The following is a 115,567-nucleotide window of genomic DNA, read 5'->3' on the forward strand; positions in this document are numbered from 1 at the left end:
GTTTGGCCTGGCGGCCAGCTCTAGGAAGAGTCTTGGTGGTTCCAAATTTCTTCCATTTAAGAATGATGGAGGCCACGGTGTTCTTGGGGACCTTCAATGCTGCAGAAATGTTTTGGTACCCTTCCCCAGATCTGTGCCTCGACACAATCCTGTCTCGGCACTCTACGGACAATTCCCTCGACCTCATGGCTTGGTTTTTGCTCTGACATGCACTGTCAACAATGGGACCTTATATAGACAGGTGTAAATTCCATTCATTACTAGATTTGTGTGTATTGGGTATATGTTGTGAAACTGTTTGAAAAAAAATTTGGGTTAAATTTTTTGGGCAGATCACCTTAATATTGCAGATAGATTGTAACTTCCATCAATGTAAGTTTCTGCATCACTTCCAATCCCACATGTATATATATACATATATACATACATATACATATATACATACACATATATACACACATACATACATACATACATACACATACATGTACATATCCTTTAAAAATATATATATATTCCCCTTTATTACTTTCCAACCCCACCACCCTTTCCCTAATTGGAGTAAACTAGTGAACAACAATGCTTAGGCCTCTACTTCCAGCTTATACTTACTATTTACATTTTATGGACACAGTCAATTTTACTATAATTATATTTTGTTTGTTTTTTCTCCTGAACTTCTTCTACTCTCAACCTCTCCGATGATTTTCATGATCTCCATCCGGTTTGCTTCTATATGCCATTTCTTTCTAACTGTGATCTTTCACAAAAGCTCCCAACCTACAACCTATATACTTATTATGGACGCAGTATGCTTACATTATTAGTTATCTTGTTTGTTGTTAGCTGTTATTAGTCCCATCCTTCAACTCCATTCAACACCACCCATCTATCTCTTAACACCATCCATATAGGATTTAGATTTGCCATATATTTTTTAACTGTACTGTGATGTTTTACAAAAGTTCTGAACATTTCTATTCTCATTGTTTCTACAGATTGTAAATTGAAAATAAACATTTTTGCTAAAAGTATTATTATATTATTGATCGATTGACTATGACTTTTCAGATCACCTTGTAATGCTATCTGCAAGGTTAGCTCCAGGTAAATATTGCAATCCTTTAACCATTCCTGGACCTGTGTCCAAAAACAAGATACAAATGGACAGTACCAAAACAAATGATCTAATGATTATGTCTCTTCGCAGCAAAATCTGCAGAGCTGGGAAGATTGTATCCCCCATATAAATAACATTCTATTGGTAGCAAGAATTTCATATATTAATTTAAATTGAAAGATTCAAATTTTTGAATCCGGTGTCGTTTTGCGTATCAGTTCATAAACACTATGCCATGAGAACGGTACGTCAAAAATCTCTTCCCAACTATTTTGCGATCTATATGGGATGGCTGTCAGTCCTTTGGTCCTGAAATGAAACTGGTATACTTTTTTATTTATCACAGTTTTCTTTAACCGATTATATTCTTTAATGCAAGGCCGACAAGTTCCTTACTTTCTCCCCCTTCCACTTTCCTTTTCCATTTTTGCGGTAAGGCTGCAATTATTTGGTTGTAATTTTGGGTAGAGAAGACATTTCCATATGTTTTTGTTAGCTGCATGTGTGACATAACTCCACCAGTCCTACCGATGATATCATTTACGAAGATTATACCTTTTTTAAATGTTTTGTCAAAAAAATATGTTTTTTTGTCAATTAGTATATTTTTGTTTAACCACAATATTTGTTGCATTATATATTCTGTCGTTTCTGGAGGATTCAATTGAAATTGCAACCAACTTTCTATGGCTTGTTTTAGAAATAGTGATATTTGGGAGATTATTTCCTTTTCAAATAACTGAGAGTGAGAGGTTGTAATCTGAATAAAGGGAAAAAGGCCATTCTTGAACATTGGGTGGGACAATCTTACTAATTTGCTTGAGAACCAGTTCGGATTTAAGTATACAACTTTTGTATGACTGAAGCTTTTAGTGATAGGTCTAATGCTTTAATATTTAATAATTTCTGTCCTCCAAATTCATATTCATTATATAAATAGGCCTGTTTAATTTTGTCTGGCTTGCCGTTCCAAATAAAATTGAATATTTTTTCCTCATATAATTAAAAAAACTGTTGCTAGGTGTAGGCAAGACCATAAGCAAATAGGTAAACTGGGATAATACTAAAGAGTTAATCAAGGTGATTTTTCCACAAATTGACAGGCACCCACCTTTCCATGGTAGCAAGATCTTATCTATTATTGCTAACTTTCTATTAAAATGTATTGGAGTGAGATCATTTATTTCCTTTGGGATATGTATTCCGAGTATATCCACACCACCATCAAACCATTTAATTGGTAACCTACATGTTAATGTACATTTTTTATTTTTTTGTGATCCAATACGTAATATAGTACATTTGTCATAATTTGGTTTTAATCCAGAGAGGTTAGAAAATGTATCTAGATCCTCTATGAGGCTGTGGAGGGATTCTAGTTGTGGATTTAAAAGAAAACATGAATCATCAGCGTACAATGACACCTTTGTTTTTAAGCCCTGGATTTCGAATCCCTTGATATTATTGTTGGATCTGATTTTAATAGCTAACATTTCGATGGCCATAATAAATAGATATGCCGATAGTGGACAACCTTGTTTCACTCCTCTTGACAGTTTAAAACTTTCTGAGAAATAGCCATTATTTACTATTTTACACCTAGGGTTACTATACATGATTTTGACCCATTTTATAAGAGATTCTCCAAAATTGAAATGCTCCAGGCATTTATATATAAACCCCAGTCGAACTTTATCAAATGCCTTTTCGAAGTCTGCTATGAATAGCAGGCCTGGTTTCCCATATTTCCCATAGTGTTCTATTGTTTCTAGTACTTGCCTTATATTATCTCCAACGTATCTTTCATGTAAAAAACCTGTCTGATTAGAATGAATAATGTCCGACAATACCTTTTTAATTCTATGCGCAATACATTTTGCTAGAATTTTTGCATCACAACACTGAAGTGTAAGGGGCCTCCAATTTTTTTAATGGACTGGATCTTTATATTTTCCACTTGTATCCTGTTTCAGTAATAATTAAATCAGACACTCTTCTTGAGTGTCTGATAATCTACCATTTACATAGGAGTGGTTAAAACATGCTAATAACGGTCCTCTTAGTATATCAAAAAAGGTTTGGTATACTTCGACTGGTATGCCATCCAATCCTGGAGTTTTCCCGGACTTAAAGTCTTTAATTGCATCCAGAAGTTCCTCCTCTGTAATTTCACCTACACATGAGTCTTTCTGTATGGCTGTTAATTTGACATTATCAATAGAAAATACATCTCTACAATTAGCTTCAGTTAGAGGAGATGGAGGCGACTGAAACGAAAACGTATACTTAAATTACTTTGTTTCCTCCTTCAAAATATTATTTGGTGAATCATGGGTGACTCCGTCATTTGTAACCAGTTTCATAAAATTATTTTTGGTAGCATTCCTATGTTGAAGATTAAAAAAGAATTTTGTGCATTTTTCCCCATATTCCATCCAGTTTGCTTTATTTTTATAATATATTACACTTGATCTTTCTTGAATAAGTTTCTCCATTTATTTTTGTTTTTCCTCTAATTTATTCTGAGCCTCTAAGTTACAGTTTTTATTGCCATCTATCTGTTCTGTTAGACCTTCTATTTCCTTTGTTAGTATAAACTCTTTTGACCTAAATTGCTTTTGTTTTCGAGATGAGTACTGAATTGCATGGCCTCTAAAGGCACATTTAATGGCGTCTCATAGCATAAGGGGATTTGCTGTACCATGTTATTTCGGAAAAAATCAGTTATAAATTCCTTTGTCCTAGTTAAAAAATAAATTATCATCCAATAGGCTTTGATTAAATTTCCAATATCCTCGCCCACGTGGAAATTCAGTAAGAGTAATGTATATGCCAATTATATGATGGTCCGACCGCATTCTGTCCCCTATCAACACTTTTTAAACAGAATAATACATCTTTAAATACAAATAATTAGAACATGGCTTTTTTGGCGGGAGGTTGTTGCTTTGGCGGATGGTCGTTGTGGTTTGTCCTGTGTTCTCTCTGGCGTCCTTTCCCCCTTGCGGCAGATGTGGATGCGGGTGCGTTTGCACGCTCGGCCCATTTCTTCCACAGTCAACCATTTTGTGTGCATTTTTGTGTTTGAAAAGGTGCAGCGTTAAGTGAGTAAGAGGGGAAATGGTTGCATATCCCAGAGCCGACCGGGGGTCTATGAGCAGGGGTAGTGACAGAGAGCTTTCAATTTTGTGTAGATGAGGGATATACATTTTTAAATATAGTATACATCTAATCTAATTTTTCATTGTCCTATCATGATGGAAAGATCCCTAACCCTATAACCTGGGCACCCACCTGAGCGACCCATACACCAAAGAGAAGTTCCCATCTCTTTTATGGACCTGCTGTGAGTATGCAGCCTAAACAGATAAATAAATGCGGTCAGAGACCTACTTGAGCAGCACCGCCCCCTCAAGATTCTGAGCCTGCCTGGCAGGGTTGGTCCTACAAAGCCAGAGCCCCCTGATGGGAGAGCATAATATACAAGGAAATTCTCAAAGCTGCTAATGAGAACCTTGACGACCTTTTACCTAGCCGGTGGGGATTCCGGTGGGGTACGCCCACCCAGGTAGTGGCAGTGCTGGCAACACTGGCTGCAGTAACCCATGGGGAGGGGGTCACACTCGGACAATCAGAGAGGGGGTTTATCATTGTGGCCCAGGTGGCACAAAATAATCAAAGGTCTGACCGCACGGAGATGCTTGGGGGATCCGAGTGTTTGTGTCTCAGGTGAAGAGGGTGGATCTGATCTCCATCACCTAGGACTTGACATAGATTAAGTAGATTAATCAAATCTCACATTGTTATCAATTTCTGCTCAATCTGCATGCTTTCTCAATCAGCTTTAACTGTATGTGCACTCGTAAATCAGGTTATTGTCAAGGGCTGATGTAATGTGGTGTGGGAGTCAGGCGCAGGACACCGAAGCTTAGTCCAACAGACTTTACTAGTGAAACACTAGGCAAAATACAATAAACGGCCTCAACACAAAACAGAGGCGAGCGATTACCGCAAACTGTGCGTAAACAACGAAAACAACAAACATAGAGAAACACGCAGCACTAACGGACAGGCGTAACAATAACACACAAACTAACCAACACAAAGCAGGCAACTTATAGGACACATAATCAGACACAAACGGACACAGGTGCAATAGACAGACAAAACCTATCTAACATCGAAACATCTAACGGTGGTAGCTAGTACTCTGGGGACGGCGAACGCCGAAGCCTGCCCGAGCAAGGAGGAGGAGCAGCCTCGGCAGAATCCGTGACAGTACCCCCCCCTTGACGCGCGGCCCCAGCCGTGCGCCGACCCCGGCCTCGGGGACGACCAGGAGGACGCGGAGCCAGGCGCGTGGGATGACCACGGTGGAACTCAGTCAGGAGAGATGGATCTAGGATATCCCTCCTAGGCACCCAGCACCGTTCCTCCGGACCGTACCCCTCCCACTCCACGAGATACTGGAGACCCCCCATCCGACGTCTCGAGTCCAAGATGGTCCTGACCGTGTACGCCGGAGCTCCCTCGATGTCCAGTGGGGGCGGAGGGGTCTCTCCTATCTCACCTTCTTGGAGTGGACCAGCTACCACCGGCCTGAAAAGAGACACATGGAACGAGGGGTTAATATTCTTATAATCAATAGGCAGTTGTAACCTGTAACACACCTTGTTCAATCTCCTCAGGACTTTAAAAGGCCCCACAAACCGCCGACCCAGCTTCCGGCAGGGCAGGCGGAGGGGCAGGTTTCGAGCCGAGAGCCAGACTCGATCTCCCGGTGCGTACACCGGACCCTCACTGCGGTGGCGATCGGCGCTCGCCTTCTGTCGACGGATGGCCCGCTGCAGATGGACATGAGCAGTGTTCCACGTCTCCTTCGAGCGCCGAATCCACTCGTCCACCGCAGGAGCCTCGATCTGGCTCTCGTGCCATGGTGCCAGAACCGGCTGATACCCTAACACACACTGGAAAGGGGTTAGATTGGTGGAGGAGTGGCGGAGAGAGTTCTGTGCCATCTCTGCCCAGGGGATATACCTTGACCACTCCTCCGGCCGGCCCTGGCAATAGGACCTCAGAAACCTACCCACATCCTGGTTGACTCATTCTACCTGCCCATTGCTCTCTGGGTGGTAACCCGAGGTAAGGCTCACCGAGACCCCCATGAACGCCCCCCAGACTCTGGAGGTGAACTGGGGACCTCGGTCAGACACTATATCCTCGGGAACCCCATAGTGCCGGAAAACGTGGGTAAATAGGGCCTCAGCGGTCTGTAGGGCAGTAGGGAGACCCGGCATTGGGAGGAGACGACAGGCCTTGGAAAACCGATCCACAACGACCAAAATGGTGGTATTCCCCTGGGAGGGGGGAAGGTTGGTCACAAAATCCACCGAAAGGTGGGACCATGGTCGTTGTGGAACGGGCAGGGGATGTAACTTTCCCCTGGGCAGGTGTCTAGGCGCCTTACACTGGGCGCACACCGAGCAGGAGGAGACATAAACCCTCACATCCCTAGCTAACGTTGGCCACCAGTATTTCACGCTAAGGCAGTGCACTGTCCGGCCAATACCGGGATGTCCAGAGGAGGGTGATGTATGAGCCCAATAAATAAGGCGATCACGAACCTCGAGCGGAACGTACGTCCGCCCCACAGGACACTCTGGGGGAGTAGGGTCGGTACGCAATGCCCGCTCGATCTCCGCATCGACCTCCCACACCACCGGAGCCACAAGACAAGACTCCGGCAGTATGGGAGTAGGCTCAATGGACCTCTCCTCTGTGTCATACCGCCGGGACAGGGCGTCTGCCTTACCATTCTGGGACCCTGGGATGTATGTGATCTTAAAAACAAACCGGGTCAGGAACATGTTCCACCTAGCCTGACGAGGGTTCAATCTCCTAGCTGCCCGGATGTACTCCAGGTTACGGTGGTCAGTCAGAATGAGGAAAGGGTGTTGAGCCCCCTCAAGCCAATGCCTCCACACCTTTAGGGCCTGAACCACAGCTAACAGCTCCCTGTCCTCTACGTCATAATTACGCTCCGCCGGGCTGAGCTTCTTAGAATAGAACGCACAGGGGCGGAGTTTGGGTGGCGTGCCGGACCGTTGCGACAGGACTGCCCCAATACCGGCCTCGGACGCGTCTACCTCAACTTGGAATGGTAAAGCGGGGTCCGGATGCGCCAGCACCGGAGCCGAAGTGAACAGGTTCTTCAGTTTAACAAATGCCCTGTCCGCTTCAGCTGACCACTGCAAACGCACCGGACCCCCCTTTAGCAGGGACGTAAGGGGAGCTGCCACCTGTCCAAAGCCCCGGATAAACCTCCGGTAGTAATTAGCAAAACCCAAAAACTGCTGCACCTCTTTTACAGTGGTTGGAGTTTGCCAATTACGCACGGCCGACACACGGTCAACCTCTATCTTCACACCAGACGCGGACAACCGATAACCCAAAAAGGAGATGGACTCCTGGAAAAACAAGCATTTCTCTGCCTTGACATACAAGTCATGCTCCAACAGCCTCCTCAACACTCGGCGCACCAGGGCTACATGCTCGGCTCGTGTAGAAGAGTACACTAGGATGTCGTCGATGTATACTACCACACCCTGCCCATGCATGTCCCGGAAAATCTCGGATTGGAAGACTGAAGGAGCATTCATTAACCCGTATGGCATGACGAGATACTCGTAATGACCCGAGGTGGTGCTAAATGCTGTTTTCCATTCATCCCCCTCCCTAATGCGCACCAGATTGTACGCGCTCCTGAGATCCAACTTTGTGAAGAACCGCGCTCCGCGTAATGACTCCGTCATAGTCGCAATCAGAGGAAGAGGGTAACTGTACTTAACCGTGATCTGATTGATACTACGGTAATCAATACACGGGCGCAAACCCCCGTCCTTCTTCTTCACAAAGAAGAAACTCGAAGAAACCGGGGAAGTGGAGGACCGTATGTATCCCTGTTCCAAGGACTCGGCTATGTAAGTCTCCATAGCCGCTGTCTCCTCTTGAGACAGGGGATACACACGGCTCCGCGGAAGTGCCGCTCCTGTTTGGAGATCTATCGCACAATCCCCCTGTCTATGAGGTGGCAGCCGTGTTGCCCTAGTTTTGCTGAACACAAGTGCTAAATCCTCATATTCAGGGGGAATGCGCATTGCGGGCACTTGGTTCGGACTCTCCACCGAAGTCGCCCCTAAGGAAACACCTAGACATCTCCCTACACACTGGGCAGACCACTCCATAAGAGCCCTCTGTTGCCACGCAATGGTAGGATCATGGGCGCTTAACCAGGGAAGCCCCAGCACCACGGGATACGCAGGAGAGTCGATCAGATAAAACTGAATGATCTCCTCATGACCCCCCTGCGTAGTCATCTTAAGTGGTGCTGTGAATTCTCTGATCAACCCCGACCCCAGCGGCCGGCTGTCTAGGGCATGAACAGGAAAGGGGGCTTCCACCGGCCGAAGGGGAATTCCTAACCTAGAACAAAATTCACGATCAACAAAATTCCCAGCTGCGCCTGAATCTACTAGCGCCTTATGCTGGGAATGAGGTGCCACCTGTGGAAATCTCACAGGTATACACAGGTGACCAACAGAGAGCTCTGGGTAAGTGGGGCGCCTACTCACCTGAAATGACTCCCCAGTGCGTGACCTGTTGTCCCCTCTCCCAGGAGACCCTCCCCAGCACCTAGCCGCAGTGTGCCCTCCACGGCCACAGTTGGTGCAGGGGACGGCCCCCCTCGGGTTCTCTCTCCTCCTCTCCCTAGCGCCAGCACCCCCGAGCTCCATGGGAATCGGCTCGGAGGTGCTGGAGGGCGGAATGGACGACCCCCATTCGGGACATCCACGGGTAGCCAGCAGGGTGTCGAGACGGATGGAAATGTCCACCAACTGGTCGAAGGATAGGTTGGTGTCCCTGCAGGCCAGCTCACGACGAACGTCCTCTCGTAGGCTACACCGATAATGGTCGATGAGGGCCCTCTCATTCCACCCCGCATCAACCGCTAAAGTCCGGAACTCCAGGGCGAACTCCTGTGCACTCCTCTTCCCCTGTCGGAGGTGGAACAGACGCTCCCCCGCTGCCTTCCCCTCAGGTGGATGATCGAACACAGCCCTGAAGCGGCGGGAGAACTCCGCGTAGGTGATGGTGGCGGCGTCTATTCCCCTCCATTCGGCGTTGGCCCACTCCAACGCCTTGCCGGATAGACAGGAGATGAGGGCGGAGACGCTCTAGTATCCCGAGGGCGCCGGGTGTATGGTGGCCAAGTAGAGTTCCACCTGCAGGAGGAACCCCTGACACCCGGCTGCAGTACCATCATATGCCCTCGGGAGCGAGAGCCGAATGCCACTGGGTTCCGGTGCTGGGAGAGGAGGACTGGCCGATGGTGATGGTAAGGTGTGCGACGGCGTGGGCACCTCTCCAGTAACCAAACGGCGCAGAGTGTTGGACACCTCGTTCATGGCGGCCCCAAGTTGCCGGATCATGGTGTCTTGATCGCTGATCCGATCTTCCAGCGACTTGGGTGCCGCCGCTGCTCCTGCTGACTCCATATGGTGTGTTATTCTGTCAAGGGCTGATGTAATGTGGTGTGGGAGTCAGGCGCAGGACACCGAAGCTTAGTCCAACAGACTTAACTAGTGAAACACTAGGCAAAATACAATAAACGGCCTCAACACAAAACAGAGGCGAGCGATTACGCAAACTGTGCGTAAACAACGAAAACAACAAACATAGAGAAACACGCAGCACTAACGGACAGGCGTAACAATAACACACAAACTAACCAACACAAAGCAGGCAACTTATAGGACACATAATCAGACACAAACGGACACAGGTGCAATAGACAGACAAAACCAATCTAACATCGAAACATCTAACGGTGGTAGCTAGTACTCCGGGGACGGCGAACGCCGAAGCCTGCCCGAGCAAGGAGGAGGAGCAGCCTCGGCAGAATCCGTGACAGTTATTTCTCGAGTTGGGCTCTGGGATACAACAGCCGTTGAGTATCTGATTTTATGGTGGATTGTGGAGGAGGGGGGTTGAGTGTGTTGGAGTATGTGAGTATGTGCGTGTGTGCTTGTCTGGCATCTGTTGTGGGGGGGTGGGGATGTTGGGGGGAGGGAGGGTATGGGATGGACCACGGGAATTATTTGCTAGGATAATAATTGCTTGTCAATGAATTAAATGTAATACAATGACAATCCGGGTTATATGTTAGAATCCTACGCGTGAACTGCCGACATTATTACGCATATTAATTGATAATGATGGAAAATAGGATATGCATAATTTAAAAATATATAGTTATATAGATATATATATATATATAGATGTGAAAGCATTGGAAATGCTTTTGGCGGTTAATCTGCTTCTGTTTTGTGGGTGGCACTGTGTGCTGTTTTCGATGGATGGGTCCTGGCCTCTCGGGGCCTTAGGGATCCGGAGGGACGTGGGTGGGATGCTGATCACTGGGATGACGGCTCAACTTGGGAATGGGAGGGGCTTTAGCGGGGGAATTAGTGGAGAACAATTGAAGGGTTACTCCGTAGCAATGCAAATATCACGGTACAGCTATATGGACAATCAATCATTACGGTATTTTTTATTGGTAAATTTACAAACATATATAATGATAAATAGACTTGAAACTTGTATCTCATTATGGTGTATGGTGAAATAAGTATAGCCAGTTATAATTGTAATGGCTTATCTGATAATAACAAAAGAAGAACAATATTTACATGGCTCAAAGAGAAGGAATACAATATATATTGTATACAGGAAACTCATTCAACAATTCGAGATGAAGTAGCGTGGAAAAAAGATTGGGGGGGGGGGGAATATACTTCTCCCATGGGCAAAGAAATTCAAAAGGGGTGATGATATTAATTAATAGTAATTTCGATCCGAATGTGCAAATTGTCCAAATAGATACGCAAGGTAGATGGATAATTTTAAATATGTTATTGGACCATAAACCTTTACGGACCAAATAATGATGATCCACACTTCTTTGACAATATATATAATAAAATATCAACCCTGCAAGCAATTCAAGACAATATTATTATGGTGGGGGATTATAATACTGTTTTATATAGCTCAATGGACCGTAAAGGAAATCACACCACAAACAATCACCCACATGCTCTTAAGGAAATTGTGAATGTCATGGATACATTAGAACTAGTAGATATATGGAGGCTTAAATATACTGATCTAGTGAGATATACATGGCGGAGACTGAATCAAGCTAGTCGTCTTGACTTCTTTCTTATCTCATTCTCGTTGGCACCAAAAGTAAAAAAAAAAGTGTTGATAGGGGACAGAATGCGGTCGGACCATCATATAATAGGCATATACATTACTCTTACTGAATTTCCACGTGGGCGAGGATATTGGAAATTTTATCAAAGCCTGTTGGATGATAATTTCTTTATAATTAGAACAAAGGAAGTTATTACTGACTTTTTCCAACATAACATAGGTACAGCGAATTCCCTTATTGTATGGGACACCTTTAAATGTGCCTTTAGAGGCCATGCAATTCAGTACTCATCTCGAAAACAAAAGCAATTTAGGTCAAAAGAGTTTATACTAACAAAGGAAATAGAAAGTCTAACAGAACAGATAGATGGCAATAAAAACTGTAACATAGAGGCTCAGAATAAATTAGAGGAAAAACAAAAATAAATGGAGAAACTTATTCAAGAAAGATCAAGTGTAATATTTTATAAAAATAAAGCAAACTGGAAGGAATATGGGGAAAAATGCACAAAATTCTTTTTTAATCTTCAACATAGGAATGCTACCAAAAAGAACTTAATAAAACTGGTTACAATTGACGGAGTCACCCATAATTCACCAAATGATATTTTGAAGGAAGAAACAAAGTACTTTAAGCATATGTTTTCTTTTCAGTCGCCTCCATCTCCTCTAACTGAAGCTAATTGTAGAGATTTTTTTCTATTGATAATGTCAAATTAACAGCCACACAGAAAGACTCATGTGAAGGTGAAATTACAGAGGAGGAACTTCTGGATGCAATTAAAGACTTTAAGTCTGGGAAAACTCCAGGGTTGGATGGCATACCAGTCGAGGTATACCAAACCTTTTTTGATATACTAAGAGGACCGTTATTAGCATGTTTTAACCACTCCTATGTAAATGGTAGATTATCTGACACTCAAGAAGAAGGTCTGATCTCATTATTACTGAAACAGGATACAAGTGGAAAATATAAAGATCCAGTCCATTTACAAATTTGGAGGCCCCTTACACTTCAGTGTTGTGATGCAAAAATTCTAGCAAAACGTATAGCGCATAGAATTAAAAAGGTATTGTCGGATATTATTCATTCTAATCAGACAGGTTTTTTACATGGAAGATACATTGGAGATAATATAAGGCAAGTATTGGAAACAATAGAACACTATGGAAAATATGGGAAACCAGGCCTGCTATTCATAGCAGACTTCGAAAAGGCATTTGATAAAGTTCGACTGGGGTTTATATATAAATGCCTGGAGCATTTCAATTTTGGAGAATCTCTTATAAAATGGGTCAAAACCATGTATAGTAACCCTAGGTGTAAAATAGTAAATAATGGCTATTTCTCAGAAAGTTTTAAACTGTCAAGAGGAGTGAAACAAGGTTGTCCACTATCGGCATATCTATTTATTGTGGCCATCAAGATGTTAGCTATTAAAATCAGATCCAATAATAATATCAGAGGATTAGAAATCCAGGGCTTAAAAACAAAGGTGTCATTGTACGCTGATGATTCATGTTTTCTTTTAAATCCACAACTAGAATCCCTCCACAGCCTCATAGAGTTTCTAGATACATTTTCTAACCTCTCTGGATTACAACCAAATTATGACAAATGTACTATATTACGTATTGGATCACAAAAAAATACAATTTTTACATTACCATGTAGTTTACCGATAAAATGGTCTGATGGTGATGTGGATATACTCGGAATACATATCCCAAAGGAAATAAATGATCTCACTTCAATACATTTTAATAGAAAGTCAGCAAAAATAGATAAGATTTTACTACCATGGAAAGGAAAATACCTGTCAATTTGTGGAAAAATCACCCTGATTAACTCTTTAGTATTATCCCAGTTTACCTATTTGCTTATGGTCTTGCCTACACCTAGCGAACAGTTTTTTTAATTATATGAGAAGAAAATATTCAATTTTATTTGGAACGGCAAGCCAGACAAAATTAAAAGGGCATATTTATATAATGAATATGAATTCGGAGGACAGAAATGATTAAATATTAAAGCATTAGACCTATCACTAAAAGCTTCAGTCATACAAAAGTTATACTTAAATCCGAACTGGTTCTCAAGCAAATTAGTAAGATTGTCTCACCCAATGTTCAAGAAAGGCCTTTTTCCCTTTATTCAGATTACAACAACTCATTTGCAGATATTTGAAAAGAAAATAATCTCCCAAATATCACTATTTCTAAAACAAGCCATAGAAAGTTGGTTGCAATTTCAATTTAATCCTCCAGAAACGACAGAACAAATAATGCAACAAATATTGTGGATAAATTCAAATATACTAATTGACAAAAAAACTGTCTTTTTTGACAGAATGTTTAAAAAAGGTATAATCTTCGTAAATGATATCATCGGTAGGACTGGTGGAGTTATGTCACACATGCAGCTAACAAAAACATATGGAAATGTCTGCTCTACCCAAAAATACAACCAAATAATTGCAGCCTTACCGCAAAAGTGGAAGAGGAAAGTGGAAGGGGGAGAAAGTAAGGAACTTGTCTGTCGGCCTTGCATTAAAGAACATAATTGGTTAAGGAAAACTGTGATAAATAAAAAAGTATATCAGTTTCACTTAAGGACCAAAGGATTGACAGCCGTCCCATATAGATTGCAAAATAGTTGGGAAGAGATTTTTTACGTACCGATCCCATGGCATAGTGTTTATGAACTGACACGCAAAACGACTCCGGATTCAAAAATTTGAATCTTTCAATTTAAATTATTATATACAATTCTTGCTACCAATATAATGTTATTTATATGGGGGATACAATCTTCCCAGCTCTGCAGATTTTGCTGTGAAGAGACAGAATCATTAGATCAATTGTTTTGGTTCTGTCCATTTGTAGCTTGTTTTTGGACACAGGTCCAGGAATGGCTAAAGGATTGCAATATTTACCTGGAGCTAACCTTGCAGATAGCATTACTGGGTGATCTGAAAAGTCATAGTCAATCGATCAATAATATAATAATACTTTTAGCAAAAATGTTTATTTTTAATTCACAATCTGTAGAAGCAATGAGAATAGAAAGGTTCAGAACTTTTGTAAAACATCACAGTACGGTTGAAATATATATGGCAAATAGAAATCATATATGGATGGTGTTAAGAGATACATTGGGGGAAAAAAGTATTTAGTCAGCCACCAATTGTGCAAGTTCTCCCACTTAAAAAGATGAGAGAGGCCTGTAATTTTCATCATAGGTACACGTCAACTATGACAGACAAATTGAGAAAAAAAAATCCTGAAAATCACATTGTAGGATTTGTAATGAATTTATTTGCAAATTATGGTGGAAAATAAGTATTTGGTCACCTACAAACAAGCAAGATTTCTGGCTCTCACAGACCTGTAACGTCTTATTTAAGAGGCTCCTCTGTCCTCCACTCGTTACCTGTATTAATGGCACCTGTTTGAACTTGTTATCAGTATAAAATACACCTGTCCACAACCTCAAACAGTCACACTCCAAACTCCACTATGGCCAAGACCAAAGAGCTGTCAAAGGACACCAGAAACAAAATTGTAGACCTGCACCAGGCTGGGAAGACTGAATCTGCAATAGGTAAGAAGCTTGGTTTGAAGAAATCAACTGTGGGAGCAATTATTAGGAAATGGAAGACATACAAGACCACTGATAATCTCCCTCGATCTGGGGCTCCACGCAAGATCTCACCCCGTGGGGTCAAAATGATCACAAGAACGGTGAGCAAAAATCCCAGAACCACACGGGGGGACCTAGTGAATGACCTGCAGAGAGCTGGGACTAAAGTAACAAAGCCTACCATCAGTAACACACTACGCCGCCAGGGACTCAAATCCCGCAGTGCCAGACGTGTCCCCCTGCTTAAGCCAGTACATGTCCAGGCCCGTCTGAAGTTTGCTAGAGTGCATTTGGATGATCCAGAAGAGGATTGGGAGAATGTCATATGGTCAGATGAAACCAAAATAGAACTTTTTGGTAAAAACTCAACTCGTCGTGTTTGGAGGACAAAGAATGCTGAGTTGCATCCAAAGAACACCATACCTACTGTGAAGCATGGGGGTGGAAACATCATGCTTTGGGGCTGTTTTTCTGCAAAGGGACCAGGACGACTGATCCGTGTAAAGGAAAGAATGAATGGGGCCATGTATCGTGAGATTTTGAGTGAAAACCTCCTTCCATCAGCAAGGGCATTGAAGATGAAACGTGGCTGGGTCTTTCAGCATGACAATGATCCCAAACACACCGCCCGGGCAACGAAGGAATGGCTTCGTAAGAAGCATTTCAAGGTCCTGGAGTGGCCTAGCCAGTCTCCAGATCTCAACCCCATAGAAAACCTTTGGAGGGAGTTGAAAGTCTGTGTTGCCCAGCGACAGCCCCAAAACATCACTGCTCTAGAGGATATCTGCATGGAGGAATGGGCCAAAATACCAGCAACAGTGTGTGAAAACCTTGTGTAGACTTACAGAAAACGTTTGACCTGTGTCATTGCCAACAAAGGGTATATAACAAAGTATTGAGAAACTTTTGTAGGTGACCAAATACTTATTTTCCACCATAATTTGCAAATAAATTCATTTAAAATCCTACAATGTGATTTTCTGGATTTTTTTTCTTCTCATTTTGTCTGTCATAGTTGACGTGTACCTATGATGAAAATTACAGGCCTCTCTCATCTTTTTAAGTGGGAGAACTTGCACAATTGGTGGCTGACTAAATACTTTTTCCCCCACTGTAGATGGGAGGTATTGAATAGAGTTGAAGGATGGGACTAATAACAAATAACAACAAATAATAACAAAGATAGCTAATAATGTAAGCATACTGTGTCCATAATAAGTATATAGGTTGTATGTTGGGAGCTTTTGGGAAAGAGCACAGTTAGAGAGATATGGCATATAGAAGCAAACCGGATGGACATCATGAAAATGATTGGAGAGGTTGAGAGTAGAAGAAGTTCAGGAGAAAAAACAAACAAAATATAATTATATATATATATATACACCTTAAGGACACAGTTAATTTTACAATAATTATATTATATATATATATATATATATATATATATATATATATATATATATATATATATATATATATATATATATATATATATATAATATAATTATTGTAAAATTAACTGTGTTTTACAATAATTATATTATATATATATATATATATATATATATATATATATATATATAATATAATTATTGTAAAATTAACTGTGTCCTTAAGGTGTAGACAGTAAGTATAGACCGGAAGTAGAGGCCTGGGCATTGTTGTTCACTAATTAACTCCAAGTAGGGAAAGGATGGCGGGGTAGAAAAGTAATAAAGGGGAGTATATATATAAAAAACATGGGGGATTGGAAGTGATGCAGACAATTACATTGATAGAAGATACAATCTATCTGCAATATTAAGCTGATCCATCCCCCAAGAAAAAAAATAAAAACACTTTTTAACTTTGGTGCCAATGAGAATGACATAAGATAGAAGTCAAGACGACTAGCTTGATTCAGTCTCCGCCATGTATATTTCACTAGATCAGGATATTTAAGCCTCCATATATCTACTATTTACATTTACATTTACATTTACATTTTAGTCATTTAGCAGACGCTCTTATCCAGAGCGACTTACAGTTAGTGAATACATTTTTTTTTTTATACTATGCCCCCCGTGGGAATCAAACCCACAACCCTGGCGTTGCAAACGCCATGCTCTATCAACTGAGCTACATCCCTGCCGGCCATTCCCTCCCCTACCCTGGACGACGCTGGGCCAATTGTGCGCCGCCCATGAGTCTCCCGGTCGCGACCGGCTGCGACAGAGCCTGGATTCGAACCAGGATCTCTAGTGGCACAGTTAGCACTGCGATGCAGTGCCTTAGACCACTGCGCCACTCAGGAGTCACTCGTATTTCTAATGTATCCATGACATTCACAATTTCCTTAAGAGCATGAGGGTGATTGTTTGTGGTGTGATTTCCGCTACGGTCCATTGAGCTATTTAAAACAGTATTATAATCCCCCGCCATAATAATATTGTCTTGAATTGCTTGCAGGGGTTGATATTTTATTATATATATTGTCAAAGAAGTGTGGATCATCATTATTTGGTCCGTAAAGGTTAATGAGCCATATCTGTTTATGGTCCAATAACATATTTAAATAATCCATCTACCTTGCGTATCTATTTGGACAATTTGCACATTCGATCAAAATTACTATTAATTAATATCATCACCCCTTTTGACTTTCTTTGCCCATGGGAGAAGTTGTTAGATATTACTTGTTAGATATTCTGCACTGTCGAAGCTAGAAGCACAAGCATTTCTCTACACCCGCAATAACATCTGCTAAACACGTGTATGTGACAAATAAAATTTGATTTGATTTGATTCTTGCAATGCAATACTTAAACCACTAGAAACTGTGCATATGCATGGTCTAAAGTTTGTGGGAGGATAATCACATTCTCACGTCAAATTCAGTTTTTTTATAAATTCACATTTTTGCGTGAAAACTGGCGTACGCATGTTTTGGGGCATATTTTGCGCATACACAACGTTTATAAATGAGGCCCCTGGTGTTGGAGAGGGGCCTGAGAGATTATAGGCCTGAGAGATGATGTCTAAACTATTCTCACCAGTAGGTGGCAGTATAGCGGGAGGCCTGAGAGATGATGTCTGCAGTTTGATCCTCTCCGTTTCTGGGGAGGAATATATGAAAAACAGTGGGGGATTCGTTCCATTGGTAGTAAACTGAAATATCCACCTACCCGGGGCACCGGGCCATGCGAAACGAACTCGCTCAGTGCTTGACTTCACTGAGAGGGTTGTACCTTATACCATAAACATACTCACCAGCTCGACGCGTATTTGGTTATCAGCGCGCGCATGACTTCAGGTAAGTCACAACTTTTACCTTCAGCTTACTGTTTAGGCCTACTATAATAATTGCATTATTGTGCCGGCCTATAGTTGATAGATATCAGAAGAAGAAAAAATTGGTAGCCTGGTTGCCGTCTCAGTTCAGCTATTACTAGTCTTTTTAGCTAACGTTCCACTCCTTACAACTCCTGTGTCAACAGGAGTGGCAATTGTGGAACGTTAGCTAAAAAGACTGGTACCCAGACTATTGTTTTGGAGGTCGTATGTCCACTTCAACAAATTAGATGTCATAAATTATAGACGTGAATGGTTACATTGCAAAGACAACTTTACGCGTTGACGAACCAGACTTGAACAATTGCTGTCATTTTGGAGTCATATTAGGATCTCACAGTTCTTTGGATGGCAACTTTATAACATTTCACATAATTGTAGCCTCTAGAAGTACATTTCAAGTGGGAATCTGGGATTGGTAGCCTACATCCATTTTTCTGATTCTTGAAGAATATAATTGATAAATGCCTCACAAGCTTATGTCTAACTAACCCCATCATAACCCAACATATAAGCTTGTTTTACTCAATTGTTTGTAAACAATGTAATTGTAAACTAACACTGTATAGCTTCAAAACTTTCTGATGGTCAGAGAGCACATCACTCAGCAGTTTTCCCGAAAAAGTGGGAGGGTGCCCCTTTTTGATCACATGATAAGAGTTCTGCTTTTGAATGGACATGTAAACTAGGCCTACCATATAACAACCATTTCTGTTTTGTAACAATCTGACAAATTGAGTCCCTAATTAAATTGCACTATGCTTTCATCCCACTGGGCACAGGCATCAGTTCAATGTCTATTTTTGATTTACATTTGGTTGAGTTGTCAACTAATGTGAATTCAATGTGAAATCAACAAAAAATGTCACCATGTCATTGGATTTAGTTTCAAAGTTGAGTGAAGAAATATGAAATGCCCTTACATTGATGGCTTTTTGCAAATCCAATCAGTTTTCCAAGTTGATTCAACGTCATCACAGATTTCTTAGGTGGAAATTACATGGAAACAACGTTGATTCAACACGTTTTTGCACAGTGGGATTGGTGTACACACTTGGGGATAGAAGTGATTCATTCATATAATACAAACAGCCCTATGTGAGCCTTGTGACTCCAGACTAGAGTAAGGCTGTGTACACAGCACACACATATGGGATTTTCATTATCAGGTTGGGACACAACCAATGGACAATGGACCTTTCAGTGCAAACAGACAGTTACATGTGAATTCTCTATAGCAACTGATATATACATCCAATTAATATATGTACTGCAGCCCTGTGATGGAATAACAATCATTTTAATTATATTGAAATAATTATCATTCTTTTCTACTTTTTGCCAGGGGGATGATGAGGAACCTTATACTGCTGGCTATCTTTGAAGTATACCTGCAGGTAGTGAAATGCACCCCAAAATGCCCTATAGATGGTTCTATAGCAGCTTGCACCAGCCAGTCTCTATATCAGGTCCCTGCGCTGCCTCCATACATTACCATTGTGTATATGACGGATAACTACATCAGTGAGATCAATGAGACCTCCTTCTCTGGGCTTGAAGGATTAAAGGAACTGGACCTCAGTTGGCAACAAGTGAATGGGCTTATTATAAGAACTAACACCTTTCAAAGGCTGGCAAACTTGGCAGTGCTCTATTTAGGGTATAACAGAGGTTTACAAATTGAGCCAGATGCGTTTGTGGGACTGTCCAACCTGAGAGCTCTCTCTCTGTATATGTGTGACCTGACTGAATCTATTTTACAGGGTGACTATCTCAGGCCCCTGGTCTCGTTGGAAACACTAGATCTGTATGGTAACCAGGTGAAAATAATCCAACCTGCTCTGTTCTTTGTGAACATTACAGATTTCCAAGAGCTAAACGTTACCCTAAACCAGATGGAAAGCATATGTGAGGAAGATTTGCTTGGCTTTCAAGGCAAACACTTTCGGTTCCTCAACTTGAACAGCCTCTATCTATATAGCATGACTCCGTATGGCTTTGACTGGAAACGATGTGGAAATCCCTTTCGGAACATGTCCATGGAGACACTTGACTTATCTTCCAATGGATTCAATGTGGACAAGGCAAAGCTGTTTTTCAATGCAATCCAAGGGACCAAAATTCACCATCTTATTCTGGAGCACAGTACCATGGGGAAATCATTTGGTTTCGCCAACGTGAAAGACCCAGACAGGCAAACATTTGAGGGCCTCAAGAATAGTGGTGTCAAGATTCTAGATTTGTCCAAATGCTTTATATTTACTTTGCAATATGCAGTATTCAGTCCGCTGAGAGAGGTACAGGACATAACAATAGCCCAAAACAAAATTAACCAGATTGACAGGGGGGCGTTTTTTGGTCTTGAAAATTTACAAAAGCTCAACCTGTCACACAATATTATAGGGGAAATATATTCTTACACGTTTGACAATCTACCCAATATTTTAGAACTAGATTTATCTTACAATCATATTGGTGCATTGGGATATCATGCATTTACAGGACTTCCAAACCTACAAGTTCTGGATCTTACAGGAAACTCTATTCGGGAACTAGGTACATATGGTTACCTTGCACCACTACCAAACATCCAACTTCTTCGTTTGGCTGATAATAAGATTACATCCTTAGAGGGCCTCTCTGACTTTGCTAATAGTACGATCATACTTAATGTTCAAAACAACAGGTTAAGTAATTTGGAGGATATATACACAGTTTTAGCTAAATTAATGCGCATTGAGCATCTCTGGTATGGTAACAACTTAATACGTTGGTGCACCCTTAACAATAATATTTCAGTGCCAGCTGTGAACTCTCTGAAGCTGCTTGAACTAAGGAACATCGCTTTGCAGATGATATGGGCACAGGGAAAGTGTATGAATGTATTTGAAAATCTTGGCAAGCTTTTAAGTCTGGATTTAAGCTTTAACTCCCTGCTGGCTCTCCCAGATGGTATATTTAAAGGCCTCATCTCTCTGGAAGAAATGGATCTCCAATTCAACTCACTCACATACCTCCAACCAGACATTTTTCCAGAGAGTCTCAAAACAGTTGACCTCTCTTACAATTTCCTGGTCTCTCCTGACCCAGCAGCTTTCCATTCTCTCAGCTGGATCAACCTGTATAGGAATCGATTCCACTGTGACTGCTTCCTGGTGGACTTTCTGACGTGGCTGAACGGGACTAACGTGACTTTTCCTGACCCTGGCGTGAATGAATTCAGCTGTGAGTTTCCCTCAGATCTCCATGGCATCAGCCTGTTGAATTACAGCTCAGTCATATTGTGTAAGAAGGATGACGAGAGGCTGGTTCAGGAACTAAGGCTCTCGCTCTTCATCGGTTGCACAGCGCTCATCATCCTAATCACGGTCGGTACAATTGTTTTCGCTCGTCTCCGTGGATTCCTCTTCAAAGTTTACAAAAAGGTGACCTCCAGGATCCTTGAGGGCCCTAGGAAGGATCCTCCTGCTGGTGGGCCTCGGTACGACGCTTACATATGCTTCAGCAACAATGACTACAAGTGGGTAGAAACCGCCCTGTTGAACAGACTAGACTCTCAGTTGGCGGAGCAAAACGTCCTCCGCTGCTGCTTCGAGGTCAGAGACTTCATCCCAGGTGAAGATCACCTGTCCAATATCAGGGATGCCATATGGGGGAGCAGGAAGACAGTTTGTATTGTGTCTAAAGAGTTCCTCAAGGATGGCTGGTGCCTGGAGGCCTTTACCCTGGCTCAGAGCAGGATGCTGGAGGAGCTCAGAGATGTTCTCATCATGGTGGTCGTGGGGAAAGTCCCCCATTACAGACTGATGAAACACAAAGCCATTAGGACCTTTGCCCAGAAGAGGGAGTACCTGCAGTGGCCGGAGGACCCCCAGGACATAAAATGGTTCTATGAGAAGCTCATGTCCAAGATTCTTAAGGACAGGAAGGTAAAAAAGAACACCGCCAAAGATAACAACGGGGATATCACACTTGTAAATATGACAGAAGTTGGAACTTAATGTTGTTGACCAATTTTTCCACGGCCTGTATGCTTAAGTGAAAATCATATTTTACTGTACTGTGAATTCATAGATCATACATTTTTATTTTGTCTGAATAACATTAAGAATTTTTACCATATTGATTACAGGCAAAATGGAGAGGGTCCTCTGTCTTTTGGCATAGCTTGTTTTTTACCACTAGGTGGCGGGCTCAACCTTTATTCACTAATATTGGTACTGTGAAACGTTACTTTCTGTATAAATCAAATCCAATTTTATTGGTCACATACACATATTTAGCAGATGTTATTGCAGGTGTAGCGAAATGCTTGTATTTTTTGTTTGTTTTTTATGTAAGAAATAACACACAAAAACAAAATGCTGCAAAGTTCCTTAGGAGCTGCCATGTAGGTCGGTGCAATCTATGATTATAGTGTGTTTTGCAGTGTGTACAATGCAACGTTCTCGTGGTTTACATTTACACATTGTAATATAATTAATGTAAGGATTTTGGTAATTTTAATAAAACATTCCAACTTCTCTACTAAACTTGAATAATAATTATGCTAACTTTTATACCGCATGCATGCTTTCACTTGTTCTGAGGATTTGAAAAATGACTGTGAATTTATCTCCTCCCTACTTCCCTACTTCCTATGTGTGAAAACAGGATGCCACTGGGTAGAGTAAAACTTCCTGCTGTAAGGAGGATCTGAGAATAACCTCATCCTCTCTCAGCAGACACAGCCCACTGGGTACAGATGTAAGTTCAATGTCTATTCCACGTTGGTTCAGCGTAATTTCATTGAAATGATGTGGAAACAACGTTGATTCAACCACTGTGTGCCCAGTGGGAGTGTTTAGGGCTTCTTGATGGAAACCTCTCCTGACCTGTGTTAATTAACAGAGCACACGTTTAGACATCTAATGTTATTGGAAAGGTTTTTGAATGGACATGTAATCTAGGCCTACCATATTACAACCATTTCTGTTTTGTAACAATCTCACATTTTCATTTAAAACACAAAGTACTATACCATGTTTCAGTAACAGGAATGGATCTCTGTTAGAGATAATGTAAAAGTGTAGCCTTAATGATCATGTGATTTTTCTCTTATAACTATGAGAAGATAGAAAGCACAGTGTGGTTCTACAAAAACTGTAACATAAACCACAAATCATGAGAGGAAAGTGCTTCTGTACAGGTGTAGGATCTTAATTTGACCTATATTGTCACGGCAAAATAATCCAGCATCAACAAGATTGGAATGTTTAGTCCATACTGTTGATTGATCGGTGGTTAGGCCATTAGCTGGTCAAAAATATTCTACATTAAAAGTGCAATACTGTTAATATAATTGTGTGTTAGTGTGGGTTTTTAGTGAATCTATGTAAATTGCGAAGCTCATCTGCATTCCCTGCGGTGCAGGAAAATTCCCATCAACAAGAGTGATCAAATTAAGATCCTACAATTATATTATGCTTCGTCAAATACTCAATTTGCAAGAACCCTAGAGCTCAAATTGAAAAGATTAACAAATATTTACCAAGTAAATAAACTACAGGTCTCCGCTTTAGAGTTATTTCAGGGATCCGTAGTGTTATTGGAACAGAGGCGCATGCTGGTCAGATTCCCCTCACAAGAAAATGTAATAAACGCTGCCCCATAACCATAGCAAATATTTGACCTCAGTTCAAACAAATATAATGATATGCTTTCCGTGTAAGCTGAGGTGAAATCCATTGACCGGAGTGGTCAATCTACAGTGAGCTGGCCTGGTGTATAAAGACACCCATGGAGGAGACCTAAGACCAGGGAACACAGTCCATCCAGTCATATAAAGCCCATCACTTCAGTATAACAGGATCTCTCATGCAAATCCCTCTAACCAAACACACTTTTCCCCTTGGGTAAATTTACGCAATGTGTTTTTTTAAAGGTTTGTTTGTATCTTTGTATGTGTGGGGGGTATGGGATTAGAGGGGGGTTACAAAGCAAAACAGGTTAGTAGTGACGCACAGCGGTACTTTTGACTTCCATCTCTATTTTAGAAGGGGATAAGGGAAAATAATATAGAAAATGTTCTATTGAAGACCACAGAGGCCTGTCCCCCCCCCCCCCCCCCCCCCCCCCCCAAATTGTCTGTACTTGTTGACTGCAGAAACAGTCAGGTACTGGTAGCCTACCCAACCCAGGCTAGAGGCCATGTGGTAGTAAAGGAGTTGATGGAGCACCTGCAGTCAACTTGATTGGCGTCTGTCCTCAGAGAGAAAGACAGGCCTGAGTGGCAATCAAGAGCATGTTTTAATGGAGCATAACTGCTTTTCCCATCTACCCCTGGGGCTCCGGCTGTGAGTGTTTGGTACGGGATCAGCCTTCAGATTCCACACAGGAAAGGAAAGGCAGGGAAGAGAGGACCTATTTCCCAACGGACCCTTTGGAAACAGGTGTTTTCTGCACTTGGAATGCTGGAGTGGCCTTGCCAGCGTGGGGAGAGAGCAGAGGGATAAGGATATTATGTCTGTCTCCGTCACCTGTTTTTCCAGCCATATCTTCCCTACAGTTTGAAGTTCCACATTATTCAAGTTATCTCCTCTGGTAATTGCTTCTTATGAGATTGCAAGAGCAGCCAACATTATGAAAATACTGAGTGACTCTGTGATACCAGGATGTTTATATAAGCTATGTAAGGTGAACTTCAGGATACAGCTGTGCCTCAGACTCCTATTAATGTGCTGTGCACGATGAAATACCAAGTTAAATTAACCCAACTCATGGCAATATGGGCAACCACTCATCATTCTCTGCCTAATATACAGTACACTGACTAGCGGCTAGCCCTTTATGATAGAGTAGACTGAAGCCCTTCTTCCTTAGATATGAGGAGCGGTCTCCCCAAGAACAATTTTCTCAGGTAAAGATCAGATTGTCAGAATGCTTCATCTGAGACAAGTCTGCCAATTTGTCCAATGTATCTTTCTTGTAGTTCTCCCTGTAGTGAGTGTTCACACAAAAGGAAGATGTGGCTAGCTATCCTTCCCCAGTCAAAGGTACGTACTGTTGTCTCTGTGGCATTCCTCAGGTCAGGACTGCAGAAACATTGGGGCTAGGTAAACAAGGGCAAGTTTACACAGGCGGCATGTCATTTTGGAAAGTTTCCAGCCAGCGGTTCGAACAGTTGCCCCTATGAGTGACAGAGGTCCCATCTGTACCCCTCAGTGATTGGCAAGGCTGAACAGGGATAGGGATTTATACTGGCTGGAACTAGATGTGATTGACAGGAAAGAAATGTCTGTGCTTAGTTCCTGTCTGACCCTCGCCCATGAAAGTGTGAGATAGAAAGGGAGTGGAGAAATGAGAAAGAGGACTTGGCAGATGCTAGAGGAATTTCTACTCGCTCACACCATATCATATAGTTTTATTGTACCCCTAATCAACGTTAAAACTGATCTTTGGTTTTTAGTGGGTATGGTGTCGGAGACTAAGGGTGCTGGGCTACAGTGGCACCTTGGTCTCTCTCACAGATAATTACAGCCGTCTGGTAGCCTACCATACAAGTTCAGAGCTGCATATCTGACATTAATTCACGACTGAAAGTGTAATTATAATTCTGTCTGCTGTGGTGAGTCATACTTCCTGCAGAGCCGTGTCTTAACGTATATGTTTGCTCTGCAGCAGAAGGTTTGGCCAAGATCTTGGACCACCAGGGAAACCTGTTAGAAGGGGGGATGGATGGCAGGAGCCAGAACAGCAAATAAAACACAGGACTTTGGATTTGTGGATGTAAATTAATAGGATACTTTCCATTGGATGGAGTTAACAAAGGGCTTCCAAAGATTCTGAGAAAGGGAATAAATAGAATGTAATTGACATGTTACAAAATCAAAATGATAGGACCCATATGAGTTATACTATTACAGTTGCATGTGTAGATGAAGGGTGTGGATGGTTTAGTGGTTAAGAGGTAGCCTAGTGGTTAAGAGCGTTAGGTAGGTCAGTATCCAAAAGGTCGCTAATTTCGAATCCCAGAGCCAACTAGGTAATAAATAAATACAAATCTGTTGATGTGCACTTGAGCAAGGCACTTAACCCTTATTGCCCCTGTAAGTCGCTCTGGATAAGAGAGTCTGCTAAAATGTCTATGAGACCTGCTGATGTCCTACTGTCTATGATTCTGACCAGCTTGGAATGTGATGCAGGCTCTTGGGGAGTGAAGATTAGAAATCAAACGTCTGTGTGGTGTAGGAGCTCAGAGAGCCCAGCACAGCACCGTGGCCTCAGGCCAGACCGAGCAAATCTTCTAAAGGCGCCAACAGCAGTGAGACAATGAAACAGGTGTACCAGTTGTTATTTCAAACCGTACCCTTTGAACAAACCCTTGAGATACTTTTCATTTCATACTGTAGGAGCAGAGTGGAAAGAGCCAGACAATCATGTTAAAATGACTTTATAATCATACAGTACATCTTTCATATTGGACCGAAAGGCATGTGGCAACGCGAAACAGACTAAGGCCTGTGGTTCTTATAGAATAAAGTCAATGGTTCACCTTTCCTTAAACAGGTTAGAGCTTCATAAAATTACAGTATACTCAAAATAATACAGTACATCTGACCGATCAAACCAATATCTGCACAGTAGAAACAGTAATCACAGAATATATATAGGGACATACTTTTACATGAACGACATAAGGCACTTGGTCAGTGAAATATCCCAAACACTTTAATTGCATAGGGACACTGCTCCTGATAGCTTGATATGACAAAAGTTTACTCTTTAGATATAGTCTCTTAAGTCTCTTTGCTGTCAACATAAACTTTCAGATGAGGGTTTTGAATTTATTGCAAGAGCAGGCACATTGGCTTCAGCTTTTGGCACGTTAAACTCAACAGAATTGCACTTTACTTTTAAAGTCCTGTTAAAACAGTAGAGTTTCTTGGGAGAGGCTGAGGATGCCCTCTCTTTTTTAGGGTTCTGTTTGCACGTTTTGACACTTTCTTCCCATGTGACGGGAGTAGTACTGGTTTCAAGCTTCTCCTGGTTGCCAGGTATCTTATGACAAGAGTCCTTTTGCATCGTGGTGGACACATAATTATCCATGCTCTGATTCCTCAGAGAGTTGACAATTTTCTCTTCCGCCCTCTGTGTTTCATGATTGGCTATGCAGCACCCTGTGTGTGTGTGGGCTAATGTGCAGCCCAGAGCGGAGGCAGGAGGACCTTGAGTCTGGGCTGGGGTGGTGGGGCTGCCACTAGGGCCAGAGGACCCTCCAGTCCGGTGTGCTTCCTCCAGCCCAGCTGGGTCTGGGGCAGAGTGCTGGTCCCTGGGGAGGCCACCTGTGAGGGGGACAGTGTGAACACAGTAGTTTCTGAGGTGGCAGCTGTGAGGGCCCTGTCTGGGCAACCTGCCCGGGGTGCAGTGGTGGAAGTGGGCTGGGGGACAGTGGACATAGTGCATACGGCAACCTATTGGTTTGTAGACTGCGTCCAGAGTGGAAAGGAGGGTCTGGCCTTTGTTCGCATGGCTGCCTGTGAGGGGGAACAGAGGAGTGGGGCATGGGGAGTCCTGGGTGGTTTGAGTACATGGGTGGGGGGTCCACTGCATACCCATAGACTGCTGAGGGTGAGGGGGATCTCCACATGTGCAGGTTGTGTTATGGGAGTACTGGCATCTGGGTGTGGGGTCGGTGGCCAGTATGCCCAGTCCATTTTCAGAGCAGGGCCCTCTGCCAGGCTCTGCCTTGCTCTTAAAGGGGATGTGTGTGCAGGGGGCAGAGTGGGGGGCTATTCCATTATAGAGCTGGGTGCACGTCTCCTGTTCCTCTGCAGGTTTCTCATCGTTCCTTTGGTTCGAGGCTAACGGTTCCAGCTCGTAATGCTCATGCTCCACCTCTCCTCCTCGGCTGTCCAGTTGGTACTTTGTGCCATGCTTGCCCTGGGGTGAGGGGACGTTGGTGGTGCCCTCTTTGAAAGCCTGGCACTGAAACCTCTTGGGCAGGGGGATCTGTCCACAGGTGCCCTGGGGGCCCAGGCAACGGCACATGCACTGGAAGAAGAAGGTGGCGAAAGCCCAACTGATGCACATGATGAGCATCATGAAGGTGCCCAGCTGGGTGTAGGCTAGCACCGTGGACGGCATCATCATCGCCCCGGCAACGAAGGTGGTGAGTGCCGCCATGGCGATAGCAGAACCCATCCGGCCGAGGGAGAAGACTACCTTCCCCTCGCGGTCGGGCTCGGGGGCAAGGCGGTAGGCGACTCCGTAGTGCACGGCGAAGTCCACCGACAGACCCACTGCCACCGAGATGGTGACAGACTCCAGCACGTTAAGCTCCCAGCCCAGCAGAACCAGCGAGCCCACTGTGACGAAGATGGTCCCTGCGATGGAGAGGATGGCGTAGAGGCTGATGATGATGTTCCAGGTGGTGAGGAGCATGACCACGAAGGCCACCACCACGGACAACGCCATGGCGATGAGCGTTCCATCCGATAGGCTGTCCTGCAGGTCATAGAACTCCAGGTTGCTGACGAACCAGCCGTAGCTCAGCCCGTCTGGGGCATTCTTCAGCTCCTCCTGGATCCAGGTGTCCACCTCGTGGTAGAACTGGTGCATCTTCTCATAGGCCAGTGTGAACAGGTAGGTGCTCTTGAACTCCAGGACGATGGCCCGGATGGTGTCGTTGATGTCGAAGCGAGGCCCGGGGGTCTTACTGTCCAGGTGGAAGCTGGTGCTGCGGTCCAGCTCCATGATGGCTCTCTTGATGCACAGCTCAAAGACATCCTGCTTGTAGGGGAAGGTAGACTGACTGCAGCAGGGGTAGACCGAGGCCTCTTCACAGTCCCGGTTCTCCATCCACTGCTTGAAGGTCTCGATGAAGCAGCTGGTGAAATCCTGCTCCTCCGACTGGAACACGAAGCTCTGGTTCCTCAGCTTCTGGCAGAAGTTGAGGATCCACAGCTGGGAGGCCGGGCTGGCGATGTTGAAAGTCTTGTCCAGCATCAGCTTGCCTTTGTTCTTGGGGTTGAGGGGGTCCCCATTGTCCACGGGGGTGACCCCCCAGATGATGGTGATAGGCATGTGCAGGTCCTCCCCGTGGTGGACCCTCTCGAACATGAACAGTTTCTTGTACTCGGCGTCGTAGCGCTCAAATGGGTGGGAGGAGCGGAACACCTTAAACTCGGACAGCTCCAGAGAGGGCAGCTTCATCTTGGGGTTTACACAAACCACGTATGCCCCTCCCACGGTGAAGGCCAGGAAACAGAAAAGCCAGAGGTAACGCAGTTTGATCACGATACACGGCAGCACCTTCTCAAAGAAGATCCTGGAGGCCTCAGAGACAGTGAAGAGGCACTTGTTGGCCTTCTGGCACAGATTGGCCCAGAGGGTGCGGGTGCAAAACCCTGTCTGCTGGTGGGGAGGTTTTGAGCAGGTGAAAATGTTGGGCAGGTAGCGTTCATGGAGCACCACCACAGCCGGCAGCCAGGTCACCATCAGTATGTAGTTAACCAAGATGGCCGTTCCGGCGTAGACACCGAAACAGCGGATGGCGGTGATGTTGCTGACATAGTTGGCGTAGAACGCGGCGGCTGTGGTAAAGCTGGTGACAAACATTGAGAGGGCGGCGTGCTGCAGAGTGATGCTCACCGTCTCCGACAGCTCAGCGTTGGGCTTGTCAAACTTGGTGTAGTTCCACACGTCACAGAGGACGAAGGCGTCGTCTGCCCCGATACCCACCAGGATGATGAGGGCCGTGAGGTTCATGAAGGGGAAGAACTCAAAGTCGAACACCATGCGGTACAGAAAGTAGGACACGATCAGAGAGCTGATGATGGCGATCATGGTCATCAGGGTGATGAACACAGAGCGGGTGTAGACACACATGACAACCAGCACAATCACTATGGCTATGGCTGGATACACGGTATCCGTCAGTAGGTAGTCCTGGAACAGGTTGTGTTTGATACCGAACTCGATCCCCGTGATGGTGGTGACGCCGTCCGAGGAGTTCCAGTTCTCAAAGTTGTCCAGGTAAATGTTCATCATGGTCTCCCCTTTCTCCGTTGGGGAGAACAACATGCTGTGTTTAAGGGAGGGGATAAGATAGTCTGTGTTCTTTGGGCTCAGAAAGTCTTTGTCCACCAGAAAATGGAGGATCTGGTAGATGGCGTTGTACTTGGTGCACTTGCGTGGGACGTTGGTGCACTTGGACTGGTCCTTCCGGCGCGTGGTCATGTCCCAGCAGTCGGGGCCCAGGGTTCCGTTGTGGTAGTACTTGGCGCAGGAGCGCAGGATCTTGAGGGTATGCGACACATCACGCTCTGTGATCTTCTGGCAGGAGGACTTGTTGGTGAGGATCGCCACATAGTTGCCCAGGGTCCAGCTGGGGCAGCAAGAGGCGTCAGTGGTGCGCTGGCACAGGCTCCAGTACTGAGGGTGGGAGCGCACCTGGAGACAACACAACACAACACAAGATAAGAACAGAGTACGACTAGAATATAACTATTGACCCAAGGAGATCAGGAGACAAGGCCAATATATCAGGATGTCAGGTTAGTTCCAGCCTGAGACAGCATAGACTCCAGCCATAACATTTCTAATATGATGGGGCTTATTGAACCATTTGACATGAGAAAATGCTGAGGCACATCTTCAACAGTGCTGTTCCACTTACCCGTGTATTGTCCAAATTGCACATAGATTTAATTGCTTGTATGTTCCACAGGTTCTTCCCCTCTGCTGATGTGAATACTAATCTGGAGTATCTGTCACCTGCACATACAGTAAAGAGCATCTGGTTAGCATTTTATCACAGTCAAACATTCAGTCAGTCAAACACTTACTAGACAAACTCTTGAAACAGGAGAAGTGTTAGGATGAGTTTGTACCTGGAACATCACAGAAGAAACTGTCTTTGCTGAAGTCCCAGTCAGCTTGTCTTTTATCTCGGTCAAAGTGATCTTCAGCCCACCTGTCCTCTTGGTGACTGAAATAAAAAAGTAAAAGTGTGATTGCACTGTTGACTGTTAACATTTCATACATTTGTATAACGGTTCCTATCAATTCTGAAGATCTACATGACAGAATGAGATGTAATCCACTTAAAGCATACACCCAGCAGAGATGGTATATGGTAACAACATGAAAGACAGTTAAAAATAGCACAGTATTGAAGGGTCATTCTTAAACAAATGAAGGAAACGGTTGTAGGCCAACCCATTAGTGATGACAAAGCCAGTGACTGTATCATAAATCAGTAGAGTGAGCACCATCGCAATGTTATCATTATTTTAATAATCGTAATAATAGCCAGATCATAAGAGGGTTTTCAGGGAGTGGTGCCAACAGGCCTTCTTAGGGGCCACATCCTCTGACAAAGACAGACAGGAAGGCCCTTTAATCAGGAGTTTGTCAGAGCAGACTGAGGGGCCGAGGCAGAATTATGCAGAGAGTCCTGCTGACGGCCCCCCCAAGTCCACACACACCTGCTCTTGATTACTCACCGGGCCCCCAGTGATCAGGATAAGTAATGGAAGATAGGCCTGGGATAGAACAACCCCCCCCGACCGACCGATCCTTTTGCAGGATGTGATTGAGATTTAGTGTGTCTGCTTGTCTGTCATCACTCCATCTCCTGGCCTGAGGCCTAAACCTGATCTAGCCTACCTCAGCCCCCTTCATCAGGGATTTTGAATCAATACATGCTTCACTAAAGGGTTAGGAGGATGACAACAAATGGACAGGATCTGTGTGGTAGTCCTTGTTACCTTTTCGCCTGCTCGTCCGCATATTTGAATGGGTAGTTAGCCAGGGTTGCTTTGTACCCTGTGTTTTTCACCATGTTGTTCCATGTGACTAGTCGCTGGCCTATGGCCGTGCCTCGTGGCTCAAATCCCTGAATAAATAGAGGACATCTTTTTAGTTTACCAGGAAATTCGCAGTTGACATATTGGACTTTTCACATGCACTCAATATAATGATTTTGATGTGTGCGAAACACTATGTTTTCAAGCTTGGTCAAATAAAGACCAAGACTTTCTAGGGAGAAAGTGTTGTGCCTTCCGTAGGCTCGGCCTACTCACCAGTAAAGGGTCTGAGAAGTCTGGCAGGTCTGGCACCAGGATACCCACCAGGGCACACACCACGATGAGGACTGTACACACCCCCAGCACCACCACTGGCCAATCAGCAATCAGCTCTGCATAGCTGGAGATGAAGGACAGGTGTTGTTTAAACACAAGGCTGATGGCTTTATAACTATTCTAATATTATACGTACTGATAAGTAAACAGAAAAGAGAAGGATACATGGATACACTAGTAGAATATCAAAAAGAGTAGAAGGTGCTCATTAAAATGCCATTATTGAATATTTGTAGTTATTCACGTATATTCAGCGTTCAGCCTTGAGAGAAACTAAAAGGCATCTTTTGTAAAGGAGCATGGGTGACGGTTAGCAGGTTCCAGGTACAGAGAGACCTTTTCACATAGATAACACTGATGATTCACTATACAGGAATGACAGCTCGGCTGGGTATTGATGGACTCAAGGAGAGAGCTTTCGTAAAAAAAGAGGGAATTATCTTTGGCAGGTCTTACCTTTTGGGGAACCGAAAAGGCCTTGCAGGGCTGCAAAACAAAGGGAGATAAATCAGGTTTACATTTACGAGTCAAAGCAAAAGCCAATCAAAACCAGATTTGCCTCGGCATCCGTGCAGGGGGAACATGTTTTTTCATGAAATGTTTTTGAGCAGCAATGCAGCACACACCTTCTGGGGAACAACTCGCTGTATTCAAACTAACATAACCAAAAAGAGGTTGCATTCCCCTGAGGGTAACTTTTAATTTTCATTTAAAAAATACCAATGAATTGTTCTTTAGGTAATATATTCAAAAACCATGCACAGATGTGCAAGTGAATGAAGAATCTCTGACGCTAATTGTTTTAGACAAGACGAAAATCAATGTCAATCTCTTTCTTTAGGTCGGCTTTGTGTTTCCAATCTACAAAAACCCCACACACTGCTGCAGTGCATGAAGAATCTGTAAAGCTTAGCTAAAAGCTTTAGAGGACTAGAGTCCCATTAGTGGTGATGTCTCCTGTGCCATAAACATAGACGGAGAGGATCTGCACTGGGCTTCCCCATTGCCATATGAAGCTTTCAGCTGCTCCGGATTTGTCTGGACTTCCCATCAGCACCTTCCCAGAGCAGTGGGACGCCTCCGGGACGCCGAGTGCAAGCACGAGTCAGAGGGAATCAGATATGGCCACCGGATCACAAAGGCCCGGTACAGATAAGCGCAAGGCCAGAAGGGTGAGAGCAGGGGGGAGACTAGAGGTGGGAGGGGTGGGTTGGAGATGTCTTCATATGCCATATATACACTCAATGCTCATACTGACAGCAAATGACAGCGAGAGGAGACGGGGGCAGACTCACATGAACACATACACACAGCTGTGACTAAGAAATCTGTAGAAATGGACTGACTGTCCTAACTTTATGTACAAGGAAGGACATCATGAATTCTACTGCAACCTTGATAGGTTTATCCACATTCTATTCACTGCAACCTGCATGAGTATTGCACTATCACTGTCACAATTTGGCACAGACCTCACAGCCCACATCAGGGACTACGTAAGATTACACACAAGAAACTAAAACAAGGAAATCAGTTTCCCCAAACAGGAACTGGACACAGACGATCCTCTGCCTCTGCCAATCACAGTGCACGCACACAGGATATCTCAGCGTGATTGGAGCAATATGGCCAAGGGGCAAAGAGATGGCTGTATTTTTCCTTCTTCCCTTTAAAAGGGAATCGATGGAATGCTATAATTAGTGGTTGCCATTGCACAGTGAGGCAGAGATGAACAAAAGCTATTGGCAGGAATTTTTCACCACTAATAACTTCTGGAGAGGCAGTAAATACCCTTTAAAGTTAGCTGGACATGTCAATACAACAACCAGATGTTGTATGGCACTGGCTTTGAACAATTTGCATATTCTAGACCAGATGAGTCCCATTAACACTACCACATAGAAATGGAGTGAGACTCCTTGATATACTTTTGCATTCAAGAAAAATTGCCAGTGATTCACCTTTAAAACGTGAGAGCCTGATACTAACCAACAATGCCTAATGAAAAACACATCCCCTCTACCTTAAGTTAGCATTGATTGCCAAGGAAAAATCAGTAACTTAATTTATTGCTTTTCTGTGCTGTCCATTAGTTTCCATGTAGGGGCCTTGAACGGCGGAATTCAGGACGGAGATATTATGGTCCAGAATGAAGTAGAGTTATTGGAAATAGTTGGACTGGATTCATAAAACATCTTTAGTCGAGGAGCCATCAAAAAGAGCCCTGCTGCCTATTTATCTGCAAGATCTGTTTTGGATCTGTTTGCAACTTTCCCAACCATGATTGCATTTCAGACAAATAAGAAGATGTATTAAACAGGGGACTATACTATACTGTGGATTTACGACAGACATCAGAATCCTCAGATACTATGTCTTTCACACGAAGCAAACTTTAAAATGTTTTTTTTTTTTCCCTCTTTCAAAAGTACAGGGCTTGATTATGAATTGAAGTTGGTATTCAAAAGGTAAGCTTTGTGTCTCAATTCTCTTTCATCCAATCTGTCAATGACAGTAGCAATGTGAAGAAACGCAGACCAATGTCCTTTAAAAAAAAAAAAATACTAATCTTAAAGGAGGCAGCAGAGGGAGGAGAAATCCGTTGACTGATGATCACACAGTCTCTAAATCCAGCAGGATGACAAACCAGAGTCTGGTTTCCTCCACTCCTCTGATCCCAGTCACACAAACCCCCCACATTTCTTCCACAAACTTACAACAGTTACCCTTCCTAAATGTTATTCTATTTACCCGAAAAGGGACTGTTTATGGATCACTGGGTTAACAAATAAAGTAACTGTGGAGCAGTGGCTGGGTCAGGCCGCGGCGGCCATGTTGACATGTGGTGGAGTGAAGGGAGGCGAGAGGGGTCAGGGGTCACAGAGCTGAGGGGGGAAAACTGCTAACAGACACGCCAGATATTTCTGGAATCAGGGGCTGCATGAAGCGTTCAAGTCAGGGCAAGAGCAATTACTGTCAACTCTCAATTATTCGCTCCTGTGATTAAAACTCACTGGAACACTGCACACAATTAGAGGCTCATTCAAGCGATGGAATTGTAAGATTGGCTTGAGGGTGGAATCCAAATATCAGCATGACGCATTACATATTGTAGTGAAATGTTGAGTATAAAAAATCAATATTGATCATTAGGGAGTAGCCACCAGCATGCACTTAAAGGGATACTTCGGAATTTTGGGGAAGTTCTACAATGAGATACTAGTCTATAGTATCTCATTGTGCTAACGCTAGTTAGCACTGGTTCGCAAAACTACCTCCAACTTCCTTCATACTGGCCGCAGAGACATAAAAATGGTATCGCCGAGTTCATCGGACAATGGGGAAGTAGATAAAGGGCCTCATTGACAAAATCCAGAAGCATCCCTTTAAGTCAGGGCTCATCAACTTCCACTGTATACCTTAAATAGATTATAGGTACATACAAGCTTGTAAGAAATAATACTGTAACACTGTACTTACAAGTTAGTTACACAACACAGGTCTCTGATAGGGTTTATTTGGAGGTAACAAGGCCTCTGAATGCAAGCGTGTATGAGAAAATGTGAGTCTGAATAAGAGATTATTGCTGTATATTAAGTCTAAGCGCAATGTGTATGTGTAGAAGGGACATGGACAGCTACATCCACCAGTGCATTTGGTCTGGAGGCCACACCTCCATCTCCACATTCTTCGGATTGAAATATGGGCGTGTACAAATTCCAGGCAAACAGGCCGGATTTCAACACTGTAGCCAATAGTTACAAGCTGTCCAATAGATGTCTTTATTACCCTGTGGCCTCTCTCTCTTCATAGCAACCATCTTAACCCCCTGAGTCCAGGGGCTTCAGAACCACAATCCAAGGAATGTGAGGGTATTGCACATGCCATCACCAACCCTGCACTGCGCTAACCAACAGACATCTTTGTCAACTAGTCCGAGCAGGGCGAATTAAGCAATACACGAGTCACTATGCCAATAATGACTGTCTACGTGTCATGAATTATTTAACAAAGGCCTAGTCACTTATGGTGTTCTTCAGATGTTTGCTAAATAGGCTAGGTCCGTGATTAACATTTTAAGCGGTTTTAGCAATAATTCTTACTAGGGTTGGGCGATGTCAACCTTTTTCCTATCGTGATTATGTACCCATAAAACATTGATATACGATGCCATTTCGCCCCCTATTGGCCAACCCAATTTGTATTTAAAAAAGGAAAAATAACAATTCAGCTAAAACGACAGTTAGGCTATAATGCAAAAATCGAACGCAACTGGATGAATCATGACAAAAGTTAATGTTGTTGAAAGCCTGGGCAGAGGCTAAGTGCAGGCAAATCTTATCTAATATTCCTTTCTGGTGGAGGAGCTGCAGCATGGAGTAGGTGTGTGTGTGTGTGTGTGTGTGTGTGTGTGTGTGTGTGTGTGTGTGTGTGTGTGTGGCGCGCTGTGATGAAGCAGTAACTGTCTGATAAGGAACGGGCGGTCTTACCGTAGTTACATCTTGGGCTGGATAGAAGCAGTCTACCGTCTTTAGAACTGGATAATAATAGCTTAATTTGCCTAATAAAATAATATCATAAACCGGTGATTGAGAATAGCCTATGCCTTGGCTTAGGCTATAGACTTTCATTCTTATTATTTTTGAAAGCCACAACCTTAGGAGAACACCTTTGTAGCCTAGAATATTTGGGAAATAAGCTACTGTTCATAACTTTAACTTGTCTTAAAGCCTTTATGATAGGCCAGTAGGAGGAATGAGGATGGGTTATTGGCCATTTGGTTTTCAACCTCGCTTGGAGGCCTGCATAAGTTATTTCTTAAGCTTAAACTTGATTCAACTTGTCATTCAATTTTTCTATAGGCTATTGATTTTGTATGTTCTCTCAAGTATTTGATACACTGCCGATTTTGCAGGTTTTCCTACTTACAAAGCATGTAGAGGTCTGTAATTTTTATCATAGGTACACTTCCAGAAAATCACATTGTATGATTTTAAAGTAATTAATTTGCATTTTATTGCATGACATAAGTATTTGATCACCTACCAACCAGTAAGAATTCCGGCTCTCACAGACCTGTTCGTTTTTCTTTAAGAAGCCCTCCTGTTCTCCACTCATTACCTGTATTAACTGCACCTGTTTGAACTCGTTACCTGTATAAAATACACCTGTCCACACACTCAATCAAACAGACTCCAACCTCTCCACAATGGCCAAGACCAGAGAGCTGTGTAAGGACATCAGGGATAAAATTGTAGACATGCACAAGGCTGGATGGGCTACAGGACAATAGGCAAGCAGCTTGGTGAGAAGGCAACAACTTTTGGCGCAATTATTAGAAAATGGAAGAAGTTCAAGATGACGGTCAATCACCTTCGGTCTGGGGTTCCATGCAAGATCTCACCTCGTGGGGCATCAATGATCATGAGGAAGGTGAGGGATAAGCCCAGAACTACATGGCAGGACCTGGTCAATGACCTGAAGAGAGCTGGGACCACAGTCTCAAAGAAAACCATTAGTAACACACTACGCCGTCATGGATTAAAATCCTACAGCGCACGCAAGGTCCCCCTGCTCAAGCCAGCGCATGTCCAGGCCCGTCTGAAGTTTGCCAATGACCATCTGCATGATCCAGAGGAGGAATGGGAGAAGGTCATGTGGTCTGATGAGACAAAAATAGAGCTTTTTGGTCTAAACTCCACTCGCCGTATTTGTAGGAAGAAGAAGGATGAGTACAACCCCAAGAACACAATCCCAACCGTGAAGCATGGAGGTGGAAACATCATTCTTTGGGGATGCTTTTCTGCAAAGGGGACAGGACGACTGCACTGTATTGAGGGGAGGATGGATGGGGCCATGTATCGCGAGATCTTGGCCAACAACCTCCTTCCCTCAGTAAGAGCATTGAAGATGGGTCGTGGCTGGGTCTTCCAGCATGACAACGACCCGAAACACACAGCCAGGGCAACTAAGGAGTGTCTCCGTAAGAAGCATCTCAAGGTCCTGGAGTGGCCTAGCCAGTCTCCAGACCTGAACCCAATAGAAAATCTTTGGAGGGAACTGAAAGTCTGTATTGCCCAGCGACAGCCTCGAAACCTGAAGGATCTGGAGAAGGTCTGTATGGAGGAGTGGGCCAAAATCCCTGCTGCAGTGTGTGCAAACCTGGTCAAGACCTACAGGAAACGTATGATCTCTGTAATTGCAAAGGAAGGTTTCTGTACCAAATATTAAGTTCTGCTTTTCTGATGTATCAAATACTTATGTCATGCAATAAAATGCAAATTAATTACTTAAAAATCATACAATGTGATTTTTTGGATTTTTGTTTTAGATTCCGTCCCTCACAGTTGAAGTGTACCTATGATAAAAATTACAGACCTCTACATGCTTTGTAAGTAGGAAAACCTGCATAATCGGCAGTGTATCAAATACTTGTTCTCCCCACTGTGTATATATATATATATATATATATGCTATAGACTAAATCCCATGTATCCGACAGAGAGAGAGACAATATTTTCTGACTGGACATTTTGGTGGAATTCTCCGATCTGTCTGGCCTACATTTCTCTCTTGCGTTCTGTATCAAATATTTATTGAAATAGGCTATAGCAAATAGGAACAGGCAAACTACTAGGAATGTCACTTGTGTGCTGCCCTGCTGTGTGCTTTGAGACTCCGTTCTTTACTGCGGGCTGGCAGTCAAGTTCATATAGGCTAAACCATCATCTGTCACATCACAATGTCGTCACCATTGACAATAGCTGTCAATCACCGTCGATAGACTATGCCATCTTAATGTCGCCCAACCCCAATTCCTACATAATACCACCAATACTAATGCTAATGAATAATCACAAATCTCATATTATGGATGTCATGTCAGTCTTGACACAGATTCAACGGGAGGCAGTACTAGATGAGTGTGTTGTATGTTGGGCTATTCCTACGGCAGAACAACAGGTCTAAGTCACTGTTGCTGAACACATTCAGAACTAGAGGCTCCACATGACCTCCAGCAGTGGAACCAATGGCTTTCAGCTGCCAGCCACAACCAGCCCCAACCCATTACGTCCAACATCCGCCGTCAGACTTGGAGGACTGGGCTACCGCAAGACGGGAGACTGTGTTCCCATTTGCTGCTTGCATGACCGGGATTCCTCTACTGCACAAAGTCAAGGAGCGGAACCAACGGCAGGCAGCTGTGCTGACCAGTCATCTTCTCTCCCAGTGCCTTTATGAAGACGTCAAACAACTTAAGTCCTGGAAGCTGCCTGGTAAGGAGATCTGGAAGTTTAGCATGATTGACGTGAGCTGCCCACCCCTAGTTGACACACTGTTACTGTTTTAGCCAACTCTGTTGCAGTTGTCATGCTGACTAAACAGTTTAAACAGAATGGTAACCAGGCTAGAGTTGCCCTGCCTGCTGTGGTGGCCATTTTGAGACTAAACCTCCCCCTCATCATTTGGCCCAATGTCAAGGTACGCCCTCCATTAAGACTTATGTGATAAGGTGCATACATGTCTAGACAGAAAGGTAAACTAATTTAAAAAGCCCAGCCCCACATATTCCTCTGTTTATCCACAATATCCAGTTGCAAGCACAGCAGTGCCTCCAGCTCCTGCCTGGGTCTCTGATCCAGCATGCTACCGTTTGTCGCCCTGGGACTGATCTTAGAAATATCAGGGTATTTTTTGTGTAAAGAGATACATTTTTCACCCTTTCCATCTCCTTCTCCCCAGACATCCTCTTTACACTACTCTATCCATCTTCTCGGCTCTCTCCAGGCCATCTAAGTCCAGTGTCTGAAAGCTCTCCAGCTCTAACCGCAGCTCTTGACAAAGAGGGTTTGGCGAGACGGCGCTGTGACATCTTAGAGGTGTCTGGTGACACAGCCGTCTGGTGAGCTGCAGACCAGGGCCAAGGGCTGTTGGGACTGTGAGGCTGAGCGCCAGTTAGAGGCCAGTGATGGAGTCCCTGGGCTGAGAGAGTGAGTGTGAGGAGGGGGCCGGCCGATCTGGAAATTTCCAACCGTTAGCTAAGTTCACCAAGTGCACGGAGGCAGGAGAAAATAAGAGACAAAGCAAAGTGATTCATAGGAACCCTCCCATCTATAGTACATCAGAGTGACATCAGTACGCTGAGCTGCATGCATTTTCATGTAAATATTCATTAAATCCAGGATGAAAAATAAACAGTGTATTCTCAAGACAATAAGAACAAATGAGAGGGGAGTAGCACTGACTGTAGCGAAGTGTACCTATAGGAACCATCTAGATGAAGGTCCATTATAAACTTAATATACCATGCAATTCTGTACATACATGAGTGAGCGATTGTGCCCTGATCTTATATACCACTTGGATAGGTTGTTATAAGGGCTCATATTATAAATAATAATAATAAGCCATTTAGCAGACGCTTTTATCCAAAGCGACTTACAGTCATGCGTGCATACATTTTTGTGTATGGGTGGTCCCGGGGTTCGAACCCACTACCTTGGCGTTACAAGCGCCGTGCTCTACCAGCTGAGCTACAGAGGACCACGCTGAGCTACAGAGGACCACAAGTTTAGCATATTACATGCTAACAACTATTTATAAAGCATTACACAAATCTTATCAAATCTTCCATTATGCCTATTCCCCCAGGGAGCCGAGTCAGCCGTGGGAGGACCTGTAGTGCAGGCCTAGAGCCCCAGAGGGTGGAGATAATACCAACCAGCCCCAGCCAGCCAGCCAGCCTCAGCCCTCCTTTATCCAACTGAAGCCTCACCAACTGTTCCCTCCACCAGAAGAAGAAAAAAGAGCAACCTAATTTGAAGTTATGACAGAGTGCTGTTCAGATCCAGCTTTGATCCTGGTTTATAGGATAGTATGGCTCTTTGATCTTGGGTGGGTACCTTTATGGGCTTTGCTTTGCCTCATGCTTAGGGGCCATACAGTATAAAGCAGGGTCTGGAGCAGGGGCACTGGGAGCTCACCCCTCTTATTATCCGCCCGCGCAGGTACGGGAGTCAGCTGCCTCACCCCCCAATTCCCTCTCACCCCCCAACTCCCTCACCCGTGGATGAGAGCAGCCGGAGTAGGAGAAGGTTCACACATGGGACACACTACTAGCGTATGTCCTCAGTAAACTTCTTCCCATCACTCATCCTTCAGGGAGGAATGAGGAAAAACACCACACTAAGGCAACAGCGACCCCACTCTATCCCTCCTCTTCAATTATAATACTGCTATTTGAAAAAGGGAGTGGACATACCCACTGGTCTTCAGAACTAGCTGAAATGTTCATGACTTAACAACATGTAACTTGGATCATTAAGATGGGTTTCTTCAGGTGAAAATGTCTAACATCAACAAACGCGGCTTACAAGCTTTTAAGAGATCCAGATTGCCACCTTCAACAGCAAATTAACTGCCGAAGTAACAGGCCCGGAGGGTCCCATTGCTCAAGTTTTACAACAGGCAGAAGTGTCTCGGAGTGTCAAAGTAGGTGATAAATTGTCCCTGAGGGGGAAGAAAAAAGCTTTTTGGTTCAATTCTGTTGGTCCTGTGTAAAGGTATGCATGGGGTAAAAACATAATGTACAACCCTGAGCCCTGAGGGCAGAAACAGAGTAGTGTTGACTTACTGTCAATGGAGCTTCTCCCTGTACTCATGTAGTAGGCTAAATCATTAACACACACACACACACACACACACACACACCTCCCTTGATCAGGAATGGGCTGGAGTGCGTGCTGTGGTGTACTAGGCTACTGACTGTGCTTAACTCACTCCACACTACATAGATGCAGACTTGTTCTAAGAAGTCAACGGAACGCTCTGGACGCAAACTGGGTAGTTCTGTGGAATTACAGGGTGGAGATAAAATAGAACCAGGCCGCTCCCTCCCTCCCTGCTTTCCCTCATGTTTTGTGTCTTTCTGGGGCAGGCGGTGCTCGTCTCTCCTTTCCCCTGATCTCCCCAGAGACACCAGGGTGCTTCTTTAGCAGTCAGGGCAGAGGCTGGGCGTGATGGATGTCTCTGTATAGTGGTTAATGGGCCAAATGGATAAAACGCTAGCGTGAAAAGCCCTGCCGCTACTTCACAAGGGTTCACATCAAGGTCTCCAGGCTCCTCAGACCGCAGCAGGCATCGCAAACAGTTGTTATTTTTGATAATGCGCAAAGCCTTGTCAAACTGGCACCCTGAAATCCATAGCACAAAGATCATTTTCAGGCCGCTTGGCCGGTCGGGGCTTGCAGCTGTCAGACAGCTTGGTATATTAGTTAATGTTTCCAAAAGAGATGTCTCACTGGGGAAAAGAGTCATGATTAAAAAAAAAATGTTTAAGGTAAACCTTTGAGAGTTCTCAAAAACTACAGGCTATGAATTCATATGTCATAATCGCATATTCAACTGATAGGAATTCCTAACTTCATCCAATATGATGAAACGTTCCGGCCGGATGAGGTGTCATGTTTTTATACGTTTTCCTGTGTACCATGGAAACCACCTGCCTCCAGTCAAGAAACTGTACTTGCGTACGAAATCAAACAGGCATGAGATACCAAAAATATACCTTTCTTTAGAAAAGGGAAGGAATGCCTGCTATCCGAGAAGGCATGAAACCAATCCAAACTTGTGGCCGCTAAAATAACAGGAATGTAGCAGGAAGCAACGCATTGGCAAAACCACTCCCCGGGTGAGTGGAGAGTGTGAAGAGAGAGGTTACAATCATGACGTGACCCTGAATAGTTCAGTGTCAGCAGGCTCTTTGGGGGTTGTTCAGCCATGAAAGGTCAGGCCAGTCTCGGCAGCACAGGTAGATGCAGCTCTCTATCTGGGAGTGCAGCTAGAGCTGAAAGGTGCCTTGAGAGCATTCTATCAAGACAATTACAGGCTTGGAAGAACCCAGAGCCTGAAAACCTATTGAGATGAGGCTAACTGCAGTCAAACGACAGCCAAACAGCTGACTTCCGAAGGTCACAGACTTATCTACTGCTCTGACTGACCGTTTCCTCCTGATCCTCAAATCATAGTCACCATCTTACCATTCAGACACTGACAATCTTCATGCATTTCCCAGACCAAGATATATATCCTTCCTCTGCTCAACCAATCTGCTGAGCTGACCTTTTCCTTAATAGTGGATTTCGATCATTACATCCAAGAATAAATCCATTCACTTCTCAGAGTAAAACAGAGAGATCGAGAGAGACTGTAATTTTACAATGGGTGGATTAATACTTTGTATGTATGTATGTGTCTCAACAGGAGTTATATAGTTCCTGATTGTATAGTTCTTGGACAAACACACAAAGGCCTGAAAAGCCTGGGGAAGAAACTACAGTGCAACCTTATCGGAAGGAGGAGGGGGTCTCTATAGCAGGGCGTAACGACCAAGTGCTGTGATCATACACGTAATCCCCTGCCTAATCTCATGGATTACAGCCTTTGAGATCAAACTGATATTTGACACGATCTTGTCTGACTTCGTACCCTCAAATTACCAAGGCATTAAAAAGCCTCTCCCTCCATGCGAAGAGGGATTCTGTGGCGCATCGTGCTCCAACACGGGGAAAAAGGAGAGGCCCAAAGCCCTGAACGTCTGGGGCCAGCCAGGGACTGGGAGACTGTACCAGACAGCCAGGCTTATCCTTCTCTCTTATCTTCCAATCTCCAATCTCTCCGGAGACATTGGAGGCACAATACCACTCTACAGGGGATCGGATTTGAGAGCAACTCAACATTGCCCTTTAATTCAAACCTGCCATCACAGAACAAGAGGGACCTGTTTACTAAATACAGAACCGTTCAACATTAGAGGGGCACATGGCTGAGGAACATCTGCTCTTCATTCAGACATGGATTATATATATATATATATATATATATATATATATATATATATATATATATATATATATATATATATATATATATATATATATATATATATATATATATATATATATATATACACACACACACACACACACACACAGTGAGGGAAAAAAGTATTTGATCCCCTGCTGATTTTGTACGTTTGCCCACTGACAAAGAAATGATCAGTCTATAATTTTAATGGTAGGTTTATTTGAACAGTGAGAGACAGAATAACAAAACAAAAATCCAGAAAAACGCATGTCAAAAATGTTATAAATTGATTTGCATTTTAATGAGGGAAATAAGTATTTGACCCCCTCTCAATCAGAAAGATTTCTGGCTCCCAGGTGTTTTTTTATACAGGTAACGAGCTGAGATTAGGAGCACATCTTAAAGGGAGTGCTCCTAATCTCAGTTTGTTACCTGTATAAAAGACACCTGTCCACAGAAGCAATCATTCAATCAGATTCCAAACTCTCCACCATGGCCAAGACCAAAGAGCTCTCCAAGGATGTCAGGGACAAGATTGTAGACCTACACAAGGCTGGAATGGGCTACAAGACCATCGCCAAGCAGCTTGGTGAGAAGGTGACAACAGTTGGTGCGATTATTCGCAAATGGAAGAAACACAAAAGAACTGTCAATCTCCCTCGGCCTGGGGCTCCATGCAAGATCTCACCTCGTGGAGTTGCAATGATCATGAGAACGGTGAGGAATCAGCCCAGAACTACACGGGAGGATCTTGTCAATGATCTCAAGGCAGCTGGGACCATAGTCTCCAAGAAAACAATTGGTAACACACTACGCCGTGAAGGACTGAAATCCTGCAGCGCCCGCAAGGTCCCCCTGCTCAAGAAAGCACATATACATGCCCGTCTGAAGTTTGCCAATGAACATCTGAATGATTCAGAGGAGAACTGGGTGAAAGTGTTGTGGTCAGATGAGACCAAAATTGAGCTCTTTGGCGTCAACTCAACTCGCCGTGTTTGGAGGAGGAGGAATGCTGCCTATGACCCCAAGAACACCATCCCCACTGTCAAACATGGAGGTGGAAACATTATGCTTTGGGGGTGTTTTTCTGCTAAGGGGATAGGACAACTTCACCGCATCAAAGGGACGATGGACGGGGCCATGTACCGTCAAATCTTGGGTGAGAACCTCCTTCCCTCAGCCAGGGCATTGACAATGGGTCGTGGATGGGTATTCCAGCATGACAATGACCCAAAACACACGGCCAAGGCAACAAAGGAGTGGCTCAAGAAGAAGCACATTAAGGTCCTGGAGTGGCCTAGCCAGTCTCCAGACCTTAATCCCATAGAAAATCTGTGGAGGGAGCTGAATGTTCGAGTTGCCAAACGTCAGCCTCGAAACCTTAATGACTTGGAGAAGATCTGCAAAGAGGAGTGGGACAAAATCCCCCCTGAGATGTTTGCAAACCTGGTGGCCAACTACAAGGGTTTTGCCACCAAGTACTAAGTCATGTTTTGGAGTGGGGTCAAATACTTATTTCCCTCATTAAAATGCAAATCAATTTATAACATTTTTGACATGCGTTTTTCTGGATTCTTGTTTATGTTATTCTGTCTCTCACTGTTCAAATAAACCTACCATTAAAATTATAGAATGATCATTTCTTTGTCAGTGGGCAAACGTACAAAAATCAGCAGGGGATCAAATACTTTTTTCCCCTCACTGTGTGTGTGTGTAATATATATATATATATATATATATTATTTATTTTTTACGAAAGCCACAGAATGCATCCAAATGGCTGAAATGCTTTCCTTTGCCACACTTTTCCCACCCAACTGCATAATGTGCATGGATGGAGTTTGTGCCCACCCGATACGAGTACATAAACCTAAGCTCTCCAAGCCACCCACAGAGAGCATCTTTCTAATGGAGTTACAGGGATCTAATTCAATTTGGTAGGAAATTTCCATGCGGAAAGTAAGCAAAAATATAGTCTTACACAGTTCAACCTCCCGAAAGTACTTGCTACCATGAAGAGGAGCTGACATGAGTAAATAATGACATCTGCAATATTTATATTTTATTTTGTTTGCTGTGGAGTTGCAGATAAATATAGAACTGTGTAAATGATTAGGAAAGCATTAAATGGTTCCAGTTTCATAATGATTCAGTCTGTGGTTTGGAGGAAGGGGGGAAAAACGAGATGCTAAATACGTCCCTCTTAAAAAAATGTTTGCAAACAAATGAGTTCAATACCACCATCCCAGTCTGAACGCAGGGAATGTGCTTGAGTGTGTGTAAGTCCATGAAACAGCTGTGTTGTGCATGTGTTTTTTTGTGTGTTTTATTTTTACTTTCAACTCACGTGTCCCAAGACTAGCTCTACTGAAGCCTCTAACAACTAGTAGTACACCGCCAACAACAAATAAACTAAACAACTTCCACAAGAGTCAAAACTATTGTTTATTCGTAGTTAGTATATGTTCAATAAATATACTTGAGGGTCTTTCTCCGCCGCTAGAACAATAAGGGGATGGAGCACGGAGGAGACTCCGGTCCCCGGCTAGACATACTTGCAGAGATGATCTAGTCTGGCTGAGCTGTGTGTTCGTACTGTCTGTATTGTGTTTGTCTGGGAAAGAGGACAGACAGACCATCAAACCATCAGCACCTCTCCTAGAAAAGCCTCAGTGCCGATGAGCGAGGGGAGGCCAGGGGGACATTCCCTGTGGATTGATCAGACGGGCTGGGGCCTGGGGAGGGACAGCGGCCCTGCAGCCCCTGGGGCTCTCAAAGCTCTCTTTCATTGGGGCTTGGGGGTGCAGGTACTGTGCTCCCTGGGTACCTGGCTGGCCCCTGGGCCTACAGGTTATCTCCCGAGGACAACAACCTTGACCTCCACACAGCAGAACATTCAGGACTGGGACAACAGGCAGGCAGAGGGATTATAGAGCTGAACTTAGATATGTGTGAGGAGAGAAAATGAAGGAAGGCATTTAAAATGATGTATTGATTTCTCAATACAGGGTCCAATGCTGAGGCATGCAAGCAGTTGCATGATTGACATGGTGTAATGCAAATTACAATTTAATGTAATCATAGCAAATGTTGACAATGTTTCAGATATTTCACTATCAGAAGTTAAAACCTGCCCTACATAAAGTTGACTCAAAACTCATTCCTCTGAAGCATAACTGGGGAAAAAGTCAAGGCTTCAGTTACATTTATGTACATATTCTTAAACAGTAATGTACATATGGTACTGCAAACCACCCATAACATTATCCCTAAATACTGTGACTAGGATTGCAATGCTACCGGTAATTTACAGCAATCTATTGTCATTTATAATTGAATAACTTTTAAAAAATGTCTTCATATATATTTTCAAGAGAAATTAGCCTAATTAATGAAAAAAGCATCTAATCAACAATGGCATTATTTTCAATTCACTCTGCAACTCTTCAAACTATTGTCTTTATTCACAACTGCCACCAAATTCTGGTAGTTTACTGGTAAACTTAAAGTTTCCAGTAACAACCTCCCTTTGCAACCCTAACTGTGACATGTTAGTAAGCATTCAGTCACCACCCATTCGGCAGGGAAATGAAATTAAAGGGCTTCTGTTGGAGAGGCAGGGTAGTAGAGATATGCCTGAGGCCACCCCATGGCAGAGAGAAGCACGAACAGGCGCACAAACACAGTCGTCACACACGTACCTGAGGCCGGCCACATTGGGCTGGTTCTGGAGGTGCTCCTGCCAGCGGTGGTGTAAACAGAGGGATGGAGGGGAGGCCTGCAGGCAGCAGGAGCAGGAGCCCGGGTGCAGTGGCAGGGCGGGGGCATGGGTCTGGAAGATGTGGCACTCCTGCTGGTTGCCGTGGCAGCACAGGGGGGGATGGAATGGGCAGCGGTGGCAGCACGGGGGAGGTGGAGACAGCGGAGGAGGCGAGGGGGAGGAGGTGGTGGAAAGGGCGGAGGGCAGGAGCTTGGCCAACCTTTGAGAGTCTGTGAGGTGCGAAGAGGAGGTGGAGGAGGAAGGGGCCCTAAGGGAGCCGTTCTGCTTGACGGCGCCTCCGTTCTGACTCACTCTGGATCTCTGCTGGGGCTCCTTGTGTGGAGGCGTTGGCCTTGGTTGGTGCCTCTGCCTCTGCTGTGTTCTAGGTGTGGAAACAACGCTGAGGTCCCCTCCTTCCGTGCTGCTGAGGCTGGCACTGGGAGCTGGGCTGCCGGTGGCAGTGGCCGTCGTGGTGACGCTGGGTGGCAGGCTGGCATCGCTGAGGAGCAGGAGGTCACCGTTGGCGTCGCTCAGGGCCATGGTCCTCTTCCTGCCGGCCTGGCGCGGGGTTTGCCACTCCTCTGCAGAAGAAATGGGAGGAAAAGCAGACAGGCGCATAGTTAACTCTTTACTGTTGCCAGCCATGTTGACATTCAGTTGAACATTGACTCTATTCAGAGCTGATGAGCTGAGCTGAGCAGAGCAGCAAGAGGAGAGCGTGTGGAGGCCTGAGCCCAGGGAACTGTGTGGGCAAAGGGGAGAGGATGAAGAGCGTAAAACGCACAAGGGTTCACACTCAAAACTCAGATCTGAACAGGATGCAATGAACAGTCAGCAAAACAGATTATTAACTTGCTCTTTCTGGACCAGGAAGGTACAAGCAAGACAAAGTTAAGAAGGGATCAATCTTCATTGATTTACTCAAAGCTAAAGGGGAAATAGTAGTTTCCCCATCTTCTTCATTGCCATTTTTGTCTGAATAGTGTGATTTATAAAGTATGAATACCATAGGGTATGAATTGGCAGCCTGTGTGCAGGGAAGCGTGCGCTCTCTCTACATTATGAAAATTATAAAACGGTTCCAACAGAATGAGATTAAACAGAGGTCTCCAAGTCTTCATGTTGCTAGAGTTTCAGCCCCTATGACAGAATACTTTCAGCCTATGTCCATGTGTAATGTAAAATGCCTTCAGTTGGGACATTTTAGAGTAAGAGGAAAAAAATAAAGTATTGTTTCACCATGATATGTTTAACACACTTCAAAAGCAGTGAATTGCCTTTCACAGTTAATGCACGGTTGTGGTGGGTTGTGAAGTTGGAATGATTATGTTGCCGAACTCCAACCCCCGCTGAAACAGACTTGACGTGAACCCAGATGAATACATCGCACTCAGTACATTTTACATTTTAGTTATTTAGCAGACGCTCTTATCCAGAGTGACTTACAATAGTGAGTGCATATATTTCCGTACTGGTCCCCCGTAGCGCCATGCTCTACCAATTGAGCTACACGGGACCGTCTAATGTGTAGGGGAGTCCTGGGAGAACCTCATCTCCCAGGACTCCCCTACACATTAGACGGTCCCGTGTAGCTCAATTGGTAGAGCATGGCTGAGGTTGGCTGAGGTTGTGAGGAAAAACTACTTCTCACTAGTTCCCACACAATACGGTCTACTTCATCCACATCATGCCTAGGACAGAGATAGACATGGAAGTGCACTAGTAGATGGAAATGTACTACAGTGCATAGCAATACACTATTACTACCAGATCATAACTGATAACATATTGCCTTAAAACTAAATCTGCTGAATGTAGCTTCTATTCCCCTTTAAATGTTCCTATTTGATACAATATGCAACATTTTAAAGGCCCACGGCACTCAAACATGCGATTTTCCTGTGTTTTAAATACATTTCCACACTATGAGGTTGGAATAATAGTGTGAAATTGTGAAAATTAGGATATAGCTTTTTTTTTGTGTTAGAGCTGTTAAAAAAATGTCAGCCTGTTTTGGTGGGATGAAGCTTTGGCCTGCCTGGTGACATCACTAGGTGGTAAATTAGCTAATAGACCAATAAGAGAGTTCCAAACCTCTCTGCTAATAACAGCTAGTTTTCCATTTCCCCCTCCCCACACAAACCAATCCCAGACAGTTCTACCAAAATTATTGCTTAAGAAATGTCTAAGAAGCTATTTTTGTTTCTTTTTGTCCATTTTTATTGAAAACAATCACAGTAAGGTACTTAATTGTTACCCAGAAATGATTTGATATGGAGATAAAAACAGCTGCATTGGACTTAAGGCTTCCTTATTTTACCTACCTTGTAGACATTTTGCTTTTAAAAACCTTCACATATCTGTCAAGACAAACTTGACATGACACAGCTTACTTGCAAATTACTTTCCCTACAAAAAACTCACTACAGACCCATTTCTCTAAGTTCGGCTTGTCTCCATTTGACAGCATGCAAACACAGTATACACAGACGTAGGCTATATCAAATATTTTGATGGCAAACTAAACTGGATGTGTTTGTGTTCAACCGACACCCATTAGGATATATCATATAGCCTACTAGGCTAAACTTCATGCCCATGCAGGGAAACAGCCATGCCATGCAGTGAATGTGAATGATTGTGTTCTGCGATGCCTCAACATGAGTGAAGGGGTAACATGAGACTGACAGCCAGGTCGGGTCAGAGCTTTGGGAATGGGGGAGAGAAGGAGAACTTCAACCTCTCTCTGTCTGAAGAGCTCTGAATAGCAGGCAGTGCAGGGGAAACTAGGGTTATGTCTTCAGTCTACCAAACATGACAAGTTAGCAACAACGATACAAAAGCTGGCAATGAAACAATTAAGAAGTGTGAAAAAGAGACTTAAGAGAGTAGCCTGGTCATTTGTCAATGAAAATGTGATATGAAAATGGTGATTATTCTTGGCTAAATAATCAGTTGCACAACCTAATAATGCATCCTTCTAGCTGTACTCATCTACTTTCAACATTGCTCCACTGCCACAGGAATTCAATTGGAGGCTGTGTGTGCGCCAATACTGAGCAATGCCATCCAGGTGAGACATCTAGGCCAGTCTGCAGTCTGCCACAAACAGGTGTCTGTGCCCTTAGGAAATAACGGATAGATCACAGTGTGGAACGACTGCCCTAAAAAAAGCACACCGACAACATGTCCTTAACTTTTTGTAAATTAATAAACAATGAGCTATTTATAGCTCCATTTTTCAGTGTGTATCTGCAAACATTGATCTGAAAACTCATTTTGGTTTTGAGTGCAGTGGTTTTAAGAACTGACTGTCAAACTGTTTGACCAACATGAGGTCTGTGGAAACTGGAAAGGTTGAGAATAACGGGATGCGTTTTTCTGCTTTCATGTTGAGTTCATGATTATGGGGTGAGACCTGTGCAACTACCAAGTATGCAGCAGAAGGCAAAGTACATCATCCCCTCAATTAAAGCTAATAGACAGTAATTATGAGGACTCAGTCAAGACAGTTAAATTATGTTATTAGGCTGAAGTTATTATCTTGGAAGCTACAAGTACATGCCTGAGAGGACTATGTATGAGGACTTTGACATTCGTATTCTAGTGTGGGAGAAGCTTTTGACAAGGCTGACCCTTTGGCCCATTTCCACAGCTAGGTTTTCCATACCTATTTGACGTTGGCTTGCTCAAGGCTAGTACAGTGTCTCAAGTTAAAATTGGTAAATAAGCTGGTCTGGTGTAGTAATCATAACATCATCATGCCACAAACAATCAATGTGAAGCTCAAATGAAAATAAGCAACAAATGTCTTGTTTCTTTTGTATACATTAATAACCATAATGTATTATATTTAATGCATTGCTCCACAGAGAAGGCATTAGGATTAAATAAGAAATTAAAATATGTTGCACCATTATGACATATGAAACCATATAAAATAATTTGTTAAACGCCGTTTTTGTTAAATCTTCAAAAGTAGGTTATGACCACCATTTTTCTTTAACGTTTTAAACGAAGCTGCTGTCACACTCAAGTAGCTTCTCGGTTTTGTCGATAGGCCTATATGGTCATATTAGCCTACCAAATATAATGTTGATCAACTTAGTTATGTAGGCTACACAATGTGAGGAAAACAAATATTCTGAGCTACACCGGTGTTCAGCAAAAGACCAGGGCATCACATTAGCCGTAACATCACTTGCCCTTTTCATTATTTCGTTCCGATACTTTGCAACAGCGGAGACGGAATCAGCTATCTGTATCCTATTCTAAAACCCCTCTTTAGTACCATAAACAGTGGGAACAACAGACACAAATATATAGTTTAACCATTTAGATTATGGGTTGTAAAAACATCCGTATTTTCAGAGAATCAATGCATAGTCGACATTTAACGGATAAATAAAAAGTACACCGTTTCACAGGTTTGATACCTTATCGGAGTGTTGAAGCTCTGGACGTTTGCGTTCCGTTCGTGCTCGTCGAAGTTTAAAATATTCGGTTTACAGTATCCACCACTTGTTCAACAAAACACTCCGAAAAAGAGCAACAAGTCGCGGCGAAAGAAGTTCGTTTCTAACCGGGAAGCGGTCTGCCAGAATGACAAACACATGCACCCTGTTTCGGGAAGGCGGTGAGCTGGGACTGCGCACTGGCCCACTGATAGGATGTTTATGATGCTCTGAGACTTTTAACCCAATCAGTGCCTCTGCAGCACACGACAGCTGGAGGAACGGAGGTTCATCACCACCACCACCACCACCACTAGTAAACAGCACAACAAACGAACATTTGAGTGTTAATTCTATTTCATAATCACGTCAGGAAAAGGAAAACATTTTTAGGAGCTTGTTTTAGGATGAAAATGTTATTCAGTCAATCACTGACTATTATTGAGAGGTTTCTACGCCCCGGATTCAATCCAATCGTGCTTTGTCGGCTATGCACCTTTTAAGGGCAATGTTCTCTTCACGGTAAATGCTGCATATGTCGGCTCAATCGGACATTGCTATTAGCACACTATAACGCGGATCTACCGCTGATCATATTGAATCCAGGCATCTAGATCCATTTTACTCTCATTTCCAGTCAGAGGATGTGTGAGAGAGAATAATGACCCAACATCAAATTTACAAATGAAACTGGCCAATAAAATCAGCTGTCAACAACAGACCACTTATTAAGTAGTGAAATAATCACTTCTTTGGTATCAATAAAAAAATTGTTTAACCTCAAAACCCTTCATTATGACCACATCCATGGCATCATACACCAAATTAAATATTGTACACTAGATGTGTTCAGTCCTTTGGCTGTGTTCTGTATAACTTAATAATCCCCTAAAATATACTCCCCTTTACCTCAGAGACCTCTCGGCCCTGCCCATTCCCTTGAAATAACTGTGGTTTGATTGAAAACTCACAGTGGACTTTCTGATAAAAACCAAACTCAAGCAACAGTTGGGCCACACAATAAAATGTTTACCATATCCTTTGGACTGTTTCACCAACATTATGCACCATGCAATATCACAATCTTTCCCACAAGATGAAAAATGGAAGAGCTCATCTTCCAGACTCTTGGAAAATCTTTGGACACTTTTTGTGCATTCTGCTCAGCAGGATTGGTTCTTCATCACGTGGAATCATGGGAAGAGAGAGGCCATACCTGGCTTTAATTTCAGCTGTCTGCTAGCATCAGGACACAGTTCATACAGCACACCATAATATGCAGTGCACTGCAGTAGGGTGCTGGCTCCATGGAAAGTATCCTATGTTTAGAACAGTTGCGTTTAACACCGTTTACCACAAGCAAACTTTCAGATCAACTTTCATTGAATTGTAAACTGCTGTATACATTATGGTGTGTTATACAGTATATATTTACAGTTCTGTAGTTTCAATAAGCTATCGTAATGTTACCCTAGCAGCACTTCTCCACATCCAACACACATCTTTAGACAACCACTTTCCCTGTTTAAATTAATACAAGCCAACAATAACAATATAGCCTAATGTAGGCCTACTTGCAAAGCAGATATACAGTAGGCCTACACTACATTACGTAGGCTACAAATTGAAAATAATAACAAGCAATTTGAATAAATAACATAACTCAGAACCAAGAAGGTCCCATTCAACAAGAAAGCCTGTGCGTGTGACCAAACATGAATATCACCTATTAATATACAGTTGAGTATAGGCTGCATTACAGGCTAGTTAGCTCTGTGTGAATAAACAGCTTTACGGTTAAAGTGCAGTGCCTATAGCCCCATTAAACCCCATGAGTGGGTAGGATTATCACACTAAAGCCTGGTGTATCAGTATCCAGCCATGCCTGTGGTGGTCATGTGCCTGGTCAGCCCAGGCCATCCGAGTCGAGCGAGGATTCTCCCTTTGAAATAACAAGAGGCTGGCTGGCGGGCCGCTGCAGCCCTGGACTGCAGGGAAACCACATCAAAGGGCACAGTAACTCGATGGAGCTGTAATCAAAGCATACTGGTCCCAACACTGATCACCCACAGCTCATCAAACTGACAGGGTCAGCCAACAACAAAATTAAAAAAAGGAGAAAATGGAGGGAAGGAGGAAGGGAGAGAGTTGTTTCTAAACTCTTCCAGGAATGGACGGTGTAAAACTGAGTTGTAAGAAAAATGGTCAAAAACTTTTTTTGATTCATGTTCCCTGTTAAGACTTGGAGCACCAATGGAAATGTGATAACGTTTTGAAATAGCATGATCAATTGGAGCTTGTACTTCCTAAATGCAAGGGTCAAAGTAATGTTGAAAGTACTAGGGTGACCAAAAAAATTATGTAGGACAACTGAACAATCCCATACAAAAGATGCACATTCAGGTTTACACAGATGCAGAATACATTTAGGCCTATGCTTAAACAAAATGCAGCACAAATGCCCAAGGTAGAGAGCCAAAGCCGCTCCCTCTTGCACATTCCAAGGACATAAAACTTCAAACAGCTAAGAGAAAAGAACACGCACGGCACAAAGCCTTCCTGCTATAAATTAAACATGATCCAACTTGTTTTTGATTTGGAAGCACATTTACGGTGACCTAATAGGCAATCATGAAAGCTGAAATCAGGCAAGAACCGTCAGGTAATGTTAGAACCGCATTGTGCAACCCCTGCAACCCCTGCATGTGGTAATGGGGGGGGGGGGGGGGCAGTATCTTGCAGCATTGCTCACATTGCTCTGTGGCTTCTGTGTGTCTGGGTTTCAGAAACCCATGGAAACCCAATCCCCTCTGACACCTCCAGAGTGAGGACGGACATCTCCCACCCGATTAACTCTCCCCAAGTCCGCAGGGACAGCCAGGACTTACTGCCAGAGACAGGCAAGGCCCAAAGACAATCATCTAAGTTAGGCATAAATCTAAGTTTATTACAGTACACTAAACTTTATCTGCACTAACTGAGGCCTCACCTCTCCCATCTCCCCATGACCACAGACAGTTAGAAGAATAGTCAATGTGCTGAATAATCCTTGCTGTCTAGTTGTAGATTCAGGGGAAGTGCAAGGAATTTCTGGAGTAGCTGGAGAAAGTTGAACTACATCCAGCCACATGCTGTAGCCATATGACCTGCCTCCTTCCCAGAAGAGAAGAAAAACATGAAAATAAGCTGGAAAAATCTTGGCTTGAAATAAAAGTGACTGTGGGGTGATGTAGCTGGATGGCCATAGTGCTAATCTGCATTCCTCTTATAGGTGTTGATGGACAGCTTGGAGGTGTGAATGAGATCACAAGCACCTGTTCTATACTCGCTTTGATAGACTGATGGCAGCGCCAACAAAATTACATTTTTGTTATTTGCTGATAAATGGTTTGTCCTTTCCTTTCAAGTCCTCTCAGGATGGAATAGGCGTATTATTGTGATGATCAAGAACAAACTTATTTTAGGTCAAGGAATTACTAGGCCATATACCGACAAAACAACTTAGATGTGTATGTTTGGGAAGACAAGTGGAAATGATTCTTAGAACAGTGGGTTGTTCTTCAGACTTGCTCCAACTTTGGACTGGGACGTAACCTCCCACCCCACAACCATCCTCATCAAGCCCTTTGGCACAAAAGCAGGCTCTGCCCTCTAATACAGTTGTTTTTACAAAGGATTTCACATGTTGTCAGGGCTTTGGAGCAGCGCGACTGGGTCTTTGTCCTCCTTTCACATACAGCGGCAGTGCACCCTCTGCTTTCTCTCTCTCCACCTCTATCCCATTTCTCCCTCTTCTTCTCAAGTGTTAGATGAGCCACCTTGGTATACTTCCTCCTCTGATCATGACACAGTTTTAAAAAGGTCCTTTGCAGTTATTTTTATCTCAATATTAAATAATTTCTGGCTAAAAATGAAGTACCTCACTGTGATTGTTTTCAGTTAAAATGGTCAAAAAGAAACAACAATAGCTTCTTAGCAAAGAGCCCTTTCTTAAGCAATAATTTTGCTAGGACTGTCTGGGAGTGGTCTGAGTGGGGAGGGGAAAACTGAAAACTAGCTGTTATTGGCAGAGAGATTTGGAACTCTCTTATTTGTCTATTAACTAATTTACTGCCTGGTGATGTCACCACAAAAAACTCCATCCCACCAAAACAGGCTGACATTTCAGGAAGTATTTTCAAACAGCTCTTACACTAAAAGGGCAGTATCATCATTTTCAAAATGTCACAGTATGATTCCAACCTCAGTGTGGAAATATATATATTTTACACTACCAGTCAAAAGTTTTAGAACACCTACTAATTTTTTTACATTGTAGAATAACAACACTCCTGCGTTGTCTTGGCTGTGTGCTTAGGGTCTTTGTCCTGTTGGAAGGTGAAACTTCGCCCCAGTCTGAGGTCCTGAGCGCTCTGGAGCAAGTTTTCATTAAGGATCTCTCTGTACTTTGCTCAGTTCATCTTTCCCTTGATCCTGACTAGTCTCCCAGTCCCTGTGTAACAGTGTTGCTTCCGTCCCTCTCCTCGCCCCTACCTGGGCTTGAACCAGGGACCCTCTGCACACATCGACAACAGTCACCCTCGAAGCACCGTTACCCGTCGCTCCACAAAAGCCGCGGCCCTTGCAGAGCAAGGGAAACAACTACTTCAAGGTCTCAGAGCGAGTGACGTCACCGATTGAAATGCTACTAGTGCGCACTGCTAACTAGCTAGCCATTTCACACCGGTTACACCTGCCACTGAAAAACATCCCCACAGCGTGATGCTGCCACCCCCATGCTTCACCGTAGGGATGGTGCCAGCTTTCCTCCAGACATGACGCTTGGCATTCAGGCCAAAGAGTTCAATCGCAAAAACCATCAAAAGCTATGATGGAACTGGCTCTCATGAGGACCGCCACAGGAATGGAAGACCCAGAGTTACCTCTGCTGCAGAGGATAAGTTCATTAGAGTTACCAGCCTCAGAAATTGCAGCCCAAATAAATGCTTCACAGAGTTCAAGTAACAGACACATCTCAATATCAACTGTTCAGAGGATACTGTGTGAATCAGGCCTTCATGGTCGAATTGCTGCAAAGAAACCACTACTAAAGGACACCAATAATAAGAAGAGACCTGATTGGGCCAAGAAACACAAGCAATGGACATTAGTCCGGTGGAAATCTGTCCTTTGGTCTGGAGTCCAAATTGAAGATTTTTGGTTCCAACCGCCGTGTCTTTGTGAGACGCGGTGTGGGTGAACGGATGATCTCCGCAAGTGTAGTTCCCACCGTAAAGCATGGTGGTGTTATGGTGTGGGGGTGCTTTGCTGGTGACACTGTCTGTGATTTATTTAGAATTCAAGGCACACTTAACCAGCATGGCTACCACAGCATTCTGCAGTGATACGCCATCCCATCTGGTTTGGTCTTAGTGGGATTATCATTTGTTTTTCAACAGGACAATGACCCAACACACCTCCAGGCTGTGTAAGGGCTATTTTACCAAGAAGGAGAGTGATGGAGTGCTGCATCAGATGACCTGGCCTCCAAAATCCCCCGACCTCAACCAAATTGAGATGGTTTGGGATGAGTCGGACTGCAGAGTGAATGAAAAGCAGCCAACAAGTGCTCAGCATATGTGGGAACTCCTTCAAGACTGTTGAAAAAGCATTCCAGGTGAAGCTGTTTGAGAGAATGCCAAGAGTGGGCAAAGCTGTCATCAAGGCAAAGGTTGGCTATTTGAAGAATTGATTCCATATGTGTTATTTCATAGTTTTGATGTCTTCACTATTATCCTACAAAATGTAGAAAATAGTAAAATAAAGAAAAACCCTTGAATGAGTAGGTGTTCTAAAACCTTTGACCGGTAGTGTATATACACTGAACAAAAATATAAATGCAACATGCAACTATTTCATTGATTTTACTGAGTTACAGTTCATATGAGGAAATCAGTCAATTGAAATAAATTCATTAGGCCCTAATCTATGGATTTCACATGACTGGGAATACAGATATGCATTTGTTGGTCACATACCTTAAAAAAACAATGGGCCTCAGGTTCTTGTCACGTTATTTTTGTGCATTCAAATTGCTATCGATAAAATACAATTGTGTTCGTTGTCTGTAGCTTATGCCTGCCCATACCATAACCCTACCGCCACTATGGGGCACTCTGTTCACTACATTGACATCAGCAAACTGATCGCCCCCACATGACTCCATACACTCGGTCTGCAGTTGTGAGGCCGGTTGGACGTACTGACAAATTCTCTAAAATTACGTTGGAGGAGGCTTATGGTAGAGGAATTAATATAAAATTCTCTGGCAACTGCTCTGGTGGACATTCCTGCAGTCAGCATGCCAATTTCACACTCCCTCAAAACTTGAGACATCTGTGGCATTGTGTTGTGTGACAAAACTGCACATTTTAGAGTGGCCTTGTATTGTCCCCAGCACAAGGTGCACCTGTGTAATGATCATGCTGTTTAATCAGATTTTTTATATGCCACACCTGTCAGGTGGCTGGATTATCTTGGCAAATGAGAAATGCTCACTAACAGGGATGTAAACAAATTTGTGCACATACCTTGAGAGAAATAAGCTTTTTGTATGTATTGGAAAATGTCTGGCATCTTTTATTTCAGCTCATGAAACATGGTACCAACACTTTACATGTTGCGTTTATATTTTTGTTTAGTGTATACAACACAGGGCCTCTCAGAGCACTAGCAAACTGAGACTGGCACTACAAATGATAGAGCAGAGTGACAGTGGAACGAAGGAGTCCGTCCATGTTGTTTGATCTTGGGCTTGCTAAGATGATAACGAAGGGCTGAGACAGACAGGGCAGTCCAGCCGACCGGGGAGGAGGAGGAGGCTGGGGTTTGCCGGTGGGGGTAATGGAAAGAGACTCTTTGAGGAGCCCAAATGTAGCATTTGTTCATCAGGTCGGCTAAGCCTTTGAGGAATTGCCCAAAGACAGCCAAAGGTTTCCAGGGTCAAACTTCCCCCTAGCCCCTGCTCTACAAACACAGGACAGGGCAGCTCCTCTCCGGCCTCTGAGGGGAAGGATAGGGGGTGGGAGGATGTCTGTCAAACTCCGGCCTCTGCTACCTTTTGGGACGAGGATGTAAAATGTCTCTGGGACCCTCTGATTCCACATTAGGTAAATCACACAGTGACGGACACAGAGAGGAAAAATCTTGGTGTGAGATCACACACCACTGTTATAATACTGTCAGTTAGAAATACTGTGAGAGTGCAAAATGACTGCAATTATGGATGATAAAAGGTACACACATCCAAAAACAATAATATACAAAAAGTGGCTTTGACGCAAGTTAGCATGTCAACGCTAGGAGTGAAGACATGAACCTCTCCCAACTTTCAGCATCATGCATTCTATAACATCACCACCTCAATTGTACAATATTGTCATATTTCAGTGGGGTTTTCAACACAGGTTGTACAAAAGCAATGCTGGACGTGGGCCCACCATACTGCGACACGAACACTACCTTATGGTTCCTGTCCCTCTTACCAGAGCGAGACGTGTCCAAGAACTCTTGGCAGCCCCGGCATCGGCCCGGTGTCTGTGCCAACACAAATGGAGTGACTTCATCCTGTGTCATCTCACTCAGCGGCCCAAGGACAAGTGGGCTTTCTGGGGCCGGGACGGGGTGGGTAGGAGGTGGGGGTGTATTAGCCCCACTAATGGGACTGGTTCTAGGAGGGTTGGGGCAGAGTGGAGCGGCGCGGCTGGCATTTGGACTCTGTTATGCTCCCTACGGAGGGGAGTGCACCAGTGAGACGGGGCTTAGGCCTCCACAGCTGCTCCTCCAGAACAGAAAAATACAAAAATGTGTTGACATTTGAACACAATGAGCGTTTCACATCGCTCTCTTTCCCCCTCGTTCCCTTGTTTTTTTACACGTAAAGTGCAGGCCCAGTTATTGGATCTGTTCACGGCTAAGTCATAATAATAATATACACCTTAAGACCAGTACAGAACAGTGCATTAACCTTTCCCAGAGTGAGTGAGTAATGGCATTCAGCTTTTTTTTGATTCAACTCTTGGCAGCTAACCAGCTATACGTTGTTAAGAGGGTTTTGTAAAGAATGGCAACCAATGTCAAAATCTGGTCTAAGACTGGTCTAATGACGCTTTTAAGGGCACTCTAAGACAGTTCTGCACACTTTATGATTGACTATAGGCCCAAGTGGATTTACTTACCATTCTTTCCAAGATAAGATATTCACCTGTGTAAAATTGTTTAAGTGGTTCCAAATAAAAACCACTCCAGCCCTGAAGGCACAAAGCTTCCCTCTTTATGGCTTCTGATGATCGCTGCCATATGCTAATGGCTAGTGTCGCAAGAACAAACCTTTCAAATTCTTCCCCTAACAAGCTTAAGAATCCAACAACAGAATGAGTGTATACAAGTTAGTCCCATCAATAAATTATTATAGAATATAGACCATTTTCTCAAATGTTCTCCTGGACCATACTGGATAGATTGAGAGTTTTCTCTCAAATTAGGATGATTTCTGTGGTGAGGGGTGAATTCATGAATGTAAACCAAAGTGTGTGTGTGTGTGTGTGTGGGGGGGGGGGGGGGGGGGGGCAATGGGTGTCGCAGTGAGTACCAGCAGAGAGCGAGAGATATGGGAATGCAGCAGTCACTGACACCAGTGGGCCACATGATAAATTTGAGCTTTAACAAATGTAGACTATAAATACTCACATGTGTGTACTCATGTCTGTCACACTCACATGTGGCCCTGATACTGTGGGTGGAGGATGGTGTCTGTGTGTGTGGAAGGGGGGCTCACCCCAAAGTCCCTATCCATATTTATATTTTTTAAAAGGTCACTCACAAAGAATGACTGTGAAACCTTTTCTGACAGCCCATCCACTTAACACAACATCTGAAACGTTGGTGCCCCGGGCCTCAAAACGAATAACAAATCGTACATCAAACGGAAACTGATACAGTACAGGGAGCCGAGAAGAAAGAGGCCTGCGAGCTACAGGTATGTCCTCACAACTCCCTGTGTTTGTGTAGAATGCCCCGGCCCATCCATCCATCCATCCATCCATCCATCCATCCATCCATCCACTTCACAGCATCACTATATATACCGGTACACAAAACTGTGTGGACACCCCTTCAAATGAGTGGCTATTTCAGCCACACGCGTTGCTGACAGGTGTATAAAATCGAGCACACCGCCATGCAATCTCCATAGACAAACATTGGCAGTAAAATGGCCTTACTGAAGCGCTCAGTGACTTTCAATGTGGCACCGTCATAGTTTGGTGGAGGAGGAATAATGGTCTGGGGCTGTTTTTCATGATTCGGCTAAGCCAATTAGTTCCAGTGAAAGGAAATCTTAACGCTACAGCATTCAATGACATTTTAGACAATTCTGTGCTTCCAACTTTGTGGCAACAGTTTGGGGAAGGCCCTTTCCTGTTTCAGCATGACAATGCCCCCATGCACAAAGCGAGGTCCATACGTACAGTGGGGAAAAAAAGTATTTAGTCAGCCACCAATTGTGCAAGTTCTCCCACTTAAAAAGATAATAATAATAATAATATGCCATTTAGCAGACGCTTTTATCCAAAGCGACTTACAGTCATGCGTGCATACATTTTTTTTTTTTTTTTTTTTTGTGTATGGGTGGTCCCGGGGATCGAACCCACTACCTTGGCGTTACAAGCGCCGTGCTCTACCAGTTGAGCTACAGAGGACCACTAAGATGAGAGAGACCTGTAATTTTCATCATAGGTACACGTCAACTATGACAGACAAAATGAGAAAAATAAATCCAGATAATCACATTGTAGGATTTGTTATGAATTTATTTGCAAATTATGGTGGAAAATAAGTATTTGGTCAATAACAAAAGTTTCTCAATACTTTGTTATATACCCTTTGTTGGCAATGTCACAGGTCAAACGTTTTCTGTAAGTCTTCACAAGGTCTTCACACACTGTTGCTGGTATTTTGGCCCATTCCTCCATGCAGATCTCCTCTAGAGCAGTGAGCTTAGTGGGTAAGAGCGTTGTGCCAGTAACCGAAAGGTCGCTGGTTCTAATCCCAGAGCCGACTAGGTGAAAAATCTGTCGATGTGCCCTTAAGCAAGGCACTTAACCCTAAATTGCTCCTGTAAGTCGCTCTGGATAAGAGCGTCTGCTAAATGACTAAAAAAAAGTCTTTCAACTCCCTCCAAAGATTTTCTATGGGGTTGAGATCTGGAGACTGGCTAGGCCACTCCAGGACCTTGAAATGCTTCTTACGAAGCCACTCCTTTGTTGCCCGGGCGGTGTGTTTGGGATCATTGTCATGCTGAAAGACCCAGCCACGTTTCATCTTCAATGCCCTTGCTGATGGAAGGAGGTTTTCACTCAAAATCTCACGATACATGGCCCCATTCATTCTTTCCTTTACACGGATCAGTCGTCCTGGTCCCTTTGCAGAAAAACAGCCCCAAAGCATGATGTTTCCACCCCCATGCTTCACAGTAGGTATGGTGTTCTTTGGATGCAACTCAGCATTCTTTGTCCTCCAAACACGATGAGTTCAGTTTTTACCAAAAAGTTCTATTTTGGTTTCATCTGACCATATGACATTCTCCCAATCCTCTTCTGGATCATCCAAATGCACTCTAGCAAACTTCAGACGGGCCTGGACATGTACTGGCTTAAGCAGGGGGACACGTCTGGCACTGCAGGATTTGAGTCCCTGGCGGCGTAGTGTGTTACTGATGGTAGGTTTGTTACTTTGGTCCCAGCTCTCTGCAGGTCATTCACTAGGTCCCCCTGTGTGGTTCTGGGATTTTTGCTCACCGTTTCACCGATTTCTTCAAACCAAGCTGCTTACCTATTGCAGATTCAGTCTTCCCAGCCTGGTGCAGGTCTACAATTTTGTTTCTGGTGTCCTTTGACAGCTCTTTGGTCTTGGCCATAGTGGAGTTTGGAGTGTGACTGTTTGAGGTTGTGGACAGGTGTCTTTTATACTGATAACAAGTTCAAACAGGTGCCATTAATACAGGTATCGAGTGGAGGACAGAGGAGCCTCTTAAAGAATAAGTTACAGGTCTGTGAGAGCCAGAAATCTTTCTTGTTTGTAGGTAACCAAATACTTATTTTCCACCATAATTTGCAAATAAATTCATTAAAAATCCTACAAAGTGATTTTCTGGATTTTTTTTCTCAATTTGTCTGTCATAGTTGACGTGTACCTATGATGAAAATTACAGGCCTCTCTCATCTTTTTAAGTGGGAGAACTTGCACAATTGGTGGCTGACTAAATACTTTTTTCCCCCACTGTAAATGATTTGTCGAGATCGGTGTGGAAGAACTTGACTGGCCTGCACAGAGCCCTGACCTCAACCCTATCGAACACCTCTGAGATGAATTGGAACTCCGACTGCGAGCCAGGCCTAATCGCACAACATCAGTGCCCGACCTCACTAATGCTCATGGCTGTATGGAAGCAAGTCCCCGCAGCAATGTTCCAATAGTGGAAAGCCTTCCCAGAAGAGTAGCAGCAAACGGGGGACCAACTCCATATTAATGCCCATCATTTTGGAATGAGATGTTCGACGAGCAGGTGTCCACATACTTTTGGTCATGTAGTGTATGAGGGTATGTTTGTGTATGTAAGAGAGCATGTATATGCATACTTATAGGGGTGAAGGTCTGTTAGTCATTTTTCTTTTACGTGAGAAAACAAGCTGTTATTATTATTATTAAAAGGGTGGGTACAGCTTTTTGGCATCTCCACGAGCAATATATAAGATCTTAAAAATGAAAACTGGAAAGCTGTCCAGTTCCTAGCCAGACCTTACTTTATTAGACAGCTGTATATGTGCATAAATATTTATAAACAGTGAAATATGGCAGTAAAATGGATGGTGCAGGAAAAACACCCCACCCAGAGAAAATGGGGCCTTGCTACAGAACCTGGATGAATCTCCTGCCCATTAAAAGAAGTGGGAAATTATTAGTGACAGGCTTATTGAATTACATCATGCTTTGGGTCAACAGGCCTCCCCCAAAGGCATTACAACGAGGGCGCTTTTTTCCTTTCATAGGCCTGTGTCTTATGTATGTACACACTCGCAACTACACATCCATAATCGAACACACACACACACACAAACACAGGGAGAGTGTTAAGGACCAAGTGAAGGAGAGTGGCTCATAAACCACTGGCTGGCTGCCTGGCACAGCCATGGACCTGCAAACCTTTAGAATTCACTCAGCTCCATACTCAGCTCCATACTCAGCTCCATACTCAGCTCCATACTCAGCCATTAGTCTGCTAGAGCAGTACGACCAACACTGCTTTAACTTGACCAATTAGAAACCCTACAGAGACAGATTGCCAGCCTGTTGTTCTCCATATTGATCCTGTTTGTTTGTTTCATTTCCCATTGAAGTGTTGATTCCTACTTACTCTTATTCATTCTAACAATGACTTACTGTTTGTTTGGAGTGTTGGAGGATTATAGCCAGTGATGACTGGTCTTTGCCCTCTATTCCATGATGCAAATACATAATTAACTACTTAACATAAAAGTTAGTGCTGCAATTATATCAATTGAAAAGACTGTTGCTGGAGTTTTTTTCTAATACCATCTACGCAGTGGCAAAATGTCCCTCCTGCTTTCCCCCCCACTCTGTGTCAGTGGGAGAAGTGAGCTGTCCCAGTGTTGAGAGGCTCAGTGACCCTGGACTGGGCTCTCTCTCCCTCTCTCTGCCGTGGTAGCCAGCGAGCGCTAAGCCGTAAACGTGCCAGCCAGAATGATTCTGGGAGTGGGGGGCCAGGCCCATTCATCCCAGCACAATATGTTTTGTTGAAGCACTTCACACCTTTGGAGGAGTAATTATGGCAGTAAATTATGAGGATTTTCGAGTTACAGTAAATCACAGTGTTGATCCCATGCTTCCCTCCCTCTCCTCCCGGCCAGGGAACAGCCTTCACACACTGCGCCCTACAGTCCTCTAGGCTGTTAACGTCAGTCACAATGGTGGCGCACGGGAGACAAAACCTGCTTTAAGGCCTTTCCAATGGAACCCGGCTGAGGCCTTTAGACAGCGGAACCCCTGTTTTCATTGTGTGGGCATTAAGTGTGATGTAGTACTGTACAAAGGTTTACAAGCAACTAATCTTACATAGGAGAGACGAGGGGGTGCGTGGGGGGGGGCAGGTAGTGAGAAAGGAAATTCAGAGCGTGTCTAAAGGAAGGCTGGTAACTTGGCTTGTAAAAAAGACAAACACACATATATATATATATATATATACACACACATACACACATATATATACACATACATACATACATACAGTGGGGAGAACAAGTATTTGATACACTGCCGATTTTGCAGGTTTTCCTACTTACAAAGCATGTAGAGGTCTGTACTTTTTATCATAGGTACACTTCAACTGTGAGAGACGGAATCTAAAACAAAAATCCAGAAAATCACATTGTATGAATTTTAAGTAATTCATTTGCATTTTATTGCATGACATAAGTATTTGATACATCAGAAAAGCAGAACTTAATATTTGGTAATATTAATATGAGTTTAGACCAAAAAGCTCTATTTTTGTCTCATCAGACCACATCACCTTCTCCCATTCCTCCTCTGGATCATCCAGATGGTCATTGGCAAACTTCAGACGGGCCTGGACATGCGCTGGCTTGAGCAGGGGGACCTTGCGTGCACTGCAGGATTTTAATCCATGACGGTGTAGTGTGTTACTAATGGTTTTCTTTAAGACTGTGGTCCCAGCTCTCTTCAGGTCATTGACCAGGTCCTGCCGTGTAGTTCTGGGCTGATCCCTCACCTTCCTCATGATCATTGATGATCATTGATCTTCCCACGAAGTGAGATCTTGCATGGAGCCCCAGACCGAGGGTGATTGACCGTCATCTTGAACTTCTTCCATTTTCTAATAATTGCGCCAACAGTTGTTGCCTTCTCACCAAGCTGCTTGCCTATTGTCCTGTAGCCCATCCCAGCCTTGTGCAGGTCTACAATTTTATCCCTGATGTCCTTACACAGCTCTCTGGTCTTGGCCATTGTGGAGAGGTTGGAGTCTGTTTGATTGAGTGTGTGGACAGGTGTTTTTTATACAGGTAACGAGTTCAAAACAGGTGCAGTTAATACAAGTAATGAGTGGAGAACAGGAGGGCTTCTTAAAAGAAAAACTAACAGGTCTGTGAGAGACAGAATTCTTACTGGTTGGTAGGTGATCAAATACTTATGTCATGCAATAAAATGCAAATTAATTACTTAAAAATCATACAATGTGATTTTCTGGATTTTTGTTTTAGATTCCGTCTCTCACAGTTGAAGTGTACCTATGATAAAAAGTACAGACCTCTACATGCTTTGTAAGTAGGAAAACCTGCAAAATCGTCAGTGTATCAAATACTTGTTCTCCCCACTGTACACACACACACACACACACACACACACACAATCGTGTCAGTGTTAGAATGTCAAAGTAGGGGGTGGTAAAAGAACGGTAGAAAGAAAGATGTGTGCCATAATGGAGTTTAAGTAGTTTTCCAAACAGAGGAGAGAGAGCGCTGACAGAAAGGATGTCTGATCACTCAAACAGTGTGAAGGATCTTAAATATATATTTAGATAAAAAGTCCCCTTAGTGGCTGCTGTGGGTCCTGGTGAAAAACCCTCCCTAGAAATGAGACTTCAGCATGAGAGATTCCTTTCCCCCTAAAACCCCTCCTCCAGAATTAGCCAACTAGTCCCCTAGTTCCCCCCTCTGCCAAATGTCCCTTTAGCCATGAGATCTGGTGAAAGTCTCATTCTCTCCCTGGGCGAGCCATTGTTGTGCGGCCTGCTAAATATTTACTCTTCCCAGCTTTCTGAGAGAAGGGATGAGGAGAGGGTCCCCTTTGTACTGGAGGGGTCAGAGACACAGAGCTGGTCCTTCCTGGCACCAGACACCAGGATCAGGCATCCTCTACTATCAATTACCCCATTTAAACCAGAGGCACAGGCTCTCTGAGAGAGACAGTAGGAGAGGGGAACCCCTTTGAGAGCTGTTTACATGGGACCCCCAGCGGACCTGCCACCACAATAGACCAAAGATGAGTCAAAACAACAGCCAAAATGAACTACAGGGCAGACTGCTGCCTCTAGTTATGAATAGCATACATTAGCCCTTTGGTGAAACCTTTCTCCAATCAGTGACTGACCAGGAGTTTCAGAGTTAGGTCCTCCGTTACTGAACAAATTTACACACTATACCTGCCTATGGTCAAGTCAGTGGTGAGGTGTCAAACCCAGATGGGATTATTGCCTTGGTCAGAATGCAGGTGTTTGCTGTTCAGAATGGGGCCAGCAATGAGTAGTGAGTGAGCATTAGGTAGAATAATCTCCTGCTAGGGTTGAATCATTCGCGGATAGAAATGTAGAATCTTAATTTGATCACCCTGTTGTTGCAGGAAATGTCCTGCACTGCAGGAAATGCAAACTTGTAGTGTATTCAAGGTTATTTTTAGATTTATTTTGTAATTTTACCCCCTTTTTCCTCCCCAATTTCGTGATATCCAATTGGTAGTTACAGTCTCGTCCCAACGCTGCAACTCCCCTACGGACTCGGGAGAGGCGAAGGTCGAGAGCCATGCGTCCGCCGAAACACGACCCTGCCAAGCCGCAGTGCTTCTTGACACACTGCTCGCTTAATCCGGAAGCCAGCCGCACCAATGTGTTGGAGGAAACACCATCCAGCTGGCGACTGAAGTCAGCTTGCAGGCGCCCGGGCCCACCACAAGGAGTCGCTAGTGCGCAATGGAACAAGGAAATCCCGGCCAGCCAAACCCTCCCCAAAACCGGACGACGCTGGGCCAATTGTGTGCCGCCTCATGGGTCTCCCGGTCACGGCCGGCTGTGACACAGCCTGGGATTGAACCCGGGGCTGTAGTGACGCCTCAAGTACTGCGATGCAGTGCCTTAGACCGCTGCGCCACTCGGGAGGCGTATTCAAGGTTTTAAAGGGCTTCTAAAGTTTGTAATATAAAATGTCAGACTTGATTTCCACTAACAAAAAATTTATCAACTCCTACAAAAATTTCCATTAATTATAATCCACACAATAACTCACATTTCCTGTTGCTGCAGGATAATTTTCCTGCTGTGAGAAACTGATCAAATTAAGATCCTACACCTATATGCTTTGTGGGTTTCAATGTGTCATGCAGTGGGCCACCTGGTATCTAGACTATTAGTTTACCTCCGAGCTCCATTTGTCTGAAACATCCAAGGTCACGCATGACTCAATTTCCTCAGTCATCTTGCCGAGAAACAATTGGCAACTCATACTTTCTCAATACATTCATCTACAAGTGCATTGAGGAAAGTGTATCAAAATCGACAGATAAACTTTAAGTAGCTTAATACAACATCTTCCTCCAAAGCTGCCACAAATGAGCACAAACAAACTGCTCATACCTTAGGTCGTTGCCAAAAGGATTCTTCATCGCTGGCAACAAAAGTGCTTGAGGGCTTAGTACTGTAGATAAACATTTCAACCCCTTCGTTAAGCTAATAAACTAGTGTATTACCTGAGGCCTTAGGTGATGGAGCAGTTTACAAGGCTAAATGATCAAAGCCGCTCCTCGCCGAGACTGCTGGCTTGCCAAAATGTTGCACTTTATAATCAGTGCCTCTCTTCACAGTCAGACGAGACGGTCAACACAGCTGCTAGGTTCCCTCGCAGGTGGCAGTCATATTTTGACTCGGCGAGCTGCACCGCAACCCCCACCCCCACCTCCAACTCCTTACCCCCCGTCTCCTCCAGCTTTGTCTTATGTGGACCTTATTAAGAGCAGAATCATTGCAGCTGCGCACGAAAGGTGTAGAGTATGCAGCTTTGCTCTGAATCAACACCAGACTCTGACATTCCAAAACAAGCCAACAAAGCAGACCCAGCTGCTCCATTCTGTTCCTCTCCACATTTCATACACGCACAGTCATATAATGGACCTCAACACACACTGGCACCCACGCACAAACACCTGTATATTTATCTGATCGCTTTTAATGCAACAAAGCAACAGAAAGAGAAGGAAAGTGGTCAGTCTGGTCCTCAACTTGACTTTAGGAACACCTTGCAAAATGTAAAAGTTGTCGTCTTTTTGACATGGCTCTGTGTGTGTGTGTGTGTGTGTGTCCAGTCAGGTTCAGTAGGGCAGCCTGCGTGAGCTGTAGGTAAACAGGTTCACCTTGTGCTTCTCACTGACCCAGTTGTAGCAAGAGCAGAAAAAGAACCTGTGTTTGACTTCTACTGAGAGCCTGTCTGGGCAAGCCAAGCAGAGAGGAATGGGAAAGGGGGAAGGGTATGACGGAAAACAGAGCGTATTCACTGTGAAAAATATACTCTGAGTTTGATTACATGAAAGTTGGAATCATTATAATCCAACAGCTCTTTGAAGACAAAGTACTGGTAATTATTAGTTTAAAAAAAATATATATATATATATATATATATATATATATATATATATATATATATATATATATATATATTACACACACAGTACCAGTCAAAAGTTTGGAAACACCTACTCATTCAAGGGTTTTTCTTTATTTGTTTTACTATTTTCTACATTGTAGAATAATAGTGAAGAAATCAAAACTATTAAATAACACAAAAGTGTTAAATCAAAATATGTTTTATATTTGAGATGATTCAAAGTAGACTGTTGGAAAAGCATTCCAGGTGAAGCTGGTTGAGAGAATGCCAAGCGTGTGCAAAGCTGTCATCAAGGCAAAGGGTGGCTATTTGAAGATTTGTTTAACACTTTTTTGGTTACTACATGATTCCATATGTGTTATTTCATAGTTTTGATGTCCTCACTATTATTCTACAGTGTAAAAAATAGTTAAAAAATTAAGAAAAACCCTTGAATGAGTAGGTGTGTCCAAACTTTTGACTGGTACTGTATACACAGTTGAAGTCGGAAGTTTACATACACCTTAGCCAAATACAGTGGGGAGAACAAGTATTTGATACACTGCCGATTTTGCAGGTTTTCCTACATACAAAGCATGTAGAGGTCTGTAATTTTTTATCATAGGTACACTTCAAATGTGAGATGGAATCTAAAACAAAAATCCAGAAAATCACATTGTATGATTTTTAAGTAATTAATTTGCATTTTATTGCATGACATAAGTATTTGATACATCAGAAAAGCAGAACTTAATATTTGGTACAGAAACCTTTGTTTGCAATTACAGAGATCATACGTTTCCTGTAGGTCTTGACCAGGTTTGCACACACTGCAGCAGGGATTTTGGCCCACTCCTCCATACAGACCTTCTCCAGATCCTTCAGGTTTCGGGGCTGTCGCTGGGCAATACGGACTTTCAGCTCCCTCCAAAGATTTTATATTTGGTTCAGGTCTGGAGACTGGCTAGGCCACTCCAGGACGTTGAGATGCTTCTTACGGAGCCACTCCTTAGTTGCCCTGGCTGTGTGTTTCGGGTCGTTGTCATGCTGGAAGACCCAGCCACGACCCATCTTCAATGCTCTTACTGAGGGAAGGAGGTTGTTGGCCAAGATATTGCGATACATGGCCCCATCCATCCTCCCCTCAATACGGTGCAGTCGTCCTGTCCCCTTTGCAGAAAAGCATCCCCAAAAAATGATATTTCCACCTCCATGCTTCACGGTTGGGATGATGTTCTTGGGGTTGTACTCATCCTTCTTCTTCCTCCAAACATGGCGAGTGGAGTTTAGACCAAAAAGCTCTATTTTTGTCTCATCAGACCACATCACCTTCTCCCATTCCTCCTCTGGATCATCCAGATGGTCATTGGCAAACTTCAGACGGGCCTGGACATGCGCTGGCTTGAGCAGGGGGACCTTGCGTGCACTGCAGGATTTTAATCCATGACGGTGTAGTGTGTTACTAATGGTTTTCTTTGAGACTGTGGTCCCAGCTCTCTTCAGGTCATTGACCAGGTCCTGCCGTGTAGTTCTGGGCTGATCCCTCACCTTCCTCATGATCATTGATGCCCCACGAAGTGAGATCTTGCACCGTCATCTTGAACTTCTTCCATTTTCTAATAATTGCGCCTACAGTTGTTGCCTTCTCACCAAGCTGCTTGCCTATTGTCCTGTAGCCCATCCCAGCCTTGTGCAGGTCTACAATTTTATCCCTGATGTCCTTACACAGCTCTCTGGTCTTGGCCATTGTGGAGAGGTTGGAGTCTGTTTGATTGAGTGTGGTCTGATGAGACAAAAATAGAGCTTTTTGGTCTAAACTCCACTCGCCTTGTTTGGAGGAAGAAGAAGGATGAGTACAACCCCAAGAACACCATCCCAACCGTGAAGCATGGAGGTGGAAACATCATTCTTTGGGGATGTTTTTCTGCAAAGGGGACAGGACGACTGCACCGTATTGAGGGGAGGATGGATGGGGCCATGTATCGTGAGATCTTGGCCAACAACCTCCTTCCCTCAGTAAGAGCATTGAAGATGGGTCGTGGCTGGATCTTCCAGCATGACAACGACCCGAAACACACAGCCAGGGCAACTAAGGAGTGGCTCCGTAAGAAGCATCTCAAGGTCCTGGAGTGGCCTAGCCAGTCTCCAGACCTGAACCCAATAGAAAATCTTTGGAGGGAGCTGAAAGTCTGTATTGCCCAGCGACAGCCCCGAAACCTGAAGGATTTGGAGAAGGTCTGTATGGAGGAGTGGGCCAAAATCCCTGCTGCAGTGTGTGCAAACCTGGTCAAGACCTACAGGAAACGTATGATCTCTGTAATTGCAAACAAAGGTTTCTGTACCAAATATTAAGTTCTGCTTTTCTGATGTATCAAATACTTATGTCATGCAATAAAATGCAAATTAATTACTTAAAAATCATACAATGTGATTTTCTGGATTTTTGTTTTAGATTCCGTCTCTCACAGTTGAAGTGTACCTATGATACAAATTACAGACCTCTACATGCTTTGTAAGTAGGAAAACCTGCAAAATCGGCAGTGTATCAAATACTTGTTCTCCCCAATGTACATTTAAACTCAGTTTTTCACAATTCCTGACATTTAATCCTAGTAAAAATTCCCTGTCTTAGGTCCGTTAGATCACCACTTTATTTTAAGAATGTGAAATGTCAGAATAATAGGAGAGAGAATTATTTATTTCAGCTTTTATTTATTTCGTCACATACCCAGTGGGTCAGAAGTTTACATACACTCACTTAGTATTTGGTAGCATTGCCATTAAATTGTTTAACTTGGGTCAAACGTTTCGGGTAGCCTTCCGCAAGCTTCCCACAATAAGTTGGGTGAATTTTGGCCCATTCTTCCTGACAGAGCTGGTATAACTGAGTCAGGTTTGTAGGCCTCCTTGCTCGCATATGATTTTTAAGTTCTGCCCACAACTTTTCTATAGGATTGAGGTCAGGGCTTTGTGACAGCCACTCTAATACCTTGACTTTGTTGTCCTTAAGCCATTTTGCCACAACTTTGGAAGTATGCTTGGGTTCATTGTCCATTTGGAAGACCCATTTGCGACCAAGCTTTAACTTCCTGACTGATGTCTTGAGATGTTGCTTCAATATATCCACATCATTTTCCTTCCTCATGATGCCATCTATTTTGTGAAGTGCACCAGTCCCTCTTGCAGCAAAACACCCCCACAGCATGTTGCTGCCACCCCCGTGCTTCACAGTTGGGATGGTGTTCTTCGGCTTGCAAGCCTTCCCCTTCCTCCAAACATAACGATGGTCATTATGGCCAAACAGTTCTATTTTTGTTTCTTCAGACCAGAGGACATTTCTCCAAAAAGTACGATCTTTGTCCCCATGTGCAGTTGCAAACCGTAGTCTGGCTTTTTTATGGCGGTTTTGGAGCAGTGGCTTCTTCCTTGCTGAGCGGCCTTTCAGGTTATGTCGATATAGGACTTGTTTTACTGTGGATATAGATAATTTTGTACCGGTTTCCTCCAGCATCTTCACAAGGTCCTTTGCTGTTGTTCTGGGATTGATTTGCACTTTTCGCACCAAAGTACGTTCATCTCTAGGAGACAGAATGCGTCTCCTTTCTGAGCGGTATGACGGCTGCGTGGTCCCATGGTGTTTATACTTGCGTACTATTGTTTTGTACAGATGAACGTGGTACCTTCAGGCATTTGGAAATTGCTCTCAAGGATGAACCAGACTTGTGGAGGTCTACAATTTTTTTCCTGAGGTCTTGGCTGATTTTTTTTTATTTTCCCATGATGTCAAGCAAAGACGCACTGAGTTTGAAGGTAGGCCTTGAAATACATCCACAGGTACACCTCCAATTGACTCAAATGATGTAAATTAGCCTATCAGAAGCTTCTAAAGCCATGACATCATTTTCTGGAATTTTCCAAGCTGTTTAAAGGCACAGTCAACTTAGTGAATGTAAACATCTGACCCACTGGAATTGTGATACAGTGAATTATAAGTGAAATAATCTGTCTGTAAATAATTGTTGGGAAAATTACTTGTGTCATGCACAAAGTAGATGTCTTAACCGACTTGCCAAAACTATAGTTTGTTAAAAAGAAATTTGTGGAGTGGTTGAAAAACGAGTTTTAATGACTCCAACCTAAGTGTATGTAAACCTCCGACTTCAACTGTGTATATATATATATATATATATATATATATAAACTGATAAGTAACTTTTAAAAGTAACTGGGTATGTACTTGGTTGCGATGAATTAGGCCTATATCTGTTTATCAGTCAAAACGGCGTGGTGCTGCAAAGTAAATTGTTTTGCTTCTTGTATCAGAAGAAAGAGAAAGCTGTAGTAAAATACTTACCAGGGGAGTGATATTGTCCAACGTAGTGATGCTGTTCATGCGTTCAGATTGGAAAGAGATTAACAATAGGGTAAGCTGTAAGAGAGACAAAAAGACAAAATGAACCACATCATATTTATTTATTTCCTTTGGGAAATGTCAGGGTCTCTAAGCAAAACTTGATGAAAGTTTCAATCTGGCAATCTCATTATGCTGAAGAGTATCTGGCTCTCTATGGTGATATACTGTACCTTTTTTAACTTGATGGAACAGCATGTTTTATGGCTCCCCAAGCAAAGCCAGCCCTGAGCTGAGCCAGTGTATGCAGCAGACTTTATAAAGAAGAACAACCAGTACACATGCTTGAACTTCATCAGTCTCAAATAGGCTACCTTTCCAAAAAAAATACAAAAAATAATCTACAATGACAATTAGGCTACTCCGAAAAATGGTGATAGAAAACATCTTAATTAGTTTTAGGCCTCAAAAAGCTTACCTACTCAACAGAAAAGGAAAACTCCCCATAGAACATCCCTAAAAATACTGATTCAAAACATCACCCAACTCGCAGGCCTGAAAAACAAAAAGTTAGGAAAATCACTTTAATTGGGGGAGAAGGGGAAAGGAGAAAGTGACATGTGTCCTGGGGGTTACAAAAGAGCCTCTCCTCAGGATGCTCTCAAGCTAATGGCTGCTCCCTGCTCAACCACCTTGACCCCCGAGAGGAAGGGTCACAGCAGCCCTGCCGCTCTTGCCCCATTAATAAGGTCACAGGAGGTGACTGTGAAAATTAGACACTGGCAGCAGCAGGGCTGTGGAGCCTTTTTCAAAACAGCCAGGCCCCATGACCAGCTTCCCATCAGCACAACGCTCCACCAAGAGGGGTTTGGTGGTAGGAAGGGGGAGAAGAGGAGAGGAAGCTATTCCTCCCCCTCCCTATCTTGACCAAGACGCCAACTACTATGTGACTGAGAAGGAGAAGTCCTGGTGCCACCGACTGAACAGACAGCTATTGAAAGTCAACATATGGTCCACATCACCAATTACCAAGGTGTGCGGAGATAGCCACAAGAAGATGAAGGCAGCCAGTGAGATGGAAAAAAATGTGGACTGATGAGAGTTTTTTGGTGAACTCGTGTTAACAACTTTAGGTCACAGGGACATTACCATAATGGACCAAAAATGGGTTTGCAGTCTTCAAGATCCTCAAATCGTTTGAGAATATTTCAATATAAATTCAAGATGACTTAAACTTATTTTTTTAACTACTTAATTCACACAGTAGGCCTTACAGTCCAAAATGTAGAACTGGTAAATCAATCAAACCTCCTGAACTTCTCTCGGACATAGGCCTAGGTCTACATTCACCTTAACATGATGCAAGCTTGAATTCCATAATACAATTAAGTTGTTGAACTTGACCTTTTATGGAGACCACTTTAACACTCTAGTGATGGGGGAGAAAATGTATACAGTTACATATTGGGACATTATTTTTGACAGTATATTGTATCGTTCTGATAATATCGCAATATAATTTTTGCGCTAGTTGGCTGTACCTGCACCAATATTCCTGTATTTTTCCTTCATAGCTTGATCTCCATCTTTTTAAATAGGGAGCCATCATGTTTTCATTTTCAGCACTTTTATTTCCAAGACTGATCAAAACTTATTTATAATGGCACTCTTGTCCCTCCGCAGCAGACAGGTGAGCAATATGTTTGGAACATCGAATTGCAATAAAATCACAGTATTGAATCGCAATACATACAGAATCGTGAGTATCGCAATACATATCGTATCGGCACCCAAGTATGTTGATAATATCATATCGTGAGGCTCCCGGAAATTCCCAGCCCTACTACATTTTATGCTTATTTTCTGTCTCCCAGATACTGTATGTAGCCTGCATGTTCTATGCATGTTACCATTTACAACATATACCATATGGTCTGTATTAGGAAGAGGGGAAAGGAACATCATTAGCATTTGACAAGGAAATAAATCTAGCTTTACGTCACAAAAAGACAAGCCAAGGTACTAACAAACACACTAGTCTGCCGAACAACTAAGATTGTCACTTTTTTAAGTGTAGTAAGACAACATTATGTGCATTTTCTTTCCAATTCCAGTAAAACAGCAGCAGTTGGTTCTTGCGGGGACACTAATAAACAAATAAACTTCCCTCTGGATCAGAGTTGGTCTCTGTTGTTGTGCAAAAATGTGTCTGTAAGATCTTTGAGGGGAAAACCCTTCCATACTAATTTAGATGAAGTCCTAAACACAGGCCCAATTAATTCACATACGTCCTACTCAAAAATGATTTCCAACTCCCCCTGCCTGGCCACTGACGGCAGAGTCCCAGCATGGTGTTAGCCAATTACTCCAATGAGGCTTGGCTTGAGTCACAGTCAGCACTAATGTCCAAAGGAGTCACTCTAATGTATTGGGCAAGTTCAAAACCATGGAATCTCCTGTATATGAATCTTCTTCTGAGAAGACGCATTTTAGTTTGATGGGTATCATTCTCTGAAGATTATTTAAATAATAAAAATGGACATTCTGAGACAACTAGTGTTCTTCGCACTTGAGCTCAATTTGGGGAAATCATCCTCTTAAAGGGATAATCCACCCCCAAATCACTCATTCCTATGATTAACAGTGTTAAACAGTGTTAAATAACACTAATATGCGAAAACAATATTTTTTGTGAACAAATGTTTCATTTTGTCATTAAAACAACAACCTTGTTTTAATGACAAAATGAAACATTTGTTTACAAAAAATGTTTTTCTCGCATATTAGTGTTATTTAACATAAATAGTGAGCCAACATGTAGCAACGTGAAAATTATTGTGGAAATCTGTTGCAGCTCAAGTCGACTATAAAACCCACAATGCAATGCTCTCCATCTGGGCTGGCTGGCTAGCAAACGTAGCTACACACAATAATAGCAAAGTCAATATCAGCATATGAAGTAGCTAGCTAGCTGTAGAAATCGCCTAAACAAACTGCACTATCAATTAAAGAGCCTATCTCACGTCCAGAGCGAGTGCAGAGTACATTGCTATGCAAATAGCCCTTTCCCACAGACACACAGGACACATTGCGAGATGGTACTTGAAGGAGAAACTGAGTTGAATAATTTGGTACACTGTTTAGATAAGCACATCTAAGCAAAATATATACTTTCTCATGACAATATATACTGAACACAAAAAATCTACGCAAAAAAAGCATTTCTCTCTCCAATTTTGTGCACAAACTTGTTTACATCCTTGTTAGTGAGCATTTCTCCTTTGCCAAGACAATCTATCCACCTAACAGGTGTGGCATATCAAGAAGCTGATTAAACAGCATGATCATTACACAGGTGCACCTTGTGCTGGGGACAATAAAAGGCCACTCTAAAATGTGCAGTTGTTTCACACAACACAATGCCACAGATGTCTCAAGTTTTGAGGGAGCGTGCAATTGGCATGCTGACTGCAGGAATGTCCACCAGAGCTATTGCCAGAGAATTGAATGTTCATTTCTCTTCCATAAGCAGCCTCCAACATCGTTTTAGAGAATATGGCAGTACGTCCAACCGGCCTCACAACCGCAGACCACGTGTAACCACGCCAGCCCAGGACCTCCACATCTGGATTCTGCACCTGCGGAATCGTCTGACACCAGCCACCCGGACAGCTGATGAAACTGAGGAGTATTGCTGTCTGTAATAAAGGCCATTTGTGGGGAAAAACTCATTCTTATTGGCTGGGTCTGGCTCCCAAGTGGGTGGGCCTATTTTTTGTATTTGTATTTATTAGGGATCCCCATTAGCTGCTGCTTGACTCTTCCTGGGGTCCAAACATATTAAAACACTTACATTACATATAAAACAAAATATAAAACAGTACATCATATAACAGTATTACACCACTACCTATCTACAATACAAAATGTTTAATACCGCCATACAACAATATCACAATGTGTGCGTATGCATGTGTCTATACCTTTGTGTGTGTCTCCTCACAGTCCCCGATGTTCCATAAGGTGTATTTTTACCTTTTCTTTTAAAATCTGATTCCACTGTTTGCATCAGTTACCTGATGTGGAATTGAGTTCCATATGTAGTCATGGCTCTATGTAGTACTGTGCGCCTTCCATAGTCTGTTCTGGACTTGGGGACTGTGAAGAGACCTCTGGTGGCATGTCTTGTGGGGTATGCATGGGTGTCCGAGCTGTGTGCCAGTATTCCAAACAGACAGCTCGGTACATTCAGCTTGTCAACACCTCTTACAAAAACAAACAGTGATGAAGTCAATCTCTCTTCCACTCTAAACCAGGAGAGATTGACATGCATGTCATTAATGTTAGCTCTCTGTGTACCTTTAAGGGCCAGCTGTGCTGCCATGTTCTGAGCAAACTGCAATTTTCCCAAGTTCCTCTTTGTGGCACCTGACCACACTACTGAACAGTAGTCTAGGTGCGACAAAACTAGGGCCTGTAGGACCTGCCTTGTTGATAGTGTTGTTAAGAAGGCAGAGCAGCGCTTAATTACGAACATACTTCTCCCCATCTTAGCTACTGTTGTATTTGTATGTATTATGGATCCCCATTAGCTGCTGCCAAGGCAGCAGCTACTCTTCCTGGGGTCTAGCAAAATTAAGGCAGTTATACATTTAAAAAAACATTACAATACATTCATAACAGATTTCATAGCACACTAAGTGTGTGCCCTCAGGCCCCTACTCCACTACCACATATCTACAACACAAAATCCATGTGTACGTGTGTGTATAGAGCGTATGTTATCGTGTGTGTGTATGCATGTGTCTGTGCCTGTGTTTGTGTTGCTTCACAGTTCCCGCTGTTCCATAAAGTGTATTTGTATCTGTTTTTTAAATCTGATTCTACTGCTTGCATCAGTTACCTAATTTGGAATATAGTTCCATGTAGTCATGGCTCTATGTATTACTGTGTGCCTCTCATAGTCTGTTCTGGACTTGGGCACTGTGAAGAGACCTCTGGTGGCATGTCTTGTGGGGTATGCATGGGTGTCTGAGCAGTGTGCCAGTCATTCAAACAGACAGCTCGGTGCTTTCAACATGTCAACACCTCTCACAAACACAAGCAGTGATGAAGTCAATCTCTCCTCCACTTTGAGCCAGGAGAGATTGACATTTCCGTCAACAACATAGAAATCACTACAAAACTGTGTATCTATTTTTATTTGCAAATTTAAATAAGTATTCAGACCCTTTACTCAGTACTTTGTTGAAGCACCTTTGGCAGTGTGACCATCGGGTTCTTGGTCACCTCCCTGACCAAGGCCCTTCTCCCCCGATTGCTCAGTTTGGCCGGGCGGCCAGCTCTAGGAAGAGTCTTGGTGGTTCCAAACTTCTTCCATTTAAGTATGATGGAGGCCACTGTGTTCTTGGGACCTTCAATGCTGCAGACACTTTTCGGTACCATTCCCCAGATCTGTGCCTCGACACAATCCTGTCTCTGAGCTCTACGGACAATTCCAATTCCTTAGACCTCATGGCTTGGTTTTTGCTCTGACATGCACTTTCAACTGTGGGACCTTATATAAGCAGGTGTGTGCGCCTTTCCAAATCATGTCCAATCAATTGAATTTACCACAGGTGGACTCCAATCAAGTTGTAGAAACATCTCAAGAAGGATCAATGGAAACAGGATGCACCCGAGCTCAATTTCAAGTCTCATAGCAAAGGGTCTGAATACTAAATAAGGTATTTCAGTTCATTTTTAATAAATTAGCAAACATTTCTAAAAACCTGTTTTCCCTTTGTTATTGTGGGGTATTGTGTGTAGATGAGGAATTTTTATTTATTTAATCAATTATAGAATAAGTCTGTAACGTAACAAAACGTGGAAAAAGTCAAGTGGTCTGAATACTTTCCGAATGCACTGTAAATGGATGGATGTGTTATATACAAGTATGCCCATACCATCTATTGGATGATTTGGCGATCTGGAGTGCAGGCAATTGTTTTAAAAGCGTTATGAAATATGAGTGTGTTATCCCCCATCTCCAGTGACGAGAACCATGTTGCTATGACGTATCCTACACAATTTCCTGATTTCACAGACGGACCACTTCGAAGTTGAATCCTGGGAAAATGTGTATTTTACCCACTGATAGTACAGGCTTTCATCAAATTGACAGGAGTTTCATTATATTTATTTCTGGGGGTGGATTATCCCTTTAAGCTAAGCAAGAAAGCCTGTTGATTTAGCAACAAAACCATCGCCCAAAGTATTTACTTTTGCGATGACAACACAAGGGGAGGAATTCGGGCAGTGCCTGTGTATCGCGGGGTCATTTCCTTTGAGTGAAGAGCATCCTCAGACACCAGTGTGTCTCTTTTATTCCCGTGCCTCAGGGTCTGATAGGATCCTCTGGTCATGTTTAACACAGGCATTCCTCAGACGCATTCACACACACACATCCCAGGGCCGCATATCTCAACCACTGCCTTGGCAACTAAACCCTGAGAGGAAATAAGATAGAAAAATAACAAATCACCAGTCTGCTGAAGGAGAGAGAAGGGGGAGTGCACTCTTCAGCAGGACTTCAAAACAAGCAATGACATGAGAAAACTGTTCACTTCTGAATCATAAGCGTTGCTTACATTGGAGTTTCCAATGGTCTGAATAGATTCAAAGATTTTTAAAAAACTCTATTTTGAAGATGCTGCAGTATTTGGTCTCTTCCACCACTGAGTAAAGGTAGGCCTATATAAACACACGAAAGCCTTTGTGGAAGAGGTGGACCATTTTTGAGGAAAAAGTTATCCCATTTTTGCTTTTAAAAATCATTCTACCATTTTGTTTTACATCTGAGAAATGAGTCATAGCTATTTAGATACCTGCTGGCTTACTGTCTCACTCTATTCAACATGGATGTCTCTCCGAATTGTACTGGATCAAAGTTATGATGTTCCTTTCAAGTTGAAAGAAAACAACAAAAGCCAAAGCACCCTCTATAGGTTCAACTAAACTGAGCAAAAACACTGGCAGGCAGCCGTGAGAGAACATCTCCCATACAATTATATGTATTTATTACATTTATTTGAAACAGGGACAATGTACAACAAAACATAAGTCTCATAAGTGACAAGTGATGCACTGCACCAGATTTAGCTAACAGCTCATTTACATCTGCAGTCCCCGATCTATGTCAAAAATGACTCTAGCACTTTGCTTCCTCCCTGCCATTCACTGATCTTTTCACTGAGTATGCTATGCTGCGAATTTACATGCAAGTTAAACTTAATAAGTACAAAAACAAAACACATGAAAGAGCACTTAAGATGCATTTTCCTAAAGTGCTTAACAGCCAAGGACAGGGAAAAACTCAGAGCCCAGAAAGCAGATTAACAACCGCTGCCCTTCCTGGAACGCTGCCAAGAAGCATCTCTCCGCTGTGTCTTATTTCAGCTGTTCGATTTCACGCTAGATATGTAAATTGCTTCTGAAACTCACACTGTACACCATATGGGACTTGGTTTTAGGACAGGAAAAAATACGTAGGGATCGGATGACATGGGGATATCAACATGGGAAATCTGCAGTGATGAAAGCACAGAACGAACAGAAAAAAGCTAAAGGCAACACCAAAGCCAAAATAGGCTGAGGTAATCCTTTCTAAACAAATCAAATAATGGCTGGATGAAAAAGGAGAGTATGGGACGCCCTTTGGACCAAAATCAGCCCTAAACCATAACATCCTAGCCTCAATATTGAATCTGTGAACTACTGAAATACCTTAAGACCAAAACCCAACATTTCACATTTACATTTTAGTAATTTAGCAGTCGCTCTTATCCAGCGCGACTTACAGTTAGTTAGTGCATTCATTTTAAGATACCTAGGTAGGGCTACCACATAATACAGCAAGTCATAGTAAGTACAGTTCAGTACAGTCATAGTAAGACATCACAATACAGTTGGCAAATCGAAATCCTATATGGATGGTGTTAAGAGATAGATGGGAGGTGTTGAATGGAATTGAAGGATGGGACTAATAACAAGATAACTAATAATGTAAGCATACTGTGTCCATAATAAGTATATAGGTTGTAGGTTGGGAGCTTTTGTGAAAGAGCACAGTTAGAAAGATATGGCATATAGAAGCAAACCGGATGGACATCATGAAAATGATCGGAGATGTTGAGAGTAGAAGAAGTTCAGGAGAAAAAACAAACAAAATATAATTATTGTAAAATTGACTGTGTCCATAAAATGTAGATAGTAAGTATAAGCTGGAAGTAGAGGCCTAAGCATTGTTGTTCACTAGTTTACTCCAATTAGGGGAAAGGGTGGCGGGGTTGGAAAGTAAGAAAGGGGAATATATATATATTTTTAAAGGGTATGTATGTATGTATGTATGTATATACAGTGGGGAGAACAAGTATTTGATACACTGCCGATTTTGCAGGTTTTCCTACTTACAAAGCATGTAGAGGTCTGTCATTTTTATCATAGGTACACTTCAACTGTCCAGAAAATCACATTGTATGATTTTTAAGTAATTAATTTGCATTTTATTGCATGACATAAGTATTTGATCACCTACCAACCAGTAAGAATTCTGTCTCTCACAGACCTGTTAGTTCTTCTTTAAGAAGCCTTCCTGTTCTCCACTCATTACCTGTATTAACTGCACCTGTTTGAACTCGTTACCTGTATAAAAGACACCTGTCCACGCACTCAATCAAACAGTCTCCAACCTCTCCACAATGGCCAAGACCAGAGAGCTGTGTAAGGACATCAGGGATAAAATTGTAGACCTGCACAAGCCTGGGATGGGCTACAGGACAATAGGCAAGCAGCTTGGTGAGAAGGCAACAACTGTTGGTGCAATTATTAGAAAATGGAAGAAGTTCAAGATGACGGTCAATCACCCTCGGTCTGGGGCTCCATGCAAGATCTCACCTCGTGGGGCATCAATGATCATGAGGAAGGTGAGGGATCAGCCCAAAACTACACGGCAGGACCTGGTCAATGACCTGAAGAGAGCTGGGACCACAGTCTCAAAGAAAACCATTAGTAACACACTACGCCGTCATGGATTAAAATCCTGCAGCGCACGCAAGGTCCCCCTGCTCAAGCCAGCGCATGTCCAGGCCCGTCTGAAGTTTGCCAATGACCATCTGGATGATCCAGAGGAGGAATGGGAGAAGGTCATGTGGTCTGATGAGACAAAAATAGAGCTTTTTGGTCTAAACTCCACTCGCCTTGTTTGGAGGAAGAAGAAGGATGAGTACAACCCCAAGAACACCATCCCAACCGTGAAGCATGGAGGTGGAAACATCATTCTTTGGGGATGTTTTTCTGCAAAGGGGACAGGACGACTGCACCGTATTGAGGGGAGGATGGATGGGGCCATGTATCGTGAGATCTTGGCCAACAACCTCCTTCCCTCAGTAAGAGCATTGAAGATGGGTCGTGGCTGGATCTTCCAGCATGACAACGACCCGAAACACACAGCCAGGGCAACTAAGGAGTGGCTCCGTAAGAAGCATCTCAAGGTCCTGGAGTGGCCTAGCCAGTCTCCAGACCTGAACCCAATAGAAAATCTTTGGAGGGAGCTGAAAGTCTGTATTGCCCAGCGACAGCCCCGAAACCTGAAGGATTTGGAGAAGGTCTGTATGGAGGAGTGGGCCAAAATCCCTGCTGCAGTGTGTGCAAACCTGGTCAAGACCTACAGGAAACGTATGATCTCTGTAATTGCAAACAAAGGTTTCTGTACCAAATATTAAGTTCTGCTTTTCTGATGTATCAAATACTTATGTCATGCAATAAAATGCAAATTAATTACTTAAAAATCATACAATGTGATTTTCTGGATTTTTGTTTTAGATTCCGTCTCTCACAGTTGAAGTGTACCTATGATAAAAAGTACAGACCTCTACATGCTTTGTAAGTAGGAAAACCTGCAAAATCGGCAGTGTATCAAATACTTGTTCTCCCCACTGTATATAAAAAAAAACATGGGGGATTGGAAGTGATGCAGACAATTACATTGATGGAAGTTACAATCTATCTGCAATATTAAGCTGATCTACCCCCCCCAAAAAAAAAAATATTTAAAAAAAAGTACATTTTTCCTCAGAGCTAGTAAGAAGAAAAACCACACACGTCACCTTCATTCCATAGTGGGTGGAACAGCTATTAGCAAAATATGGATTATCTGTAAAGATAAAGACATGAATGGAGAGATACAAGACAAAAAAATATTGGGAAAGACTACTGTATCATTATCAGGTGACATCATAATTTTTCACAGGAATTCTGAAGAAAGGTTAGCCTTGACGAGGAGCTATCCTGTTAGATTCAAGTTTAATATCAAACATTTGAGTGACTGATTCCCAGTTATCCACCCACAACACATACCCTTATCTGCATTTTCTCACACAGCAAGCCCCCCCAAAAACACCTCCATATACAGTTGAAGTTGGAAGTTTACATACACTTAGGTTGGAGTCATTAAAACTCGTTTTTCAACCACTCCACAAATTTCTTGTTAACAAACTATAGTTTTGGCAAGTCGGTTAAGACATCTACTTTGTGCATGACACAAGTAATTTTTCCAACAGTTGTTTACAGACAGATTATTTCACTTAGAATTCACTGTATCACAATTCCAGTGGGTCAGAAGTTTACATACACTAAGTTGACTGTGCCTTTAAACAGCTTGGAAAATTCCAGAAAATGATGTCATGGATTTAGAAGCTTCTGATAGGCTAATTGACATAATTTGAGTCAATTGGAGGTGTACCTGTGGATGTATTTAAATCCCAGAACAACAGCAAAGGACCTTGTGAAGATGCTGGAGGAAACAGGTACAAAAGTATCTATATCCACAGTAAAACAAGTCCTATATCGACATAACCTGAAAGGCCGCTCAGCATGGAAGAAGCCACTGCTCCAAAACCGCCATAAAAAAAGCCAAACTACGGTTTGCAACTGCACATGGGGACAAAGATCGTACTTTTTGGAGAAATGTCCTCTTGTCTGATGAAACAAAAATAGAACTGTTTGGCCATAATGACCATCGTTATGTTTGGAGGAAAAAGGGGGAACGCTTGCAAGCCGAAGAACACCATCCCAACCGTGAAGCACGGGGGTGGCAGCATCATGCTGTGGAGGTGCTTTGCTGCAGGAGGGACTCGTGCACTTCACAAAATAGATGGCATTATGAGGAAGGAAAATTATGTGGATATATTGAAGCAACATCTCAAGACATCAGTAAGGAAGTTAAAGCTTGGTCGCAAATGGACAATGACCCCAAGCATACTTCCAAAGTTGTGGCAAAATGGCTTAAGGACAACAAAGTCAAGGTATTGGAGTGGCCATCACAAAGCCCGGACCTCAATCCTCTAGCAGGACTGAAAAAGCGTGTGCGAGCAAGGAGGCCTACAAACCTGACTCAGTTACACCAGCTCTGTCAGGAGGAATGGGACAAAATTCACCCAACTTATTGTGGGAAGCTTGTGGAAGGCTACCCGAAACATTTGACCCAAGTTAAACAATTTAAAGGCAATGCTACCAAATACTAATTGAGTGTATGTAAACTTCCGACTTGAACTGTATTTTTTGCAGCGAAATGACAAATAGGTGTTAGTACACGTCCACTGACAAGGAGCGACCCTGCAGCTGTTCCTGTGCATACTGTTGGTGTTTGTGTTCCCAGGAGATGCAGACAAAGCGCTTCCAGGTCGTCCGCTAACCTGCCTTCTCATTAGAGGTCAGTATATTTGAACACAACAATGACCTGCCGCTACGAGAGACTCAGGGGGCTAAGAAGCTCAGCCAGAGGCAGTGTTTGACCAAAGGTTCTCAATCCATCCCATCCTTCACTGCTCACTTTCATTTATTGTGGTCATCCATCGTCGGCCTAAGACGTCCTACCCCCGTCACCCATTCTATTGTGACATAAATCCTCCCTCCCGGCACTTATTAAGCACTTAATGGCAAGTAATCACACATAAATTCTAAATAAGTGCCCAAGATAGATTTAGGGCGCTTGGAGGGTTTTGTCCGAAGCTATTTCTAAGGTAAACGACTAGACTGGCACAGGTCTGGGTATAAAGATGGCAGTGCCATTGGCTGGCAGGGAGGGCAGGCTCATTAACCCAGCAAACCGCTGTTGTGTTCACTCAAACCAGTCCAAAAGATGTGATCGGGTGGAAACTCGGGGGCGTGATACATTTCCTCGGATAAGGCGGCCTAATAATGACTTCCTGCATTTAAAGAGAAAACAAAACAAAAGTATCATGCAGACTGCTGCGAAACAGCATTTTATCGAGGCCTCTAATACCAGGAATATACTGTAATCCGTCTTTAGGGCTATGGAGACGTAGAGGGGAAGTCAACATCTGGTTCTCGTAGTCCACGCCTCTGGCCTGACAGTCTCTCTGACTCAATCAAGGAGAGGAACCATTTGGCAACGCTCTGAGGTCCAAAAACCCACCCCTCGTCTGCCTGTCTGTCCCCTCCTCCCTCCTCTCCTTCAGGGCCATGTGAAAAATCCCAATTAACAGTAAACCCGAGAAGCACACATGGTTGGACGTGAACTTGGAATACGGAAAACACCAGGGCCGTTAACAAGTGCCATGTTGAAATGTGATAGACTGCGTCACCAGGTCGTAAAACCCTCTCAAGAGCAATGTAATTATGAAAGCTTACACACAGACTTTCCGGATAAGCGGGAGGAGAGCATTGTGCTTTCTACCAAACAAGTGGAAGGTTTCCCCACCTGCCTTCCATTCCATCAGCTACAACAATAGTGAGTAAAAAAACATAAAAAACACCTGGAGGAGGGTGTCAACAAATACCCCTTATTCCAGGCCAAAGTGATGCACCCCATAAATCCTTTTGATTAGCTACAGTAGCACGGCTAAGTGCCACTTAAATCAAAACAAAAAGGGGAAGTCGCTCTGACCTTGAGCTTTGGAAGTGTAATTTAACTGATCATTACAAAAACAAAGCTGGTTCTGTTTCTGTACGAAGAGAGGGAGGGAAAGAGGCGGCCCGGGAGGGACGAAATTGAAAGCATGCTTACAACAAAAAAAAAAGTTTGAAGCCACCATAATAAGAATGGGGAGAGATTTTTTGAAAAAATAACAGGAAGTTCATGTTTCCAAGTGAAAAATAACAGATTTAATGAACCAGAGGGGTTTTGAACAGATTAACCAGCGATGGATGTGACCTGTGAGATGTTTCTTGTCAAACAACATGACCTGCTCTGCATTAACAAAAATTATAGAATAAAATAAGAAAATATTACTTTTAGAAGTGTGCTCTAAAAACAAACTTGAAATTAAATGATTTGCACATATATTCCACCGTCTTCAACAGTATGATCAATGAAAACGTCACAACAGCCATAAATAAGAATGTGATTGACCCTGGAGATAAAGCACATACTTCCCAGCTAACGGCAACCAGTGGGTTCACTGTCTCCAGGGGGCCATCAAATCCCTGGGTTTACAGTACAGGAGGGATGACATGACTTGGGGGCAAGCAGACAACTGACAAAGACCAGTCTCCCATTCTAATGGATGAGGGGGCTGCTTGGTAGCATGCCAGGTCCACAGAGAGAGAGTGGCCTGGCCTGCTGTAAGAATTGCTGCAGATGGCTACAAGGTTCCACAACAGTCTAATGAGAACACATGCAGTGCCAAAGGCGGAGTGATAACCTGGAGGAGCCTGCATCAAGGGCACCAACAGGGAACAGTCAGTCAACGTTAATCCCGCCACTCCCTCTAGCCGGAACCTTCAAGAGGTGCCCTTGACTCCTGGGGTGTTTCCGTGAGAGGGCTCACGTCCGCTCTGCTCTGACAGCCAGGGACGATCAAGAACAGCATCAGTGTAAGGGTGAAGTAAGAATACCACCTCCTTGCCAAGTGTGTGTGTGTGTGTGTGTGTGTGTGTGTGTGTATGGTGTCAGTAAAAAGCTGGCTGGCCATAAGAGCTCCTCTGAAAAGCTTTTGTTTTGAAAGAGGGGAAAAAAGACTGTACTCGTCTCCGACAAAAAGAGGTCATCAGCCAAAGAAAATAATAAAAATAAAAAAAACATCTTGGACGAAATGTTGGGAACATTGAGGAAATGTGCCTTTCTTCACTGTTATCACTTACGTAGACCAGGGTGGACTGAGGAGAGTAGGAAGGGAAATAAAGTCAAGCTAAAGTCAAGGCCAAAAGGCATCGTCCCATCAGGTTACCATTAAAACAACAATTTCACCTTATTGTACATTCCAAATTCTGATATCTGGAGGAAGAGGAGGAGTAGGAGGAATGAGAAGAATATTGCCTTCATTTAACAGGAAGCCCCATTGAGAACGCATTCTCTTTTACGGTAATGACCTGGCCAGGATGGTGTAAAAAAACAAAAAACACAGGAGATTCTATCTCTGGAGCTCAGGTCTGGGAGAAAGCTAGCAGCTCCTTCAATACTTTACACTCCACAATCAGGGCCCAGACATACCATATAATGGGGATTGAAGAGCTGCCAGTGCTACAGAGAATCCCATTAGTACACACTCTGACACAAGGCCTTGACTGTGGCTTAACCAGAGCCCCTCTTTAACGAAAGAAACTACCCTAAAGCCGGGCCCTGGGCAACGTCAAGTCAGCCACTTTACGGAGCGAGGCTGAGCTGCCGTTTCACCAGGAATCCATAACAAAATGAGCATCAGTTTAAAAAGTGAGGGTAGAACTTACTATAATATGCGTTTCTGGCATTGAGAAATATAGTAACTTAGAGCAAAACTCTTAAATACAATGTTATAATGTTGTTCTAAAATTTGGGTTTGAGGTGTTCTCCAAAATCCCACAATGCTCCACTGTCAGAGTCACACAATGAATGACAAACTTCGTAAAAAGTGGAATGCATTTGTGAGAATGAGGGGGCGAATTGGGCATCTACTTGTCAATCTGCAGGGCACATTTCATCCCTGAGAACTTCCACGGCTATCAACAATGGAAGGAGGGCTTTAGGTAGAAGTTGCTTCTCAAAGTGGATGCTGTCCCTTCCATCAATGTGGCTTCTAAAGCATTTCAAAAACAGCCAGCAGCACCAGCAGGGACCAAGCACTATCATGGGCTTCAGTGAGAATGGAAGTGAACCGGGTAAGTGAAAGAGCTGCCTTGTACCTCTATGCTAACATTAGCTAGCTATAGCGCATTTAGCGCACATCTTCAATCTAAATAACACTCCTAAAACTAACCAAATGTAATAAACATGTCTGCCAGCTGTTGGTTGCTAACTGCTGATGCTGTCATACTATAGATAGTACAAGCCGATGGGAAAGAGTAGTTTTGGCTGTGACAGAGGTCACGGTTACTGTATACAGCAAGTTTAAGGTGTTTGTGGGGGCTGTGCGTTGCGTAATTCTGCAATTTTTTGGCTCCGGGGGAGTTCTCTATACAGAAATGTGACGCGTCGGCCATGGATCTGATCGTGGATCTGGTGCCATTTCGGAGAAGCCCCAAAGCCATGCTTTCTTTGGAGGGGTGGATTGTGGATTTTGCTCAATAGGAATGTTTATATATCTTAGGATCACTGCATTTCAGCCCTGCCACAAAAGGACCAGCTGCCATCATTACATTTTACATTTTACATTTTAGTCATTTAGCAGACGCTCTTATCCAGAGCGACTTACAGTTAGTGAATAAAAAAAAAAATTATACTGGCCCCCCGTGGGAATCGAACCCACAACCCTGGCGTTGCAAACGCCATGCTCTATCAACTGAGCTACATCCCTGCCGGCCATTCCCTCCCCTACCCTGGACGACGCTGGGCCAATTGTGCACCGCCCATGAGTCTCCCGGTCGCGGCCGGCTGCGACAGAGCCTGGATTCGAACCAGGATCTCTAGTGGCACAGTTAGCACTGCGATGCAGTGCCTTAGACCACTGCGCCACACAAGAGCCCATGTCAGTGATTCTCTCGTTAACACAGGTGAGAGTGTTGACGAGGACAAGGCTGGAGATCACTCTGTCATGCTGATTGAGTTAGAATAATAGACTGGAAGCTTTAAAAGGAGGGTGGTGCTTGAAATCATTGTTCTTCCTCTGTTAACCATGGTTACATGCAAGGAAACATGTGCCGTCATCATTGCTTTGCACAAAAAGGGCTTCACAGGCAAGGATATTGCTGCTAGTAAGATTGCACCTAAATCAACCATTTATCGGATCATCAAGAACTTCAAGGAGAGAGGTTCAATTGTTGTGAAGGAGGAGTCAGGGCGCCCAAGAAAGTCCAGCAAGGGCCAGGACCGTCTCCTAAAGTTGATTCAGCTGCGGGATCGGGGCACCACCAGTGCAGAGCTTGCTCAGGAATGGCAGCAGGCAGGTGCGAGTGCATCTGCACACACAGTGAGGCGAATACTTTTGGAGGATGGCCTGGTGTCAAGAAGGGCAGCAAAGAAGCCACGTCTCTCCAGGAAAAACATCAGGGACAGACTGATATTCTGCAAAAGGTACAGGGATTGGACTGCTGAGGACTGGAGTAAAGTCATTTTCCTCTGATGAATCCCCTTTCCGATTGTTTGGGGCATAAGGAAAACACCTTGTCCGGAGAAGACAAGGTGAGCGCTACCATCAGTCCTGTGGGTTGCTTCTCAGCCAAGAGAGTGGGCTCACTCACAATTTTGCCTAAGAACACAGCCATGAATAAAGAATGGCACCAACACATCCTCCGAGAGCAACTTCTCCCAACCATCCAAGAACAGTTTGGTGACGACCAATGCCTTTTCCAGCATGATGGAGCACCTTGCCATAAGGCAAAAGTGATAACTAAGTGGCTCGGGGAACAAAACATCAAAATGTTGGGTCCATGGCCAGGAAACTCCCCAGACCTTAATCCCATTGAGAACTTGTGGTCGATCCTCAAGAGGCGGGTGGACAAACAAAAACCCACAAATTCTGACAAACTCCAAGCATTGATTATGCAAGAATGGGCTGCCACCAGTCAGGATGTGGCCCAGAAATTAATTGACAGCATGCCAGAGCGGATTGCAGAGGTCTTGCAAAAGAAGGGTCAACACTGCAAATATTGACTCTTTGCATAAACTTAATGTAATTGTCAATAAAAGCCTTTGAACCTTATGGAATGCTTGTAATTATACTTCAGTATACCAAAGTAAAATCTGAAAAAAATCTCATAACACTGAAGCAGCGAACTTTGAAGACCAATACTTGAGTCATTCTCAAAACTTTGGACCACGATGGTACAGTAGGCTACAGGCAATATGTTCCTCCACCGTGTGAGTCATAGAAATTATGATCTTGCGTTCAGCGCTTTACGGCAGTCCTCGTGGTTTTTATATGCGGGGAGCATAAATTGTACAATTGTAAACGTACAAAATCATTTTAAAAGTTAGAACCCATGTATACTGAACTAAAATAATAGCAAAATGCAACAATTTCAAAGATTTTACAGAGTTGAAGTTCATATAAGGAAATCAGTCAATTGAAATAAATTAATTAGGCCCTAATCTATGGACTTCACATGACTGGGAATACAGATATGCATCTGTTGGTCACATAGACAGTGCTATGAAAAAGTATTTGCCCCCTTTCTAATTTTCTAGAAATCTCTGATACAGAGCAGAATTCATGGTTCCTTCTATTAAGGCAAGTCGTCCAGGTCCTGAGGCAGCAAAGCATCCCCAAACCATCACACCACCACCACCATGCTTGACCTTTGGTATGATGTTCTTACTGTAGAATGCAGAGTTTGGTTTTTTCGCCAGACATTACTGGAACCAGGTCGTCCAAAAAGTTATACTTTTGAATCATCTGTCCATAGAACGTTCTTCCAAGAGTCTTCATGATCATCCAGGTGCTTTTTGGCAAACTTGAGTCAACTTTTTGGACAAGATGGGTCCCATTATTAACACGCTGTCGATCCAGAGCATCCCAAACATGCTCACGGGTATCATGTCTGGTGAGTATGCAGGCCATGGAATAACTGGGTCATTTCAGCTTCCAGGAATTGTGTACATGGGGGCTGCGAATTATAATGCTGAAACATGAGGTGATGGCGGCGGATGAATGGCACGACAATGGGCCTCAGGATCTCGTCACGGTATATCTGTGCTTTCAAATTGCCATTGATAAAATGCAATTGTGTTGGTTGTCCGTAGCTTATGCCTGCCCATACCATAACCCCACTGCCACCATGGGGCGCTCTGTTCACAACGTTGACATCAGCAAACCGCTCGCCCACACGACGCCATACACGTGGTCTGCGGTTGTGAGGCCGGTTGGACGTACTGCCAAATTCTCTAAAAGGACGTTGGATGTGACATATGGTAGAGAAATTAACATTCAATTCTCTGGCAACAGCTCTGGTGGACCTTCCTGCAGTCAGCATGCCAATTGCAAGTTCCCTCAAAACTTGACATATTTGTGGCATTGTGTTGCGTGACAAAACTGCACATTTTAGAGTGGCCTTTCATTGTCCCCAGCACAAGGTGCACCTGTATAATGATAATTCTGTTTACTCAGCTTCTTGATATTCTATCTTGGCAAAGGATCAATGTTCACTAACATCCCCCTTGGCGTTTTTCCTATTTTGTTGCATTACAATCTGTAATTTAAATGGATATTTTTTGGATTTCATGTAATGAACATACACAAAATAGTCCAAATTGGTGAAGTGAAGTTGTTTCAAAAAATTCTAAAAAATAAATAACGGAAAAGTTGTGCGTGCATACATTGAGGGGAAAAAAGTATTTGATCCCCTGCTGATTTGTACGTTTGCCCACTGACAAAGAAATGATCAGTCTATAATTTTAATGGTAGGTTTATTTGAACAGTGAGACAGAATAACAACAACAAAATCCAGAAAAACGCATGTCAAAAATGTTATAAATTGATTCGCATTTTAATGAGGGAAATAAGTATTTGACCCCGTCTCAATCAGGAAGATTTCTGGCTCCCAGGTGTCTTTTATACATTTACATTTTAGTCATTTAGCAGACGCTCATTTCCAGAGCGACTTACAGGAGCAATTAGGGTTAAGTGCCTTGCTCAAGGGCACAGACAGATTTTTCACCTAGTCGGCTCGGGGATTAGAACCAGCGACCTTTCGGTTACTGGCACAACGCTCTTAACCACTAAGCTACCTGCTACCCTAAAGGGAGTGCTCCTAATCTCAGCTTGTTACCTGTATAAAAGACACCTGTCCACAGAAGCAATCAATCAATCAGATTCCAAACTCTCCACCATGGCCAAGACCAAAGAGCTCTCCAAGGATGTCAGGGACAAGATTGTAGACATACACAAGGACAGAATGGGCTACAAGACCATCACCAAGCAGCTTGGTGAGAAGGTGACAACAGTTGGTGTGATTATTCGCAAATGGAAGAAAAACAAAATAACTGTCAATCTCCCTCGGCCTGCGGCTCCATGCAAGATCTCATCTCATGGAGTTGCAATGATTATGAGAACGGTGAGGAATCAGCCCAGAACTACACGGGAGGATCTTGTCAATAATCTCAAGGCAGCTGGGACCATAGTCACCAAGAAAACAATTGGTAACACACTACGCTGTGAAGGACTGAAATCCTGCAGCGCCCGCAAGGTCCCCCTGCTCAGGACAGCACATATACAGGCCCGTCTGAAGTTTGCCAATTAAAATCTGAATGATTCAGAGGAGAACTGGGTGAAAGTGTTGTGGTCAGATGAGACCAAAATCGAGCTCTTTGGCATCAACTCAACTGGAGGAGGAGGAATGCTGCCTATGACCCCAAGAACACCATCCCCACCGTCAAACATGGAGGTGGAAACATTATGCTTTGGGGGTGTTTTTCTGCTAAGGGGACAGGACAACTTCACCGCATCAAAGGGACGATGGACGGGGCCATGTACCGTCAAATCTTGGGTGAGAACCTCCTTCCCTCAGCCAGGGCATTGAAAATGGGTCGTGGATGGGTATTCCAGCATGACAATGACCCAAAACACACGGCCAAGGCAACAAAGGAGTGGCTCAAGAAGAAGCACATTAAGGTCCTGGAGTGGCCTAGCCAGTCTCCAGACCTTAATCCCATAGAAAATCTGTGGAGGGAGCTGAAGGTTCGAGTTGCCAAACATCAGCCTCGAAACCTTAATGACTTGGAGAAGATCTGCAAAGAGGAGTGGGACAAAATCCCTCCTGAGATGTGTGCAAACCTGGTGGCCAACTACAAGAAACGTCTGACCTCTGTGATTGCCAACAAGGGTTTTGCCACCAAGTACTAAGTCATGTTTTGCAGAGGGGTCAAATACTTATTTCCCTCATAAAAAATGCAAATCAATTTATAAAATTTTTGACATGCGTTTTTCTGGATTTTTTGTTGTTATTCTGTCTCTCACTGTTCAAATAAACCTACCATTAAAATTATAGACTGATCATGTCTGTCAGTGGGCAAACATACAAAATCAGCAGGGGATCAAATACTTTTTTCCCCCTCACTGTATGTATTCACCCCCTTTGCTATTAAGCTCCTAAATAATATCTGGTGCAACCAATTACCTTCAGAAGTCACATAATTAGTTAAATAAAGTCCACCTGTGTGCAATCTAAGTGTCACATGATCTGTCACATGATCTCAGTATATATACACACCTGTTCTGAAAGGCCCCAGAGTCTGCAACACCACTAAGCAAGGGGCACCACCAAGCAAGCGGCACCATGAAGACCAAGGAGATCTCCAAACAGGTCAGGGACAAAGTTGTGGAGAAGTACAGAGTGAATAGTTATGCACGCTCAAGTTCTGTTTATTTGTCTTATTTCTTGTTTAACTTTTTTATTTATTTTGCATCTTCAAAGTAGGCATGTTGTGTAAATCAAATTATACAAACCCCCAAAAAATCTATTTTAATTCCAGGCTGTAAGTAAATAGGCAAAATGCCAAGGGGGTTGAATACTTTCGCAAGCCACTGTATGGACAATTTCTGGGATCTTTTATTTCAGCTCATGAAACATGTGACCAACACTTTACATGTTGCGTTCATATTTTTGTTCAGTATATATTAGTTAATATACTGCACAACTACATAGATATCTGTTAGGGTCCATTATCTTTTACCTGGACTTTAACGCAGCACAAAAAAAAAGAGAGAAGACCTTTCGAGTTCTTACCGTTACCCTTACGGGCTACCCATTTCCCCCCCAAAACAACTGAGGAAATACAAGCCAAATGTCACCTTCGCTGTGTGTGAAGAGGTCTTATCAGAACCTGTCTGCTGCATGTGCTTTTTAAATCAATCACTAAACAACCCAAAATATGTTATTATGGTTGACATAGAAACATTTCTGGTCGTCCATCAAACTAGTGCAAGATGACAAAAAAAGCAAACAGTCAGCTCACAGTAGTGAAATGAAACGCACCGTTTTAAAACCACAATTAAATCAAATACTTCAGTTCAGCGAAAACATTGGCTACCGTTATCAAAACCAGTATTCCTTCGAGGGGATGGAACGCATGTTAAATCGTTTGTTGGCAGCCGCTGTGCCTTTCAGCCCAATTTATGGATGGGCTCAGACTTCACAAAGGCCTCTGTTGACTGAAACAAAAGAAATGGATTAAGCTGACCCCGAAGCCTTTCCATCCCAGTCCCACCTTCTGCATGGTGACCCAATCAGCAGGCCCTCAGGGGCCAGACACTTGGGCCCGATCCAAGACTCTTGCGTACGTAGAGCCACTTCCCGCCCTCGTGGTTCTCCCTGGTTTGTGTCAGTCTAATGAACAGTTTCTTAACTGTTTGGAGCCAAGCAGATGGAACTCTGGGAAGATTTACAGCACAGAGAATGAGGGGGTATGAAATCCACTCCTAGGTTCTGGCCAGCGAATACAGCTTACATTTGCACATTTTTTCAATTTATCTCTTATTGAATTAAGGGTTCAGACTCTTGGACGCCTTTCAGTAGGAAACGTAGAGGACTAAAGTACTGCAATTCTTCTTAAAGGCTTCAGCTCAAAATGTGATAAATGATGGAAGCCCGGCTATGAAAGCGGAGTTTCAGGCTATGAGTCAGCAATGGAGAGGGCGAGCAGGTTAGGGCCCCGTCTGGCCACGATAGAAGCAGCCAACAGAAGAGGCTTCTCTATAGTGAGTGGTTCTCTGACATGATCATTAGGACCATGTTTCCATCCACACAGCCTCTGAATTCCATCACTAGGCATATTCTAATGGGTCTCCATGGTATTACTACTTGGGCGGAATGGATGCCAAAAAGAAGCAACGAATGAAGACTGAAAAGGGTTCAGTCAAATAACGCAGGCATAGTGCAGAGAGATTGAGAAAGCATACCGCTTTCATAGAAGAGGTCTGCTGGGAACAGACATTTTCAGAAGATACTGTATCTTAAAACCAAAAATGGTTGGATATTCATTGAGTATCACCATTTCGGGCATACCAGATGATCTTAACAAAATCCTGCTTTAAAAAGGGGATAGCTATGTCACTTCATTATTAGTTTTATCATACTAAGCCCATCTCATGACGATCTACACTCAAGCTATTTGCTATTTTGAAAGAGTGCATGCTAAGCTGAGGTTTGAGCCCAGCACACAAGGAGTGAGAACAGACTCTGGCGTCTGTCAGGGGGCACCATATGTCTCCATGCTTTAGCTGCTGGGGCCAGCAAGCTCTCTAGGGTCCTCCATATACCCACATAGTCCTAACTGCTTTGGCAGAAAAACCAGAGACGCTATTCAGAAAACGCATCCTTGACCCTGTCACCAAACACCTGTTCCAAACATCCTGCCTGCAAGGGGAGGAGGATGGAGGGCTCGCTGCCTCAGGGCAGCTTTTTGAACTGGAGACGGACTGGTCAACCTCAAGGTTATTGATTTATATTCTGTGTCTGACTACAAAAGGAAAAACTCCATAGTGTGAAACAGTGAAACCACAGGAAATAGCCTAATTTCCTCAGAAAACTACAATGGAAACAGGCAAAACAGAATAGCTTCTAAACTTAAATACATTACATTTTAAGTTTATACAAAGAGGTAAAACCCCAGCCTCCTGAAGTCTCTTGGAAATCAGATGCAAGGTGCTGAAAGTGCCTCTTTAGTGAGTTACATATTCCATATGCACACCATTACTCAACATAGCTTCCTTCCACTGATTCCTATGGGGACCTGGCCTTTCACTGTTCAGCACTAATGGGCTCTAACAGAGCACCTTTCTCAGTCTGCTGCAGTGTGTGTGTCTTCCCCTCCTTTTATGGTAAATGTCACCTCTCCATTAAGACATATCCTCACCCAGAAAAGCACAGACTTCAATTAATGGCTGAGATTGGAGTCAAGCGGGGGCGACTGCTATATCCTCAGTCCAGCGTTATTGATTGTCAGAGTCATCTCAGGGGGAGAGCGAGACATGAATTTAAAGTAAGTCTTTGATGCATGGTGTCAGCCCAGTGCCCTGACGTCATTGACTGAATTTACAGCCTTTATCAGACACCAAAGAGACATAGCTGGCAGGAATGGGCAGGTGAGGATCGGATGCCTCATGGGCCCGGGCGGGCTCACACTTTTTACACTGATGATACCCCACTGAGAAAGACAAGCTGTGACTGTGTTCTTTACTCACACAGTATTATTTATCACCATAACATACAAGCCAAAACACCTACACAATGAGATGTTCATCCATCAAACGCCCCCGCCCCTATACAGTCCCAAATTGATCCGTCTCTATTGATGACGTCAAAGGTGAGAGAAATAAGAACATGGCATTTTGAGATGGGTGCGGGGTAACTGAGCCCTGGCTCGGAGGCACATGAGCCAAATGTGATTTGACAAGCTCAAGAGCCCGGGTCAGGCAGCAGTTAGAAACATGTGTCCCAGAGAAAAAACCTGCGAGGGGTCAGCATTCTGTGTTTTGTGCAACAAATCCTAATGAGATTTCTCTCTGTGGGAGAATAAGGCCCTGTCTTTGGGGATCGGGTCGGTAAGATAAACACTGATGCAGTCACCCCTCACAACCCCAGGCCTCGCAGCCAAATAGCATTCATGCGGGCCAAAGCAAGACAAGCTTTTGGAAATGTGTCCTCGGGTGAGTGTTGTTGGGGCTGGATTCTTCTTAACGTCACTCATGTTCATGGAATATTTACAGGTAATGAAGAATGAATATTTGGCACGTTTAGCTTAGATGACGCTAAGCTGAGATCAGAGTTTGATTATAGGTCTATGATCCTATCAACAGGTTACAACAAGTACAGTATGACAAATACATTTAGAGTTCTTTCCATACTAGTCATCTAACTCCACATCCAATATCTTTGCAAGAACTTTGAAAGAATGGAAATGGGAGACTATCTTCTATCGGGGTTTTACGTAATATACAGTATGTCTTGCAGGGAACCAATGCAACTTATTGAAAGAGGGGGAAAAGTGAAGGTTCAAAGAGATTCCTATCTTTCTGATCTCTCCGAGGTCAGTCCACCTGAACTGCATTATGTTTCCCCACTCTTTTCTTCCTGGGGAAAAGGGGGAGGGTGATGGTTTGTAGCAATGGTCAATTTAAAAGTCAGATAGCCATATATTACAATAATGTGCTCTGACAACTCTATTGACTCCAGTCCACATTTTTGGGGAAATAAAACAGTGGAACTAATATCCAACACCTGTTTCTTTTCAGCATCCCCAGTATATCAAATATACAAATAGTGACAGCTGCACCGGCAGACTGAGATGGCAGTACCGCGCAACGTGAAAGACAGAGCCATGCGTTGTTCCTTTCGCTTTATCCTATGGGCCCAGGTCAAATAGCTGAGAGCAGAGTGTAATGGTTAAGTCTAATATTTCACATATGACTTTTGAGGAGCACCATGCACTATCGATTTCTTCCATCTAAGCAGAGATTCAGAGAAGCAGCCCTATCAGGAGCCTGGTTTCAATTATTGGCTCCATAAAGCCCTGTGATTGAGCTGACGTGATGTACTGCCTGGTAGATGCCAGGATCCATCCCATCCGCCTGCCTGCTGACGACCCACATGCCATTGTACCAGGTGAACACTGAGGGAAGTTTTACACAGAGATCATCAAGCTAGGACAGGTTTATAATAGAGGACCGTGATATAGCGAGGTGACATAAGATGGTGCTCTATCCCAGTACAGAGGATGGCGTCTAGAAATTAATATCGTAAACTTCAGGCTAGAATTGATGGAGGGATTAATTCAGCTGTAACAGAAGGTTAAAGACAAGTGGATGTGAAAGCAGTTGAAGGGACTTTGGAGTTGTTCCTCATTTGGAAAAGAGGGGAAAACAGATATAAAAGAGTGGCAGTTGAATATAAAACTGTCAGTTATTAAAAATGATCTTGGAAATTGTTCCAGTTGCACTACCTTCAAAATCCTATTTAATCACAGGCCAAGAGCCTCTACAAAGACAATGGTGAAATGACTCAGACTTATTCCGTTCATCTTATTTTTCCAATGCTAAAAGACGCATTTGTCATATAGTCAATGGCTACTTTGCTGAGGTCACTAAGAGTATCACGTAGGCTTTGCCTCCAGAGCCACTGGCTTGAAGTTGAAGGGTCATGAACTTGCAGGGAACTTCAGGTCGATTCGACTCATCTTCCCATAAATTATCTAAGGCCTGGATACAGTGTAACTACTCCAATCTCAGTCCTTTTCATCTGACAGTTGAAGTCATGCAATCTTGCTCAAACTCAGCATTTCCAATAACCAAGGGATATTTCAGTAGTTATTGCCATCAGTTCTCCTACACAAAAAGACTAAACTCCACATAAGATATACAACTTTCACTTCAACAATAGTGGGTTGGCAATGATGAAGTGGTTTATCCATGCCCCGTTTTAGTTTGAAGTCTCTACTGGGAGATTAGAGATGGCAATGTGTTTGACTCAAGTGGGAGCAGGGTCTAGAGCCACCCGTCTCTATCCCTCTTATCTAGATGTAAGATCCAATCAATGATAGGAGTTGTAGATGGCAAGTGTGCAGTCAAGCCTTTAGTGTCACCAAACAGTCCATTTCACCCATGTCCCACAAGACGTAAGAGGTCTTGAGCCAAACTAGATCAATTAGGAATAGCCTCAACAACTAGAGACATTGACTATTGGCAAAATAACCCCAAAGATCTCTCCAATTCTACAAATTAACATGAAGGGAAATTGGGTTTCTGAAAATGACAGGCACCCACCAGAACCTTTTCTTATATTTCAAATGACCGTAAGAAAGCTCTATGGAGCATCCTGAGGGTGCTGATAGCTCCAGATCACCACCACAGGACTAGTGCATATTCACACAGAAGTACGTCTGAAATGAGGCCATTAGCAGCTGTTAGAGCCAGCTGTCCGGCCCAGTTGTCCAAGGGTGGCAGGGGTGGAACAGGGTTTGGAAAGATACCCTTCCGAGATGCTCCTCCTATAGGACAGGACTCAGATAGTCCAGAGAGAGGAACAGTAACAGTCTATCTGTTTTCTGAGCTGGAGTTGGCCAGGCATACTAAACTCGAGGAATTTACAATCAAGGCCACAGTCCACACAGCAGTCCACAAAGGCAGCAGTTGTCTGTTATGAGGACGAGCCATTCCAAAGCCCTGACTGCTCAGTTTAACTATTAGCGTTTCACCAGGATATATTAGTTATTAATTCAACCTTTTTATTGACCAATTAAATAGATAAGCAGATACAAAACAAAACTTTGTCTTACAAATCTTCAAGAGAAGTGGCTCTGGTGATTTACTCTCCTTCTCTTAATTCAAACATTTATTCATTGATTAGGCTACAGCCATTTTAATACGCTTGACATTACAGTGTCATTCCACAATAAGACACAATCCATCTTCCATCACATAAAAAAGATATATATCCTTACAGACACTTCATTATTTTGGGTCACATTTTTCTTCTGAGCACCTGGACCCTCTTGCCTCAACGGCCTGGATGCAGCATTTTAAGCCCAGGGGCAGTAAATAGGTCACGGTTCCCTGATGACTAGGCCTACAGTGAGGGAAAAAAGTATTTGATCCCCTGCTGATTTTGCATGTTTGCCCACTGACAAAGAAATGATCAATCTATAATTTTAATGGTAGGTTTATTTGAAGAGTGAGAGACAGAATAACAACAACAAAATCCAGAAAAACGCATGTCAAAAATGTTATAAATTGATTTGCATTTTAATGAGGGAAATAAGTATTTGACCCCCTCTCAATCAGAAATATTTCTGGCTCCCAGGTGTCTTTTATACAGGTAACGAGCTGAGATTAGGAGCACACACTTAAAGGGAGTGCTCCTAATCTCAGTTTGTTACCTGTATAAAAGACACCTGTCTACAGAAGCAATCAATCAGATTCCAAACTCTCCACCATGGCCAAGACCAAAGAGCCCTCCAAGGATGTCAGGGACAAGATTGTAGACCTACACAAGGCTGGAATGGGCTATAAGACCATCGCCAAGCTGCTTGGTGAGAAGGTGACAACAGTTGGTGCGATTAATCGCAAATGGAAGAAACACAAAATAACTGTCAAATCTCCCTCGGCCTGGGGCTCCATGCAAGATCTCACCTCGTGGAGTTGCAATGATCATGAGAATGGTGAGGAATCAGCCCAGAACTACACGGGAGGATCTTGTCAATGATCTCAAGGCAGCTGGGACCATTGTCACCAAGAAAACAATTGGTAACACACTACGCCGTGAAGGACTGAAATCCTGCAGCGCCCGCAAGGTCCCCCTGCTCAAGAAAGCACATATACAGGCCCGTCTGAAGTTTGCCAATGAACATCTGAATGATTCAGAGGAGAACTGGGTGAAAGTGTTGTGGTCAGATGAGACCAAAATCGAGCTCTTTGGCATCAACTCAACTCGCCGTGTTTGGAGGAGGAGGAATGCTGCCTATGACCCCAAGAACACCATCCCCACCGTCAAACATGAAAAAAATATTCAATTTTATTTGGAATGGCAAGCCAGACGAAATTAAACGGGCCTATTTATATAATGAATATGAATTCAGAGGACAGAAATTAATCAATATTAAAGCATTACACCTATCACTAAAAGCTTCAGTCATACAATAGTTATACTTAAATCCGAACTGGTTCTCTAGCAAATTAGTAAGATTGTCTCACCCAATGTTCAAGAATGGCCTTTTTCCCTTTATTCAGATTACAACCACTCACTTTCAGTTATTTGAAAAGGAAATCATCTCCCAGATAAAACAAGCCAAAGAAATTTCAATTTAATCCTCCAGAAATGACAGAACAAATAATACAACAAATATTGTGGTTAAACTCAAATATACTAATTGACAAAAAAAGTTGTCGCACATGCAGCTAACAAAAACATATGGAAATGTCCGCTCTACCCAAAATTACAACCAAATAATTGCAACCTTACCGCAAAAACGGAAGAGGAAAGTGGAAGGAGGAGAAAGTAAGGAACTTGTCTGTCGGCCTTGCATTAAATAATATAATTGGTTAAGGAAAACTGTGATAAATAAAAAAGTATATCAGTTTCATTTAAGGACCAAAGGATTGACAGCCGTCCCATATAGATTGCAAAATAGTTGGGAAGAGATTTTTGACGTACCGATCCCATGGCATAGTGTTTATGAACTGACACGCAAAACGACACCGGATTCAAAAATTAGAATCTTTCAATTTAAATTATTATAAGAAATTCTTGCTAACAATAGAATGTTATTTATATGGGGGATACAATCTTCCCAGCTCTGCAGATTTTGCTGTGAAGAGACAGAATCATTAGATCATTTGTTTTGGTTCTGTCCATTTGTAGCTTGTTTTTGGACACAGGTCCAGGAATGGCTAAAGGATTGCAATATTTACCTGGAGCTAACCTTGCAGATAGCATTACTGGGTGATCTGAAAAGTCATAGTCAATCGATCAATAATATAATAATACTTTTAGCACACTTAAACAACACAATGTAACTCAAAGTCAATCACACTTCTGTGAAATCAAACTGTCCACTTAGGAAGCAACACTGATTGACAATACATTTCACATGCTGTTGTGCAAATGGAATAGACAACAGGTGGAAATTATAGGCAATTAGCAAGACACCCCCAATAAAGGACTGGTTTTGCAGGTGGTAACCACAGACCACTTCTCAGTTCCTATGCTTCCTGGCTGATGTTTTGGTCACTTTTGAATGCTGGCGGTGCTTTCACACTAGTGGTAGCATGAGACGGAGTCTACAACCCACACAAGTGGCTCAGGTAGTGCAGCTCATCCAGGATGGCACATCAATGCGAGCTGTGGCAAGAAGGTTTGCTGTGTCTGTCAGCGTAGTGTCTAGAGCATGGAGGCGCTACCAGGAGACAGGCCAGTACATCAGGAGACGTGGAGGAGGCCGTAGGAGGGCAAGAACCCAGCAGCAGGACTGCTACCTCCGCCTTTGTGCAAGGAGGAGCACTGCCAGAGCCCCCCAGACTCCATGAGGGTGGTATGAGGGCCCAACGTCCACAGGTGGGGGTTGTGCTTACAACCCAACACCGTGCAGGACGTTTGGCATTTGCCAGAGAACACTAAGATTGGCAAATTCGCCACTGGCACCCTGTGCTCTTCACAGATGAAAGCAGGTTCACACTGAGCACATGTGACAGACGTGACAGAGTCTGGAGACGCCGTGGAGAACGTTCTGCTGCCTGCAACATCCTCCAGCATGACCGGTTTGGCGGTGGGTCAGTCATGGTGTGGGGTGGCATTTCTTTGGGGGGCCGCACAGCCCTCCATGTGCTCGCCAGAGGTAGCCTGACTGCCATTAGGTACCGAGATGAGATCCTCTGACCCCTTGTGAGACCATATGCTGGTGCGGTTGGCCCTGGGTTCCTCCTAATGCAAGACAATGCTAGACCTCATGTGGCTGGAGTGTGTCAGCAGTTCCTGCAAGAGGAAGGCATTGATGCTATGGACTGGCCCGCCCGTTCCCCAGACCTGAATCCAACTGAGCACATCTGGGACATCATGTCTCGCTCCATCCACCAACGCCACGTTGCACCACAGACTGTCCAGGAGTTGGCGGATGCTTTAGTCCAGGTCTGGGAGGAGATCCCTTAGGAGACCATCCGCCACCTCATCAGGAGCATGCCCAGGCGTTGTAGGGAGGTCATACTACTGAGCCTCATTTTGACTTGTTTTAAGGACATTACATCAAAGTTGGATCAGCCAGTAGTGTGGTTTTCCACTTTAATTTTGAGGGTGACTCCAAATCCAGACCTCAATGGGTTGATAAATTTGATTTCCATTGATAATTTTTCTGTGATTCTGTTGTCAGCACATTCAACTATGTAAAGAAAAAAAAGTATTTAATAAGATTATTTCATTCATTCAGATCTAGGATGTGTTATTTTACTGTTCCCTTAATTTTTTTGAGAAGTGTATATAAAAAACATGGGGGATTGGAAGTGATGCAGACAATTACATTGATTGAAGTTACAATCTATCTGCAATATTAAGCTACCCCCCAATTTATTAATTTTTTTAACAAAAAAAAAGTAATTATTGTAAAATTGACTGTGTCCATAAAATGTAGATAGTGGGGATGGGCTGGAAGTAGAGGCCTAGGCGTTGTTGTTCACTAGTTTACTCCCAGTGGGGAAAGGGTGGCGGGGTTGGAAAGTAATAAAGGGGAATATATATATATATTTTTTTTAAAGGATATGTATGTATGTATGTATGCATGCATGTATGTATTTTTATTTTTAAGAAAAAAAAAGAAAAGAAAGAAAGCACATATACAGTGGGGAGAACAAGAATTTGATACACTGCCGATTTTGCAGGTTTTCCTACTTACAAAGCATGTAGAGGTCTGTAATTTCTGTAAATCCAGAAAATCACATTGTATGATTTTTAAGTAATTAATTTGCATTTTATTGCATGACATAAGTATTTGATCTCCTACCAACCAGTAAGAATTCCGGCTCTCACAGACCTGTTAGTTTTTCTTTAAGAAGCCCTCCTGTTCTCCACTCATTACCTGTATTAACTGCACCTGTTTGAACTCGTTACCTCTATAAAAGACACCTGTCCACACACTCAAATAGACTCCAACCTCTCCACAATGGACAAGACCAGAGAGCTGCGTAAGGACATCAGGGATAAAATTGTAGACCTGCGCAAGACTGGGATGGGCTACAGGACAATAGGCAAGCAGCTTGGTGAGAAGGCAACAACTGTTGGCGCAATTATTAGAAAATGGAAGAAGTTCAAGATGACGGTCAATCACCCTCGGTCTGGGGCTCCATGCAAGATCTCACCTCGTGGGGCATCAATGATCATGAGGAAGGTGAGGGATCAGCCCAGAACTACACGGCAGGACCTGGTCAATGACCTGAAGAGAGCTGGGACCACAGTCTAAAAAAAAACCATTAGTAACACACTCCGCCGTAATGGATTAAAATCGTGCAGCGCACGCAATGTCCCCCTGCTCAAGCCAGCGCATGTCCAGGCCCGTCTGAAGTTTGCCAATGACCATCTGGATGATCCAGAGGAGGAATGGGAGAAGGTCATGTGGTCTGATGAGACAAAAATAGAGCTTTTCGGTCTAAACTCCACTCGCCGTGTTTGGAGGAAGAAGAAGGATGAGTACAATCCCAAGAACACCATCCAAACCGTGAAGCATGGAGGTGGAAATATCATTCTTTGGGGATGCTTTTCTGCAAAGGGGACAGGACGACTGCACTGTATTGAGGGGAGGATGGATGGGGCCATGTATCGCGAGATCTTGGCCAACAACCTCCTTCCCTCAGTAAGAGCATTGAAGATGGGTCGTGGCTGGGTCTTCCAGCATGACAACGACCCGAAACACACAGCCAGGGCAACTAAGGAGTGGCTCCGTAAGAAGCATCTCAAGGTCCTGGAGTGGCCTAGCCAGTTTCCAGACCTGAACCCAATAGAAAATCTTTGGAGGGAGCTGAAAGTCCGTATTGCCCAGCGACAGCCCCGAAACCTGAAGGTTTGTATGGAGGAGTGGGCCAAAATCCCTGCTGCAGTGTGTGCAAACCTGGTCAAGACCTACAGGAAACATATGATCTCTGTAATTGCAAACAAAGGTTTCTGTACCAAATTTTAAGTTCTGCTTTTCTGATGTATCAAATACTTATGTCATGCAATAAAATGCAAATTAATTACTTAAAATTCATACAATGTGATTTTCTGGATTTTTGTTTTAGATTCCGTCTCTCACAGTTGAAGTGTACCTATGATACAAATTACAGACCTCTACAAGCTTTGTAAGTAGGAAAACCTGCAAAATCGGCAGTGTATCAAATACTTGTTCTCCCCACTGTACATGCCCGTCTGAAGTTTGCCAATGAACATCGGAATGATTCAGAGGAGAACTGGGTGAAAGTGTTGTGGTCAGATGAGACCAAAATTGAGCTCTTTGGCATCAACTCAACTCGCCGTGTTTGGAGGAGGAGGAATGCTGCCTATGACCCCAAGAACACCATCCCCACCGTCAAACATGGAGGTGGAAACATTATGCTTTGGGGGTGTTTTTCTGCTAAGGGGACAGGACAACTTCACCGCATCAAAGGGACGATGGACGGGGCCATGTACCGTCAAATCTTGGGTGAGAACCTCCTTCCCTCAGCCAGGGCATTGAAAATGGGTCGTGGATGGGTATTCCAGCATGACAATGACCCAAAACACACGGCCAAGGCAACAAAGTAGTGGCTCAAGAAGAAGCACATTAAGGTCCTGGAGTGGCCTAGCCAGTCTCCAGACCTTGATCCCATAGAAAATCTGTGGAGGGAGCTGAAGGTTCGAGTTTACATTTTACATTTACATTTGTTGCCAAACGCTGCCAAACGTCAGCCTCAAAACCTTAATGACTTGGAGAAGATCTGCAAAGAGGAGTGGGACAAAATCCCTCCTGAGATGTGTGCAAACCTGGTGGCCAACTACAAGAAACGTCTGACCTCTGTGATTGCCAACAAGGGTTTTGCCACCAAGTACTAAGTCATGTTTTGCAGAGGGGTCAAATACGTATTTCCCTCATTAAAATGCAAATCAATTTATAACATTTTTGACATGCGTTTTTCTGGGGTTTTTTGTTGTTATTCTGTCTCACACTGTTCAAATAAACCTAACATTAAAATTATAGACTGATCATGTCTTTGTCAGTGGGAAAACGTACAAAATCAGCAGGGGATCAAATACTTTTTCCCCCCTCACTGTACCTCCAGTATCTGAGTCTGGGAAACTTCAACCCCCCCTCCCTATCCACCAGCCAGGGTGTGCTCCCCTACAACCCCCCCTCCCTATCCACCAGCCAGGGTGTGCTCCCCTACAACCCCCCCTCCCTATCCACCAGCCAGGGTGTGCTCCCCTACAACCCCCCCTCCCTATCCACCAGCCAGGGTGTGCTCCCCTACAACCCCCCCTCCCTATCCACCAGCCAGGGTGTGCTCCCCTCCGCTCACGTTAACAGCCCCTACAACCAGTCAGGACTATATCTCTGACCTTATGCCTTTTGCAGATTATTTTTTTAGTCCCTTTCTCCATAAAAGACCTAAGGGCTAAACACGTTTTTCTATCCACATTTTTATTTTGTTGGTGTTCATGAGAAAAAATAAATATTTATTGGTTGATGATGCCACTGCCAAAAATACTTACAAGCTAAGGCAAATCATTCTCCCCCCCCTCCCCGAAATATGAAATCATACTGCCGTTTCTCATTCTACCATAGCTTAGACAAACTCTCTCTTGTTGAGTTAGCATATGACTACCCCCTTGTGGGCATAGTTCAAAACAGCTCAATTCTGTGTGGATTCTATCGCCTGAGACTGGTCTACTATAAAAGTCTATCATTTTGAACAAACTATTTTTTAAGGAGTAAAATACAAACATACTCCATTAGACTAAACAATAGAAACCATTGTGAAGTCTGAGCCTACCTTAGGGCATCTATTAGGTCATGACTGGCCTGTTTCTATTAATGTGAAACATGCAAGGGGGAGTGTTTAAAACGTATTAAAGGTTCTCAGACCATAGCAGAATAATCTCTGTGCGCTGGCCTCATGCCACTGGTTTCTGGAATCACTGATAAAAACATGACATTTACAAAGTAGAGTTCTAATCAGTGGAATATTCTGAGATTCTCTGCATTCTTTAACCTCGGAAGGCTATATAACAGAAATACTGTACAATAGATGTCAGTGACATGAGCGGATAAGGGAAACATCTCTAGAAGAAAAGGGATCAGCATTCCTCTTAAGCTGATAAGTTAAAGCTGATATAAGTTCAACTGTAAAAACAACATGTTATGTATCACTACCGCTTATTAACATTAAGGGTTTAAGAATTCAATGTTGACCATCTGAGAAACACAAAAACACATCATCCATTTAATGGCATGCAGAATCCACTCATGTTTTGTTTCTCAACTGATGCTGGTTGTTGCCTTTCCAGTTCTTTCAGAGACTGAAGTGGAGACAAAAGCAGGCATACCCAAAAACCCAGCATTCAGACTTCTGTTCAGAGAGCAGGAGGTGAAGTTCTGCCACAAGAGAAATTAGGCCTACCCCATTCTGTTTTCTCAACTGTTGGTCTGTGATGTAATGGGCTGGCCATTCCCATCCCAACAACGTTATCTAGAGGGGGGGGGAAATGGGGTCATCCAGCAGCCCCTCATCTAGCAGCAGTGTTGGGAACTGGATAGTGTGTAACCCCAGGAGGAAGACCCCCATCTGTATCATTTACTCCCGTAGTAAATTCTGAGGCGTCTGTGCTTTGGCAAACAGACTGACTGGGGCTCCCTGGGCCTCAGATTCAGGGATTCTCATGTCATGGTGTGGAGAGCGAGGAGAAGCCACATGGATGTACTAGAACCATCCCACTGCCCTAGGCCCTAGGGGGAAAGGAGCCACAGAGCAAGGCTCATGTCTCAATGTCTGCATCAATAAAAACATGTATGTTCCTTCTACCTGGTTCCGTGTAGGCTAACCACTCACACAATATAAAAGCCGGCTTTCTGGTTATTTCTGTTGTGGAAACATTATCTTATAAAGTTAGGCTAGACTAAATGTGTATGAATAAGAATCTGAATTGTATAGGGCTAACAAAGATTTAAATAAAAACCCAACTTCAATGTTATTGAAGTGCATCTTGTACCTGGAGATGGTTACATTTGTGAAAGAGCAGGCAAAAAGATTTGTGTTATGTGATTATTATGCCCTATTACTTTCTCTTCTCTGACCCAGTCTCTCAAACACTAGGCCTAATTTCCCAATCAGAACAGCAAAAACTCTTAGCTAGGGAGCTGTTGGTCATTTTCATGGTCATGTTCATAATGTTAAGTAGGCATTAGAACTGGATTATTGAGTTAATACTTGAAAGAAACAAACTACAGTGTGGGGCACCCAACTAAAAGTGCCCCACAATTAGCATAGCCAAGCTGTGTTTCCACTAGCACAGCCCCCTTGAACTAATAGAAATACCAGAACTGAGCTGACCCTCACAGCCAGACCCATTCTTTTGTGATTTATGTTCTGTTTGTAATAAAGCTGGATGAGCTACATTACATTAAATCAAGAGTTTCACTCTTCCTTCTTTACGTCTCATAGCATGAGCCCAAATAAGGTCATTTTGGAGGCATTGGGTGGTGCGTCAAAGGTGTCTAGTTAAATTAGTGCTCCCTTCAAGAGTTTTCCTTGCAAAGACTTGGAAGCAAGGGGCACTTTTAGGTAGTGGTGGCAATAGAGAGCAATAGTAATGGAGTATTTTTGTAGGCACCAATTCCGCCATGGCTCGTTGGCCAAAGCCTATGGGAAATGAAGGGGGGTTTTGGGTAAACACAGAAAATACGGCCTGTGGTAAACACAGGCTTAGGACATCTTATACGTTTTGTTCTATGAGATAATCTTCATCAGCCAACATAACTTTTTGTGAATTTTGAAGCATTTATATAATCAAAACAAGCACATAAAGGCTTCAGAATTCATTAAAGGTCATATTAACTGAATTATATTATCTCATAGAACAAAACGTATAAGATCTCCTAAGCCTGTGTTAACCTCAGACCTTATTTTCGGCATTCTTTCCCCATTCATTTCCCCCATAGGAATGGCCGAACAAACCAGAGGTAACTCATTTCGGCAGGTAGCTTAGTGGGTAAGAGCGTTGTGCCAGTAACCGAAAGGTCTCTGGTTCTAATCCCCGAGCCGACTAGGTGAAAAATCTGTCGATGTGCCCTTAAGCAAGGCACTTAACCCTAATTGCTCCTGTAAGTCGCTCTGGATAAGAGCGTCTGCTAAATGACTAAAATGTAAATGTAAATGTAATTTCCATTTTTTAGGACTACAAGCTGGCGAGCTCTATGTATGAGGAAACCAACAAGGAACAAGGATAATGGCTTCAAGCCGAGCTTGTGGTTGAACTGATATTGAAATTGGAACTCCCTCACCATTTCACACCCTAGATGCAGGTGTTCAAATAAATGGCTGGAGAGAGAAAGTGATGTCACTGCTTTATGACAATGCAGGATCAAAGACATCAATTACAAACCACATTTAAAACATTTCAGATAAAAACTGCCGACACGAGACAAGACGAGGGAGGAGGTCAGAGATCTGGCCGTGTGGTGCCAGGACAACAACCTCTCCCTCAATGTGACCAAGACAAAGGAGATGATTGTGGACTACAGGAAAAAAAAGAGGACTGAGCACGCCCCCATTCTCATCGACGGGGCTGTAGTGGAACAGGTTGAGAGCTTCAAGTTCCTTGGTGTCCACATCACCAACGAACTATCATGGTCCAAACACACCAAGACAGTCGTGAAGAGGGCACGACAAAGCCTATTCCCCCTCAGGAGACTAAAAAGATTTGGCATGGGTCCTCAGATCCTCAAAAAATTCTACAGCTGCACCATCGAGAGCATCCTGACTGGTTGCATCACCGCCTGGTATGGCAACTGCTTGGCCTCTGACCGCAAGGCACTACAGAGGGTAGTGCGTACGGCCCAGTACATCACTGGGGCAAAGCTCCCTGCCATTCAGGACCTCTATACCAGGCGGTGTCAGAGGAAGGCCCTCAAAATTGTCAAAGACTCCAGCCACCCTAGTCATAGACTGTTCTCTCTGCTACCGCACGGCAAGCGGTACCGGAGTGCCAAGTCTAGGTCCAAAAGACTTCTCAACAGCTTCTACCCCCAAGCCATAAGACTCCTGAACAGCTAATCATGGCTACCCGGACTATTTGCACTGCCCCCCCACCCCATCCTTTTTACGCTGCTGCTACTCTGTTAAGTATTTATGCATAGTCACTTTAACTCTACCCACATGTACATATTACCTCAACTACCTCAACTAGCCGGTGCCCCCGCACATTGACTCTGCAACGGTACCCCCCTGTATATATAGCCTCCCTACTGTCACTTTATTTTACTGTATATATAGCCTCCCTACTGTCACTTTATTTTACTTCTGCTCTTTTTTTTTTCTCAACACTTTTTTTGTTGTTGTTTTATTCTTACTTTTTTTGTTTAAAATAAATGCACTGTTGGTTAAGGGCTGTAAGTAAGCATTTCACTGTAATGTCTGCACCTGTTGTATTCGGCGCATGTGACCAATAAAATTTGATTTGATTTGATTTGATTTGACGTTGCAAAACCAGACCGTTCAGATGAAACAAACTTTGTTCTAAAACCGTCATGACTCATCTTAGAAAAACACATACAACTAAAAAACGTTGACACAGGCTATATAGCCTACATTGGTTAAAGCTAGAATCCTTAGTTGCTACATCCATTTTTGGACTTATAAATGAATGATATACAGGCCTACCCATTGATTTTTAAAGAATATATACTGAACAAAAATATAAATGCAACATGTAAAGTGTTGGTCCCATGTTTCATGAGCTGAAATAAAAGATGTCAGACATTTTTTATACGCACAAAAAGCTTATTTCTCTCACATTTTGTGCACAAATTGGTTTACATTCCTGTTAGTGAGCATTGATCCTTTGCCAAGATAGTACATCCACCTGACAAGTGTGGCATATCAAGAAGCTGATTAAACAGCCTGATCATTACACAGGTGCACCTTGTGCTGGGGACAATAAAAGGCCACTAAAATGTGAGGTTGTGTCACACAACATAATGCCACAGATGTCTCAAGTGTTGATGGAGGGTGCAATTGGTATGCTGACTGCAGGAATGTCCACCAGAGCTGTTGCCAGATAATTGAATGTTAATTTCTCTACCATAAGCCTTTAGCAGTACGTAGTCAACTGGGTGGGGATTGCCTTGAGTTGAGAGCAATCAGCCAATGAAGAAGAAAATGGACTACTTTAAATTGGAGATGGCTTCAGTGGCGCTTCCCATGTTGTCACAGACGCTATGATGGCACAGATACAAAGATGAGTCTTATCTATCTCTATGGCGCGTATCTGCCCTTTAATTGGCTAGAATAGTCCTACCTGATCTCGCCTCCTTTCTGAGGCCATGTATTTCCATTGTTAGAGCGGTCATTTGACTGTCTTGTCAATATAATCTAGCATCCTATGCGCAACACATTCAGATCTTTTTTTTTTTTTCACAGTGGGTAGCTAATGTTACATGTACACATTGCTAGCAATGCCAATGGCAAGCTAAGCTAGCAAGGCTAGGAGGGGCAATCTATTTAGTTGTTGCAGTATGTTCTGCTAACAGTCATAACACAGGGATTATTTATAACAAAAGAGTAAAAGCATGTATGGTTTCTTACTTTAGTTCATCCCGACAAAGATGGGTGAGTGTAGTTAGTCAATCTGCGAGTAGTGTGAAACAAACTAGCACCAAGCAGTATGTGTAAACGATGCGCCTCTAACTTCCGGTAGGCAGCGTTTCTTCCTGATGTTTTTCAAAATAAAAGTTGTGCAAAACAAGAATAGCAACTGACCTGAATTATATAATGTGATAAATTGAAATGTTTAATATATAAGAATGAATGAAAATGGATGAACGTATCAAATTTAATTCATTGTTTCTAAAAGCTAAAAAACACTAACCTGAGTACCATGTCTCTTCAGCTAACATTCCACTCCTTGTCATCGCCAAAGAGACTGGCCTTTTGGCAATCTCAACATTCAATAGAGAGAAATAGCAATGGCATCTTTTTGTAGGCACAACTCCGCCATGCGCTTGATTTACAGCAGGGTTGCTCATTGTTTATTGGAAATAATGTTAGTATTTTCCATGACCCGTGGACCCTCAAATATAATTAATAACAGTCAAAAACAAACATTTACCCTTTAGCTAGGCAAGTTGTTGTATTTTGAGACTTAAAATCAAAACTAAGATGTTGTGGTTGGAATTGCAGTATGTATTCACTTTGAGAATTTAGAAGTAACCTAGGCATAGCCACAGGAAGTAGGGGTGCTGAGGGTGCTGCAGCACCCCCTGAAAAATCTGAATTAAAAAATATATATATACAAAAAGCAGCCAACAAGTGCTCAGCATATGTTGGAACTCCTTCAAGACTGTTGGAAAAGCATTCCAGGTGAAGCTGGTTGAGATAATTCCAAGAGTGTGCAAAGCTGTCATCAAGGCAAAGGGTGGTGATTTGAAGAATCTCAAATATAAAATATATTTTGATTTGTTTAACACTTCTTTGGTTACTACATGATTCCGTGTGTGTTATTTCATAGTTTTGATGTCTTCACTATTATTCTACAATGTAAAAAATAGCAAAAATAAAGAAAAACCCTTGAATGAGTAGGCGTCCAAACTTTTGACTGGTAGTGTATATATATATATATATAAATAAATAATTGTTTTGGCTTCTGCTCTGATGGATGAAGCCAGTAGAGAACACATGCAGCATACAGACAGACACCACCAGCTACAGACCTACCACAGATCTTACTTGCAGTGGTATAGTGCAAATTTTTTAGATGAGGGAGCGCAAAAAATATGTAAATGATGTCATCATTTCCTCAAAGTTTGTACCGAAAGACCATCCTGTAGGGTTTCACTCCAACCCCAGTTGTAACTAACCCAATTCATTTTATAAACCAGCTAATTATTAGAATCGGGTGCGCTAGATTAGGGTTGGCATGAAAATGTACATCCTGTACCATCCTTGTAGCTTTCCAGGAACAGGGTTGGAGAGCCCTGTTATAAAATATGCATAAAATGCATCCTCCAATTGCAACGTTTGCCTATGCCCACACATTTTGTCTCAAGAAGAAAATGTTGTATTTTTAATACCCTCAATCACCAAGTTAGGCATACCTCATTTCAAAATAGGCCATGGTCACTGTCAATCGTGAATGATAATTATTCACCTTTTACAGGTGAAATATCATCTGCATGCCAATCATTTAATTGATCTCAATCAGTTTCATGGGAATAGCCTATGCATTTCAATCTTTTTGAATTACTGTTTTGTGAGCTAATTAGAGCAGATTATGTTAATTATTAGCCTTTCTTGTATTTTGTTTCAATCAAAGCATGCAGTATATCCTGCATTGTGGCTCTGAGTTTTGGCGAATGGTATATATATATATTCTTTTTTACTATTCAGCTTCAGCTAACCATCCTAAAATCTCATTAGAAAATATATGTTTTTGGTGTAACAGTAATGTTATAGGGCTGCTATGCTATTCGGTTCTGTTATACAAAACACTAATGAATCGTTATGTGATCTTGCAAGACATTGATTCAGCTTTGATCTAACTTTACTAAACGAGCACCATTGTGAAAAGTGATAATCTATTTGTAATAATAATAATAATAATAAGTGATGAGTAGGACTATTAGGCAAAGGCAATAGATCTTGAGTTATTTTAAACGATTGGAGCCCCTTCCTGGTTCTAAAAGGCCAGCGCTAAATAAACTTTGATTTGATTAGCTTGAACACATGGTTACAATATACAGAGGGTTAAACTATCAATTCATATAATTTATTTGCATAGATTTAATCATCAAATCAATTGATCTAGTAGTGAACATAAGTCATTACTATGTAGAATTGAAGAAAATGTGTTTTAAAACAGCCATAAAATCAAGCTTTTGGTGTGGTGTATTCATGCATCTCATACTATAACCTAAATGCATTACTACCTCCAACTTGGCCCAATTCACATTTCCAATTAACCACCCTGACATAGCCTACCCATGCTGACCACGCCGCGTGCGCGAGCGTTGCAAAATAAATGTACACATAAATGTTATTCAATCATTGCACC

General features: G+C 43.3%; 2 protein-coding genes across 3 annotated transcripts; one reads left to right on the forward strand and one right to left on the reverse strand.

Annotated features, from left to right (window-relative positions):
- Nucleotides 1-18,278: 18,278 nt before the first annotated feature.
- LOC311108306 (toll-like receptor 5) lies at nt 18,279-23,593 on the forward strand. The gene is made up of 2 exons (XM_084150932.1): nt 18,279-18,330; nt 19,714-23,593. The coding sequence occupies exon 2, from the start codon at nt 19,718-19,720 to the stop codon at nt 22,367-22,369; it is 2,652 nt and encodes an 883-aa protein (XP_084007058.1). The 5' UTR covers nt 18,279-18,330; nt 19,714-19,717; the 3' UTR covers nt 22,370-23,593.
- A 3,190-nt stretch (nt 23,594-26,783) lies between these two features.
- On the reverse strand, nt 26,784-113,178 carry LOC311108803 (protein dispatched homolog 1-like). 2 transcript variants are annotated; one of them, XM_084151565.1, is made up of 9 exons: nt 113,104-113,178; nt 74,411-74,485; nt 48,061-48,700; nt 32,951-32,980; nt 32,435-32,558; nt 32,120-32,247; nt 31,241-31,338; nt 31,027-31,124; nt 26,784-30,800 (listed from the first exon to the last, which is right to left on the reverse strand). In XM_084151565.1, the coding sequence occupies exons 3-9, from the start codon at nt 48,657-48,659 to the stop codon at nt 27,162-27,164; spliced, it is 4,716 nt and encodes a 1,571-aa protein (XP_084007691.1). In that variant the 5' UTR covers nt 48,660-48,700; nt 74,411-74,485; nt 113,104-113,178; the 3' UTR covers nt 26,784-27,161. The 2 variants fall into 2 exon arrangements, with proteins under 2 accessions (XP_084007691.1, XP_084007692.1); XM_084151566.1 differs by lacking the exons at nt 74,411-74,485; nt 113,104-113,178 and adding an exon at nt 52,556-52,696.
- Nucleotides 113,179-115,567: the final 2,389 nt, after the last annotated feature.

This window comes from Coregonus lavaretus, assembly GCF_964263955.1.
Source record: "Coregonus lavaretus genome assembly, chromosome: 33".
Taxonomy (NCBI): Eukaryota; Metazoa; Chordata; class Actinopteri; order Salmoniformes; family Salmonidae; genus Coregonus; species Coregonus lavaretus.

Coding starts and splice junctions, on each gene's coding strand:
- LOC311108306 (XM_084150932.1), top strand. CDS start 19,718: ATGATGAGGAACCTTATACTGCTGGCTATCTTTGAAGTATACCTGCAG.
- LOC311108803 (XM_084151565.1), bottom strand. CDS start 48,659: ATGGCCCTGAGCGACGCCAACGGTGACCTCCTGCTCCTCAGCGATGCC. Junction 32,981..48,060: donor CCCAATGTGGCCGGCCTCAG/GTACGTGTGTGA, acceptor TTTGTTTTGCAG/CCCTGCAAGGCCTTTTCGGT. Junction 31,125..31,240: donor TTTCTTCTGTGATGTTCCAG/GTACAAACTCAT, acceptor CTGTATGTGCAG/GTGACAGATACTCCAGATTA.